Source organism: Pinus tabuliformis, chromosome 1_1 (genome assembly GCF_031772625.1).
Source record: "Pinus tabuliformis cultivar Carrire ecotype Pingquan chromosome 1_1, CPIR1, whole genome shotgun sequence".
NCBI classification, from domain to species: Eukaryota; Viridiplantae; Streptophyta; class Pinopsida; order Pinales; family Pinaceae; genus Pinus; species Pinus tabuliformis.
Genome location: NC_142297.1, coordinates 769,978,136 through 770,122,314, shown reverse-complemented (window position 1 = coordinate 770,122,314; position 144,179 = coordinate 769,978,136). Strand labels below are relative to the sequence as shown.

At 37.9% G+C, this 144,179-nt stretch overlaps 1 protein-coding gene across 2 annotated transcripts; it reads right to left on the bottom strand.

Moving 5' to 3' along the window:
• Window positions 1–32,410: 32,410 nt before the first annotated feature.
• On the bottom strand, window positions 32,411–143,033 carry LOC149216281 (UPF0548 protein At2g17695-like). Of its 2 annotated transcripts, none has more exons than XM_089392764.1 (4): window positions 142,828–143,025; window positions 142,418–142,594; window positions 141,856–142,111; window positions 32,411–32,852 (listed from the first exon to the last, which is right to left on the bottom strand). In XM_089392764.1, the coding sequence occupies exons 1-4, from the start codon at window positions 142,893–142,895 to the stop codon at window positions 32,673–32,675; spliced, it is 681 nt and encodes a 226-aa protein (XP_089248890.1). In that variant the 5' UTR covers window positions 142,896–143,025; the 3' UTR covers window positions 32,411–32,672. The 2 variants fall into 2 exon arrangements, with proteins under 2 accessions (XP_089248890.1, XP_089248891.1); XM_089392765.1 differs by lacking the exon at window positions 32,411–32,852 and adding an exon at window positions 34,850–35,141 and having other exon boundaries at window positions 142,828–143,033.
• Window positions 143,034–144,179: the final 1,146 nt, after the last annotated feature.

Genomic DNA, 144,179 nt, shown 5'->3' with positions numbered 1-144,179 from the left:
AAATTAGTCATAATTACATGTCATTATGAAGACCGAACCTAGTAACATTTTCTTCAATGCCTTCTCTTCCTCCTAAAGAAACTCGATCTCTATTTCTTATGCTACACATGCATAATTTCCGTAGAGAATCTCGGTCTCTAGGTCTTCTAGAGAAACTTGATCTCTACTTCTCTATTCCAGAAGATTCATTCCTTCACTATCCTAGAAGAAACCTATTCACTGCCTCCCAGAATAATCCTTCTTCGTTGCCCCAGAAGATAATGTTGCCCCAAAATATTTTTCTGCCCTAGAAGATATCTCTTCGCTGCCCTAAAAGATCCTACTTTTCTGCTCCATAAGATTCTACTTTGTTTGCCCCATAATATTCTTCCTTCGATACCCTATAAGAGTGTCCTTTTTGCTTCAGAGAAGACCCTTTCTCACTGCCTCTTTTTCGCACTTATTTCTGCACTTTTCTTCGTTGGAATGATTTCAAACTTGATGCTTAGAATGGAGGTTGAGTTCCTCTATTTATACCCCTCCTCACTAGGTATTTAGGTCAACTTGATAGTTAGATGTAGGTCAACTTGTTCTAGCAGCTTCTTCAATGTTTGTAGGCCGACTTGAAGAGGTTTGTTGACAAGTTCTTTGGAGGATACTTTACATAGAAAATATTACCTTTTACAAAGTGTAACATGACTTCATTTACATGACAATGACCCTTATATTTTATGACTAGATGAAAAATAAATCCTAAAGACTCTCAATGAGAGTATTGAGTCAAAAACAAAATCCTTTCTCATGAAACCCATGAAGCAAGTCAATATAATAATTTCATTTTTCTTATTTCCATCTCCTTACCTAAAATCATAATTACATGTCATTATGAAGACCGAACCTAGTTACACCTTTCAATAGTTACGACCCTGGGAAGTTGGTTTCCCAACAGGGCCCACAAACTCTTGGTGTTACATCTCATGGGGTTAGGGTTTTGGTTTTTTATGGTTTCTCTTGTTGTTCAATAATAAATAGGCCCTTGAGCCTCATTGTAACACATTTCAGAGGCATGTAGCCACCACATATATTCTCAGAGATAAGCTACCATCACTCAAGCTAGTTTATTTCCATTATGTTTGTAAGCATATTTCTGTATTATGATATTAATGAAATGAAGTGTTATTTCTATTTCATTTGCGTATTTATGGTTATATTTGTAATTTGTTGCATTCATGTTTAAGTTCGGATCACAAGACAAAAGTTGTTCATCTGGTTCAATCTTTATCTTGGATTTTTCTTGTCTTCACAAAGCAGTTGTTAGAGTGGTCAATTCCAACAAACGTACACTCACATATTGAGTTCACCATACTCAATATGTTTAAAATGCAAACTCCAAAATTTGAGATCGGAACAAGATTGCAACATAAACATCTGACGCAAAGATATCTTCCCTGCAAAAGCAAAAAATTGAGATCTACCTCCAATTTTAACACTTTTGACATATATCATTGGCCACTTGAAACTCCTTTGCCCTAGATTTCAAATCCATATCCATGCAGCAGCATGTACAGTTCGTGGGCATGATTTTGCATATTTATAATATGATAGTGCACACAACTTTGACAAAACCATCCAGACATGAATTTAACTCCTTTGCAGGTTCTGGGCAGATAAGCACAAACAAAACTTTACAGATAGAAAGATAATGGAAGGATCTAACAATGCTTGAAGAAGTTGTAAATAAACAAACAGATCTATACACATGATCACAAACAAACAAAAAAATCACACACTAAAAATAAACTCTCACACATCTATACTAATATGTACATAAATAATAACACTCAGGATCCCTCACATATTCCTGGCCCTCCCTTGAGGGAGTCAAGCCAATACTAGCTCTGATACCATATTAGAAAAAATAGAGAGATGAGCAGAGAGAACAACTAGACACACAAATCACACACTTGTTATTTATTGATCACATAAAGCAATTACATATATAAGACTAAGATCATTGACTTCGAGAAATTATGACTCGGACATGACACGACTCCAATTCATCACTTAGGAATCAACAACTTCTATATTGACACTTGGGAACTCACAATCACAACTCATGATAACACATGGAAGCATTACTTCCAATAATAAGTGCTAGTTTTCAAACTTAATTTCTTGCATCTTAATGTTTGTAATGTTGTTTCGTCCACTTTAGTTTTTCTCTCTTTCTCATTACGGGAAGGCATTTCTTACAGGACTACTTATAGCATATGCAAAATGTAGTTTTTTTGTTCCTATGATGAATAAAGTTACGCATAGTTTGCTTTAGAAAAAATTATAATAATAAAGAATAATTTAAAATAACATATGAAAATGTCAAAGTGCCATTAGCACAAACTGGTTTAGGATGGGCCTCGTTAGCAAGGCAACCCAAGATCAAACCTCATGGGGGTGGTTGCACATGTGCTAGGGGGAGGAGACATTCTGAAAAATCTAATTAGCTTAGGGTTGGTGTGGCCCAGGTCGGGTGCGATCCCCAAGTAACTTTGACGAATTCCTAAGTCGCAATTTTTCAAGCCACAGACTTTGACGAATTCCTGAGTCGCAATTTTCAAGCCACATATCAAGCTTGAAAGATCACAGACAACTTGACAAACAAACAAAAATGACAAATAAAATTAATATAATTTAAAATAAAAATTTATAATGATATTTTTTTATTTGATTTTTAAATAAATAATATTATGTTTTTAATGATTTATGTTTATCATAATATTTGTAATATATTATTTTTAAATTATAAATATTTTATTTTATAACTAAATACATCCATTTAAAAAAATTATATCAAAATATTTTTATTTTATTTTTTTAGAAAATTGAATGGTTTATAAAATTCATATCAAAATTGAAGAAAAAAATCACAGAAAAATATCTGTATATTTTTAAAAATTAGGAAAAATCTATGGACATTATTAACATGTTGTTACGGTCATAATCATGTTATTATCACATTGTTTTATTAATCATTTATTAATGATTCAATTTGTAACTTAATTTTAAATCCATAACCACGTCTTTAAATTTCAATTTCGCATCAAATTTATAACTAACCTAAATTATATTTAAAGAATATCTATCAAACATGTACAGAAACTAAGGCCAAAACCCACATATATGGAATCTCATTATTAGTTGCACTCTAAATATTTAAATATTTAAGTAATCATTCTGGTTGAATATTAATTATTTGTTTTCAATATAATATAGAAACAAGGATTACATAGTAGCTAGTACTTGCTTAAATAAATTTGAATAAAACAAAAAAATAGCAAAGACAAAAATTTCATTACAAAAATAAAACAACTAATAAAATATTATATCGCTGAATGCCATCACCAAAAATTAAGAAATATGATGAAATAATATTGTTTATATTAAAATACATATATCTATGTGTGTGGTATGTTTATTAATATATATATTTGTCTATAATTAAATTTAATAACATACGTTCTTAATATAATAATAAGTCATCTTAAATTGAAAATATTGTGAAAAAAAGTATAATTCATGAAAATAGAAATTCATGAGAAAAAAATAAATAAAACTAAAAACAAAAAATTAGTAACTAATAAAAATAGAAGTTACTAAACAACCCATAATAAAACCTCAACCAATCACTTTACAAATAATAAATTTCAATAATAATAAAAATTAAATTCTTAATATTTCAATAATAATAAAAATTAAATTCTTAATATTAAAGTATGAGTAAACATCATAAATTTTTAGTCAAAAACAAACTATACCCAATCAAAAAAATAAATATATTAATAATAAAACTAAAAATACAAAAAAAATTATTGCTTAACCATAATCTCTTCCATGCAAAAGTGCACTCTTAATATTCAAGTAATCATTAGCTCTGAGCACAATATAGAAATAAAATTGAAAGTGGAAGTGGAAGGATATCAAATTTATTTATCGACAATGATTTCTCCTAACAACTTTTAAATAAATAATTTCTGTTTAATATAATTTTTCCTTTATAATTGTCATGGTTGGAAAAATGTGGAAAAATTGAAATTTTAAAAATGGTTAGGTATATTATTATTTTTCATAACGCAATTCTCAAAATAATATTATTTTTATATATTTTAATTTTTAAAAATAAAAAAAAAATATTATTATTTTTCATAATGCAATTCTTAAAATAAAATTATTTTTTATATATTTTAATTTTTAAGAATAAAAAAAATTATTTGTATTTTTATTTATATCAAAATAATATTATTATTTTTCAGAATGCAATTTTCAAAATATTATCATTTTTTATATATTTTAATTTTAGAAATAAAAAAATGTATTTTACTTTTTATATATTTTATTTTTAATATAATTGGGTAAACTAACATCTCAATTTTCTAAGTTGATTGTTACACCATAATGTCCTAGTCTCTCATTCCAATTTTAATACAAATTATGATTTAATATTTTAATCCTCTAAATTATAATTGAGTTGATTACTCTTTTACAAAGTTGTAAATTAATAATGATTGATTATTCATTTAAATGTTTCAATTATTTAATATAATTTTTCTTCCAAACTAATTAAAATAGTTTTTTATATTTTTTAGGATTTTAAGAAATATTTCTCTAAGTTTTTTTGGAGAAAGGTATAGTCTAATTTTTTTATGTTTTCACTTTTTCACATTGAATTCAATAATAATAAAAATAGCGAATTTGTGATTTTTATGGTTTAAAATGTGTTCTTGAATGCATAAATGAATCCAAGACCTTGGAAAACACTTGGAGCACTCAATTTTTGCAAATTCTACAGCTCAAACTTGTGATTCCAACAATTCTTTATTGAATTTGAGGAAAATTTTGATTGGAAAATATTCCCTGAAAAGCACCAAAACATAAAAGATTTAGAGTATGTCCTTGAAGATTTTATTTTTTCATGTATTTTTAAAAAATTTATGAAAAAATCCCATAGATTCCCTTAGTTTCATTTTACTAGTAAATTTGTTGATATATGTGTAAAAGTGTTTATGATCATGATTCATTATAAGCTACTTTGGTACAGATACATAGGTAGGTTTCTTGAGTAACATGAAGGTGCCTACCTTAGAAAAGCTACCATGCTTGATTTTTTTTACATCTATCAATTTCAATTGATGTGTCTTATTTGGGAACTATCTTTAGAGCCTCTCTCTTTTTACACATTTTACTTTATCATGAGTAGGGTACCCCTTGGTCCTTATTTTAAACATTTTCTCATTATTTTGCTTTAAAAAATCCATCGTTTACACCCATACTCATCTATAAGGCATGGAGAGATTGGAGAGATTGATCAATTGCCATTTATTGTGATTTTGAATAAGACTTCTCATTCTTCCACTATTTTTATTCAACAAAAGATAAAGTGAGTGAGTGCATCCTTAGTGAGAGATTAGAGGTTACTTCTACGGAGAAGCCTGATTGTATCATAATTTTTTGCAATGAAAAAGCCATAAGAAGGATCCTAGTCCCTTAGCTTCTATCATATGTAATTTGGAATTCTATAAATTGTGCTTACATCTCTATAATAAAGGTAAATGTCGTTGGCACACAATTATCATCATGAAGTTGTTTTATAGATGTAAGTTTGTTTAGTAGGTTAGCATTCATATTGTATCCTTTTGAAGATCATTTAGGAAATCCCTCCTATGGCTAGTACACATGCCCAAAGAGTAGAGGAATTACATCATGGTGATAGTGATCTAGTTCCTAGTTACCTTGTCACCACATAGTTTGTTTACTTATTTATTTGTTTTGGGAAAAATACATCTAGAATATCTATTGTTGCACAATGAAAGGAATATGTATGTCATCAAAGTCACCCGGTATATGTGAAACAAATTTTACATAACAAAGTATAATAAGATGCAATAATAACCTAAATCATATAATTTCAAATATAATTTTTACACCATTCCATTCAAATTTAATTAAGTTAATAGTATAAGAAAATATTGACATATAAAAATGAAAATATTATTAATGTTTTGCAATCATATCAATTTTAAAAATAAAAACAATTCTTCATGCATATGTTGAATTATTGTACTTTAATATTTACATTATATAAATATATATATATATATTATAAGTTTTAATACTTAACCTTAATAACATTATAAATTACATTAATAAAGGTTCATTTACTAGATCTTGAAATGTAAATATAGCTTCAATAATGGTAAACATATTTAAATATTGTTTAGATGAAATCTTCGGCAAAATCACATAATCAATCTTTTGTCGACGCGTTTCGAACCAACCAATGTGGTTCATCGTCAGGACAAGTTGAAGACCAATCTGGCTAAGCTGGCTTAAATAGAGTGTGCAGAGATCCCAACGGCTATAATGACAACAGCTAATTAAGACCAAAGGTCTTAGTCAAACCCCTAATTTTATTTTTAATATTGCTAAAACCTATAACCTATATAATTAATTAATATCATTCAATGTTATTTAATATTAAATTATTACTTTTCTAAGAAATTTGTTATATTAGCTAAATTGTGTATTAATTTAATAATAATTGTATAAAACTAGAAGTCTAAAGGTAAACTCTAATATAATATTTTAATTAATTATATCAAAGGGCCCATTTGAAAATAAAAATAATAATAAAATCATCTATATAATTGATGGTCTCAATAATATTAAATTAGTATTTTTTTTAAATCTTTATACTTCCGGTAATTACATAATTAAAGTATATGTTAATTAATAATGGATTATTAATCTAATATTAATTGATTAAAGCTAAGGTCCAAAGGTAAACTCTAATATAATATTTTAATTAATTATATCAAAGGGCTCATTCGAAAAAGTATAATAATAAAATCATCTATATAATTGATAATCTCAATATTATTAAATTAGTATTTTTAAATCTTTGTTAATTAATAATTGGGTATTAATTTAATAATAATCGATTAAAGCTAATGGTCCAAAGGTAAACTCTAATACATTAATTATATTAAAATGGCCCAAGAAATAATTTATGTTTATTAAATAATCTAAATCGTATATAATTCCAATATTTATAAATAAGTATTCTTATTAAATCCTTATTATTTAGTTATATTAGGTAAATACATAACTAAAGTAAATGTTTATTAATAATAGAATATAGGTACATAGTGTAATAATTTAATATTATTTGTTTAAAGCCCAGGTCCAAAGGTAAATTTAATAAATTATTTAAATAATTATATCAAATTGGCCCATTCGAAAATAAAATAATAATTTATGTTTATTAAAAACTAATTCCAATATTTATATTAGTATTCTAGTTAAACTTTATTATTTAGTCAAATATGCTTATTAAAATAGAATATCCAAAGATATAACTAACTCAAACTTACTTACTATTATGGGTATATCATATAATCCTATCAAAGAATAAATTAATAATTTCTTATTAATTATTAGACATAAAGGTCATTTTATCACCTATATCATTAATAAGGTTTAAAAAAGGGTCTTTTCTCATCAGGTGTTTAGAAAGAAGACGCATACTGAGCAATATTTGCATGCGTCTTCGCATCATTTCCCAGCTCATAAGCTAGGGGTTCTTAGCACGCTTGCCACCCGTGCTGTTAGAATCTCGGATGAGGAGAGCCTAGAAGCGGAAAAGGCCCATCTCCTGGATGTCTTTGAGAAGAATGGTTACAATAGGCACCTTGGTCGGAAAGCCTTCCTCAAGGCTAGGAAGGAGCCTTCTACCCAAAGGGTTCCTAAAGATCATATCTCGGGTGTGAACCTACCTTACATCCAAGGGACCACGGACAGGATTGCGAGGATTCTGAGGAAGTACAAGGTGTCCACTTCTTTTCGGCCTCTCAACACTATCCGTGGCTCCCTCAGGTCTGTGAAAGACCCTATTGACCCGAAGGACATGAAGGGCGTCTATGTCATTCCCTGTTCCTGTGGGACCCCTTATATTGGTGAGACTGGTCGCTCTATCAATCATCGGATTAGAGAGCACTCGGCGGACTTAAGGCATGGTAGGACCAAGTCCTCAGCCTTGGCTGAGCATGCTGAGAAGACTATGCATCATGTATGTATTGAAGAGGCTCAAGTCATTGCCAGAGTAGCGCAATTTCACCATCGCAAATTTAGAGAGGCCCTGGAGATTGAGAAAAGGCCGAACAATCTTAATAGGGATGATGGTTGGAAGATTAGCAGTTGCTGGGTCCCAGCCTTGTCTTCCTAGCCTCCTCATTCCCCCTTTTGTTAGGTCGTAGGGTCTCTGTCTTCCATCTTCTTTAGGAGTGTTTTTGGCGAATTACTAACTCCTTTTTTATTGAACTTTTAAACCCTTTTTTAAACCTTATTAATGATATAGGTGATAAAATGACCTTTATGTCTAATAATTAATAAGAAATTATTAATTTATTCTTTGATAGGATTATATGATATACCCATAATAGTAAGTAAGTTTGAGTTAGTTATATCTTTGGATATTCTATTTTAATAAGCATATTTGACTAAATAATAAAGTTTAACTAGAATACTAATATAAATATTGGAATTAGTTTTTAATAAACATAAATTATTATTTTATTTTCGAATGGGCCAATTTGATATAATTATTTAAATAATTTATTAAATTTACCTTTGGACCTGGGCTTTAAACAAATAATATTAAATTATTACACTATGTACCTATATTCTATTATTAATAAACATTTACTTTAGTTATGTATTTACCTAATATAACTAAATAATAAGGATTTAATAAGAATACTTTTTTATAAATATTGGAATTATATACGATTTAGATTATTTAATAAACATAAATTATTTCTTGGGCCATTTTAATATAATTAATGTATTAGAGTTTACCTTTGGACCATTAGCTTTAATCGATTATTATTAAATTAATACCCAATTATTAATTAACAAAGATTTAAAAATACTAATTTAATAATATTGAGATTATCAATTATATAGATGATTTTATTATTATACTTTTTCGAATGAGCCCTTTGATATAATTAATTAAAATATTATATTAGAGTTTACCTTTGGACCTTAGCTTTAATCAATTAATATTAAATTAATACTCCATTATTAATTAACATATACTTTAATTATGTAATTACCGGAAGTATAAAGATTTAAAAAAATACTAATTTAATATTATTGAGACCATCAATTATATAGATGATTTTATTATTACTTTTATTTTCAAATGGGCCCTTTGATATAATTAATTAAAATATTATATTAGAGTTTACCTTTAGACTTCTAGTTTTATACAATTATTATTAAATTAATACACAATTTACCTGATATAACAAATTTCTTAGAAAAGTAATAATTTAATATTAAATAACATTGAATGATATTAATTAATTATATAGGTTATAGGTTTTAGCAATATTAAAAATAAAATTAGGGGTTTGACTAAGACCTTTGGTCTTAATTAGTTGTTGTCATTATAGTCGTTGGGATCTCTGCACACTCTATTTAAGCCAGCTTAGCCAGATTGGTCTTCAACTTGTCCTGACGATGAACCACACTGGTTGGTTCGAAACGCGTCGACAAAAGATTGATTATGTGATTTTGCCGAAGATTTCATCTAAACAATGTTATGGATCACAGAAGTCTAAATTCCTTAATATTTAAATATTATTCGACATTGGATAAACCAACGCTCCCCATGTGTTTCGCGACATGGACTAACCGCCTCTCGTGGATCCTTATCTCTGGCGATATGATCGTTGACTAACACCTACAGGTTTTGGTCTAACGGCGATCGTGATTCCCAACAAGTGGTATCAGAGCGTAGGTCACAAGTTCAATACACACTTGGCTCGCGTTGGGGGGGAGATTGTTGTACATTGGATAAACCAATGCTCTCTGTGTGTTTTGTGACATGGACTAACCGCCTCTCGTGGATCTGTATCTCTGGCAATACGATAGTTGAATAACACCTGCGGGTTTTGGTCTAACGGCGATTGTGATCCCCAACAAATACTTTAATTTGATATTTAATATATGTAAAGGACAAGTTTAGTATTTAGCATAAACTAGTATATAATCATTTCAACTTTAGATCTACTAAGCACCAAGAGGGATCAAATCTCTGAAGATGCAAACTTTTTTTTGAGTGCAAAACTTGAGGAAAGGTTTGCACCTCAAGACATGTGATTCCTCTAATCTCTTGATAGATCCTTAGTTAAGGTGGATTTATGCTAGTTATTAATAATATTATTTGTATTATATAAATTTCACATCTTTATATATAAAAGTATTCTCATTTTTAATTTTATTAGAACTTGTATTTAATATACACCAAATATTTTTCCCCCGATGGGGGTGATCAAACACTTGGCCAGACCACCTCAGAGTTCGCCCCACGAGGCACGTGGTAGGTGATGTAATGATGGCGTATATTGTGATGCGATGGGTTGGCAAATGGTTGAACTCTCCATACCAACCTCTATAGTTATATTATGCAACCACAACAGTGTAATGGATGTAGTATATTGGGCTATGAACTACACGTGCAGGGTGGTGGACGAGAGCATTGAAGGCCAAGGGAGCTTGCCAGGGCCATGGGGTAGTTGTACTTCTGCGAAGTGCTCGGATATTGGTACAGTGGCTTCTTCGACAGCCTTTTGTGCTTTTATATGGGATCCTAGTCCGTTTGGAGGTTTCTCTCCTCTCTAGTTTGGTAAGGTTGGTTATGTGAGGTGGAACCTTGGGCGCCGTCATAGGAGGGCTGCTCTAGGTTGGTGGGTACACGATGATCTCCAGGTAATAGAATGCATTTGGATATGGACTTTCTCTGAGCTGTTGTTTCCGGTGGTGGCTAGTAAGGTGACGCTGTCGATTGTGATGTGGAGGGGATGGCCTAGTCTGTGGCAACACTCTCATACTGAAGAAAATTCTCTTAAGGGAAGTCAAGGTTTGTGGTGGTTCCAGGTTTTTTTGTATCCCTCTGGAAAATTCCACAAGGGTGGGGGTGTAACTAGTCATGGGGCAACCTACAAGTCCCTCGTTAAAAATTACTTGGTTGTGTCTATTGTGGTATTAGGTGAGTTGTTGGGTGTGATGTTGTGTGCTTTTGGGATAAGCATTGTTGCTAGCCCTCCCCTATTATGGTTGTGGACTGCTGGAGGAATAAGGTCATCCAGGGGCTTTCGACAAGTGTTAGTTGTGCAAACTCATTAGGAGGCCTAGCTTGGACAGAATTGTGAAGCCATAGCGGGGCAATTGTGGCAGTGTTCGTGTTTTCTCAGGTGTGTGCAGGTGGTTGATTCCTCCTGGGCAGTTGAGTCTTCTTTGGTCATTCTAGTAAGTGGTCTTTGGGTGCTTCCAGCCATGCCCCGCCAGCGTGGGTGTCCCTATTGTGGAGGTGGGCATCAGTCCCATGTTAAGCAGCAAGTTAGCGACTAGAGCTCAACTTCGGGGGATGCAGTCAGTGGAGAGTCGCTCATGCTCACGGGCATTCTCTAGGTAGAGTGGATGATCTAGCCTCACCATAAACCATTGCAGATCAACTGAGAGGCGTCTAGGCCAACCTGGACATCATGAGAGAGCATCGTTATGAAGACTAGAACGAATTGGTGGCCTACATGAACGACATTCAATTATGCCTCAATGAGACTCTGGAGTTGCTCAAGAGCATTCGCCGAAACCAAAGACGCCTCAATGATCACCTATGTGATTTGGAGGCTCGAGTAGAGCATATCGACTTTCATCTGCATGAGTGAGACGGCTTCCCAGCACTTCCTCCTGGACTTCCTTCTCACCACCCTCCATGACATGATTATCTCAATTTCTGTCTTTTTTCCATCTTTCTGCTATGTAAAGCTAGTAAGCCTATCGGAAATAATGGTTGTATGGTTACATCCTCGGCTATCTCTGGCACCCCTTGATCTCACCTCTAGATTTAGCAAAGCCAAGGGGGTTGTGCAATCTATTTTTGTACTCCAGTTTTCATTGTTGATAATATAATTATGCTCTTTTGACTGACAAAAAAAATATACACCAAATATTTTTAGTAGCGAGGATAGATGGTTTAAATATGTTTCAAAAGTAATTATAACCATTTTTCTTTTAGATTTAATTAAAAAAGTGATATAAATTTTAGTTAAAATAAAATATTTATAAAATATTTTGATTGTAAAATGAATTATGGTTTTTGGGCATGTGGTCTTGAAAAGCTATGATATTGGCCCATTATATTGTAACAAAGTCTATTTACAAGTTAATAATATCCATAATAAAGTGGAGGATGAATATTCATGGTTAAGAATCTTATTATATTGTAAGTTTTAAGTTTTTATTTATTTATTTATTAATTTATTAATTAAATTTAAATATAGTTATGGAATCATATTTTAATTTACCCTGTAAAATAGATCTTAATCTATAGCTACTATTTATATATCATATATTTTAATGCAATAAATATATTATAAATTCTTTTAATCTAAAAAAATTGTTAATAATTTTATTAAAAAAATACAATATAACAAGATAACCTTTTATTATTTTTTAATTGAGCTAACATGTAAATATTTATAAACAAATATTTATATCACTACAACATTATCTTATACTAAAATACCTTTTTTTTATTAAACTAAAATTAAATTTACAAACATTTAATTATATCACTAAAACATTAAATACCTCTCAATGGAACCAACAAATAAATTACATTACATTAATAAAAAAGATAAAATTTATATGCCCATATAATCCTCAGCGTAGGCATATAGATACTCACCATAATAACAAATATATTATATAAAAACGCATAATCATAATTTCCTCTTTAAACACGTAGAACGTTTATGATCGTTATAAACATAGAATTCTATTAAAGTTATTTTTGAAATATGTATTTAAAAAAAAAAACAAACAAACAAATTGAACATTCTCAGGAATGGACTATTAACAACTTAATAGAATGTGAAAATGAGAAAAGTAATACTAAAGACTTAATGTCGAAGCCAATGAGTGAAGTTATGAAAAAGTAATACTAAAGACTTAGTATAAACAAATATCTAAAGATGCTCTATTTTTGCAATGAGGGAATCTTGGTTTATAGAAATTTAATGAAGAATTCTTTTTTCAGAATATGTTATTTCTCTATGTTGATATTCTAACCCAGTCATATTTAGATGTTTTTGTTAATTTTTTTGTATTTAAGTTTGTTGTTTAAGCCAATTTTCTTTTAACTTAGATGGTTGAAGGTTATATATAAGACATGAAATAACTATAGTTTTTAATGTCTATAAAGCATTGTAATATGTCAAATTTTTATATCACAATTATTTTCTTAGAAAAAGGAGATTGGCTCTAATAGTGTCAACTAAATAAATATTTTAATTTCTAAATAAAATATTGAATAATTTTTCATAATATATATAGAAAGGATGCAAGAAGAAGGGGAATTAAATATTTTAATTTTTAAATAAAATATTAAATAGTTTTTTCATAATATATAGCATTTTATATAATGCTAGGGGAAGGGGAATTAAACAATTTTATATTTTTATATACAATTAAAAAATATGATAAAATAAATAAAAATTTCAAATTTATTACTTATTCAATATACAAAATTATCAATAAAACATAAATAATTATATAATATATTAACTTAATATAAAAATAATATTCCTTAATAAATAATATTCATTAATAGATATAGAATTTGGATAATATTTAATATGTTTGATAATATAACTTAGGGGTTTAATAGTTGGTAACATTTTGGGGAGAGGCGCAATGGCTAGGGTTTCACAGTGTCTCGACTTTCCTTGTGTTGTTAGTGTTCTTCAGATCTCAGATTTTACCTCTACATCACCATCAGGGCAAGGTGAAAGGTATCAAGGTTATTCCAAGACCATAGACCGGCACTTCTCACCGATGTCAATTAGAAGGAGGTATTTTATCACTGATCTCACAGCTCGAGGGATTGTTAAGGGAGCTTGTGAATGGTCTGAATCCTGGTTACAACATCTTGTGCTAGGAAGAAGAGTGCTAGCCAAGGTTTTTGTGAATATCACACACCCGCTTTCTGCCACGGAATTTTTGTTTACCCCCACCATGCACGATGGCTAAGATTGGAGTGTAGGGCATCGTATACATGTGTTGTGATCATATCCATATAGGAATGTGGCGACCCTTGAACAAAAAATGATTCCCTAGTTGTTATTCGTCACAAGGGAAGTATTGACTAGATTAGAAGGCAAACCCTCGATCTCTGAAGAGGGTTTTTTGCGTGGAACATTTATTGTCGTAGATCCATTATTCAAGCAACCGGATCTGGAAGTTCTCAATCCTCTTAGCAAATTAAATTGTCGAAAAGGAGGAGCAGATGAAGATCTACAGTGCCTATTCTGCCTCTTGTCGAATCGGTATTTTTCTCCAACAAATCAAGTGGATTCAGTGGTCTGTATAACGTTTATACAGACGTTTTTTCCATTTCAACCCCTTCCATTCCTCTCAAATCCTTATTTTGACTATGATCCGCCTAAAGATTTATGCGATTATCAAGTATGGGATCTGAATCTGGGAACTAAGACATCTTTCCAAATTTTTATTAAAACCCCAGATGGAAAATCAATATTATTTTGGGTCCAGGCCTCGAAGCACGTCAAATAATTGAATCAAAATATCCTGCGCATTCTAGGTATTTTGTTGCTCCTACAAACCCTGATCTACGGAGGAAAATCCATGCAGGATGAACTGAGGTTACAAGATTATAACATTCTTCCGTCATCCACCATCATCTTAAATTTGAGGCTTCGGGGAGGCTCTCCTGGACCAAGCAATCTAAAGGGCACAGGGGGAGTGTCCAGATCTAGTCTTCCCAAAGGAACAGAGTCGAATCAAGGACAAGTAAATGGAGGTCCTTCGTTCAAAGACATCCTCAAAGAGAATTTTGTTACATCAGCGATACCAAATCAAACACACACCTGGATTTGAACCAGGATTTCCCACCCCGATGAGGGGGGTTTCTTTCCATTGAGATGATGCCTTAATCGGCGGACCCTCAGCTCAGGGGGGTCCTTATAGGCAACTTAAGTATAGGACTTAAGAGAGAGGAAATGACCGCCTCTCTGATCAAGACTTTACGTGCGACATGCCCAGGTAAAGACTTGATCTCACCAAAGAATTCAAAGAACTGGTCTGGCTCTTCCATAATATTGAGTAAGCCAGCCCAGAACCTCAAAGTCCTTCCTAACAAGCATTTCCTATCTATTCCTAACAAGCATTTCCTATCTATTCGACTGCCCAGAACATCAAAGTGGGAAGGGCCCGCCGCCACTCCCTTCCCCCCCGGGGTATAGGCGGGCCCTATCCATCTATACCTCCTGGGGGCCTTAAGAGACAGATGAAGCAGAAGTTTCTGTCTACGTCACTCCATAGAAATCTAAGAAATATCATTTGCTCCCCTTTCCCTCTTCTATTGTCGAGAGTTCGACAGGCTCACCCTGCTGGTCCTCGACGCGATTCTCATGGGCGGAGGTTATTTTTTTTGGGTCGTCCTCTTTTTCAGCCTTGGCCTCAAGGAGGTTCTTTTTCTTTTTCCCCCCTTTTTCAGCCTTGGCCTCAAGGAGGTTCTTTCCTCCCCGGCCTCAAGGAGGTTCTGTTCCTCCCCTTTTTCAGCCTTGGCCTCAAGGAGGTTCTGTTCCTTGGATGGGTTCACACTTTTGAAATATAGTTTTGCACTCTTTCTTAGCGAGATCTTGTGCTTGATCGCCAAATTTCGAATACAAAACTCCTAAGAACTTATTCCCCAGCACACCACATCGTATATATCTGATTTATTTCTGCGCAGAGCAGATTCAAGTCGAAGAACGGCAGCTTCATATGGAGGCTTGTGGTACACCACTGCTTCCGAACGAATTCATCCATGATCGAAAAGAAGTCCTCATGAGTTAGACTTTCTTCTGGTCTAAAACCAATCAGAAATTTGGGTCTATCCGGAAACCCAGTAACTTTACCACTGCTTCTAGCTATGATTAATACCAAAGTTTTTCTGAAATATTTTGTTATCCAAAAAAATATATCTGATAGCTTAACTGGTAGGGTATCATAAATGATGATCTCTGCAAAAAAGCAGGGGAGTTTAGCCCCGTCCTTGCGAAAAGTATGGAAGGGTCGAGCCTTTATAGATAAGGCTTCCACCCGGAATAGAAAACGACGAATCATAATGATCATGTGTTGTTATATGTTAATTGTGTAGATTCTTTTTCTTGCTAGTTTCCTAGCCCTCGGAAGCGCAAGACCTCCGGTAGGACAGGAAACTAGACTTCACTTCGCTGAAAGGAGACTGATAAGCCCGCCATCGATTTCAGCGAAAACTAGGAATAATTGTTGGTTTCACCAACGAACTACGTGGGCATTATACAGTGAAGTTTTGAACAATTCAACACATATGAGAATGGTATGCTTTCGCTCATCGGATGAGCTCCGGCGCTCCGGGACAGGCTTTCGAGAAAGCCCTCTCATTAGCAATCGAGCGTACTAACGTACCTGACAGAACAGAACAGACCTGGATCTTCCTCTCCTTATTAGTCGAGTGTACTTACGTACCCTTTGATGCCTCTAAAGCCTTGCCCCTCCGTCAGATGGCTACAGTTTGGCTCGAGTGGATCCCCTCTTTGGCCTGCACGTTCCATCATAGCCGAGCCGATCATGCTCGGGTGAGCAATGGGCGTTTGGTTCTCTTTTTAAGAAGAAAAACAAAAGAGAACCAAACCCGTCATTGGTCTGCCTGCAGCCTGCTGACCCGCTGACTGCTCTGATGCTGCTAGAAACTTTAAGCTCTCGCTTACTGCACCTGCTCTGATGCTCGACAATCTCCTGCTGACTGAAGTGGGCTAAAAGACTTGATTGTGATTGTCTTCAAGTCAGATTGGGTCTGAAATTTACCGAAAGCTCGGTTCAATTTAATGCCTTATCATGAAGTGGGTTTAATGACAGCGATGTATTTGAATAAGGAATTTGGAATGCCTTATGTATCTACAACTCCTATGGGAGCTGTAGATATGGCCGAGTGCATCCGACAGATAAAGAAATCTCTTGAGACCTTGGCGGCTCCTATTTTATCGAGCAAAAGGGTTGATTACGAATCATATATCGATGGACAAACTCGATTCGTTTCCCAATCTTCTTGGTTCTCAAGATCTATCGATTGTTAGAATTTTACGGGGAAAGAAACAGTCATTTAGAGGAAAGTTGTGAGCATTACGTTCGTGCATAACTTCCATACCTAGGTTAGCACGATTAATGATATCAGCCCAAGTGTTAATTACACGGCCTTGACTGTCAACTACAGATTGGTTGAAATTGAATCCATTTAGGTTGAAAGCCATAGTGCTTATGCCTAGAGCGTTAAACCAGATACCTGCTACAGGCCAAGCAGCTAAGAAGAAATGTAAAGAACGGGAGTTGTTGAAACTAGCATATTGGAAGATCAATCGGCCGAAATAACCGTGAGCAGCCACAATATTGTAGGTTTCTTCCTCCTGACCAAATTTGTAACCTGCATTTGCGGACTGATTCTTAGTAGTTTCCCTGATCAAACTGGAAGTTACCAAAGAACCATGCATAGCATTGAATAGAGAGCCGTCGAATACGCAGCTACACCCAACATGTGGAATGGATGCATAAGGATATTGTGCTCAGCCTGGAATACAATCATGAAATTGAAAGTACCAGAGATTCCTAGAGGCATACCGTCAGAGAAGATTACTTGACCAATAGGGTAGATCAAGAAAACGGCAGTAGCAGCTGCAACAGGAGTTGAGTATGCAACAGCAATCCAAGGACGCATACCTAGACGGAAGCTAAGCTCCCACTCACGACCCATATAGCAAGCTACACCAAGTAGGAAGTGTAGAACGATTAGCTCGTAAGTACCCCCATTGTATAGCCATTCATCGACGGAAGCTGCTTCCTAGATGGGATAGAAGTGCAAACCGATAGCTGCAAAGGTAGGAATAATGGCACCAGAGATAATATTGTTTCCATAAAGAAGAGAACCAGAAACAGGTTCACGAATACCATCAATATCTACTGGAGGAGCTGCGATGAAAGCAATAATGAATACAAAGATTGCGGTCAATAGGGTAGGGATCATCAAGACGCCGAACCATCCAATGTAAAGACGATTTTCAGTGCTAGTGATCCAGTCGCAGAAGCGACTCCATAAATTTGTGCTTTCGCGTCTTTCTATAATTGCGGTCATGGTCAGAACTTCGTTTATAAAATCATCAGAGGCTCCCAAGCATAAGGCTTGTTATTTTACAGTATAATATGATCCATGTATCAATGTCAACCAACATCTGGGATGGAATTTAAATATCTATCCCGATAGATACTGAATCTATACTATATGGATAGAATATAGAGGTATTTTAGATAGACTCTATCTTTTTTAGATATCTTCCACACTCTATAGATCTATCTGTGGTTAGATACTCCATCAAATTATTTATTCCTGGTTCCAGAAATGGAAGATCAATTGGAATGAGAACAGATAGGATCGAATAAGTATTTTTTTTTTTCGCTATAACGAAGTGCAACGCAATTCTGGAACCAAATTATTAATAAATTTATATGAGTGGAACATCAATTATTTATCACCTTTCTGGAGAACCCGTAGTGCAATAGTTCATTCCCTGTGAATAGAAACAAATATTAAAAAAACTTGATTAGATCCATAACCAGAATAAGTGCACAGAGTTACCTATCAGAAATTTGATCCGGGTTGCCCGGGACTCGAACCCGGAGCTCGTCGGATGGAGTGGATGATCTGCTCCTTCAGTATTAGTAAGAGCGAGAAATCTCTCCCCAAACCGTGCTTGCAATTCTCATTGCACACAGCTTTCCCCATGTAATGTATCTATTTCCTATTAGTTCTCGGATACAAAAATAAAAATATTCTGAATCGAGGCAATTACTCAAAGAGCATTTCATTGGTCAAATAAGTTTTCTATTTTCAGATCCTGTATCTTTTGCTAGGAATTAGCTAGGGGATTTATCTGGGGAATATCTGAATGCCAAATTCGTTCTCTCTGCAAACGGGCCGCCGCTTTTGATGAAAAAGGCAGAGAATCATATTCGCGTTCTTTTGAAAACGATTTTTTAAAGAGTTCTGGACCTAATTCCTTCCGAACTACACGTATCGTACTTTTATGTTTACAGGCTAAAGTTTTAGCACATGATAATGAAAGTATATACTTTATATGATATAAACCATCTCGATCAAAGGATCCACTGTAGTAATGAAAAAGATTTCTCCAAATTTGATCGAATCGATCGAGGATATCATCATCTGTTAGACTGGTCCAAGACAATTTACTAATTGGTCGCCCTGATATGTCACAGAATTTTTCTGTAGCCAATAATCCAATTATTGGTACAATCGGAACTATTGGATCCATTTCATTGGTAATAAGAACAGGGATGAATAACTCATCTAGCGTTTTGGTTCTGACCAAAAGAGGGTTCATCCGAACCCTCAAAAAATAACCTGGAGAAGAAGAACAATTCTTGGATAATTGATGAGAACATACCCTATACGGTTCGGACCAAAGATGGAAATAAAATTGCCGAAAAGTTAGAAGATAATATCTACATTTTTTAACTAGGAGATCAGCACCCTTTATAGCTATAATAGGTCTTTCGCCATATCTAACATAGTGAATTTTGGGATCCTTCAATGACCAGATACTTTTTAGTGAATTTCGACGAGAAAAAATGATAATATGGTTTATCTTTCGATGAAAATGAGTTCGCTGAGGGAAAGATCCATGAGACAACGATCGTGAATGAGAGGATCATTTAAGACGGGAAAATAAAATGGATTCGCATTCACAGACATAATAATTCAACAGGAACAGGAAGAATCTCGTATTTACTCTTGGGACGACAATAATTGATCTTTGTAAATTCTCTGGACTATTTCTATAGTCATAGAGAACAGATCGTAATGGGTGCAAGGAGGGAGCATCTCGGATCCAACGACGAAAGGTTCGAACCAAAATTTCCGGATGAATAGAATAGGGTATTCGTACATCTAATATAGAATTTGAGTGCGGGAATTTATCCTCTAAGAAGGGAAATATTGAATGGATCGACCGGAAACTCTTACATTCATTCATCCCTTCCACAGAATATTTTGACCATATAGAGAACAAAACTTCCAGGACCAATGTAAGTGCTTCTAGTACCGATTCAGAATAGAAACTCTTCTTGCGATCAGCTAATGGATTTGGATCGCAATTCACGAATAAAACAATTGAATGATTTTGTTGACGTATTTGACCAATCAAATGTTTTACAGTTAGGAAACTTAATTGATCGTTGGAACTTAAATGTTCCATCGGTCTGGAGGAATTTGATACATCCAAATAACGATCATGAGAAATTGCGTAAAGATCTTCCTGAAAAAAGAGTGGATATAAAAAGCATTGTTGCCAAAAGCTATCTTCCTTTCCGCATCTATGGAACTCATCCATTTTCAACCCTCAGCTATGGCCCTCGTTCATGAGAATAACCTCTTCATTTCTGAGAAAATACATGGTGCGATCTAGTCGGAACAAGATAGGAAAAAAGAGATATATCCGGATATCAATATTCTATCTTCTATAGATTTACTACCCAAGGATCTCATTCGTCATGAGGAAGAACGAAAATCTTTTATCCTGGCAACCAATCGCTCTCCTGACTCATGGAATTAATAAACCTGGTCAGTACACTATTTATCTTACACATTTGTACTCGAGTATTTAGGACTCATTGTGAGTGTATAAATCCCTGATCTACTCAGGGAAAACCTCCCTGATATTGGGTACTAAACTGCTCTTAACTTCTGATCAGTAAAGGGAATTCCTCGCTCACTTAATTGGAACGAGGAACAGAAGCTCGTTTCTCTGGGTCTACTTATGATTCAAGTCATATAGCTTTCTCCATTGACTCATTCGACTTAACCGCGAATTGATTCAATCCTATTCACAATTATCACATTTGATCCGAAAGGATGAGCATATTATACATCCATCTAGGTATATAATAGACATTTCCCACCCATTTGATTCCTTAAATCAGATCCGGTCCTGATCGAATACAATCAGGTATCTGAGAAATAATATCAAGTAGTATAAAGATCATATGTTGGAACGACATGCTTTTTTTTCCGTTCATTATACTTCGAGGATCAGTCGTAGTCTTTTGAACTTTACCGATGGTATCGACGAGTTTTCTACTTCATTCAAATGTGTAAAATATCTTAGTCGCACTTAAAAGCCGAGTACTCTACCAGTGAGTTAGCAACCCATATTGCGAATAGATATTGAGGATATATACGATCGAAGTGGAATGCGAGGTTACTCAATATGAACCGATAAATCCTACCAATCTAATTGACGAACGGGAGGGATCAAAAACCTACGTGAATGACCAAATAATTCACTCGTTAGTTCATATCGGAATATGTAGAGTTTCGATCCACCATTCCAAAATAAAGTAATCTAGGTTATGAATAAATGATCCATCGACAGAATTATCATGATTGGATAGAATCACTGATAAACGATGAACCTAAGATATCTATTTCTATTGTGAATGGACGAATTATATCGACACAATACACTATTGTCAATCCAAAATAAGAGATAAATTAGTTGTTGGATTGGCGCTATATTGGGACGAGATGTTAGACGCATCGATAGAAAATCCTAGGCTTATTTGTAACAATAGAACGATTCAAATATTCGTCATCTTTGTATGGAATCACGTGGAAACGAGATTTACTTGGAGAGTATATAATAAAATAAGAATAATGTTGAGCCAAGGGCATTTGATCCGAATATGAAATGATGTCATAATCCATATCCACGAAACCCATTATGTAAACTACCGCATCGTTTCAGACGATGTTTTGAAGATTCCTCCCTGATCTCGAATCATGATCGAGATCAGTGATCTCGAATCATGATTCGAGACGTGATTATGAATAGTCATTAACACAAATGATATGATAGGAATAGGTATCGAATCGGATCCACTCTTTTTGTATAGAATACACTCAATGTAATAAATTAATTTATATTTATTAGGTACTTAACTTAATGCTTCTTTAGCTGTGTGCATTACCTCGACAGTAACGTTCAAAATGCCCTTTCGTCGTACAAATTTTTTTGTATTTCTTTTAACTTCGTCCCTTACAAAACGGGGGATTTTACCCAATTCTTGCCGACTTTCAGGATCCCAAATTGGACTAATATCCGTGGATAAGGATTTAGTCATTATTTCCTTCGTATCATGACCACAAAAAATATCTAGAAGATGATCCTCCATACCCAGAGCGAATGAGTTATAAACTAGATCAGCTATTTGATTAGTACCTTCGTAACCCAGGAAGGGTCGATATCCCAAGGAAAAATTTTGGATATGAGCTGGGGCAGAAATAACTCCACAGGGAATTTCAAGACGTTTACCAATATGACGTTCCATTTGAGTACCAAATATTGCAGAGGGTTCCACGCGAGAGATAATATCTCCTACTTCAGCATGATCATTTGTGATGATTATCTCATCACAAAAATCTTTAATTTGCTCTTTGAACCATTTTGCATCATGTTTACAATAAGTACCTGTACAACTCACACGAATTCCCATCTCTCTAGCAAGTATCTTAGTGATTGAAGCAGCATGAGTTGCATCACCAAAAATGACTGTTTCTTTCCCCGTAAAATTCTGACAATCGATAGATCTTGAGAACCAAGCAGCTTGGGAAACGAATCGAGTTTGTCCATCGATATAGGATTCGTAATCAACCCTTTTCCTCGATAAAATAGGAACCGCCAAGGTCTCAAGAGATTTCTTTATCTGTCAGATGCACTCGGCCATATCTACAGCTCCCATAGGAGTTGTAGATACATAAGGCATTCCAAATTCCTTATTCAAATACATCGCTGTCATTAAGCCCACTTCACGATAAGGAATTAAATTGAACCGAGCTTTCGGTAAATTTTTCGGATCCTCTACAGATCCTCCTTCAGGAATTATTTGATTAATTCTGATGTCCAGATCTTTTAATAAACGTCTCAACTCACGACAATCATGTCGATTATGAAAACCCAGAGTAAGAATCCCAATTATATTTACAGAAGGTGCATCTGTTACGAATTGATCCAATGTATGGGATTTCTCCAAATAATATCAAACTACCTGTTCCAAAGTTCTATCCGCTGCCTGAATTTCATTCACTTGATAATGATCCACATCCGCAAAAATGACGTTGCAATCGGAGATTATGGATGCTCTATCCACAAAGTTTTTTAAATCCTCTTGCAAGATACTAGAGGTACATGTAGGTGTTAATATTATCAGATCGGGACCTTCCTCCTTATCTTTTCGAATAATATGATCCACAACTCTTTTTCGAGATCCACGTGCTAGTACGTGACGATCTACTATACTAGCAGTTGCAGGAGTAAAATTTCTTTCCCGTTCTAACATAGAACGCATTACATTAAAATAATCATCTCCTAGAGGAGCATGCATAATGGCATGGACATTTTTGAATGAACTAGCTACTCGTAGAGTTCCAATATGAGCAGGACCAGCATACATCCAATGGGCTAATTTCATAAATTGAACCTTATCTCAAATTGATCCGTATTCCCATCTTGCACCACAGATATATCCCTTTATCTCTTCCCTATTGTAATCACATTCCCTTCTGATAAGTATGGTTAAATTATGATAAAAAGGAAAACAAAGTTGGATCTTTTACGAAAGAAAAAAGGGAAGAGCGAAGGAAGGGAAAACAGGAACCAATGAAATAAGTCTGGGATGGAAGGATTCGAACCTCCGAATAACAGGATCAAAACCTGTTGCCTTACCGCTTGGCCACGCCCCATTCCCATCCTATTTCCCTATTCATATTCTAATGAATACTTATATCAAATTTTTTGTCAACCCATTAGTATCCAAGATTCATTATATCAGATCTCAATTGGTGAAAAAAAATTTGTGGATATTTCAACAAAATAGGTTATTGATGGAATTGGACATAATAGGAGAAACAGAAAAAGTGACAAGAATATCCATTCATTGATCATTTTCTATTAGATTGGGTAAAATGTTGTATGTATGAAAGAATCATCCCTTCCAACCCCAAGTCCGGTCAAACTTGCCGAAGAGCTTCGATCGATTCGATCAATTAAAGACTTTTCTGGCTTTACCCCCCCTAATTTTATTGGAGAATAAAAATGCCAATTATGTTCAATATTTTTCTAGATGATGCCTTTATTCATTCAAATAATCCATGTTTTGGAAAATTACCTGAGGCTTATGCAATTTCTGATCCAATTGTCGATGTAATGCCAATTATTCCTGTTCTCTCTTTTCTCTTAGCCTTTGTTTGGCAAGCTGCTGTAAGTTTTCGATAAAAAGTATCCCCTTTTTTCTTTTTCAAGTTTTTGGGTCGCTGTCATTGATCCAATTTTTGTATAACTCTTTCCATTTTTTTGTGACAGAAGTTCTATCCTTGCTCCACCCGATGATACCAAATTCAGATACCTTATCTGCTCCCGGATAAAAACTTTTCCACTCACCTTCATCAATTCCTTCCGATCCCACCGCTCACTTCGGATCGGGCTATTGGGTCACGTATTGATACGATCACCAATGACTTATTTTCATAAATATTCAATAAATCTCTAGTTGATCCAAAAAAATAAGAGGGAAAAAAGACCATTTTGAAAACAAAGAGAAAAATTATATCCTTCTTTCAAATTGATTTTCACACGTGATTCGGAGAAATAATTTCGTGATTTGTAACAATAATACTATTGTTTGGTATTCAAGTATCCATATATGGTACAAAGATTGATGATCTATTCTGTTGTACTTATAATCAGGATTCCAGAGATTACGTAATGCTTACTCTTAAGCTGTTCGTTTACGCAGTAGTGGTATTTTTCATTTCTCTTTTTATCTTTGGATTTCTATCAAACAATCCAGGACGTAATCCCGGACGTAAAGAATAGTGAACAATGTCTCTAGGTTAATGGGTCTTTTCCGTTCCACTATTAAAAAGATGACAGAAAGAAATAGCAAGAAAAGAGCTCCAGCATAAAGATCTTCGTTAGTGTGTAAGCCAATTGTATACCACCACTGATAAACACCGGAATAAGCAATATTGACCGAACCGGGAGCACCTCCTCGGGTAAAGGCTTCAATAGCTGGTTGACCAAAATGAGGATCCCAAATTGCATGAGCAATGGGTCTTACATGTAAGGGATCGCGTACCCATGCTTCGGAATTGCCTTGCCAAGCCACATGGAACAAATTACCAGAGGTCCACAGAAAGATTATTGCCAATTGACCAAAGTGGGAAGCAAAAATTTTATGATAAAGGCGTTCTTCGGTAATATCATCATGACTCTCAAAGTCATGTGCGGTCACAATACCGAACCAAATATGACGAGTAGTTGGGTCCTGGGCCAAGCCTTGGCTGAACTTTAGAAATCTTTATGCCATATACTTTTCAAATCCTCCTAGCCTTTATCCTACTGCAATAATTCTTGCCAGGAAGAACGCCCATGTTGTGACGATTCCACCCAGAAGGTAATGAGCTACTCCTACAGCACGTCCTTGTACAATGCTCAAGGCTCTAGGCTGAATAGCAGGAGCAACCTTCAATTTGTTAACAATAGATTCAATGAGTTCTTACCAATACCCACGGCTGCTAAATAAGAACATTAAATTGAAGGCCCAAACAAAATGAGCACCTAAAAATAAAAGACCATATGCAAATAATGAAGAACCATAAGATTGGATCACTTGAGAGGCTTGTGCCCATAGAAAGTCACGGAGCCACCCGTTAATCGTAATGGAACTTTGTGCAAAGTTTCCTCCCGTAATATGAGTTACCACTCCCTGATCACTTATATTACCCCAAACATTGGACTGCATTTTCCAGCTGAAATGGAATATTACTACCGAAATTGCATTGTACATCCAGAATAAACCAAGGAAGACATGATCCCACCCAACCCCTATATAGTGGAACATTTGATTAAAATCTCGGCAATGACTATAGCTCTATCAGAAACAAATGATCTACAAACAATATATGAATCTCAAGCAGTTATATGCAGATTCAATGGTTTATGGCCAAAACCAATAGACTTTTTCCACTGGATTTTCACAACTTGGATAATAAGTTGTGAGATTCACCTCTGCTCTAGGGGCTTTTTCATAGTAAAGTTTGCATCATCAGAGTTATGTGAATATATATTACGAGAGGGCCCATGGTTCTGGGGTTCTGCAGGACTTTTTGTCACCCTATGGTTTCCAGATTTCGATGTGAATACAATGGTGGTATGAAGAATGTCAATGTGGATTAGATTGCATAATCTCCCCCTACATTTCTGGCACCATAAAGTGCTAGAAGGCATTGGGGACCTCTTAGGGCGATACATAAAGACACACACAAAGAGTCGAAGAACGAATCTACACTTTCACCAGAATTTGTGTGGAGGTGGATCTCAGCAAAAGATTGTCGGATCGTATACTCTTGACACATAACAAGCAATGGAAGTGGATCTCAGCAAAAGATTGTCGGATCGTATACTCTTGACACATAACAAGCAATGCTAGACATAGTTTCTAGATTTTGAGAACACGGCTTTTAGATGTCGAATATGCCGACAAATGGGACATCTACAAAACTCATGTCCTGATGCCAAGAAAGCACCTCGAAGGAAGAAGAAACTAGGAAAGCAACCCAAGGGATGGTAATTCCCACAGCAAATGCCTAAAGAAGAAGAAGAGGATGATGAAGAAATGGAGCCCCCTACCAATGAAGAAACCCAAAATCCACAAGACAACATAGAAAAGGAGGGAGTTAATCATGAAGTTTCAGGAACTCCAACACACACATCACGGCAGGAGATGATCCCTGAAGTAAAGGAGACGAGGGGTTTCAAAACGTCATCATGTATCTGAAAGTTCGGATTCATATCAGGAAAATCCAAGAATGAATGAAGAGACCTAGCGAGCACTTGTAACGACCACTCCATCCCAAGGAGAATGGAAAAGATAGAAAAGAAGAAATGGAGAAAAGGGTAACCTACTGGAGTAGTTTTTTGGCTATATGAACACCAGTTTCGACTCACATGATTGAATGCATTGTCAGCATCTACAACATGTAATTTTGTTTTCATTAATAAAATTACGATTTTCACTGGGGAAAAAATATTCAATATGTTTAATGGTATAATGAGTTTCTAGCAATTAGTTGCTATTAGTTATGTTGTAATTAATTTTATATGTGCAATCTAATCACATGCACAATAAAACAAAAAAAATCAAATATCATAATCAAGAATTTCTTTCTATTACTTATAGCAAGTTTATTTTATTATTTTGCTAATTAAAAATATTATAGCATTAGTACATTGTTATATGAGTGAATAGCATGGCTCATGGAAACATGTTTAATATCAATTGTCTCATAATTAAAAAAAAAAAAAAAAATGTTACTTTTAGAATATTTAGCATATTAATTTATTATTTTAAAAAGCTCATTATATTAGATTGTTATGGTATGGTGTGGTTGGTGTTAATATCAAATTGTCAAATAAAAATTTGTGTGCTAGATTTTAACACTATTTCATGAATACTATATGAAATGAACTCAACCTTGTGGAATTTATCATTTAATATTACCAATGGCCTAGTATTTTGGCCATATGGATATGCATTCAATGTGTGAGTTTTAGGGATTATTTATTAAGTTAGTGTTATGAGGGGCAACACACTATGATATGTTTAGCAGATTTTCCCAACATTCTATTTTTAGCAATTTTCTCTATGGTCGTATGGATATGCATTCAATATGTGAGTTTTGGGGATTAATCTCTGAATTAGTGTTATGAGGGGCAACACATACTATGCTATGTTTAACAATTTTTCCCAACATTCTATTTTTAGCAATTTTCCTTATGTATTAGATTTATACACAAATTTTGTTAAGGGGGAGTAATGAGGACACTCATATGGTATCGGGGAATGAGGACACTCAAATGACACTTTCATATTATTTATTCTATTATTTCAATGTGCACAAGGGAAATAGACTTGTGGTTTAAATTTTGAGTCAAATTAAAGACGTTCATATTTTACAAAAACAAAATAAAACAACTATTTTTAGAAATTTATGTTTGTAAAAAGTGACCCAAATAGTAGGATAATTATATTTTTGGATTAACCAATATAGAAATTAGCCCTTGGTTTGAATCTTTGCTGATTTGGACACCACGAAAATTTGGGGTTATTTTTTTAGGACGATAAATATATTTTCAAGGACCCACTTTGGACAACAATATCAATGTTAAATTTCAAACATTTTTAAGGCTTTTTTCTTTTCAAGGATCATATCTATTTTGGCACCTATTATTTTTAGAGGTCCACACTTGGAGCAGAGCTTGGATTTTGTTTTGTTAATATTATTCAACAAAAGATGGGGCATATGAGTTGAGAAGTTTCCTTATGGCTAATGATGGTTTCTGCTATTATTTTTAATTAGGAGAGCAATGCCCATCTAGATTGAAATTGTTGACATTTCAGAGATCCATACTATTCATGGTCAAGGAGTGGATTGCACGACTTGAGAAAGTGGCTTAATGAAGTTTCCACATTTAAAACTTGTTATTTGTATCTCAAGTAAGGGAGATGAGATGAAGGAAATAGATTTGGTGTTACTTAATTGACACTTGTTATTATCACTTAATAGTAGAGCACATGCTTTAAGGAGGTTGTTTATGGAGATAGATGAGCTTTTTTAGTGGATTTTCCATTGTTCTGAATGCTATTCACATCAAAGGCTAGAGTGCATGCATTAAGAAATGTTGTTTTTATGGCTTCCCTGTTTAGAGAAGCTTTTGATCATTGACATGTGATCTCTTTAGCTTTCTATTAATAGTGGTGATGTTTTTGTACATATTTAAGCCTATTCAATAAATGTGAATAGGGTAGTAAGAAGAGGGATTCACTTTGATTATTAAGACTTGGTTTTTTCTTGAATTCTCTTATCTTCGCACCCCACTTTTCAAATTGAGTGAGAATGAGAGATCATAGTTTTTAGTGTGAGAGAGAGGTTGCTCCCATCTTATTCATGTGAATTCATCCTAAACATTGGCGAAACAAAGTGTTTCAGAAGTGATTTGACACCCCATGAAGTGCTTGTAGTTGAAGCCAATATCCCCCAAACTTTGTACTTTGCAGCTTTGAAATAAAAATAATATATATTTTGCGGTAATATACTTGTTGAATGTTTCTCTTGTTTTACTTAAATCATTTGAATTGATTAACATCAATAATTACTCACTCTTAGTTGATCTGCTAAACTCCATAACCCACAAAAATCAAGGCACAGTGATCGTAATTCATAATTTCAATCTTTAAGCTCATAGTTTTTTGTATTTCCACACAATTTTCTCTTTTGTGGAGGATTTCCATGTTTCTAACAACGAATTTACATGGTTCCCAAGGCACAATTCCATAATTAGGTGTAAATATACATCATTGTTTTTCGTTCAGATTGTTTTATTGCAGATTACAACTTTGATTTTTCATATAACAACAAATACTTCTCACAATTTTGATGCAATTTTCAATCTTTTAGGCTCACATTTCATTTCCATATTGTATAGGAATTTATACCTAAGGTTAGTTAGCACTAACATGAAGTACGAAGACATGACACAAGGTAACAAATTACAATCTCTAATCACCCTATATCCCTTTTAGTTTCAAGCATTCACGAGTAGTATGGCACATCCCCACATGTCATGTTAAGAATCATTACATATACATCATATTTTACAATGGTTAATAATATTTTTTCATTATTTAAGTGTAAGGGAGAAAAAGAATCCACTACAAGTAGCTGCTACAATGATTTCATTAACAATGCTTTCTTAGAAAAATAATCCTTTGTCACTACATCTAGCTAATATTTAACAATGACTCTAACATTTTTTAATTATTCTAGTCTAAGGGAGAAAAACACCTAATGCAAATAATTGCCACTATGATATCAATTACAATGTTTCACCTGCCCACTCGAGTTCTATTCCGACAACTGACATGTTCAGCTCTTAACGAGTATATTATTGTAATGGCTTTAAGCTTCGTTGTTGACTTAGCATTGTGCCCTAAAAAATCTAGGGTTTACTTTTAGTACTATCCTTGAAATAAGAGGAAGTGCCAATTTTCCCTAAAATATATTCCATAGAAAAAGAAGACAAATAAATACAGATTTTCCACTATAAAATATGAGAAAAAATTTGTCAAAATTGTTGTTTCTTGGTATTAATATTTAATAATCTCTTATCAGTGTGTCACCATTGTTTAGTGCGAACAGTAACATTGGTAGTAATATTTAATAATCACTTGTCAGTGTGTCACCATTGTTTAGTGCGAAGAGTAACAATTGGATATTAGAGTTTTACCATGATCAAATTAGGAACGATATCCACACGATAATTTACTCAGTTTCCATTATCAATACAATCTGACCTTGAGAGGTGGCCAAACAATATGGATTGCTATACCATTTGACCATATGCACATTTCCTAGGAATAGAAAAAGTTAAAATGTTTATTTTGTTTCATTATCTAATATTTTATATTTCGAGTTTTCATATTTGTGTATGATTATGTTGCTCGGTACAATGCTAAAGTATAACAACAAAAGCATACCATTTGTTTATAAACCAGTAATGGAAATTCATGCACATTGTTTCCTCGAACATAACGCTCTTACTTGTGGAATCGCTTTATTTTCACATTTACGTCCAGTCCTTGTTCATTCCTCTAGTACTTTCTGCCATGGAGTACATATTTTTCACTTCAATCACTTGTCTATGTCATTTGAAGTGTGGGCCATTTCTTGTATGTTTGAGAATTCTCCATGAAAATTTGTATTTAAAGGTCATGGGTATTCAACTCATTCTGTACACATTTTTACACATTTTTACTTAAGTTATATTAACAGATAGAGTTTTCCTTTTCTTCAAAATAAACAGGGGTAAACAACTGAACTTTTACCTTTCACCTATGTTCAAAGTGATTAGGAACACGTCTCAAGTCACCATGACCTGGAGGAATGCCGAGTAGCAGCATGGGTCTTCAGCTCTTTCTGTCCACCCTTTTACTTAAGTTTCACTGACAAATAGAGTTTACCTTTGTTTATTTTAAGTTTCATTACCAAATAGAGTTTTCCTTCTTCAAAAAATTTCATTACCAAATAGAGTTTTCCTTCTTCAAAATAAACAGGGGTAAACAAATGAGCTTTTACCTTTCACTATATTTAGAGTGATTAGGGGTAAACAAATGAGCTTTTACCTTTCACTATATTTAGAGTGATTAGGGACATATCTCAGGTCACCTTGACTTGGTTATTGTACATGTGATTGTCCATGTAGACCTTCAAGCCACACAGAGAACATGGACACCTAATTAGTAGAGTTACATTTTAACTATGATTCTTAGAAACTTCAATGAAAATGTGAACAAAACGAAAAGAAATATTTTTGCAAATGTGGGTTTATTAGTAAAATTCACGAACAAACTACATACATATCATCTAAGTTGATGTTTTTTTCACTATATCCATGTTTCTGTCTAAAGCATAATTGCTTTCAAATTTCCAAGATTCTCGCAGTATATTTCTTTATTATGAGATATATAATTTACAATTGAGAGCTTAATGTTTTGGCTTCCACTGTTACTAAGGGTCGCCTCACAGGGACATCAACCACCAAGTAAATTATTTCAACTATTTTCATATGCTTACAGTAGGCCATCAGCTACACATGAAGAGAAATGACAAATTTGGTCCAAATTAGTTTGACCTATCCTAACAAAATTGCTTGACTCAATTCAAGTCCAAATCACCAGGTAAATTACGTGAATGTTATCCTAATTTAACAAGTCTGAGTAATAGCCCTCGATATCCCTAAAAGTGGGGAGAAAAAACAGAGAAAGCTCGTCAAAGGAGAACTGGTTCACTAGTGAGGTTTAGTGCTAAGCCATCCACCAACGTTTGAATATGGCATGAATTTCAAAAGGGAGTCCATTCTTTGGAGTGTAGCCCCTCGGGGCCCGTTCTTCACGCTCTTTGAACAAAAATGAGAACATAGAACTTTGCATTTGAGAGCTTGAAATTATCCAGTTCATTTTACACTAAATCGTCAACCTTGGAAATTTTGGGGTGTTACAATTGCAACAACATACATGTCTCTTCCACCTTATAAAATAATGTTTGTATTCTTAATTCATCTTGCATTCACTGTCAAAATGAAAATTAAGGAAAAAAACATAATTATTAATAGCATGTATATATTCTAGTTCAGTCTCCATGTGTATAAGCATTTTATGTACATTTGAGATTAAGAAAAAAAATCTACTATAAGACCTGTCATCTCATACGTTATCTTGCCTTGTTCGTCTGAGAAAACACCTCAGTGAAGGAGAAAGGTACTACCAAACTTAATATAGGACGCACCATTGGAAGGAGATGTCATTCGAGATCTTTATTTGAGAACCCAAAACAAGACAAGCCTATCCTACTCTGATACAGCTTTCAGCATTGCCTGTGCTGATTGCTGGGCAAAGAGTTTTTGTTTATAATAGACATATGGGCGTGCTAGTAAAGACAAAAAATGTGCAGGCCTTGAGAAGGAAAGAACATCATACCAAACAGTGTCATCATCATCCAGCTCAACAGAAAATCTTTCCTCGCCAGCCTGTCCATTTATATATATAAACATTTAGTGTAATCCTTTAGTGAATGTCTAAATAGATAATCTTTCAAGTACAATATGCAGAAGAGAAATATTCCCCTAAAAAAATCAAATAAAATTCTCGTGCTCTTTTCCGGATTCTTCCCACCAAATCTACCATATACGATATTGTATATTTGTGTATATTTGATGAACCTCAAATAGGGAACATACTGGTAGCATACAAAACTTTGATGAGACCCCATACCAAAATCATCAGAGTCCATGTTTTCGATGTGTCTGTCACAAAGTCTCAGATTTCATCACAACCAAGAATTAAATTAAAATGTTTATGCACTCAAACAATTTCACATGCATATGTAATCACAAATGATTTCAAAATCTCCGTTCCTGAATAAATTGATCTTACAAATAAGAAGCAGAGCATGAAACTATGAGAAATATTCTAGAATAAACATATGATTCCATAATGCCAGAACATACAATTTGCTGATCAAAAACTCTGAACGTGAACCCCAATAATGAACATTTCAGCGCAACCTGTCACCTATATCTGTGAAGTGGATACAAGTTTTGGAGTTGGAACTTTCAAATTTTCCAGAAATAGGGAAACAACACACATTAATTGAACATTATTAATGATTATTAATATTATTTTTTTTCATTAGCTAAACTCACAGGGTTTTGAACCTGACACCTTCACAGAAAGAGCACCTTAACGGTACACCTTATCACCAATTGTTCTACATCACATGGTCATGGCAAGATTATTGATACTATTGTTCTACATCACATGGTCATGGCAAGATTATTGATACTATTATAGTAAAAATTTATCATAAATTTAATGATGACAGCATTAATGATATATTAATTTGTTCATATTCAAACATCCATATATTAATATTGGGAGCCTACCTACACCGAGTCAGATTGTAATATACCCAACCCTCTTTGTACCATATTGAGGGTATAAGGTATCAAATTTTCACTTTTCTTATTCAACTCAAAGTTATTTCTGAAATCACCATCACCTTTTACTTGTCAAGAGCTTTTCAGCAGTATAAACTTATTAAAATCTGAGTCCATATCATTGAGATATGATCATTTGAAGATTTGAAGATTTTCACCCTTGATACCATGTCACGGCTACTAAGCAACTGCCACATGGCAAATGTTGTGGCACCCCAATGCACGTGTCATCATGGGGTGACACAATGATAATACCAGGACCTCCTAGCCTATCATGTCATCCACTAGCCCAATTAATTTACTTTACTTCTTGTTACATAAGTGGGATTTTAAATAAAACATTAATCCAATAATTCCAAGTAAATATTTATATCTCCCCAACTATTAATTTAAATCCCAAGTGTAAATAAACTTCATGTGGAAATAAAACCCACATTCTAAATTCCAGAGTGTCAAAGGCTCTATTGACCCTCGAGAATTTACAATTTTTCCATAACCCAAAATATTTTTCGGATTGTCAATAGGTAAAATTCCTAACTTTTTGTGAACCACCGATGAGGTCAACCCAAAAAAAATTGCCCAGTGAAGTCAACTCAAAACTTGCCGATCCGCCGATGAGGTCAACCTGAAACCTTCTACCAATTTGTTGATAAAGTAAACGAGTTGTATTTAGTGCGATCTTTTGGAAGCTTTTCCGTTGGGTTTTTCTGGTCTAATTTCTCTAAAATCCGCCAGAAATTTATTGAAATCACAGGTTTGATGGGTAACCCTGCATAATCGAAGTGCCCTAGCGGTTTTTCAGGGTGTTGAATCCATATATACACTCAAAAAACCAGTTTAAATAACACAAATCAAGATTTCACCTCAATTTTTCCGTCGGATTCCGGCACCCGAAAGTCCAAAAAATCACACTAAAAATAACTCCTAAAGTAAATACCTCAAAAAAATTATTGGCCGTTGATAAAGTAAATACCTATTAACCATTAATGAAATTTGAAATGTAACATTTAGACACCATTTGTCAGACCCTGATGGTTGCATGTAACTTTTAGACCCCATTTTCCAAACTGCGATGGTCGCATGTAACTTTTAGACAACACTTGCCGAACCCCAATGGTCGCATGTAACTTTTAGAACCTTGTCAAATTCACCGAACACCCAATGGACGAAACAACCAATGGACTTTTCGTCCATCAACAAAATTTAACATGTAATGGACTTTTCAGCTATCAGAAAAATTTAACATGTAACTTTTAGAGACTTCGTCAAAATCGCCAAGCCCCAAATGGTATCATCAACGATGAAATTTAATTTGTTTACCTAATAAAAGTTTCACAAATTCTTCTGATCACGAAATGTAGTAGATTTAGCAAACTATGCAACAAATATAAGAAAATATTGCATTAAACAATAAAGAGGATTATCTCTATAGTGGAATTTAATCAAATTTACAAAGTACACTCTGCATCAAGCTCAAAAAGATCACAGTTTGGTAAAACTTTTGCCCAGCATTCCCTTCTTCTTCGTGTATGAACAAATCCATGAATGCAAGTAATAATAAGAATATAAATATTCTCAGATATATAATGCATTAAAGAAAATTTCTTTCCCATACTCGATTATTTCAAGAATTTATCATATTCACTTAACAAGATTTCTTACCAACACTTACTACCCCTAACATTCATGCAAACATAGCTTCAAAATACAATTGAAATTTCAAATACAATTCCAAGGAATAAGGAAACTTGGAACATTTGCATACCAAGGTAAATAAACATGATTACCAAGAGTTACTTCCCACCGAATTTAAACAAGTATTTGCACCAAAAATGGATAGGAATCACATGTAAATAAGCATACTTACCAAGAGTAACTACCCACCATTATTTATGCATTTAGGTAGGAGTAAAATGTAAACATAGACTTACCAGAGGTTATTGCCCACCAAAATTTTAAAAAGTCTTTTTGTGCCATGTGAAGAGGATTATGTGGTTTAATTTCTCCACTTTTCACATCAATTTATTCCCAAAAGGCTCTTGTAGCTCACAGTAATATACATTCATGCTGAAATATATATTAAACTTGATCATAACATTAGACCTTTGTGAGCGAGCGTGTGTGTGTATATATATATCAATCATGTGTGTGTGTGTGTGTATATATATATCAATCATATGATAGTTTATCATATGCACCACATTCCAAATTCCATAACAAGAACAAGGCATACATTTTCATATCTAATTTTACTAATAAAAATTCAAAGAGAAATTGAACAATAATCACATGAACATAGGCAACACTTATCTAAAATTCCAAGCTAGTAACTGATTTGGGAAGGAGCCTTTTCCACCCAACCATAGGCTCAGTTGCACATCAACTTTCTACAATTGGCCACTCCCTAGATAGGTGATGATACCACAATGGGAAAATTGATAAATCACTGGTAATTGGGCTAAGTGAAAACAACTTTCCTTCTCATATATGATAGATTTAGGGATCTATTGAATTTTCTAAGTCTATCCATTAGAAAATTATTCAGTATTCTGTTGGTTTATTTCTCCTAATTATTTAAATTTGAACAAGTTATTTAATACATTTAAATACTGAAATAAACACAATACAATCACAACATCTACAGATCATCAACTGAAAGAAAACAAGCACACAAGTGACACCGTTATTTTTGGACCAATGTCCCCGAAAAAACCCAATGCGGGAAAACCGATGCAGCTATTCAAAGGGTTATATTATTATGCAGCCTATCTGAATACAACTGGGTGCCTAATCCGGCTCACCCGACAGAGGAAAATACACGGCAGCAATACCTCTATATTCGGAAACAGGTATTCAGAAAACCTATCCCACAAAACCCTCTCCAGCACAGCTAAAGCTCATCGATGGCCCTTCTAGCCTCTGTGTCAGCCTCCTGCTGACCTACATCAGCCCTACGACCCTCTGTGTCAGCCCTCTGAGGCACTGTGCAGCCTCTGGGAGCCTCTGCGTCACTCCCTCTACCCTCTGCGTGGATGATGCAGTCTCTCTGGACTCTGCGTTGCCTCTGCTGGGCTCTGCGTAGCCCGGACTGACTACTGCTCTCGCTCTCTCTATTTCTGTGCTGGTCTCCCAATATTGTCCCTGCCTCTCTGCCTCGTACTCACTGCCCCTCGCTGTTGATCATTGATTCAACTTTGCTTAGCAACCTCGCTCTAGCAAAATGAATCACTGATCACTCTGGTGTATTCTCCAACTGACACTCAAGTCTCTTCTTATACTTTTCTCGTTGGTCCATCAATGGCCGAGATTAAATCTGTAATCAACGGCTAAAATTAGATTTGGCTTGATCCATGACTTTTGGACCCTTCTAACCTAGTTTTATATCAATACCCATTAATATTTTATTTTTCCTAAGTTTAGACTTAGGAACTCCATTAAAAATATTAATTATTTTAATATCTCCCAAACCGGGTACAATCTGTCCAAACCATTTCTGGGTCTTGGAGATCTCATGTGCTTTAGCCTCTCCACCAATTTTCATTGCTAGAGCACATCCAATGCTACACCAAATCAACACTCCCTCTTAGCGAGGACTATGCTCTAGTAATACTCCTCACTAAGTATCACTCTGATTACCTAGCACCGGTCCCTGTGCCGATCCTAGGCCTCCCTGCCCAACATCCTCTACACTGCTACATCCTGTATTGCTGACCATGGCCCTACCACTGCCACTGCTGCATCCGTACGGCAGCTCCCTCTGCATCTGTGTTGCTACTGGTCCATTCTCCTAGCACTGCATCTCCACTGCATCCCCCTCTCATCATGTTGCATCATGCTACTACATATTGCTACTGCACTGCAACTCAGTTACTGAGAAGTACGTAATTGATCCACCCAACATCTGACATCCCTGTCAGGCTAGAAACACTCCCGATGTTGAAGCCCTCTCTGTCGCTAACAAGTGCTCCCGCTACTGACCTCTGCGCTGCTGCAACAACTCCTTGCATTTCGCACCGTGCACACCTCTCTGTGTCATCTTGCACTGGTGCAACACTCCCATGCCTCTCGCATTGTTGCAGCCTGCTAGCCTCGCACTGTCCGAGGACTCCTGCACTATAGTTGTCTTTGTCGCTTCATCCGCATCAAACTCTACCGACATCCGCCAGTCCTGCTACTCCTCTTTGGGGCTCCCGCAGCAAAGGTATAATCCAAGAGGTTGGGTACCTCAAGGATCCTGCCCCTCATCGCCTGTAGTCCTCCTGACTACAGCTCGATGTCTCCCCACTTCTTCTCAAGTGACACATAAGCACTCAGGGCACAATCGTCATCCTCCTCAACTTCTTTCTCCGCCCTCGCTGGCACTGCCTTGGACTCATAAGCTCTCCCTTGTTCTTCTTCCTCGGACATTGGTTCGCAAAATGACCCAATTCCCCACAATGGAAGCACTTGACCTTGCAGAGGTCCTTCTTCCTCTTCTCCTTCTTTCCCGCGGATGCTAGAGCAGCATCCTCTTCTTCCTCCTTGATCCTGACCCCTTTGCCGCTACTCCCCGCCTTGGTCAGTTGTCTGATCTCTTCTTGACGAAGAGTTGCCCACAATTCTTCCGAATCTAGAAGCTTTGTCTTGCCTAATATGCTCTGGACAAATACTTCCCAATCCTCGGAGACTGCGTTAAATGTGGTCCTCACCATCAATTCCTCATTCGGCGTGGCCCCTATGGAAGTTAGCTGGTCATGGATCTCCTTCGACCGACCGAGGAAGACATCTATTTGCTCTCCCTTCTACATCTGGTATGCCCTTAGTTGATTCTCCAGCAGCATCTTCCTCTGCACAAAAGTATGCTGGTACAATGTCTTCAAAGTGTCCCACATCTCCTTGTCGTTTCCTTCTCGGCAATATGTGGTACCACATGATCCTTGACCCCATCAAGGATCATGCACTTTGCCTTAGCTATTACCTCCTCGTACCTATCATTTGCTATCGGTTCAACTGGGACAGCCATCGTTCTCAAGGCGAAGCCCTTGATGCGATGTCTGTCTAGAATGGACAAGATCCTAGCCTTCCAGGCCACAAAGTTGGACACTTCGTATAGCCTATCCTAATCTCTCAGCATTCACGGCCATCTCTCTGCCCTTCTCTGTCGACTCCTCTGAGTCTCTCTACTTGCCGCCTAGAAGTTCTCGGTTCGACTCCTGCTAAGTTTCTCTGCTTCTCGTCTAGAAGTTCTCGATTCGACTCCTACTGAGTCTCTCTACTTCCCGTCTGGAAGTTCTCCTCTGGACTCCCTCTGAGTCCCGATTTCCCTCCTGGAAATCCTTCTGCCAACGTCAAGTTGCCCCTCCAATCATCTGTGCAACTGCAACACTGATCCAAATTCCTTAGCTAGAAATCCGCCTCCGCAGCAACTCCCTCCACCTTGGTCTTTTCCTATTAGGTATTGTTCTAATCACAATACCCGACTAGCTTCGCTCCAAAAATTACCCACGACCTCCTATGCCCCAACAACTGAAGGATTGAGCCACTTGGCTCTGCGCAATCCTGACACCAGCAAATCAACTCCCTCAGCCAACTGCAGCACCTTGGCCTCTGCGTGAGCCTGCTTCTACCTCCCTTAGCCTCTGCGCTGGCCTCTCTCTGGCCCAAACTGATGACGCAGTCCCTCTGCATCACTCCTTCCTCTGTCGCCTTCTACAATGATCAGCTTTGTCACTCGGGACAGCTGAATCTACTGCAAATGCTCTGCTCGGCCGATGCCTTCAGTTCTCCTGTGATCTACAACCACACTCTGATACCATGTTGAATTTTCTAAGTCTATCCGTTGGAAAATTATTCTGTATTCTGCTAGTTTATTTCTCCTACTTGTTTAAATTTGAACAAGTTATTTAATACATTTAAATACCGAAATAAACACAATACAGTCACAACATCTACAGATCATCAACTAAAAGAAAACAAGCACATAAGTGACACCGTTATTTTTAGACCAATGTCCCCGGAAAAAACCAATGCAGGAAAACTAGAGTAGCTATTCAGAGGGTTATATTATTATGCAATCTACCTGAGTACAACTGGGTGCCTAATCCGGCTCACCTGACAGAGAAAAATACACGGCAGTAATACCTCTATATTCGGAAACAGGTATTCAGAAAACCCGTCCCACAAAACCCTCTCCAGCACAATTGAAGCTCAGCGTTGGCCCTTCTGGCCTCTGCGTAAGCCTCCTGCTAACCTGCGTCAGCCTCCTGCTGACCTAAGTCAGCCCCAGGACCCTCTGCGTCAGCCCTCTAAGGCACTACACAGCCTCTGGGAGCCTCTGCATCACTCCCTCGACCCTCTGCGTGGATGACGCAGTCTCTCTGGGCTTTGCGCCGCCTCTGTTGGGCTCTGCATAGTCTGAACTGACTGTTGCTCTCGCTCTCTCTGCTTCTGTGTTGGTCTCCCAATATTGTCCCTGCCTCTCTGCCTCATACTCATTGCCCCTCACTGCTGATCACTGATTCAACTTTGCTTAGCAACTGCGCTCTAGTAAAATGAATCACTGATCACTCTAATGTATTCTCCAACTGACCCTCAAGCCTCTTCTTATACTTTTCTCGTTGGTCCATCAACGGCCGAGATTAAATCTGTAATCAACGGCTACAATTAGATTTGGTTTGATCTATGACTTTTGGACCCTTCTAACGTAGTTTTATATTAATACCCATTAATATTTTATTTTTCCTAAGTTTAGACTTACAAACTCCATTAAAAATATTAATTATCTCTTAAACCGGTTACAATCTGTCCAAACCATTTCTGGGTCTTGGAGATCTCATGTGCTTTAGCCTCTCCACCAATTTTCATGGCTAGAGCACATTCGATGCTACCCCAAATCAACAGGATCTCCATTCCCAATTGAGTTTGGGCCTCTGTGATCTCCAAATTCCTCACAACTTCGTTAGCAAAGGAAATAAGGGAATCCCTTCACTGCTCTATATCCTCTTGATGATTTCCCCACCTTTGGCTCATCATGCTCAACCAGCACACATCAAATTGCAGCTCACTCTGCCCAGCTAAAGTTTGAAGCTCATTTGCAAGTGTCCAATAGAGAGAAATTTGTTTTAAGAGAGTCCAAGACACACCCGCATCATTCCAATCCACAAGTGGCACTTTTCTAAGCATATTTGGACACCCAAAACATAGTTTAATCACCCAGAATGCTTCATCCATCATTCCACTCGAGATTGGCAACATTCTACTCATGAATTTTATTGCTTAGGCACCCATGTGTCTCTACTCTCTATGGATGTCTCTCTTTGTGAATTAATGAATTCTTGTGTCCATGAATATATTTACCGGCTTCATGGGTCTCTGCCCCCTTATAGATTTTTCCATAATCAAGGCAGTCTGTTGTTGTACAGTCCCATATATACCTCAGTCTCCCAAGCAATCTATGGGTCAAGTTCAAAAATAAAGGAATGTACTCAACCCATTCCTTCCATTAAGTTTTGAAGAACTATTGTAGCTACCAACGCAACTTCCATATATATGAGAGTGATTGGACCAACTACCCAATCCTTCAAAATCAATTGGTTCTTGCGCAAGACGAAAAGGGCTCAAATTTAAATTTGAATTTCACGGCAAAGATTTGGCAAGATAATTCCCCGCAACACCTTCATTATTTTCCCACTTGTGGTATCATTGTTGGCATTATGATTCAAGAGTTGTCCTTGATGGCAACTCACTCAGAGGTTGGTACAGATGCTCAGAGGTTGGTACAGGTAATGGCAACTTAATCAGAAGACAGATCCTAGTACAGCTTACCAAGGAAGTTCATACACGCAGGTTTGTTAAGCCCAAGTCGCGTGTACACGCAGGTTGGCTTCAGAAAAAGCGCGTGTATGTGGAAAAGTACCTTTGGTCCATGGCGGTTAGTCCTTGGAAGTTGTGCCTATGGTTTCGGACCATTGTGTCTCGACGGGCGTGTCGATCCCTAGTTTTGAAGTTGATGGTATTGTGTTTCTATGGTTTTGGCTCTTGGTATTGAACAAGGCCTAAGGCTATATAAGGAGAAGATCACTAGGCAAAGATAAGGGTGTGGGTGTCTGACGCAGTGAGAGGATCTGGTATTGCTGGTTATCTGTTCGGGACGCTTGGCAAGGGTCGGATCTGACAGCAAAGGCAGAAGTAATCATTTCTAGATCTGCACGCGGGTTGCCTTTGGAGAAAGCGCGTATACACGCGGTTTTGGTACAGTGAAGTAGCGTATGCATGATAAGGGTTGATATTTCAGGTTGTTGCTGATTCTGGTGGTTGTTGCAGAGTTCTAGATTCTGGTTTGGGTTCTGTGTTCTTGATGACAGGGTTTCAGTGATTTGGTATTGGGTTGTTTAATGAATTATGATGCAAGTATAAGTTGATGATTGTATTGCGGTAATGTTTGCTTTGTACTCTTGGATCCAGTCTGAAAATTGATGAAACGTGGTCCCTGAAGGTTGTAGGGTCAGCACCTACGTACTAGTAAATGGATCAGCTAGTACAAGAGCTGAGGGAGTTGTAGCTCCCTTCCAGAAGTAGTTGGAAAACGAAAGAGAGGGTTGTAGCCCTCTGCAGGTTGTAGCCTGCATACTGGTAAAGGACTGCACCAGTATATTGTAAAAGAAGTTTCTCATTAAAGAAGAAAGAGACGAATTGCAGCAGGTGGTTTTCACCCACATTGGGTTTCCACCTTATATCATGGTGTTCATGTGTGTGGCTCTTGTGTGATGTTCTGTTCTGTTATACTGCACCTGTTTACTGTTAAATTGCTTAATAATGTTCTGATGCATTTACTGAAGATAAGATTAACTGAATCATAAGATATCTGCATATACGCTAGTTGCTTTAGACACAGTCGCGTGTACACGCGGATTCACTTAACTGAAGTCGCGTATATGTTTCTGAGTATGAAATTGAAAAGGTTTTATTGATCTGATAATACTGATTCACCCCCCCTCTCAGTATTATTTCCAACAATCATAGCTCGTACTAGTGTTCATTTGTTCCCAGTTCGTTGTTTAGCATCTTTAATTGTTGGAAACATAATCCTTTTAGGGTTATGTGAAATTGGCACATTCACTTGAGAGGAAGGCAAAATGCCTCAAATGAAGTTGGACAGTCATAAAAAGTCCAAGAGACCTTGGAAGATGAATCCAACAATCATTAAATATTGTATTTATATATACATTTGCTTAATGAAATGTATCTCACGTTCATCTAATTTGGTCTAGTTTTAGTGAGTCAGTTCAACGGAGCACAGAAACATCTCGGGTCCCTCTGTTTCATCCAGTCCTGCCATCTTGCAACCAGGGTTGCCATACCTAACCTGCCCTTGCTCTATGTTGAAATTGTAGCTATGGTCAGTCTTCATAAAATTATTTATTGTCATTAGCATGTTCTTCATATTTTTGTTTTGGCCAAAAATGTATTTTTGTAAAGAAGAAAAATATTATTTGTAATTACAAGTGGTTCCACGTGTGCTAAGTCAGCCTTTCTAGATGGTCAAGTCAGCTTGCCTAGAAACTCACTCCAGCAAATCAGATCAACACTTCTAGATGGTCAAGTCAGTTTGCCTAGAAAGGCACCCATTCAGATCTCATGATGGCTATATAAAGAGCTCCATTTATCCTCCTTGAAATGTAATTCGATCACACATACATTACTCATCTATTGTCCTATGCGAAGGTATTCAAAGAAGGGTTCAAGGGTTAGATCAAGCGAAGAAGAATCTCTTCTATCTTTCTCTGAGATCTTTATTGATTCATTGCTCCTGTGAATCAACTCTGAGATCTGTTACTCTTTTCAGTGGTCCGAGATTCGCTCATTATTCTTGTGATTTGAAGTCTGGTGGTCTCAGATCCACTCATTATTCTTGTGATATGAATTCTGGTGATCCGAGATCTGCTCATTATTCATGTGATCTAAAGTCTGCTGGTCCAATATTTGCTCATTATTCATGTGATCTAAAGTTTGGTGGTCCGAGATCTACTTCTTATTCTTGTGATCTGAAATCTAGTACTAGGCCGAGACCTAGTAGGATACTCCAAGTATTCTTTCAGTGGTTCGAAATCTCTTGAAGGTGATCTCTAGGCCAAGTCCTAAAAGGATATTATAAGTCTATTATTTAGAGATCTGAGGTCACCTCTGGACTGTTTCTAGCCCAAGATCTGAGCCACTTCAGGACTGTAATCGATCCATGTTTTTGTGCCCTCGGAAAATCTACTTGTCAAGATCTAACTAAGAACCTGTCTCTAGTCAAAGATCTTAGCTACTTCAGGATTGTGATTTGGTCCGTGTTTTGTGCTTCCACAAATCTGTATCCAATCGAAGTCCGAGCCTTGGAAGGGAAGAGATTTGAGCTTTCTCTATGGTATGGTATTGATCTTGTTGGGGATCTTGTTGGACTACTTGTTGACATTTGCATTGGAGACTTAGCACTTGTGGAAGCCATCTTGTGGTCAGTATTATCTATGTCTTGATGTCTTGTTGAAGGATCTCTCTAAGGAAAAGCTTGAGTGGGTTATCCCCCCTTGTGGGGTTTTGCCCTGATCTCTGAGAGTCTGACCTAAACACTAGTGTTTCTTGTTAGTGTGCATTGTGATCTCTACTTTCTTGCCATTATTATCAGTTGGATTTCTTAAGTGTAATTATTTGATGAAGAAAAAGAATTAATAGAAGCTCTAATAATTATCAGTAGTTCAAAAATAGTACTTGTACACACTGTACTTTGTTTTTCAAAATGGTATGAGAGCGTTGGTAGAAAATTGTAGGTCTCATTTTGAAAAGAAGCTTCTCTTCATCTTTGTATCATTTTGAAGGAAATCTTTCATTTATTACCCATGTTTAAAAACAATGAGTTGATGGCTCCCTCTTGCAAAGAAGGAAACAAGCTTAATGGATCAAGAAATTTCAAAGCTTGGATGAAAGAATTGATTTGGTCTTAGAAGAACATGATGTTCTTCAACATGTCAAAGGAGAAGTTTCTCAACCTGAGGATGATGTTGGAAAGGCTAGGGTTCAAAAAGGTGAACTCAAAGCTCAGAGAATTATCTTTGAATCTCTCAAGGATCATTTGATCCCTTGTGTTTTATAACTACCCACTACTAAGGAAATATATGGAAAGTTGGTCAATCTGTTTTCATCCAATACCACTGGTCAAATGATTTCGCTAAGAAATCAACTTCGTGATTTGAAGCCAGCAAAGGGAGAATCTATGGCTACCTTCTTCATGAAGATATCTAACATAAGGGATGAACTGCAAAACATGGGAGAAAAGATCTTTGAATCTAAATTGGTGACTATTGCAATCAATGGTCTATCTGAAAAATGGAATTATTTTGCAAGAGGAATTTGTTCCAAAAAGGAGAGACCAACATTTGATGAAGTATGGGTTGCGTGTATGGAAGAAGAGTCAAGACCCAAAGCTAAAGGAAAGATTCAAGAAACTGATTCTCAAGTGTTTTCTGCCAAATCAAAGTAGTTCAATGGAAAGAAGAAGTTTAGCTTTCAAAGGAAGAACTCAAGTAAAAGACCTACTCCTCAAGGGAATAGAGATATATCAAAAGTTCAATGCTATGGTTGTCATCAGTATGATCACTATAAAAGTGATTGTCCTAATAGATCAAATGACAAGAAGAAGAAAGGAAGATATCAGGCCTCAACAACTGAAGAAGTAGAACATTCCAAGAAAATAAAGAATGAAGAAGATAAGGACTTCTTCTACTTCTCTACTCTTTCAGGTTCCTTTGATGACGACGACATGTGAGTCATTGATAGTGGTGCCTCAAGGCACATGACTAGGGATCATGATAATTTGTCTAGTCTATAAAGAACAAAGACATCACACAAGGTAGAGCTGGGAAACAATAATTGCTATCTTGTGGAAGGTGTAGGATCTACAACCATCAAGCTAGAATTTGGTGGGAACGTGCATCTCAACAACATCCTCTATGTACCAGGTTTGAAAATGAACTTGGTTTCTATTTCATGTCTAGAAGATAAAGGTGATAGGGTAGCTTTCATTGATGGTAAAGTGGTGGTTTAGCCCAAAGGCTCTCGTATAGAAAATGCTAGAATTATTGGAGTTCATGAAGGAAGACTTTATGGACTTCTAAGCCAACCTCTTCAAGCTCTTTTTCATTGTGACATCAATCCATGTGAGCTTTGGCATAGAAGGTATGCTCACCTTAACTACAAAGCATTACCCTCCTTGAGTAATATGGTAACAAGCATGCCCAAACTACAAGTTGATCATGAAGGTATCTGCAAAGGATGTGCCCTAGGAAAAAATGTCAAGAAATCTTTTCCTAACAGTGAAAATAGGGCTAAAGAAATTCTAGACTTGATTCATTCTGATGTTTGTGGTCCAATGTATATAAAGTCTCTTGGAGGTTCTCTTTATTATGTATCTTTTATTGATGATTACTCACGCACGACCTAGGTATATCTTATTAAGGCAAAGGATGAAGTATTCGGCAAGTTCCAAGAATTCAAGGCTCAATTCGAGAATCAATCTGAAAAGAAGATCAAGATACTGCGATCTGACAATGGAGGAGAATTCACATCTAAGGAGATGATTGCTTTTGTAAAGCAGGGATTAAGAGGGAGTCGATAGTTCCCTATAATCCCCAACAAAATGGAGTGGCAGAATGTAAGAATAGATCAATTAAAGAATCCTCTAGGGCTATGCTTCATGACCAAGATCTCCCCATGTTCTTATGGGGTGAAGCTATCATGGCTACTGTCTACATTCAAAATATAAGTCCTCATCGGGTGTCGGACAATATGACTCCTGAAGAAGCCTTCTCTGGTCAAAAGCCTTCAGTGGATCACTTGAGAATTTTTGGTTGTCCTGTCTACATTCACATCCTTAAGGACAACAGAAAGAAGCTAGATCCCTCGGGCAAGAAGGGAATCTTGTTTGGATATAGTGAATCCTCAAAGGCTTATAGAACCTACATCAGGGAGCAAAGAAAGATTGAACTTATCCGAGATATCACCTTTGATGAAAGTGTTGCATTCAAAAGGTCCACTGAAGTCCCCATTGTTGATTTTTGTGTAGCTTGGGAGGTACTCCAAGCCCTAGTGTTCGTGGGTTGGAGGTCAAAGCACCACAAGTAGGCTTGTGGGCTTAGAACCCAAGCTTGGGGTTTTGCACCCATCGGGATTTGGGCCAAAACCATGATGAATTTGAGCTTGAGAAAATTTGAGGTGATAGAGCTTGGCAAGCCGATTCCAGCGCTTCGAAGATCACTCAAATCAGAGCTCTAGAACTTGAGTTATGAATTTTTGAAGTTGTCATTAGTATTTGGACAGTCAAGTCATGTAGGCTTGAGGAGGATTCGTCCAATAGACATGACCCTTCATGAATTCGTTTTGGAGCCCTCTTATTGAGTATAAATAAGAGGTGAGTATGAGAGCATTAGGCCATCCATTTGTGTAACATTTTCTCTAGAGAAGGATTCGGTGGAGGAAGGGACAGTCTATGCCCTAGCCGCAACAAGAGGAGGACACCTAGAGGAAGGTCGAAGGGATTGTTTTAGGGCTGGAACAGGGGTCCGAGTATTGCTGGAGGAGGCCGAGGGAGACTGTTGGTAGGCCGAGTTCTTGAAGGGTAAGACATTGTCGTTTGTTGGAGGCCAAAACCGCAGTGTTGAAAGACTGTTTTGGTGGGTTGTTGGAGGACCACAACCAGCTGAGGTAGGCCGCGGGCCTAGCCTCCCAAAACAGGGCAGCGAGGAGGGTTCTTGGGCTGTAACGTGCCCAGAACAGCAACATGCATGAAGAGGAACCTTCCTTGCCTAGGCCACAGCTAGAAGGAGGTTGTTAGAGTGATTGTGGGAGGGTTTAGGGCTGCAGCAAGTGCCCTAACCAAAACAGCAACCAACAACAGTATGCAAACAGAATTCTAAGTAGTGCTTTGGAGGAGTGTTGGGTCATTGTAGTGACCAGACTTGGATCAGTTTGATGGGCAGCTTGAGGAGGCCTAAGGAGTTGTTTGGAGGAGCCCACGTGGACTATTGGGAAGCCTACCAAGCAGCCAAGGTGACAGCAGGCACATCAGATGAGAGGCAAGAGGACAACAACAAGGAGTGTTGCAGATGTTCCCTTGGTTGATGAGTTGATGGTGTCCTAGGAGAGGACAAGTTGTTGATGCCCAGATTTGTGCAATAGCTCCTCTATTGCAAAGCAAAGGGCAGATTGGTGGAGTTTGTGGGTAGCCATTTGTAAGGGTCTCCTAAGTGTGGGTATGCCCTAACTAGGAACAGATGCTATAGCATGGACTTGGCCTCTCATGGACTGTTGGAGGGCAACGTGAGAGAAGACCAAGTGTGGACAAGATTGGGCACTTATGGTCTGTTGGAGGACAGCGTGATAGTGTCCAAGTTGGAGCCGAAGTGCAGCACCTTGATGGACAAAAGTGATTGCTAGCCTGGTAGTTGTTGAGCTCAAGGGTTGACGAACCAGTGGAGCAGTTGTGGAGCCCGAGACTTCTGTTCATGGGCAGTCCTCCTAACCCGTGTTCATTATGGGAGATGGACATCTTGCAGTGATAGGTGGCAGCCCTTCGTGCCCTATGTTGGTCTTCATCGACGCAACGCAGGAAGACCATAGTGGGCTGAAGCCCCTAAGTAGCTGAGGAGCAGCAGTGGACAGTTGAGATTTGTTCGCAAGTGGAGCTGTGAACAACTCGACAGGAGTCTTGATGTGTTGTGGCCTTGATGGACGAAGGCACAACTAGAGAGCAAATTGGATAACCGAGATTCGGTGGCCAGATGGACTTGGAGCATTGATAGAGGCAGGAGCTGCATATCGGGAGCCGAAGGACTGAGCAGGTACAGGGTACGATCGAGAGGAGCTGAGAGAGACTCCTACAGCCAGATGGTCAGAGTATCTTGTTGAGAACAGATTGGTTGTCAATGGACTAACACCAAGTCCCAGTTTGTATCTTGTACTAGTGGATGTATGAGGTCCATTATCCATGGTACAAGAACCCTAGACTGTTGTATTATATGTTGTTTAATATAATGAAGTCAGGTTGAAAAAAAGTAAAAAGTTGTTTATATTTTGTGCATGTGTGATTTACTGTTGTTTAAATTCCGTTGTGTAAAGTATTATCGTTGAGATTCTTGGTTTGGTGGCAAATTCAACACCCATGAATACTAATGAAGAGGAAGAACCCGAGGCTCCCCAGGAAGAAAACTTGGAATCTCCTATTGATCACTTGGAAGTACCAGAAGGGCCTTCTAAACCTATTGATCCTGTCCCTATTGCAGAAATCAAGAAGAGACCAAATTGGTTGAAAACAACATTGAATGAAGCAAAAGGACATGCAGCCCCTCTTGGCACTGTTACCGCTCAAACTAGCAGGGGACCTAAAGGGTAAATGCTAGACCAAGGGCAAAAAATAGAGACTTAGCCCACTGTCACCTCAACTAAGGCTCCCTACTATTTACGGACTTTCACCGATGGGAGGAGACCCGATATATTATGGAGTCACCAATGAAGGATAAATCAATAAGTGGATATGGTGTGACCCAAATGATCCCTTTCCAGAAGAGGTTGAAGGATAGGGCTTGCTTGCTTTCTAAGCAAGGTACAATGTCTTCTAGGAGAAGGATGGGAGGATTTGAGGGTTAAGTTTAATATGATTTGTGAAAGAGTTTGCCAATCCCTAAAATCCTTATTGAAATTGGTAACCAGGATGGTTCTTGAAGAATTTCCCTTTCAAAAATTTAAAGGAACGGGACCACACAGGACTAGGTGGACCCAGTCTAGGTTAGGAGAAAAGATTTTAGCAACCAATGATGTTCTTAGCCTAGACAAGGTAGGGGAAAGGATCAAGGAAATAATATTCACTTAAAGGTGTTGAATTGATCCTATAAGGTACTAGCCTTGGGGATGCTAGGGCAAAGTTTGATCCTCGGAGCTAGGGCTTGGATTTTCTCACAACTCCACCATTGGAATGGCTTCAAATTTGGACAAGGTCTTGAGGAAACACCAGCGCAAGAGAGGATAGGAGATCGAACTTTTTGGAGGGCCAGTTCACCGAGAAAATTGTCAAACATAGCCATGGTAAAGACAAGAGTGTGAAGGATAAGCGTGAATTGCATTTCTTATTAACTTAGATGTACATTTATAATACATTGGAGTGATCGTTGGATTCCATATTCCAAGGTCTCTTGGGCTCCCTTTGACTGTTTATTTTCCACACCATAACCCTTAGAGGATTAGGTGTCCAACATTCCCCCCCTAATCCAAAGGGGTATGTGTGAATCCAAGAAGAGAGTTGTAATACAAAATGTGCAAAAATGCATGGCAGCACTAGGCTAAATGTGCTCTCTGAAATGTTGGCATAAGGTGGTGGTTTAAGGATGACCACCAACACTGGAATGCTTAGTGCAGTTCCCAGAACTCTTCCAAATCTGGCATGAAGTTGAAGTCTTCTACTAGAGGAAGTGCTCCTAATGTTTTGAAGAGGGAGGCCTTCAACCTGGAAAGGGAGGTCTCACCCCACATAAAAGGGGAGAACCTCAACCTGAAAAGGGAGGCCTCAACTTGCATAGATGGTTTAAGGTTGATCACCAACCAAAGGCATGCTCAAGGGCATCTCTTTGTCTGGTATGGCAGGTTGTGGCTCAGGCTCACTTAATGTGGCTTTGAAGCTTGTATATGACCATCACTTCCCCCCCGCCAGATACAAGGTGAGAAGATGGAGAAAACTCACCTGCAAGACTATTCAATACTCTAGAAGAAATTTTGACATATGACTGAAATATCTTCTTGGTTGTTGAAGCCCATTGCCAAGAAGCAATCCATCCAAGATGAATCTTTGTTCTTGCAGGAGGTTTGTTTTTGAAGCATCTGTGTGAAGAATGAGTACGTTGACCACAATGCTTGCACAGATGAAGATCAAAACAGTGATCTTTCACATCGCCAACTCGGTCACAATGTTGGCATTTAACAATTTGTTGTGGAAGAGGACCAGAATCTGAAACAGCTGAAGGTGAATTGTCATGAAAAAACCCAACACTTTGAAATTGAATGGGCTTGGAATAGTTTGGAATATGAAAGGACATATCCTTGTCATATCCAAGACTAGTTTTGTGCTTGTTATGGACAAGCTCTTCCCAAAGTCTGATGATGAGCTTGGGAAGTGCAGACTGAACTATTGCATCTGCATGCAAATTTTCTCTTGAACTAGGCATTGAATGTGAATCAACCTCAACTTTATATTCTTGCTATTGATGGGAGTCTATCTCAATGTTCTGAACAGAAACAGATTCATAATGATGTCTATTCTGTTGTAGCTCTTCTCGCTGGAATTGAGATTCAAGCTGCAAAAACTCTATCTTGTCTTGTGCATTTTGCAGACATATTCGAATGTCAAGGAGAGAGATTTTGTTGATTTTGGCAGTGTTATCAACAGTAGAGTATTTGATAATTATAATACATCAACAATTTGATCCATTTCACAATAATGTTACTGCAAAATCATTGATTGGCATACAATTTTGTCTTCAAAAAAATCTTCAATATACCTACATATGGCATATAATACACCACATAACATATATCAATTATCAATGCCACATCTCATAGCATATCTTATTACATACCATATAACCACCCTTCACCAAAGAAACAACGGGGCATGGCTTGTATAATATATGGGCACATTACACCATACACTCACCAACCCACATAATAAAAAACCCAATGTGGGCCTCCAAAGAATAGGTTAACACACATACCAATGCACAAATTGTTTCAACTCCAACGTACTTACAATTCCAACGCTACATCACTACATTCAGCATATCATATATGGCTCAACGCTCAACATATAATATATGTCACGAACATACACCATTATATACCCACATATATATATAAAGGACATTCACTATGCAAATAGCCAACAAATCTCACATCACATTCATTCAAACTCGCCATACACGGTTTTCAACGCAAATGATATGCCACAACCTTTCAAAAAATATTGAACCCACAGTTCAAACCTTTCAATGCATGCTTAAATATTCAACACATATCGGATACCAATGCACGCACCATCTTACCACCTTACGGCCTTCGTTGTAACATATAACACTGAAACCACCATATGAACAGTCGAATCAACGATTCAAATCACGCAGGGGCCTCAAAATCTCTTCTGTTGATAGTCTCCACACAAGGGACCGCACCCGTCCATTCAATTCTAAGGTGGATAGCTAGAGCTTTATTTTGCTTCTGCGATTCTAGCTTTCAATCTGTCTTCCCTCTCTTCAAACTACGACACACTGTATGCCAAGGGACCGAAGCAATGGTGTCAATAGGGTGGTAATGGAGCAGCTGGTCAAATTATATCGAGAGTCTCATTTGGGCAGGAGGCTGCCTGCATATGATGGTCGCAAGAGCCTGTACACTGCCCTTTACCTCCAAAGAATTTAACGTCAATCTTGTTGACAAGGATGATGGTATGGGTGGCCAAAGAAGAGAATGAAACTTCAAGGTTGTTATCAAGTTTGCAGCTCGGGCTGATCTACACCATTTAGGTCAATTTTTATCAGGGAGGCAAGCAGATGCACCCCAGGAAGCTCTACAAGTTCTTGATATTGTACTGCCTGAATTACCGACGCACAAGTATTCCCTGGTTGGGAGGTCCTTCTATTCCCCTAATTTAGGAACGAGGAAACAACTTGGGAAGGGCTTAGAGAGCTGGCGTGGATTTTACCAAAGTATCAGACCCACTCAAATGGGTTTGTCGCTCAACATTGATATGTCCTCAACTGCTTTCATTGAACCGTTGCCCGTAATTGATTTTTGTGGCACAACTTTTGAATAGGGACCTAGTGTATGGGTACCAGTCGAAGGATAATCCACGCAGAAGGCAGCGTTCAACAGAGGTGAGGAGAGCAGCGTTCCAGATAGCAGAGTTTCGACCAGCGTTCAGGAATCCCAAAATTCAACGCACTCACAACAATGGATACGACATATGTTTCACGCTCTAACCCAATGCTTCAACACAGAAAATTAATTGCTCCATAACTCAATGTTGGCTTTCACAGCGCACTGCAAAATTTAACTACTCAACGGAGTTTTACGTCTGCTCAAAGCATGCACGGACTTGCTCCTCCAAATGCAGCCCACGACTTCCACATTAAAACGCACAAACAGCACTATTCAATGTATCAACGCATCAGTCTTCAACGCACCAAACGCACAGGGACAGAGATAGGTGATAGATCCGAATATGAGGGAGAATGCCCATTTTTTTTTGTTATTTCGGGAGAATGGGCAGAGATGTCAAGTTGTAAGGAGAGAACCTAGCTCAAATATAGCTGACAAAGGTTTTAGAATGGAAAATCTAAGTGGCAGAGAGCCAGGTTTGACCATCCAACTCCGATACAATGTCAAACATAGCCATGGCAAAGACAAGAGTGTGAAGGATAAGCATGAATTGCATTTCTTATTAACGTAGATGCACATTTATAATACATTGGAGTGACTGTTGGATTCCATATTTCAAGGTCTCTTGGGCTCCCTTTGATTGTTTATCTTCTACACCATAACCCTTAGAGGATTAGGTGTCCAACAAAATTGATGCCCTAGGTGACCCAACTTGGCTAGACCTAGGAAAACGATGATGGCTTATCAAAATAAATTCATTGATAGAATTACCCCTATGAGATTTCATTCACATTACATGGCCCATACATTGAGAGATGCTATATAGAGACAAAATTCCACAATTTAAGCAGTAAATGCATGTAGCAATTAGCCCTAAAAATAGCAAAAATCCCAGTCCAATGTATATGAAAAAGTAAAACAAGAATAGCATTAAAAGCATGTACTTACATGTAATAGAACATATCCAACCATCCACAACTTGACAATAGAGAAGCTCCAAGATAAGATAGACCAAATCCACACATCAAAATTCATCTATAAAGCTCCAATTCATCCTCTAAGAAAAAGTGTGAAATTCTCAAGAGAGGAGAGATCCAATCCAAAGTGATGATGAGCAAATGAACTCATCTCACTTGTATTTATACATTAATGAGGAGTTCGAATTAGCCTCCTTGGCCTACATAAGCCCCAAAAATAAAATAATGTTCTAATAATCTAACGTTTAGTGACAAGCCAACCAAACTAGCTCACAAATTAAAGAATAAGCCTCTCAAGAGGTCAAATAATAATCTATGCATGTCGTAAGGCCCTCTAAGAGGCCTAATGAGGCCCATGGATGCCATAATGAAGAGTAGGACCCTCAAAAGTGATGGACAAGGGGTTGGCCCCATGTTCTCCAAACAATAAACCTGTGGTGCTCCCAATGGGTGTGGGGGCACAATAATAACCTCATGGGTCTCCAAATGAGTCGAAGATGCCTGTAGATCATCTGCAAGGGCTCTGATGATGGTGTAGGGGATGCCACATCATCCTACAAGTCCTGGGTCAGTTGCCAAGTGCATGGTACATCTGTGGGGCCGGCTGGGCAAAGGTGAACCAGGTGCATCTTCCTCGTCCAATGGGAGTATCTCGAGCATCTCTAACCATCCTCGGGGATCCATGGAGTGTTGTCTACTATTATGGAGGCCCATGGCTCTCAACACACACCCTACATGTGCCAATGTAGCCCTCTGGAAGATTAGGACCCCGTATAGGGAGACCAAACCCAAGATGGAGACCATATGCAATCCTGCATAAGATCCAATTTGTCCCCTAGCCTTCCAGTACAACAAGTCATTAGAACAATCGAGTAAATGAGCTTACCAATCCTGGACCACATGTGGGGACTTCATAATGGCCTGCCCTTCCATAATGGGCTTACAGGTGTGCCAATGTCTCCTAAACTCCAAATGGGGTTAACCAAGTATCCTATTAGGTGGTTTCTACTTCTAAAGGGGATAATATGTTCAAGGTACATCCTTCAAAAGGCAGTGGCATGTGACAGATAGGTGAATGAAGCAGGGGATGATAAGGGGCAGCCCCAGGTCACATGCTGGGGTACAAGTGTAGCTAATAAGAGGGAAGCCCACACTTGGGCTTATAATGTATAAGAGAGAGCAACCATAGTACATGAGGTGCCCCGACCTTGATTTTTCCACCCTTCTTTATATGCCTTTTGCTTTTTTATGATTTTCTTTGATTAATTGCTCGAGGCTCAAGGGGTAAGAGCATGATGCATAAGATATAGCAATGAACACCCCCTTTGAAGGTAGGGCAATTTATTTCCCACCAGGGGTTGGGACAATCATGGGTTCCTATATGATGAAGAAAGTTCATAGAACTTGTAGGAGCCATGGTGATGCCCATGATGATGGGATAGAGCTCATGTATTGGCTTTTGCCCACGTGCTAAATGTGTTTATCCCAGCCATCTTTTGCATTTTGTGGTACAATTTCCTGTTTAATATGGCCAAATATGCTTTATCTTTCTTTTTAGTTGCATCAACCTCTGGGCATCATTCTAGGCCATGACCCAAGGTGTGGGCAAGGGAAAGGGACAAGCTAACCCTTTGTGGACCTACTGGAGGAATGTGGACCCGGGTGGGAGAAATGATGAATGGGGTAATAATGTGTGGAAAGAGGGTAGTATAATCGGATAAGGGAGTGGGACCATGCAACCAAAATCGAGGTTTCCCATTAAATACCATCCCTAAAGCCTGATGGTTAGTAAAAGAGATCCCACGAAACTAGAATGCAAGGTTAATATCAAAAAAGGGGTCTAGGGAACAAGGGCACAGACCTAACCCATTTTTTTCGTTGAATCCTCCCCATTAATCCATGCCCAAAAGTGTCCATGATAAGAAAACTACAATACTCAATTACCAAATGACAAGGCATACCTTTAGGTTCGGGAGGCCCAACTTCAAACATACGATCATGGCAGATGGGCGAGGGACCACACGGCTGGCTCAGGTGGTGGAGAAATGGCACAATGAGCTAGTTGGTGGCCACAAGAGGTTGTTGGTTGTCGGCTGAGGACCATCTTGGAAGAAAAAAAAAATCTCCTAAGGATAACACCCACAAAATGGTGGGTAACAGGCACATTCAGAGAAAATAAGAGGCCTAAAAGATACTTCGGGTATGCAAACATTCATGACTAAGCAAATCAATTTTGAACCTTCTACACGAAGAAACATCTAGCCAGCAAGTTTGGAAAAATGTTATGATGGAGGAATATCAATCAATCATGGAAAATTGGTGTATGGGAAATTGTTCCAAGACCAAAGAAGAAGTCTATTGTAACTTCAAAATGGACAAACAAGATCAAACATGCAGCAGATGGAAGCATTGACAAATACAAGGCCAGACTTGTGGCTAGAGGGTCCTCCTAGAAAGAGGGAAAAGATTATGATGAGGCATTCGCTCCCATTGCCAAGTATACAACAATCAGAGTTCTTGTTTATCTTGCAGCAACTATGGGATGGAATATTCATCAAATGGACGTAAAGACTGCCTTTCTCAATGGTGTGACTAAGGAAGAGGTATATATAGAACAAACTCAAGGGTTTGAGGTTCATGGGAAATAATCTCACATATGCAAATTGAAGAAAGCTTTGTATGGACTAAAGCAAGCCCCTAGAGCTTAGGACTCCCACGTTGATGCCTACTTGTCAAGACTCGATTTTATGAAGAATGAAATTGATCCAAATCTCTATATCAATGTGGTGAAGAATGAACCCATATTCTTAAACTTTTATGTAGATGACTTACTTCTAACAGGTGTGGATCACCTCATTCTTCAAACTAAGAGGAAGTTGGTTGCAGAATTCGATACGAAGGATCTTGGAATGATGCACTATTATTTAGGTTTGGAAGTCTAGCAGAAACCAGGTGAAATTCTTCTTGGACAAGGAAAGTACATAATCAAGATCTTGAAGAAATTTGGAATGATGGAATGCAAGCCCATGGCAACTCCCATGATAACAAACATAAGGAAGCTTGGAGAATCTGATTCTCACTTTGTTAATCCATCCATGTACAGGCAGTTGATTGGTTTGTTAATGTACTTGGTCCATACTCGACCAGACATTTGCTCTACAGTAAACACACTAAGTCAATTCCAGATGGAGCCCAAGCATGATCACTAGATAGCAGCAAAGCATGTGCTCAGATATCTTTGTGGTATTGTTGATTACTGTCTAGAGTATGTTGGAGTCTAAGTAACCAAAAACATCGTCCCTAACCCTCTGAAACGTCATTCACCATTTTGGGTACCGAAACGTGTACAATTCGGCCCTAAAACGGTCTTGAAAAGTATTTGTCATATTTAATTTTTTTGGAAACTTCGACTTTTTGCTCGGAAACGGATTCATGACGTTTTTACGATATTTAGATCCATTTCCAAAATTACGGAACCGTATCATGATTTCTGGATCTGTATCACAAAAATCGTGATATGGATCTGGAAATCGTGATACGGATCAGCAAAATTACTCAATCGTTGGCAACAAATCACGTGATTTTTTTTTGTTCGGTCAGATAAAAAAAAAGTTGGGTTTAAAGTCGAAACATCTAACCTAAATGACTTTACCACCTCATTTGCATACTCATCAAGCCATTGTGAAAAGCCGCTGGCGCATAGAAAATCCTCTATTGGGTAAGTTATTGCTTGGTGGAGTCGTGGCCTGTCTGTTAGGTAAGTTATTGCTTGGTAGAGTCGTGGCCCGTCTGTTGGAACCAAAGCCAAAGCCCTTAGGATCGTTGCTTTGTGGAGTCTGAGCCAAAGCCAAAGTCCTATGCGACTCTACCGGAACTTGGTAACTTCGTTGCTTGGGCAAGTAACGAACTCAAGTCTCAAAGCCCGCTGCCAGTTAAGCAATTCCAGACAAGCAGACAAGAGGTATGCCTACGGCCCTTAGCCCTTAGAAATTCAAGGGTTTTGTTTACTAGGATCTAATCTGCTTGAGAGATCATTTTAATTGCAGATTTTACATGTTAGTATCCACTATATCTACAATATTGAAGATGATAAAAGAAACTATTTTCTTTCATTTTTTGTTCTTCCTCACAGAACTTTCAAAATAAACTACCCTAGGGCCTAGGCCTGCTAATACTAACGAACCCATTTGTTGGTAAGTAGCTAGTAATTGGCATAAAGGTAAAACATTGTGTTCTCTATGAACAATTGATATGCACAGTGATATGAATGAGAATATTATGAGACCAACCAATTAACAACAAAATTTGAATGATGCAAGTAACAAGTTCCTAAGGCACCAAAGGAGAATATATTGTTGACAACTTGGCATAACAAACTATGAAGAATAAATTAACAACTTGAGATTTATTGCCATAAAATAGATCTATGGTTTTACTGCCATAAAATGGATATAAAAAGTCAAAGCATCTATGCCAATGGTTTTACTCAAATACAAGTTTGAAAACGCAAATTATTGATACTTACAAAATCTCCATAAGCACAGTAAGTTAATTTAAAGTCAAAAATTATAATAGTTTTAGTTGTATCAGACTCGATAGTTTGTCAAATCTCAATCACAAGCCATGGGGCAGGAAATCTTAGATCATGAAATATGAATAAGACATGTCCCACATCTAAATAGTAAAAGTATAGAAATGTAAAAATTCACTAATTTAATGAAGCATCCCAATTTCAAAGGGATTCATTTGTCTCTACATAATTATAAATTCAAAGACAACCTGCCCATGTTTCATTTGTCTCTACATAATTATAACTTCAAAGTTTATCTGCCCATCTCTGTTTTTTATATTTTTACAATTATAAATTTTAAAATTATTTGAGTTTGAATTGTAATTGTCAATTTTATTTTGCAGTTTCATTTACATCATCATCATGGCAACTTCAAGTTCAGCCATTCATGAGGAACAAGAAATTGAATTTGTCCCTAAAGTTGATCCAAAGTCACCACTTTGGAAATATGTAACTATTATAGGGAAGATCCAAGGAGGGGGACCATTGGCATGGGTTTGTAGTGAGTGTCAAATGGAATTTAAGGGATCATACACCTAGGTTAAAGCACATTTGCTTGGGTTAAGAGGCAATGGGATTCGAATATGCACTAGCCCACATAAAGAGAATGGGACAGAGGGAAAAGTTTTAAGCAAGGAAAAATTTGTAAAATATCAGAAAGAACAAGATGAGGCAAATCTCATCTCTTATGGAATTGGCAACCCTGGGTCAAAGCAATCTAATTTGGGGTTGCTTGAAAAGAGTTTTAATAATGATGCTCGAGAGACGACAAATGCAGCTATAGGTCAATGCATTTATGCAAATGGAATTCCCTTTAACCTCGTGCGATCTCCTTACTGGGCAAAGATGATCAAAGCAGTGAATGAAGCCCCAAAAGGGTACAAGAGCCTTGGATATGAGAAGGTATGCAATACAATGTTGAGTGTTAAAAAGTTAGATCTGGAGGCTAAATTAAGCCACATTTGTAATCCATGGCGCAAATTAAGGGTGTCCATCATTTCTGATGGATGGAAAGATCAAAGGAATGGGCCTTTGATCAATGTGATTGCTCAAAGCCCAAACGGAGCAATGTTTTTGAGGGCAATGGATTGTGAGGGGTAGCTGAAAATTTCCCAATTCATCGCTGACATCTTGATTGAAGCAATTGAACTGGTGAGGCCAAAAAATGTTGTCCAGATAATAACTGATAATGCAATAGTGTGTAGAGCAGCAAGCCTAATTATTGAAGGCAAATATCAGCACATCTTTTGGACCCCTTGTGTTGCACATTTATTAAAACTCATGTTGAGCAAGACGGGGAAGCAAATTTAGTGGATTCGAATTATTTTTGAAGAGGCAAAAGAAATTCAAGCCTTCATCACAAACCACCACATGTCCCAAGGCATTTACAAGGAATTTGTGAAGTTGGAGTTCCTTAATGTACCTAAACTTTAAAGTTAATTCCATAAATTCCAATTTCTATGACTCTAAATTCAAATATGTAAATTGGATTCTCAAATGTCATGATTCTTGAATCATAATAGGTATTCAATCAATTATGATTTTTAATTTGTTGAAATATTAGCACTTGCAGAACATCATAGTTTTAACAAGGCTTATGCAGGTGAAAGAAGCATTACAATCAAGGTTATGCAATTCTCTTTGGAATCAATGGAGGCAATCCCAATCTGAAAGAGCACAAGCAGTGAAGAGGTTAGTTGTTGGTGATGAATGGTGGGATAGGGTGGAGTACCTCTTGGCATTTACTAAGCCAATCGTGGATTTGCTCCGCATGTTTGACACAGATATGCCTAATTTCGGAGAGGTGTGTGAGGGCATTGACTCCATGATAGAGAAGATAAGGGTGGCTATAAATTCCAAGGAGAAGGACCCAAATGAAGTCTTTTATAGAGAAGTAAAAGATATAGTGACCAAAAGGTGGAACAAGATGACCACCCCATTACACCTTTTGGCCAATGTAGTGAATCCAAAATATTATTTGGCAGAGTTGCTAAGTGATCTAGAAAGAACTGCACCAAAAAAAGACCCAGACATCTCACAAGGATTTAAAAAATCTTTTTGTAGATCCTGCAATTGGGATTCCAATTCGTTCAGAGTTTGCTCATTTTGTGGGATCAGAGGGTTTGGGTGTTAATATTGATTTTATGCGAGACAAGACCAAACTGAGTCCAATTGATTGGTGGAACTACTATGGTGGGGAACTTCCACATATCCAAAAATTGGCCATCAGGATCTTGTCACGAGTTGCTAGTTCCTCTTCAGCAAAAAGGAACTAAAGTACATATGGCTTCATCCATTCAGTGAAGTGAAACAAATTGGGCTCCAAGAAGGCTGAGGAACTAGTGTATGTTCATTCGAACCTTCGCCTTTTGTCACACAAGAGTGACGAATACAAATTTGGGCCCACCAAACTATGGGAGGTGGAACCAGAGTTGCCTAATGTAATGACCCATCTTTAATATAGAGAGCACAAGAGTAATAGCATGCATATAATGCATGCATATGATAGCTACATATGCATGTATTGCATGTACTGCACTATTATATATATATATATTCTAAATTAACTATAAATGTTAAATATCACGACACTGCTTCAGATAGAAGTTACTCCCTCACCCATCACCAAGCATATTGCTTAAATGCGTCATAATTAAGGAGAAAATACCTTAAATAATTTCAATAATATAAATTTAAAAGTATAAAGTAAATTTGGTTATAAAGAAATAAATGTAATATTTAAGTTAATTATAAATATGATTATATATTTATATATCCCATAATATTAATAAATTATTAAAATGTGAAATTTAAATCAAAATAAAATAAATATTATAAACCAAGGGCATTTAAAGAAAACTAATAAAAATCCTAAAGGTAAACTAATACACGTCAATACCCTTGTAGCTTTGGACAGATAGAGTTACATGTTACAAAGGAAGGTGTCACCATGTAGAGAGCGGTGGCCGCCAAGAAATGATACATAAAGACGGAAGAGGAGCATGAAAATGGGGGGGGTGGAGGGGGGGAATACAGAGAATGGGGATAGAAAATAAATCTGTTTGAGGGATGAGCCAGGGGCTCGATTTTGAACTGAAAATCGGAAATCTTTGAGTTGTTCTTGGAGTTTTGGGCACGGGGGCCAGTGGACTTCCATTTCGAAGTCCTCTGGATCTGGGAACCGCAGAGGTTGATCCCAGATAGGCAGGGAGGAATCAGTTGGTTTGGTAACGGAACCAGAAAACTTTGAGCAACGTGGACCGACACCAGATGGGAGAATCAGGTACGCAATTGCATTTAATTTGATAGATTTTACCAGAAATTTGTCCATTTAGTCGAATCTTAACAACAGTCCTTACATTTGGTATCAGAGCTAGTTTTCAAACCCTTGGGATCTTACAGGCCTTAGAAATAACTAATACTCTGTAGCCCATGCTCAATCAAAACCTCAAGGCAAGCTCGGTAGCAATGACTCAATGCATTTTCTGCAGCAGTATGGTATTTTAAAGCATATTTTGGACCAACTGTGTGTATCACTCCCCTAGCTGGTAGATCATATGCATTGGTGACTTTAGCTGTCCCTGTCCGACAGCCACCCAATGTTGAACACTCTTCTGCAAGGCTTGGACCAGCAGCTTCATGTAAATCTGGGCTGCTGTGCATCTCATCCAAATTCTTGTTGGTAGAATTAACCACGGCGTCGACTTCCAGATGCCAAGGATGGCACTGCCTCTGTACATTTTATACAAAATTTCACCGGTCGGCTTCAATTACATTCTTCCTACAACCTAAATCCTAAGAGATATAAAAAAAATGGCCTGAATTTCGTGCATTCCTGTAGATTATGCAAATTATAAACACTCTGCCCCTCTTTGGTATGATTGTCAAGGATCTCAGTACAAATACAAAGGCTTTGCCTTTTGTCTTCGCCTATTTTAATAGGTCTTGGGTAGGTTCCAAGGTCAAACCTCCCGGGCTCAACATAGAACTGTTTTGGTTAACCACTTTTACAAGGTGCAATGAGGATTTAACATTGTGCCATACAAACAAACACTCTTATCCAAAGTTTTTGGCGCATTGTTTATTGACATTTCGTTAAAATTTAATGTCTTTACATTAATACCATACCTTTTGGTGCGTTAAATTAATATATGGTATTTTTTTATTGGATCGGCACTAACTAAACATTGTTATATATATATATACACCAATTAATATAACCTGCGGAGTATATATATTACAATTCAAGCATTAACAAAGTCCCAACCTCCAACAGTCTCAACCAGCGGTGACCTGCTCTCTGGTGGTTACGACAACCACCTAACGTTTGGACCCATGGCACTATGACTCAACACGCCAGCGGTTTAGACCTGCTCTGTGCCACCTCCGCACTTGTGGCTCCGACGTTGCTGACATGTATTAACTCCGCACCGAATGGACTGTCATAACTCTGCTTCGTGCCATTGTTCCGACGGTGACTGCTCCATTCACCTCAAGACTATAGCATAAATTTTATATCATAGTTATCCGCCATCGCATAAATGCCACCATATATTATATCCGTCGTATAGTTTGATTAACATGGTTTTGATACATATAAATTTTCTGCACCAAACTTTTACCATAGGTTAGATACATATAAATCCGCTCCATGGTTTGCTACATCATGAACTTTGATATATATTTCATTGCCGCTAGGTTTTCAACCATAGTTTATAACCATATATGCACCCACCATGGAAAGCACCATAGGTATAACATCAATATTATGCTTCAAATTATATTAATATAATTTCGTAATATATATATTTTTTTAAAATTATAAATTTATTAAAGAAATGTAATTTATATTTAACAAACAAAAAAAAAAAAAACTTATATATTGATGATGATGATGATGATGATAGTGGTTAACATCCACTGAGACCAAATTGGTCTATCGGACCTATAATTTTCTTAGTTTTTAATTGTCTGGCTCCTCATCTTTTTTGGCGAGATTGATGTTGTAGCTTTCTTTTTTTCCTCTACAGTCTTCCAACTTCCTGTATCTTGCGTCTCTTTCATCTCTTCTGGTTCTTGGGACATTGGTGTCTTAGCTTCGCGATCTATTGTGTTCGTCCTCTTGAAGATAGACGGAGAAGAAGTTTGGTCTAGGAGATCTGCTTTGTTGTTAAATGAAGATTTATTTTGTGCGGTATTCGAATCCTCATAACTGTTGACGCTTGAGGGGTTGTCGAGTTCATGTATTTTAAAGTGGAAATTTATTATATTAACATTTAAAGTTAATATATTCAGACCTTAAAAGAGAGATAATATTAAAATTAGAGTTCTTTCATTCATGATGTTTCTATAAAGGGGCATAAATTCTTTTTAGTAAAATTATCTAGGACATTATTTCAACTATTTACTTTACTATTAAAGCATTTGTGTGAAGATATTTTAGTGATTATAACTCTAAAGCATAAGACAATTGTTAACATCAAAGGTATAGTTGTAATATAGAGGTGTTATTTGTCACTTTATTAGTTTTAAAGATATTTGTATATACTATATCATTATGTTCAATATACCTTTAGAATAATTGATTTGAATGAAGAATTATTCTTGTTCAAATCATTAGTTTTTATATAGTTTTCTAATAATACGTTATAACATAATTATGCATATCCTAGATTTATATATATATATATATATATATATTCTAATTTGACACCTCAAATATTGTGGTTCCTGCCTTCTTTCAATGTTATTATTCATTCACTACTTCCTCTAAATCTAGGTCTTGTAGAATATTCAAAACTTGGATTCCAATTGTTACAAGACTTGCCAAACAATATCCTTGGACTTCCACAACTAACAACTATACCTATGTTTAGCATTAAACATGTAGGAATGAAAGCATATACCACAGATATAAGATCAGTTTCAAAACTATGTTATGGGTTGTTAAAGCTGATACTAAAGGATTTAAATTTGAAAGGATATCTTGAAGGAGTGTCAATGTATATCTTATTACTGTCTACATGACTCTGTAAGTGAAATCAAACTCTTGTTTCTTGATTTTCTCAAAAAAAAAAAAAAAAAATTAATTAAAGGGCATTGGTAGTATATTTAGTTGGAGTGCAGAGTTAATGTTGCTTAAACCAGGTTGAGAAAATCTCAATCTGCAAAGTTCTGTTGGATGATTTGCAATAGCAACACCATTACTACAACACACATTATTGATCGGAGTATATCTTACAGAATGGTGCTATCCCTGTCACATGAGAAATATCGTTTGTGACTAATAGGATTTTGTATCATTTTTCAGCTGCTTTTGATATTTTGCTGATCTAACTTAAAGGAAAGTAATGTGATTGTATTATTATAAACGGCCGCAGAGACAGTTGAGTGCATTTACAAATCCTTCACAATAAACGCTGAATGAAACACGGAATATAAGTCGAAATGTTCAATAATGCAAAGCACTTTCTAGTGGCGCTATGGTATTGGAGCTATTATAAAATGGAATGGTTGATTCTAGAAGGCTAGGATTATGTAGTTATATACCCTGTTAATAAAATTACTATTGAACCTAAAAATCTGCTAATGTCATGTAAGTAATTACAACGACAATTCAAAAAATGTGGTCAGCATTTACTTTAGATACTTAGAAATTGACAAATGATATGGATATCAAAAGCTTCAGTGGGAAACCATCCACAGCTATAAAGAATGTTGAAACGTATCATTCACTTGAGATATTAGCAAGGGAACAGCTGGATGGGAGGAATTGCTGATTGAGATTCCTCATCACTCAAGAGTAGGGGCAATGTACTACCATATCTAAGATTGCGTTCCAACAACATTAGGATACTAAAAAGGTTACTTAAGGTTTGAAAAATAGGGTTAAGGTACTATAGAAATGATACATCAAACAAGTTGTTCAAGACGAGCCTAGCATTGAAATCAAGAAAAACAAAAATGCTTGATTTGGACTCTTCTAATGTGAAAGTTAATAAAATTATGTAGAATCTAAAAATTTGCATGAGGGGAGATATTTCTTATTATATTATATTTCATGGAGAGGAAGGAAAGAACAAAGGATGATATTATGCCTCTAAACTCTTTGATCAAGCATTCAAGGAATCTTAAATTTCATGAACAGGAAATGGCCGAGCTAGTGTGCAAGACACAGTTATCTACATGGGCAGCACATAAATTAAAGCAAGGGTGGTACTCTGAGTTGGATAATTCTAGTGATTTTGATTCAATGCATGGTAGTTGGAGACTATGCCACAGGGTTCGGCGAACCTGAAGGTTCAGGTTCGAAATGCGGCGAACCTGAAGGTTCAGGTTCGAAATTCGGTGAACCTGAAAAAAATTTGAAATTCGTTCAGGTTCGCCAAACCTGAACGGCGAACCTAAACGAATTCGAACCTGAAAAATCGAACCTGTACGTATTTTAACGCGAATTTCAACGGTTTTTTTTGAGGTTCGATGGTTTTTTTGGCAGTTTTATCGAACATCTGCATCTGCATGCTCAGATTTTCTGCATGATTTGAATAATGGATCGATTTTTACCTATGAACATTCATGCACTACAGCTGAAATCGAGGAACTATCTTTTTTGAAGTTCCTATGAAATTTACCATCAGGCCAAAAGCCATCATGACTCCCGCATTCGATGTGCAGCGAATGCTACAAAATTATCTTACTGAGAAACGCCTTTGGTGCATACCTGAAATGATGTGACATTCCTACAGTAAACTCGGCTGAATCTATTGGTATAGCAATGATGGATATCCATATTAAATGGAAAATCAACACTTGTACTAAATTGTTTTCAAATCGGTTTTGGCTCATTGTTCTCATGTAAAATCTGTGTGTACAATTTGTCATCTAGAAGTTCCAAACCCTTAGCTTTCATCTCTGTTAAAATATGGCGTGCTTCTTCCTCTAGGCCTACTTTGTGACAAATCCTGATCAAATACTCATAGTTTACTGAATCCAAATTGGGATCCGTTCCACTGTTGAATCAGGAATGAATATGCTTCCTCAAAATCTCTGTCGAAGAGGATTCCCTTAAGGAGATGAGCATAAGTACCATACAGAGGCTTAATCCCTTCTTCTTTCATTTTATCCAAGAACTGAAGTGCGCCTCCAAGCTTCCTTGTCTTGCAAGCATAATTAATCATTATATCATATGTAAATGCATCCGGTTGGTAGCCACTGTACAGTGTCATAATACATCTTATAGTGGCCTAAAAACTAATCAGTCGTCATCTTATATAATTGGAAGGTTATTTGCATTGTTCAAACTTTAACTTAGTACATTGTTTGGCATTTTATTAAAATTTGGAGGACTACTAAACTAATTAAAGGTCTGATATAAATACTTGAAAGTCTGGTAATAAACATAGCACTGAGCAGTGGTATGATTCACCCATTTTTATTTATATTTGAATTTCACTATTTTATCATTTATTTAAATTCAAATCTTAATATGCCATTGCCAACAAAAACGCAGACATATTTGTATTCATGTGTTTATGGATTGATTTTGAATTTTCTATTATTTTGTCATATATAGATATATATTGAAAAATATGTATAGTCGAACCTAATGCCGAACCTCATTCGAACCTAATCGGAAAATTCGAATTCGAATCAAACTTAATCGTTGTCGAACTCAAATTTGAACTCGAACCGTGTGACATAGGTTGGAGAGATGAAGATAGTTCTCCTGACATTTCTGGGGAGAGTAGGTTATTGTCTCCTGTTAACACTCATAGAATTGAGATTTTACAAAATAGTATTTTGGGGAGAGAATTCCAGAATGTACATTCTGATGCTGGAGAATCTCTCAGCCCTTCTGTAGAAACAGTTAGAGAAGACATTAATGATTCCTCAGTGTTTGAAGGCAACACTTTGGCAAATGAAGAAACACTTGGATTTGCAGAACCGATATGTTGAAGCTTTTTACCATGAATCTCATGACATAGAGAGAGATTTCCTTAAAAGAACACTTCCAATTAAACTAAGTGGCGAATTAATTCATGAATATGTAGAATTTAACGTTATGGAGAGAATAATTGAATTCACATGTAAAAGTTGAATTTAGATTTTTCAAAAGATTCCCATATCTTGAATAAAGGATAAAGATTGGGACTTAATGGATAATTTGTTTGAAATATAAAATGATGTCGACATATCAATACAATTGGTTCCAATTAGTAGGTTATGTGCCTTATCCTCTGTTATGATCAAGTCTGAGAGCATTGACTTGATGAAAATGATAGGCAAACGGAAGTATACGAACAAGGGAGGAAAAGGTGCTTCTATAGCAAAGTGAGGCATAAATCTAAAACAACCATGGAAATACATGTTAAATGTTATATTAGTAATATAGACACTAGAGGTACAATGGAAAGGTACGAAGGATCTAGCGAATTGGACTCTTTAGAGGTCATGGCAGGGTCCAAATACCACAATAATATCTATGAGCTAGTGAATTTGTAGAACAAATATTAAAGCTAGTACAAGTAGTCATAAGTGATATTGTGGAAAAATAAGAAGCAAGAAAAGGTCATAAAGCTACATATTTTCTGTTGTAAACAAAAGCATTGGAACTCGATACAAGACATGGGCTTCAGGACAGAGAAAGGAAATTTATGAGCAATGCTTATCACTTTGGCATGACATTTTGCACTAACTTTTCAAGGAATGATTGTTGGGACAACATTCAGACCTAATTTAGCAATTCTTATAATTGATGAATACAACCTAAGCACAGGTTCCATGAGCATAAATATAACCTATAGGGCCAAGGTATTGAAAGAGTACTACCATTTAAACATAAAGCAATGTATGGTGTATTATTGTTAGAGGAAATGTTGAGTACAAGATATATTCCCCAAATGTTGTTGCATACCATGCTTTGATCTAGGTATTTCAAACAATATATATATATAAAAGAGCACAACAAACAACATTATTGTTAAAAGGAATGAATTGAGGTCTATCTTTGCTAATGACTATCCGCATGATGCATTTTGTTACCAAGTAAAATAATAACCCAGCTAGTTGTTACTGGGGCAAAAACATACAGATCAATGAATGTTTGGGACATAACGATATGCGCTGGTAAGATCAAATATCAAGTGTCAGTTAGCAATCCAAAGTCATAAGTTTTATGCACAATCAATACACGAAAGAATGATTTCAAATTATTATGCTTAACATTGCTGGTACATGGATACCTATATAAATCATGACTTATGTTATGAATGTGATATCTATAATTTTATTTTTATTTTACATATCAACACGAATGATGAGATGGAAATAAAATAATGAATACACTTGATTACTTGATGTGAAAATGAATTTACAAATATATTGTTTAGACATAGCGAAGTATGTTATATGAACTCAAAGATTAATATCATAGATGAGAGTTTATTAAAATGCATAGAAAATCATTATTTGAATACAATTGATTTTGAATATATCGATGCATATGTTATAATTTGTGGGCAAGTGTTTACATTGCAGATAATATCATTACCAAACCGACTACGTGATGACAAAACTCCAAGAACAATTGAGGCTCAATGAGATTCCATGATAGGGTATTGACCCTAATTCTACTAGGAGGGGTGGAGGTGTTGCCCACCGTTTATCCTCCAAAACCTGGAGTCATGGGAGGACTATGCGAGTCACGCTCCCCTAGACGTGTGATGATGACTGCCGAATGCCTACTGGGAAATCAAGTCGATATAGTCGACACTGCCATCCTTAGAGTTTATGAATGGTTAGGTCAGTATAACTGACGCCATGGCATACTCCAGTAGAGGACGGATAGGATGGGAGTGGAAGAGATTAGGAAGGATAGGATGATTTTATGATAGCTTGGGAACCTAGTTGGGGCAAGGCATGACCATTAAAGTTATAAACCTAGAAGTATTCAAAAACACCAATTTTATAGTGTCTTCACATTAAAAAAGAATTTAACCTCGATACGCAACCCTAACAAGAATGTACTAATCACTAAAATAAGTATTGATATACGGTAAAAACTCTAACTTCGGGACGAAGTTTTCTGAAGGAGGGGTGTATGTAATGACCCATCTTTAATATAGAGAGCACAAGAGTATTAGCATGCATACAATGCATGCATATGATAGCTACATATGCATGTATTGCATGTACTGCACTATTATATATATATTCTAAATTAACTATAAATGTTGAATATCACGACACTGCTTCAGATAGAAGTTACACCCTCACCCATCACCAAGCATATTGCTTAAATGCGTCATAATTAAGGAGAAAATACCCTAAATAATTTCAATAATATAAATTTAAAAGTATAAAGTAAATTTGGTTATAAAGAAATAAATGTAAAATTTAAGTTAATTATAAATATGGTTATATATTTATATATCCCATAATATTAATAAATTATTAAAATGTGAAATTTAAATCAAAATAAAATAAATATTATAAACTAAGGGCATTTAAAGAAAACTAATAAAAATCCTAAAGGTAAACTAATACACGTCAATATCCTTGTAGCTTTGGACAGATAGAGTTACACGTTACAAAAGAAGGTGTCACCATGTAGAGAGCAGTGGCCGCTAAGAAATGATACATAAAGACGGAAGAGGAGCATGAAAATTGGGTTGGGGGGGGGCGGCGAACAGAGAATATGGATAGAAATTAAATTTGTTTGAGAGATGAGCCAGGGACTCGATTTTGAACTGAAAATCGGAAATCTTTAAGCTGTTATTGGAATTTTGGGCACGGGGGCCAGTGGACTTCCATTTCGAAGTCCTCTGAATCTGGGAACCGCAAAGGTTGATCCCAGATAGGCAGGGATGAATCGGTTGGTTTGGTAACGGAACCAGAAAACTTTGAGCAACGTGGACCAACACCAAATGGGAGAATTAGGTACGCAATTGCATTTAATTTGATAGATTTTACCAAAAATTTGTCCATTTAGTTGAATCTTAACAACAGTCCTTACACCTAACTTAGATATGACGTTGAATGCCATGTCTCATATGACTTTGTTTGATGAGGAGGCACCAATAGTTGGATCTTCAAGTGGACATGTCAGCAATGCTCCCACTGCTCCCACTCCTGAAGAGGATGTGCATCTTAATGACATGGATGAAGACATATCTGATGATATGTAAATGTAATTTATGATGATGTTTTAAACTTTTGAACAATGATATGTTGAATCATGAATGTTATAATAATAACTAATGATGATGACAATGTTTATGCTAAATGGATGATGATGATTTGTTTATGTTGAATTCATGATGATGATTATGTATTTTTAGACATAGAATCTAGATTCTAAAAGATGAATGGTAATATAAAATTCTTACTTTGTTATATATGTGTGTGTGTCGTTTCCTTGTCGTATCGTATCCAATTTTTTTGAAAATTTGCCATATTCGTTTCAAACCATGTATCTGTATCCATTCCCGTATCCATTTCAGTGCAACTTAGGTTGCAGGTGATGAGATCAAGTAGCAGGGATTCTATGACTCTAACTAGGTTGGAAGTATAGATGATGGAAAAAGTACAACTGGTGGTTGTTTCTATCTAGGCTCGGCAATGGTTTCTTGGATGAGCAGAAAACAATCTTTTGTAGCACTTAGTTCTGTTGAGGCAGAATACATGGCATCTTGTGTTGTGACTCAAGAAGCAATTTGGCTTTAGAAAATGCTTGTCAGTTTATTTGATCAGATACTGGAAGCTACATTAATATTCTGTGATAATCAAAGTTGTATAAAGTTGTTAGAGAATCCAGTTTTCCTAGCAGGTCAAAACATACTGGCATCAGGTATCACTATATTCGTGACATGGTGTAGAATAGAGCAGTAAAGCTCTAGTACATCTCCATTAATGAGCAAGCAACTGATATTCTAACGAAGCCTCTCCCCAAAGGAAAGTTCGTGAATTACAGAGATAAGTTGGGACTTGCGGAGAATGCCTCTCTAACTGAGAGGGAGTAGTGATCTACCTAGATCATGTTATTCTTCGTGTCACTTGACTAGTATAGGGACATTATCCCTGTATCAATGTGACCAGTATAGGAAGAATGGTTTGACAAATTTGACAGCATCTTAGACATTCACTCTCCCTGTCTTGTACCTTGACCAGTATAGGGAGAATGGTCCAGTGAGCATCTTCCTGTGTCTTGTACTTTGACCAGTATAGGGATATCATCCCTGTGTCAAGCACATTGACCAATATAGGAAGATGGACATTTTCCTGTGTCTTGTACTGTGACCAGTATAGGGTTGTTGTCCCTGTGTCTAGTACAATGACCAGTATAGGAAAATGGGTTTAGAGGCTACCTGGTTGGATAGGAGCCTCCTAGTATCTAGCTCGAATCTCGTCTTAGAGAGAGCTTATTGATGGAAATCATGCATGGATTTGATTAATGTCTCTTTAGTAGACTATGTATGGATATGATTGGTACCATGATTATGAGACACTAGTTGATTGATGTCTCTTGGGGAGACCATGCATGGATATGTTAGTACCATGGTGATTTGGTACTAGATGATTAATGATGCTAGTGATGATGAACTATTAATGACGTTGATCTAATCTTGACTCTTCCTTAAAGAACCTTTCAACTTGTTTAACATCTTGACTGTGAATATGAATACCTCCCTAGCTAAGAAGGAGCCTTGAAATTGTATACAATGTCCTTTGCTCTCATCGTGCAATTCCCAATATTTATACTCCCTAGAATCTTATTCAACACACTAAGAGCCCCTCCAAATATGAAGTCAAGATACACTTCCCCATTTCTAGGGGAACTAGGTCGTCTAGATGCATTCTCCCTTTGATTTTGAACGATATGTAGTTGTGCTTCTTCTATTTTATTTGTTATATGGTCCACTTTGCTCTAGTAATTAACTTTGGCAAACAAGAAGGGACACTTCTATAGTTGTTGATTTTGAACGATATGTAGTTATGCTTCTATTTTATTTACTATATGGTCCACTCTGCTCTAGTAATTAACTTTGGCAAACAAGAAGGGACACTTCTATAGTTGTTCGAGTTGGCATTCTTACATAGACAAAGATGCTTGCTGCAAAAATATTTTATCTTTCAAAATTCTTATTTCACTCAATTTTACTCCTAAAGTCGATTGGCTCCTAGAGCAAGGTTAGGTTTTCCATGAAGATTTGTATGTGATACACAAAAGGATGTAGCATTTCTAGTCGATTATTTTAGTTCACAATTTCTACTTGAAGCTCATGTGTTGTATTGTAGATATGAGAACAAGTTCATAGTATTGTTGAAACTGTTCCTAAAGTATTGTCCTAATACATGAAATTAGGCAGGATTTCATTCTTATCATTGGGCACATTTAATCCTATACAATATTTGTAACTTGCCAATAGTTCTTTTGTAAGTTTACAAGCTAAATTCCATTGTAAACGAGTGCATTTTCAATTGAATCAAACACCCTTCGTTTACTTGATTTCTCAACAAAATGGCTTGAATTAATGAGTTATTAGAGTTACTAAACACTAATAGTCTCTATTGTTGATGATATAATCAAAATTGGCAAGGCCACTCACTGATATTCGAACCTATTTATAAAATGCACAAGACAAGATTGAGTTTATGTAGCTTGAATCTCAGCTCCAACAAGCTGAACCACAGCAAAGGAATTAACATTCTGAATTGGTTCTTGTTCAGAACAATTCATTGTTAGATATTGATTCCCATGAGTAGCCAACACATGATTAAGTTGACGATGACAGTGTACGAGCAGATTTAAATGAAGATGAAGTTCAATCTGCACTTCCCAATACTATCATCAGACCTTTGGGAGAAGTTATTAACAAGAAGCATAGAATTGTTCTTGGATATGAAAAGGAAGTGTCCTTTCACATTCTAGACTACTCCAAACCAATCAAGTTTCAATGTGTTGGGTTTCTCCCAGACAATTCATCTTCACCTACTCCACCTCCACATTCACTTCAAATTATCAAATGTCAACATTGTGATCGAGTGACTGTGTGAAAGATCAATGTTTTGATCTTCACCCTTGTGAGCATTGTGGCAAACATACTTATCATTCAAACCATTGTTCCAGACATAAGACTCCTGCAAGAGCAAAGATTCACTTGGGTGAATCACTTCCGGGCAATGGTCTTCAACTACCAAGAATATATATCGATCATACCACAAAGTTCATTCTCGAGTATTGACACATCTTGCCCTAAAGATATCTTCATCTTATCACCTTGTATCTGAGGGGGGGAATTGATGGCCAACTACTAGTTTCAAATTTATATCAAGCAAGCTTGAGCCACAGCCAAAACTAAAGCCAACAACCAAAGCCTATAGCCCGAGTCAAAGTTGTAGCCAGTGACAAACTCATATTCCATGATCATGATTTGTTTGGGGCCTAGCCTTAAACCACCATTGGCAAAAGACTTTGGCTTCTACTACCCATCTCATCAGTTTGTGGTCATCCTAAAACCATCTTCCGGGAGCACTTGCACTTCACAAAAGATTTCAGCTCCTATCCAAATTCAGAATTGTTCCAAGAACTACTTCAAGCCAAGTTCCAGAGTTGGTGGTCAACCTTAAACCACCACTGGTAGAAGACTTCGGCTTCTGCTACCTCATTTGGTTTGTGGCTATGTTGCGGGGGAGCGCCCCCCCACCCTCGATCCCGCTCCCAATCCGCGCTCCGGGCGGGAGCGACTCGGGAGCTAGTCGGGAGCGCGCTCCCTAAAAAAATTTTCGCTCCCTACCTTTTCGGGAGCAATTTCGGGAGCGTTTTGCTTTTTTTGCAATTTTTTTTTTTGTAGTAATGTTTGAAATGCAATTTTTTTTGCAAGAAACAAATAATTTTTGAGTGGGGCAGCTTAATGATCAAGTCTAAGCCTTAGTATTGATATGCTATTCATGGTAATGTTAAATTCTTAAAGTAAAAGTGACATTCTCCTTAATATTCATTTTCATCCTTTTACTTAAATTTTTAACATTACCATGAAATGACTCAGGATGTTTGAGAGTGGTTTCGGCCTCATTGGATTTCATATGGAGAAAGTAGAATTTTAGATTTCATTCAAAATCCAGCAGACTTATCAGTTTTTCAGGATTTCAGGATTGGGGGATTGCAATGTTTCCATTGACTTTTGTCATGTATTAGGGTATGGAACTCGTATTTAATCAAGAACACCAATCCCTCTATGTACCTTGATGTTAGTGACATTGTTTGTCGAACTCCTCTATCATGACCCTCCTAAAAATGTACGCATCACTCAAACAAAATCTTGACTTGACATGCTATACTTGTTCTATCTTATGTTAATGCTTAGAGGGTGATATTAATGACAAAGATCCCTACAGATACAGAGGTAATGACAAAGATACCTCTGGATATTAATGCTTAGAGGGTGATATTAATGACAAAGATCCTGATTTTCCAACAAGACTAAAAAATTAGACATTTCTCGTGGTGGCAAGAGGCCCAAGCATAAGAAATAGATAATAGATTTACTTCTCTTTTCTAGTTTCTAGTAGCTTTTATAACTATTGACTCTTTCATATTTATTATGATATTTTTTTAAACAATATATGACAATTTAAGTTTGAAGTTGGCAATTATAACTCATTAGTAATGAATTATGAATATGATGCTTCATGAAAGTTGAAAGTTGTTTCATTTCATTTCATTTTATAATATTTCATTTCATGTTAGATATTATTTGTTGTAATGGTTACACTTAGCTTACAAGTACAACTTTGGTGATCAATGATGATAAATGTTATATATTGAATTTTGAAAGCTTGAAACTTTAAGATTGATGAATCATGAGACTCAATATGTTGTATGTTACTAACTTGTGGACGTGGTTCATGAAGATTATAACTTCTAGATGATTGTTGTTGTATGGTTCAATCTATGTTTTTTTATGTTTTTTATATCTAATTCATCATTCTACATGTTTTTGTTGACATATATGTATCAAAAATTAAAAAATATAAAAAATATATATATTTTTAAAAAATCGCTCCCGGATTCGCTCCCAAACCGGGAGCTTCTGAAAATGGTCGCTCCCGCTCCCGCTCCCAAGTAACATTGGTTTGTGGTCTTCCTTAAACCACCAAATTTAGAGAGCACATCCAAACATTGGCTACTAACCACCTTGTATTTCAACTCTCTTCTTGGACTCACATATACCCCTTCGGATTAAGGGGGGAATGTTGGAAACATAATCCTTTCGAGGTTATGTGAAGTTGGCACATTCACTTGAGTGTAAGGTGAGGCGCTTAAGTGAAGTTGGAGAGTCATAAAAGTCAAGGAGACCTAGGAAGATGAATCCAACAATGATGAAATATTGTATTTATATGTACATTCACTTAATGAAATGTATCTCGCATTCATCTAGTTTTGTCTATTTTCAGTGACTTAGTTCAACATTAATTAATCAAGCATTTATATTACATATACATTGCTCTTGGATTCATCAAATTCATCTTTGTCGCAATACCAACTCATTTATGCCAACACAAGAAATACAATACCATTAACATCATTATTACAATTTAACCCATAGGTCAAGATAGGGATGTTACATAGATCCTCATCAATATGCACATATTAGCACATTATTACAAGATTAGCACAGGTCATCCACTTCAGTAGGTACTCTCACCCCACATTACCAGGTAGAAATGATAGGTGAAACGTGAATTGTTTATTTTATTCATTTACCTTTCTCAATCCAAATTTTACTTTTTTAACCTTTATTTTTACATATATAATACATTTTCACCTTTTATTCATACATTAATGGATTCTACAAATGGATAGTCGTTCCTAACATTTTCCATCATATTTGTTCTACCTCTGAACTCCATAATACCCTTCCACCTACATGTGCACTCCTCATATATGCACCAAGCTTATGCTTGAGAGAATAGCAATTGACCCAATAACATTTGCTTTCATTTCCTTTTCAACCTTTTCTTTCATACTAACTAATAGGTGTTTGATGAGGTATCTCGGGTTTGTAGCATACACACACAATTGTATGCTTAAGCTTTTCTTTTCCCATATGCACCTTCATCTCATAAATATTTGTTTAGGGGATTGAGAGAAGCGCATTGACTTAGGTATTTGAGGGTCTCTACATTCCACTTAATCAACGAACCGTATTCAATTACCCTATCTGAAGCAGATGTTATCACTATTATTGTTCTTGATAATCTTGGCAACCAACAAGAGAAGACATTCTCACACCGAACTTGTGATGGAGGCAACCATCCCTAAATTTTTACTTGTTCACATATTTCCCACTAGCTAATGATATTTTACAAGGTACACAATGGCTTGGGAAAACAAGACTACCCTTCAGATTTTCACTATATTCCACATTCTTATCAATAGTCACATGTAAGTTCATGCATGACCTCTTCTTTTCTCTTTCCATTTCCAAACTTTGCATTGTTACTTAGGTCATAAACATGGTTTGTAGTTACTTCAACACTTTGCAACCTCATTAGATAAGAGTTTCTTGTGTCAAGGAGGCAAGTGTAACATCAACATATGGACTTATGACACAATCCCAATTGAGTTTAAGAATGACCAATAACACATATACTTCATACACCAACATAACTTTGTGGATAACATATATAGCCAGCAGCCACTAGCTAGCTCATTGTGCCATTTCTCCACCACTTGAGCCAGCCATGTGGTCCCTTGCCCATCTGCCATGATCATATGTTTAAAGGCGGGCCTCCTAAACCTAAAGGTATGCCTTGTCATTTAGAAATTGAGTATTGTAGTTTGCTTATCATGGACACTTTTGGGCAAGGATTAATTGGGGGATTCGGCAAAACGAATGGTCTAGGTTTGTGCTTCTATCCCCTAGACCCCTCTTAGGAATTAACCTTGGATTCTAGTCACGTGGGATCTCTTTTACTGACCATTTGGTTCCAGGGATGGTATTTCACGGGAAACCCTGATTTTGGTTGTGTGGTCCCGCTCCCTTATCTGCTTATATTACCCTCTTTCCATTCATTATTACCCCATTCATCATTTCTCCCGCCTGGGTCCACATTCCTCCATTGGGTCCACATAGGGTTAGCTTGCCCCTTCCCCTTGCCCACACCTTGGGTCATGGCCTGGAATGAAGCCCGGAGGTTGATGCAGCTGAAAAGAAAGATAAAAGCATATATGGCCACATTCAACAGGAAAATGTACCACAAAATGCAAAAGATGGTCAGGACAAATACATTTAGCACGTGGGCAAAAGCCAATACATGAGCTCTACCCCATCATCATGGCCATCACCCTGGTTCCTACAGGTTCTATGAACCCTCTTCATCATATAGGAACCCATGATTATCCCAACCCCTAGTGGGCGATGAACTGCCCCACCTTAAAGGGGAGAATTCACTGTTATATCTTATACATCATGCTCTAGCCCCTTTGAGCCTCGAGCATTTAATCAAAGAAAATCATAAAAAGGCAAAACGCATATAAAGAAGGGTGTAAAAATCAAGGCCGGGGCACCTCATGTACCATGATTGCTCCCTCCTACACATTATAAACCCAAGTATGGGCTTCCCTCTTATTAGCTACCCTTGTACCCCAGCATGTGACCTAGGGCTACCCCTTCTCATTCCTTACTTCATCCACCTATCTGTCACATGCCACCACCTTTTAAATGATGTACCTTAAGAAGATTATCCCCTTTAGAAGTAGAAACCACCTAATAGGGTACTTGGTTAACCCCATTTGGAGTTTAGGAAACATTGGCACATCCTGAAGCCCATTATGGAAGGGCAGGCCATTATGAAGTCCCCACCTGTGGTCCATAATTAGGTAAGCTCATTTACTCGATTTCTTTAATGACTTGTTGTACTGGAAGGCTAGGGGATGCATTGGATCTTATGCAAGATTGCAGATGGTTTCCATCCTAGGTTTGGTCTCCCTATATGGGGTCCTAATCCTCCAGAGGGCTACATTAGCACATGTAGGGTGAGCGTTGAGAGCCATGGGTCTCCACAGCAACAGATTACACCCCATGGATCCCCACAACCATTCAGAGATTGCTCGTGATTCACCTATTGGACGAGGAGGATGCACCTGATCCATCATGCCCAGTTGGCCCCAGATCTATACCACACACTTGGCAGATGATCCACGACTTGCACGATGATGTGACATCATCTACACCATCATCCTAGCCCTTGCAGACGATCCACAGCATCTTCGATTTGTTTGGAGACCCATGAGGACACTTGTGTGCCCCCACATCTCATTTGGAGCACCACAGGTTATTACAAAGGGCCAACCCCTTGTCCACTGCTTTTGAGGGTCCTATTCTTCATTGTGGCACCCATGGACCTCATTAGGCCTCTTAGAGGGCCCTACAACATGCATAGATTATTTTTCGACCTCTTGGGAGGCTTACCTTTTCATTTATGAGCTATTTTGTTGGGCTTGTAACCAAAAGTTGTATTATTAGAACACTATTTTATTTGTGGGGCTCATGTAGGCTAAGAAGGCTAATTTGAACTCCTAAGTTGTGTATAAATAATAGATATGAGTGAGATGAGTTCATTTCTCATCATCACTGTGGATTGGATTGTTGGATGGTGTTGTCATTGATGTCAACCCATGGAGTTGACTGGGTTTGACTTTGACCAAAAACACCATTCATTGATGTCAAATGGTTAATGAACGCTTCTTAGTAATTGTTAGATTACATCAAGATGGCAGCTATATTGTTGGATGGTTAAAAACCCAAGTCCTAGGGTTTGTGTTCCCTGGACTGAGGATGTGCCCCAACTTTGTCAAGGGTTTTTGGTAGGCCAAATCATTGAGTTTGGGTCGGAAATCTATGTCACTATATTCTCCTCGAAAAGATGTTTCTGTTGATATGTGGTACGCCCCGAGAGGCCTCCTAGTTTGAGAGATATTCACAATTAGTGACCCCAGTTTCTAGGTTAAAACCCCCAGGGGTAGTGACATGACACCTCCTCCTACGGTTGTCAACATATGACATTGTTTATCACCGTAATCTCACCCCATATAAGTTACATAACTTCAAAGCTAAAGACAATAAATCAATCATTGACTTAATAGACTCATGTGTCACCTACAAAACACACCAAAGAGGGTTAGTGTACAAATTCCTTAGAGCTTAGGCAAACGATACTCGAAACTCAATCTTATCTTAGGGCTTAAGAAACCATTCAATAGCATTTAAATAACACTCACTAAGAATTTACTTAAGCCTAAAGCCTCTCCAATGTATATCCTATGAAGCTCTTACCAAACAATATTAAAACAGACCCAATACCTAAATGGCTTGCTTAGGAATAAAGACAATTATTTAAAATAATATTAATAAAGATAAAAAGAAAAGTGTGACCCTAACGTCTATCTCTTAAGTGCCCCTAACTAGCTTCACCACACACTATAAAAAGAGACTCCTAACCTCCAAAACATAACATCTCAATGAATCCTTTTATGCTTGACCTCTGAAATTACTCGACCTTCCTGAGGTAGATTAGTGAAATTTTCTGAGGAAGAGAAGTGTGATTCCTGTGGCAAGGGCAGCGAAGATCTCTAAGGAAAATAAAGTGCAAATCTCTAAGGACAGCAATTTTTTTTTTTCTTATTGACATGGGACATGGACAGCAGTATATGATTTGTGATCAATAGTAGAAGTGAGAAGCCATATGCTTGTAGCCCTTCTTGGGCCTAGTTTGAAAGCATTGATTGCGGGTCATTGGGATAACCTGAGGCACCTTGGTTTGTGCCATTATTTGATAGCAGTGCCAGATGGTTGCAGCTTCGTGTGTAGCCTGATGATAGCAGTGTTTGAGCATTGATGACTATTCATTCATGAGCAGTGACATGCAGTGATAGCCAGCAGTTGTGCAGTGATTTGTAGTGACATTGATATACAATATGCAGTGACAGTGATGTGCAGTTGAATAGTGTTAGCTTGATATATAGCATTGTGCAGTAATCAATTTGTGGGAACAATGATTAGTGGCTACTAGGATTCGACATTTATACAACATCTTCCTTACATCTATTCTACATTGATTCAGAGTACAGGGGATCCAATGTGAAAATTGTGAAACGTGATCTACCAACTCTTCTGGGTGATTGGAGTCACCTTCAGGTTGTGGCCTGAGAACACTTCAGGGCGGCAGGGTGGTGCTAGGGCAAGTTGTGGCTTGCACAGGGTGTTGTGGCGTCCATTCAGTTGTGGTTGATAAACTAACAGGGAAGCGAAGCATCCTTTTCGACAACAGCTGGTAAACAGAGTGTTGGGGCACTCATCAAGTTGTGGCCTGATCTACAAGGCGTTGGGGCGTCCTTCTAGTTGCAACAGGATATTAGGGTCTAGTAGCATCCTACAGGTTGTAGCCTGTGAATTAGGGGGTTGACGCCTCCCTCAATTGTAGCTGAAATCTTGATGTAATCAATTTTCTTTTAACAGGGAGAAGACAATTACTAAAGAAGCGTTTGGTGGTTTTTGACCCGAAGGGGGTTTTCTACCTAAAAATCTTTGTGTCCTCTGTTTTATCTCTTTGAATTGTTGTATGGCATTGTCTACTAATGATTATTTTTTATGGTCATCTGAAGAAGAACAAATAATAATAACTGAAGATTAACTAATGCTCTGAAAAGGATTAAAATGTGCTAATTGCTAAGAAATACTAATTCACCCCCCTCTCAGTATTTCCAACATGGATCTCTCTCTTCTTTAGAGAATTTCACACTTTTTCTAGAGGATGAATTGGAGCTTTTATGGATGAATTTTGATGTATGGTTATTGGTCTATCTTCTCTTGGAGCTTCTCTATTGTCATTTGTGAATGGTTGGATATACTCTACTGCATGTAAGTACGAAATTTTGATGTTATTCTTGTTACTTTTTGTCATATATGTTGGATTGGGATTTTCGTTGTTTTAGGGCTAATTGTTGCATGCAATTATTGCTTAATATTGTGGAATTGTCTCTATTATAATGTTCTCTCCATGTATGGGCCATGTAGTGTGAGCGAAATCTCCTAGGGGTAAAATTTGACCTTGATAAGCCATTCCTCTTGTGCATTTGAAGTATAAAAGTTGCAAGATTGCTTTCACTTGACCTAAAGGGTTTGTGAAGTAATTTTGAGGCCTCCTTGACTGGGAACCAAGAAATCTTACACATAATCAACATAGACTCCATTCTCCCAAGGATTAAGGCATTCATCTACCAAGGGTGGTCACCAAAACGCTTATTCCTTCACCTTCTCCCAAGTCTAGCCACATTGGGGTGCCTAAGGCATGAATTTCCTGACAAGCTAGCCACTAAAAAAAATCAATCTCCTAGGGTCTCCTGCACTGGCCTTTCCTCTAGATCTCCTCCAAATTTGAAGACATTCCGATGGTGGAGTTGGGAAAAAAGCCAAGCCCTAGCTCTGGGACCAAAACTTGCCTTGCCATCCCTAAGGCTAGCACTTCCTAGGGTCAAACCAACATCTTTGAGTAATAATATTTTCTTTGATCCTCTCTCCACCTTGTCTAGTGTAAGAATATCATTGGTTGTTACATTCCTTCCTCATACCCTAGACTGGGTCCACTTGGCTCTGTGTGGTCCCACTCCTTTGAAAGACCATTCTTCAAGAATCAAGAACCATCCAGGATACCAATTCTAACAAGGATTTAAGGGATTGGGAAACTCCTTCACAAGTCTTATCCCATAAACCTAACCCTCAAATTCTCTCTTCATTTCCCTAGATTACCTAGAACCTTGCTTACAAAGCAAGCAATCTTTATCCTTCAAATTTTGGGAAAGGGTTATTTGGGCCACTCATATCCATTGACTTATTCTTCATTAGTGACTCCACACATACTGGGTCTCCTCCCATCGGTGAAAGTTTGTAAATAGAAGAGAGCCTTAGTTGAGGTGACAGTGGGCTAGGACTCCATTTGTTGCCCTTGGCCTAGCATTTGCCCTTTAGGGATTCCCCTTAGGTCCCCTCCTAGTTTGAGCGGTAATAGGGTACACAAGCCTTAGTTACAAAAAATTTATCACCATATTGTTATAAGTTAAAAGACAATTTGTAGACAAACAATTACAATCAATTCCAGATATATGGAAAAAGACAAGGGTACAACTTTGTGGAGGGTACGCAAGCCCTTGTAGTTTTCCTTAACCCTTGAAACACACACCAAGTAATACAGAGATAATTAGTGCAGAAAATCAAATACAATAGACAATAAGATAAAAGATGTAGAGTAAAACCTTGTATTAATGATGTTCAAAATAAAGAAAGTAATGTTCACTTGCCTCTTAAGGTCATCACCCTAAGTGAAGATTAACCACATAGTCTTAGCGACCCCCCTCTTAAGTTGAAATAAGGACCACAAAGGAGGCATTATATCTACAAAAGGAATCAACAAAACATCATAGTAGATCATCAAAATACATCCCCTTATTGTTGATCTAGGGATCATCAAAAACCATATCATTCATGAAGGGAAAAATTTCATGATCTTCATTAGGATTAATCACGCTTGTTACAACAAAATCTAGCACCTAGTAAAAAGCCTCACTAAACAACCTAGACAATGTGCAACACATGGGAGTGTTACCATTGTCAACTCAACAACTACTCCCCTCTTTAGTGAAGGACATAATCCAATACAAAGGAAACTTCCCTAGTAAGGCTTTGGGATCAAGTAACTAAAGGATCCTAGAACTTAGATACAACAAATAAAGGTGTAGCAAATTAGGGTTGAAGGTGGATGAAGGAATAAATTCCAAATTTGGGTTCAAGGGAGCTACGGGTCTATCTAAAGGTTATGGTTGACCTAAAATGTCTCAAATAGGCTTCTCAAACCCACCAAATCAAGAAAATACACAAGGCTGCTATAAACTAGGGTTTTAGACTAGCAAATTGCAGCAAAACAATAGTTTATAACAACAAAAAATTTAATCGTTAAAATTGTGCAAAATCTATGAAGGCTAAATTTAGGAGTAAACTAAGGACAGAGTTACAACTAATTTTGACAATTCATAAGGCATATAGCAGCAAATAAAACTTTGACAACAACCCTAGAAAATGGCTGAAAAATGCAAGAAAAACTTCAATTTGCTTCTCTAATTTAATTTTAAACAATGTCTAACCCTAAGGCATACATCAACAAGTCATTAAATGCTGAAAATATAAGAATATAAGATTTTGTTGTAATTTAACCCTAATTTACAAAAAATTAAAAGAAAATCATTTTTTTTATATTTTTAAAAATGTCACGTGCAAGATAAATTAGTGCCTTCTCAATCTAGGGCATATGGAGTCTATGATACAAAACTATTCTAGGGTTTCTTTGGAGTATTCTAAATTCAAACACACTAGAACAAATAAACTAACTTACCTAGGGTTTGAAATTTAGGTTCTCAATTTTTTGAATGATTAAGGGAAGACAAACCTATCTCTATTCCTCAAATACTTGGAGGAAAAGGTTAGCTCAACAAGGAATAATCAAGCAAATACCAAGGAACAATGAAGAAAATACCAAAGAACTAACTTGGCACAAGAACATTACCCATGGAACATAATACCCAGATAAAGGAAATAAACTAATTTACTTCACTGTGCAACATCCAAGATTCACCATAAGCATCCATGAAAAGAGATCACATCACATCACAAATTCCACATTAGAAAGTCACTTGACTAGGCCTCCATAGCACACAAGTGAGAGATCACTAATCAAGGTTGTGACAATGAATCCAAAATCGACCCTCTATTTATATGAAAGAAACTAGGTCAATTTATCTTCAAATTAGGGCTAAATCCCTAAAGAAACACTAAATCCATAATACAAGGTGGATAATTCATTGAGCCAACCCCAAAATAATGAAATACCATAAAAATAAGCCCCAGTTAACCCACATGTATGAGTATAAAAGCCTCCAAGGGTGATGTCATCTCCCAAAATGCATCTCTCCATGAAAAGGTGCAAGGGATGACCCAAGGGGTTTTTCTCATACCAAAATTCATGTTTCCTCATCAAAATGGTGCCTCATCACCAAAGAAAACCCTCTCAAGACCAACCTTAACCTCTAAGAAGCCCATGTCATAATCAAATGCATCAAAAGGGTGACATTGTCATGCTAGGGCATGACATCATTACGGCAGACGGTGTGAACTCTCCTCTAGAGGGATACCAAGTCATCATAATCCTCAATCATCACGAAGACGAGTAACATGATAACATCCCTAAAGAAGGTACAATTCCAACCTAGAGACATCCAATCATCTCCTGGGCACACCTAATCTCCAATCAACATCCTATCTTGGATCTCTAACATCCAAGGTCTTGAAGCTAAGGGAGAGTCTCATCAATTGTGCCAAGTCACCCACAAGGTCAACATCCCTCAAAAAGTGCCCAACATCCTCTGTGAAAGTGTTTTGCATCATTATCAAATTGATTGAGCATCATCTATGAATAGCTAGAGAAGCATCATATCATCCCTCAAAAGATCCTAGTTGTTCCTAGAAAAACCATTTAACACATACTCAGAATCAAGTGAAATCAACATCTTGGGTACAATAACCATAAGAGCATCACGTTGGACCATATTCAATGTCAAAGGCATCAAAACAATTCACATAACTATCATCTTCAAACATCTTACTAGCATATGATTGTGCACAAGTTACAATACTTAAGTATGGGAGGCTCATCCCATGACCCTATTAGGTGCTTCGAACCCTAAGAGGAGGAACACTTTCTAGGCCAACCCTTTTAAATGATAGGTACAAGTGATAAGCGTTATGGCTTGGGGTTTACTTCATGAAAGGTGTCATAGTCTTATACTAGGTTATGTAAACCATTGTCCAAGAGCACCTTTGTAGAGGGAGTGCCTAGCTACCTAAGTTACCTTCCCTCGCCTTTATTTTTCTAAGCCCCCATATTTTCCTTTTACTTCATTTGATATGACTTGTGTAACAAGCTTCATTGATTACTAGTAATAATGATGATATAATCCCCCTTTAATGATGGCCATTTTATTGCTTCATTGAGGTCGAGATGTTCATTAAGAGTTCATTTTACTTTAATAGGCATGATATGCATGGATACTCTCAAGGATGAGTGGCTATATAAGAGAGGGTAAAGCTCAAGCTATAATTGGCTTTTGACTATTTTACATCTCTTGCCATTCTTTTGCAGTTGTGTATTTGGCTCATGCTCTTTCTCTTCCTACAGTGGAATCAACCTCAGATGTCCAACTCCTCCTTCTCTAGGACAAGGCCAATAGGGAACTAGTACAAGCCACTAACAGCAACCAATCAAAAGATGGGATGACGGAATGAGCGACATGATGACAAGTGTTAAGTATGAATAACATGGAACGCTGCCATGATAAAAGCCTCCTATTTATGCCCCTCCAAGACAGTGAAAGAAAGGCCCTAAAGAAAGGTCACACTGGACTAGGGAAAATGATAACCACCAAGATGAAGTAAGGGAACAAGTACAGAAACAATAGCGGTCTATAATCCAATTTCAACATATGATCCATACTAGAATGCCTTAAACATTAAATGACAGCAATTGAATGCAAAAATGGTTAATGTACCTCACAATAGTTGACCTACCTTCAACAAATGAGTAGGCTAGACCAATGAATGTACTGACCAGAGAATGGGTGAAAGGCATTTGAGGCTAGCTATCTATGGATCATGGTAGGGGTTTCCAGTTGGCAAGCTACATCATAGGAGAAAATTTCTCCTAGGGTTACCCATGTATGTGGATGGGTAATAGTGATCAAAAGAGTCCTTGGTAGAAAAAACAGATATTTGTCTTGAAGACAAGAAAGGGCAACTAAAATAAAAGCTCAAGATGAAGTCAACTCAGAAAGACATGCTAAAGGTCCTATTAACACACAAACTAGCAGCGTTGCTCAAAGTCCCAAAGATGGGTGCTAGCATTGTCAACTCTCCCATGCACTTTAGATTCAAGGAAATTTTCATAGTCAAGGGGAGTTTTCCTATAGGTTAGCAAGGCTCACTTCATGTAATAGTAGTAATAAAGAGAAACTAGCCACAAATTTGATAGAAAAGCGTTGTTCCTATGAGAATCCAACCTAAGTATTGCAAGGTGAACTTTAAACCTAGTATACTGTAAGAGGGTAGAACGCTAGGATATTTACATTCAAATTTCAATGCAAAGGAAGTCTAAGCCTAAATGACCACAAAAACTAGGCAAATAGGACTATACCTTAGTTGTCTTTTCAATGGAGCATGGTGACCTTCGATGACCACTCAATAGCTCTTTCCTCCAACATACCTGAAATATAAAAGTTATCTTCTACTACACCCATCAACAAAGTTACAAACACTAGAGAATAGACAGGATTACCCAATATCTTTGCAAAGATGAGACAAATTTCTTCCCATTAGTCTCCACTAATCCAATCCATCTTGCAAATAAGGAGAGCTCTTTATAGATGAAGATCCTCACAAAAATCATGAGTAAATAGTAAATACAATGGGTGACAAAGAAACCATGGGAAAAATCCATTTGTCCCTTCAAAACCATGGTTGAATACAATGGTTGCCTTCAAACCCATGTGCAAAACTATGTCCAAAAACCATTTGCCCAAAAGCCATCAGCTCAAACCATCTGCTGCCCAGAATTATTGGTTAGCTTTTCAAGTCTATGAGCTGCGTGACCATCCTTTGGATTGGATTGAAAGGCTGAGTGCTCCTTCACTTGGGCCACTTTTTGTCTTCATCAGTTCTGTTTCTGGGTTTTCCAGGATCATGCCTTTGAGTAGCCGGAGATCTGCTCGTATGACTGTAATCCATGAGGTTCTGTTTGAGACTTTCTTGCCTTCCGAGTACATTAAACTGGCTGTTTACCATCCGCTCATATCTGGAAGGTAAGGTGTTTTCCCCTGATGCAAAAGTGCTGTCTGTCTAACTCCTGAGTCCTGACCTCACCAATGTGTCACAGGATCTGAAAATTGATGTAGCAATAATTATCCCCAACACCAACTACTAAAAAATTTTCTTGCTGAGATGAATGCCCTTTCTTCTGCAGGAGTAGAAGGCATTTCATGAAATCCTTAGCCTGGAATAGAAACCTCTTTTCCTCGTAATAACCCAGAAGACTCAAGCACTCGGGCAGACTTGAAATAGTTTTAGTGGGATTTGACCTCCTTTTTATACTCGTTTTGATTTCACATTAGGGCCAGCCTTTCAAACTGTAAAAAAATTGGGGCCAACCTCTAGATTCAGGAAAAAAGATACTGTTTTCATCCCTGGAATTGGTTGCAAGCACTTTAGATCTTTCTTGCTTGATTATGGCTTTAAGAATCCATTACAACAGGACTGATTTTGAAGCAGATCTTCAGCGGATTTTCTAGACCTGGTCCAAAGTTAGTGTCCAAATACCTCAAGGTTGAAATACATGTGGTAATGCTTTCCCTTTGACCATATTTGCTCCCTGCCAATTGTTCCCTGAAGCCATCGCTGAACCAGATCAACCCAAATTGTTCCTCCTCCTTGGTCTATCATTTTTACCCCTGTAACTGATGGTCCGTGGACCAAAGTATACAAGAAACTCACTCCATAGACTGACCTTACTAATGAAGTGATATACTTGATCTACAAGAATCAAATCTACTGCTCAATGCCAACATAAGAAGAGACAAATCACTCGGTCTATTTGGTGTCAATGACGTTCCCTCCCATCCTAGTGAAGTTAAAGCACTAAAGTGTGTTCTTCTAAGATATTGACAAAATATGTTACAACAGCAGGATGTTGTTGGGACCAGAACCATCCACATGATACAGAGTGCCTGGAAAAGAGTTGATCTCTAATAGATTTTTGTTGGGCTAAAAAACATTAAACTCTCTGTCTCTATAGTCTCTCTTACAAGTATCACAAAAATGCTTTAAAACCTCTGACATGATACCTGCTTCCACAATGCTGTCCATATTTTTGGTCTAGAACCAACCTGTTTATCCCCTTGAAAACTGCTACAAAACAATCCTTATTCCAGATTGAAAACTTGCTGCACATTGAATCATAGTAGGGCTAGGACTATTCTGGAAACACTACAAACCTGTAGGGTGAAGAAACGACGAGAGAAGTCTGCTCCCCGAAATCATATCATTGATGCACTGCTGTACTTATAAAACCTCGAAATGAATATGGAGAAAAGGTGCACCAAACAAATGTATAAACAATTTTCATCAACAAAATCTATATGGGTTGGCCCTTAAACTCCCTGGGTATAGGTCAGCTCCAGTTTCTTCGTTGGAGGTAAGTTGGCCCCTTAAATTGGCACTTCTCTAGACAGGTTGGCTCAGGCTGTAAAATTTCCAACAAACACCCTTTTACTGCAGTATGAACAACATTCTTTATACCACATACTTCTTTAATCATCTCAGAATCTGCCCTGCGAACCTGCTGATAGTGATTTTAGCCATTTTTTTAAACAAGAAGATACTTGTCTAGTTGTTGATTGATGGAGGCACAGCAGGAGAATATCCAATCTAAAACTCTGCTGTCTTTATGCTGTTGGTCTGACCTATTCCAAGGCAAAAATATGATCTCAAGCAGGCCATAAATGCTAACCGAATATGCTAAATAACCCCACAAGGTACCTGTGTATAATGTTTCCCAACTTATACATGGTTCTGAAACCCCAGAACTAGTGATCAAGCATCTGAAATATTTTCAGATGTCAAACCTTCATGACAAGCAATGCATCTGTTTAGTTCTTGGGAAAATCTGTTGGAAAAGCAATAATATCAGACCTGAGAATGAATGCTGGTGTAATTATTTCGAAATAGGCTGCTAAGTAAATAGGATCCATGTGAATTCTTGCCAATGTCCTTTCAATTTCACTGTCATAGAATTTATTCTCATTTATTGCTGGAAATGAAGTTGTCTACCATACATCAAATAGAACAGCATTAGCCAGTGTATAACAAATTGCTAACAAAGAACATCACCCCACTGAGCCTAACAGCATCTTTAATATCAGAAATTCCAGTTTGATTTAAAAGCCAGCACATGAGCAACTTGGTCATATTTTAGCCATTTCTATCATTTCCAGTCACAATGATAAGCTCAGGGCTTCCGGACCATGTCCTTTTCTGGTCCCTTTACTGCTGCCAATAATCTCAGCATGTGTACAAGCACTGAGTCATCTTTCCTTTGGGACTGTGGACAAGTTTCAAAATACTGAGACAGACTTTGCAAGCACATAATCCTCATAACATGATACATGCTGATTCATGTACCTAGGATCACGTTACTATGATCCATAAACCATGAGCAGAAAGAAAATATGCATCAAGACAAACTATCCACATCAACATGACAGGTCCATGCATCACCAAGATCAACCCAGAACAGGAAGCATGAGATCACTAAGACACCAACCATCAAGGAAAAGATGGAAACGATGTGGTAGAGGGTTTGTTACCATCATCATCAAACAGCTGTAGATCCACATGAAGAGTATCATCTCAGAGTTGAGCATCACTACAATCTGGAAGGAGAAGCATCTATAGGCTGTACATCTCAAGATGAAGTAGCAACAATAATGACCTCATCTAGTAAGAGAAGGCTGGAAGAAACATCCAAAGGAAAGGATGGACTAGATGACGAAGTAATCCCTTTAGTCCCCATAGACTATTCAGTAACTGCAGAGGATGAACTCGGAGGGGTTTGTATAGGTGGACCAACAAAGGATGGAGATGTGGAAAGGTTCACTACAACCAGCCGGTAGTCATCAAAAAGCAACAAAGCAAGAGAAGAAGAGGCGTGTTCTGTGGATACATGCTGAGAATCATCACCAGAAAGGAGCAATAGAAGAGATCCTAGCAGTCATCATGAAAAGGCTCATCGAAGATAGCATCATGATGCTTAGTCACTTGGTAAGAGGTAGGGTCATAGAGATGATACCCCTGAAAAGTGTCATAGCATCCAACCAATGTCCTATATGGAGTCTAATGGACAGGTGATATATCATGCCTTTCATGATACAAGTGGATCCATGCACTTGATCCAAAGAACCTAAAATGTGAGATAGAGAACTTCCACCCAAGCAACCACTCATAAGGAATCATACTACTAGCTGCATAAGTAGGTGTGCAATTGATGATAAACACTACACAAATAATTCTCTCCCTAAAATGAGAAGAGTAAAGCACACAGCGGGCCATTTCCATGATGGCCCTATTCTTATACTCGCATCTCAACCACACCATTTCGTTGATGAGCATAGGAAAAATCTTCTACTAAAAAAAGCATAGAAACTGTAGAAAAGCATTACAAATGTATTTTCCAATGTTGATAATATCGGGTATCGACAAAATATCAGTGAGGGTCCTGAAAACATATTTTCGGCAATATCAAAGAAAATATCGGCAAACATAAAAAATGCATAATATATTCATTGTTTTCATATTTTTAAACATATAAAGCAATAACAACATGAAATAAACACATTGACACAAATATGAAAAAAGCATTGATATATATGATATAGTGGATGTAAAATAAAAATGATACATCAAAGGCAATACCAAATCTTGTTGATCCCTGATAATTGTCCAATCAAGGACTCAAATGTGGAGAACCAATACAAAATAACATCACATATATAAAAGTATCTCATCATCATGAGTTATATGTAGCAAAACAAATAAAACTAACAGCTAGCTATCTAAGATCAGTGCCCTCTCCCCCTTTTACAGGAAAACATGATGGGTTGTTTGCCAGGCCTACCCCTAGCAGTAGAAGGACCTTGCACCTAATGTCAAAAAATGATTGTTGGGTATGGAGTTGTGCTCTCCTATATCTGTAGCAGATGGTGTTGACACTGACAATCCTATTGTATCTTCCTCCTCCTCCTCCTCCTCCTCCCTTGAGTCCTCCTCTTGTTGCCCCTGTACTAATGGTTCCTCCTCTAACCATGTAGGTGACTCCTCCAAGATGGGCACCTCAGACTCCACCCTCCACTGAGACAATACATCAATATTGTCTAAGAAAATGGCATCTAGATCCATTGGTTTCTTTATTTGCTTCACTCAAAGTCGAAGATTGTAATGCACATACACTAAATCATTGAGGCATGAGAACTCCAACCTATAAGAGTGTCAAAAAAGCTAATGAGTCTTGACACTTGAGGTTCATAAATTAAAATTACTATAAATGAAATTGCTCAATTGAAAGTTAAAGCTCAAAGTTATCCCTGTTGTGCTTCTTTGAGTGTATTTTCTCAAATACACTCCAATTGCACTCACACCCTGAAGAGCCACGGGTTTGACTCAGGATTCTTATGGCCAATTTAAGCAAATTTAGTGCCCTTGCACCATAGCTTCACCACCAAATATCTACAACAAAATAAAGAAAAAAAAGTTAAAAACGTAAAACATAATTAAACTTTGGCATGAAGAGGGTCCTTTCCCCAATAGCATCATCAAAGCCAAATAGGCCAACACAATCCCAATAAAATTGTATCTCACAATTGATTTTGTTATGAAGCTCATGATCTGATTTTGTTATGAAACTCAAGATCATGTACCATCCTATGAATATAAGAATGAAGCGTTTCCATCACCTTGCTATCAAAATCAAAGTCGCATATGCATGAAAATGCGAGTTTGAGGAAGAGTGTTGTTGCATGAATGGGTCGATGAAGCATCCCCGTCCACTGACTATCAATCACATCCCATAACATCATCTACCTATTAAGCCAAGTAAAACCCTTGTCTGCATAAAAAGCATGAATGGTCTCCTTGGCCCTATCCATGGCCTCATACAAATAAGCCATTCCAGGCTTCTCCACATCTACCAATCTTAGAACCTTTATTATAAGTTCACTAACTAAGCACACTTCTAGTCCTTGCCAAATTGTGTCAGTGTACACCATTTTTGAAATGGCTCTCCTATCCTGTCTCCTATTGTATCTACAATCATGTCACTCATTAGAAACAAACATTTGCTTCAACTCAAACTTGCATCGAAGAAAAGACTGAAGAGTAATAACGTTGGTGGCAAAATGTGTGATTGCAAGATGTCGCAACTCCCTGTTTCTAGTGAATCTCCTCATGAGGCTAAGAACAAAAGCATGGCTATATATAAACTTGGGGATGCTCCTAGCCATATCAATCACCTCCTTGATGAAGGAGAGTTTCCCCATATCCTCAAGCAACGAACCAATACAATGTGTTGCACATGGAGTCCAAAACAATGTGTGGTGCCTCTCCATAAGTATCTTGCCGACAGCCACATAATTAGCTACATTATTTGTTATGACTTGCACCACATTCTACACACCAATCTCCCAGACGAACCCATCTAACAACTCACATACCAATGTTGCATCTTTTATATGTGTTGATGTATCCATTGATTTAATAAACATGGTACCTTTAAGACAATATACCAAGAAATTTAAAAGGATCCTAACCTTCCTATCTATCCAACCATCGACATCACTATGCATCCAACACCTCCCATGTCTGCTTCAACTCCGCCAATCTAGAGTTGATGTCCTGCTTTTCTGCTTGAAGGATTGGCCCCTGCAACTACTCATATGTAACACTTCTGTACCCTAGGCCCACAATAGCAATAGCATCACACATTGGCTACCAAAATGGCTTGTTTTTGTTGATGATGAGAGGTAAGTCACTCCGGAAAAGACACCTCCCCACAACTCTATATGCTTCTTGCTTCTCCTTTTTTTAACAACTGATTTTATGGAAGGTTGTGCTCCATGTCCAGTTCATGGAACAAAAAAGAATGACCTCCTACTCCCAGTAACATCAGTAGGTGACGCTATGGAGCCCCTCCCACTACCCTCAACCTCAAACTCGAAAGCAGATATCCTTACAGATCTACCTGCACGTTCAGCCTTGTTTCTTTCTGCCTCCTTTCTTTCTGTCTTTTTCATCAAATGCTTCAAGAGCTTTTTGTATAAACTCCGCACTAGAAACCATACAAATCCCAACATCATGTTCAAGGAGTCTAGCTAGATGGTATTTCAATCACGTAACCTCTCCTGTCATCTTGGTCCCACACAATTTGCATGATAGATATGCCTGATTTGTCCCACCATCAAGTTCCCCATACTCCCAAAATTGGTCCAAGGGCTTTGGCATATTTGTAGTGGATTAATGGGCAGTGTCAAAATTCAAACCTAGGGCACAAAAAAATGGTATTAAACTCCCATACACAAAAAATATCAGCCACCTCATTTTAAAAAATAATTCTTTTACTACATTATTTGCAATGAAAAATGGCAATAAGAGGGTGCATAAGAAGGTTAAAAAAAAAATGAAGTTTGTTGTCCAAATATGGACAAAACCCTTCCATTGGTTAATGGGCATAAAAATCATATCAAATAACAAAAAAGCAAAGAAGAAAAATGTTGATAGGCAAAGAGGCAAGCAAGCATAACCCTAAATCTATGAAAAAAATCATTAACATAGGGGTTTTTATTTTTAAGAACATACCTGTTGATGGAAGAAATGAAGTTTGACTCACTGATCTTGAATATTTGATCCACAAAAAAAAATTGATTGATGATATAATGGTTGTTTGATCCTCAATCCCTCCTTGAAAACCACCACAAATCTCTTCCCCTTCCTTCTCCAAGACAAACAAAGCAAAATGAGCAAGTAAAAGGCCAAAAAGACGTTTTGTAGCCGCGGCCCCGCTTGCCCGACGATAAATAAGATCGTCACGCAATATTTTGGCGCCAATATATCGTAAATATCGCGATATTTTAAAAATGGAAAATATCATGATATTTTGTTGACGATATATCATTTGCTGAAAATATCGCAATATTATCAACACTGGTATTTTCCTCCCCCATAAGTTCGGAGACATTTAATCTTTTTCTTGCATTGAGCTGCTACAAGAGATTTGAATTCTCAAAAGTTGCCAAGCACCTCAGACTTGAACTGGTATCCAGCTAATTCACATTATTTGAGTTCAAGTTCGGGTTCGGCAATGATTAGGTTCGATCTAGGTTCAAATTTTCCAATAAGGTTTGGATAAGGTTAAGCTTTAGGTTTGTCTATATACATTTTTCAAATATATATATATATATATATATATAACATGAAAGAATAATAAATGAGCATCAATACACATAAAGAAATAAGAAATAAACATAAAGAAGTAGAACATATTTGTCAACTTCAAAATTAAAAGGATTTATATGTCCAAAATGTCAGATATTTGTAATCCTTAAATTAGATTCACAAAATTTACTGATGTGAGGGTTGTGGTTGTTCCTACCTCTCCTTAGGCTCAGATGTGAGGTCATAACAGGCTGGCAAGGTTTAGTGAGAGTGGAAAACTAGCAGGATTTAATGGGTTTAGACTTTAGTAAGGGCGATCGAGGATTTAGTGAGCTCAAACTTGGGTTTAGTGAGGGCAGCTCAAGCTTGCTTACAAACTACAGGAAATTTGCAACTCAAGTGGAGATAATGAGGGCCAAGCAAGGTCGTGCAAGGCTATAGGCTCAACCTGCAATTATAGCACGATAAACGATAGATGACGAGGGGTTTAGTGAGGTAGGGGGTTGAACGGAGCTGGGATTTCACCAAAGTCTGGACAGTGGACACACAAAGGGTTTAGTTCATATCGTACAGTGTTGAATGTACACACAGCAACCCAAGGTCATAGGTTAGAGAGATTACAGAGAGAGGCGAGTAAAGGGGTTACAATAGAGAAATGTCGTAAAGGGTGGTCACATGTTAGGTCCCTATAATACTAGTGATTCCCGCATTACTATTGTCATTGTAGCCCTTATTGTTATTATTGTGCCCCTATTGTCCCCATATTGTTATTAGTGTGCCCCATAGAAGCCCACTATTGTTATTGTTGTGCCCTTATATTATTATTGTTATGTCGGCTTTGATTATATTGTGACCCCTTAAACTCCTATATATAGAGAGGAGGTTTAGTCATTTGTATCATCCAAGAACTGTTCATTTGTGTAATGTAAAGGAGGTTGCCCCCTCGAAGACGTTGATTTTTAAGTTGTTGATCTATCTTTTCTATCTTTTTGTGAGTTGGTTCATAGCATTTGCTATCAGAGCTTTGGATTCTAGCATTTCACTACTCCAAACAAGTCATCGTCGCATTTTCGCTATAACTTTTCTCTGTGACGTTTCAGAAGCTAAAAAAAACCCATTTGAGCCGAAATCTCGATGGTCCTCAGATCCGAATTTCAAATCTTGTCTCACTATATTTTCGGAGATATGCTCTAAGGAAATTAGGGTTTTTGCAGACTCCCGAGTTACATCCCAAACAGGTGACCTTGGGAAAATCGTCATAACTTTCTCTCTGAGTATCCAATTGAAATTTCGTAAGAAGTTAAAGAAAGAGGACAGACTGTAGTTTTTTGTATGTCGTTTTTAGGTCTGAAGGTTGAAACAATGACACATGGCACTTCGTACAAGTTTGCTCTACTGAAAAAGTGTATAATCCAGCCATCTTGGGAGATTGGGCATAACTCTTTCTTGGAGAATCCAATTTCGATCAGACTAGTGACGTTGGAAAGAGGACTCAGAGGGCTACCACAATTCGCAATTTCAGACCTTGGAGATCCAAAATTTCAGAGATACATCAGATTCAATATCAAGCTCCTACAAAGTGAAAAAAGGTGTGTAGTTTTTTTTTAATTTTGCATAAGTTTGGTTTGAAAAATTAGTTTGAAGGAATTCAAAGGGCATAGTGAAGCATAATTATCATTAATTGATGCCCCAAAGAAAGAAAATGGAAACACCTAGTAAGCAACCTGAAAGCTCTAGCATGACTCATGAAGAAGAGGAAGAAATGCAACATGATATATCAAAATTACGAGACTAAGTGCAACAAATTTCACTCTCACAAAAAGTAACAGAAGCTAAGATGGATGGTTTAAAGAAAGGCGTGGAAGCTAAGATGGATGGCATGGAAGATAAGATGGATGGTTTAAAGAAAGGCGTGGAAGCTAAGATGAATGACGTGGAAGCTAAGATGGAAGGCAAAATGGAATATTTGAAGACAGATTTGACAAAGTTGCTACAAGAAATGTTTACTAATGGTGAAAGGGTAGTAAAGGAAACTCATGATGAGAACAAAAGAAATGTTAATCATGATTTCATAGACTCTAATGTTGGATTGAAGACCCACCATGTTCCAAAGATCGATATGAGGAAGTTTGATGGCAAGGATCCTGTAACATGGATATTACAGATGGAGCAATATTTCGATCCCCGTAATTGTTAAAATTGGCAACTAGGGCCAAACTCCATGTGGGTCATATTATTTATGGCAGCTGATATTTTTATTGAATCCCTCTCATTGAGAGGTGTAGGATTGATCTAAAGATCATTCGATTCCGATAAGTATTTATGAAGTTATGAATTTATTTATGTTATGGACAAATTGTTAAGTCGGCCAACAACTTATGTAGGCTCAGAAACCCAACAGTCATATCTATTCAACCTCTACATTTTAGTATAAATAGAAGAGGACTTCAAGTCATTTCTACACACACTTGGATCTCTTCCTCTCTCTACTTGTCTTTGAGTTTTAGTAGGAGGAGAGATCCTAAGGAAAAGCCAGAAAAGTCGGAACTACTAGAAAAGCCGGAACTGCCGGAATAGCCGGAAAAGCTGGAAAAGCCGGAAAATCCGGAACTACCAGAAAAGCTGGAATAGCTGGAAAAGCCAAAAAAGCCAGAAAAGCCAGAAAAGTCGGAACTGCCGAAAAAGCCGAAACGCTGGAAAATCCAGAAACACCGGAAAAGCCGAAAACGTCGGAACTGCCGGAAAATCCAAAACTGCCAGAAAAGCCGGAACTACCGGGAACTGCCGAAACAGCCGGAGCATCTATCTCCGAAGGAAGGCAGCATGATGTATGAGATCATGGGCAACATAATGATGCATGATGATATGAGTATGGGCAGCATGATGTATGAGATCATGGGCAGCATAATAAGCAACATGATATGAGCATGGGCAGCATAATGATACATGATGATATGAGCATGGGCAGCACAATGATGAATGAGATCATGAGCATGGGCAGCTTAATGATGAATAAGAACATGGAAGATGCAGCATGAAGATGAGAGCAGCGCAGTCATCAAGGTTCAACACATGACAGTATAGCAAGGTGTCACACGGTAATGTGCAACAAATAGACGAGATGCAGCACTATGATGGGTGAACAAGTCACCTTAGAGAATCAGTTGAAGCAATATGTCTTCAACTGATCTCATGCCGATATCCAGAGTCAAAGTGATTGACTTCTATTGTAAATGTACTATCTCTCTCACTTTCTCTGCTGAACTTTGAAGAACATAAAAGAAGAATTTATCAAGGGTTTCCCCACATTGTGGGGTTTGTCCCTGGCTAGCGCCACATCTTATGTCCTCTTGTCTTGGCTTGTCTTTTGCGATTTATATTTATGTTCTATCTGCAGTTTACTTTATGCTGATGTGATTGCTAATGTGGAAAAGAAATTGAAATAAATTGCTCTAGCATAGAACATACCTAAAATTAACATGGTATCGGAGCTGAGGTGAAGACAATGCCCAAGCAAGAGTGAAAGAGAAATCACCAAAGACAATAGGGACAAGACAAAAGGATCAATGAGTTCCACATCTCTCTTCTAAGTTCGCTAAGGGTGAAGTGGAAGCAGAGAATATTATCAGAATGGCACAGCGGAAGATCACTTCATTGGGAAGTTCAGATCTAAGGGTGGAAGGAAAGGCAGATGCCTTTGTTGCAATAAGTTCGGCCATCATGCAAAGGAGCGTCCGAATAACAGAGACACATCTCTTGATGAAGATAACAATCATTCCAGGGACATCTTCAATGATCAGAGGAATGATAAGTAATGCAGGTCATCAAGGAAATGGTCGACTCTTCAAAGAAAGCAAGGAACCCCAGAATCTCTTTTATGTACCTGATCACAAGAAGAACCTGGTGTCCATCTCAGAAATGGAAGTTTAAGGTTTCAGGGTGGCACTCATCGATGGAAAGGTACGTGTTTGAAAATAGATTTTTCAAAGATGTTTTAGAGTTCAGGGTTGTATCAAGTCCACTGGGGACCATGTCCATTGACTCAGCACCGGAGGTCTGTGAGTCAGATGGTGACTGGGATGCCTGAATTCAAAAAGAGCATGAAGGTACATGTCTGAGATGTACCGAAGGAAAATCTTACAAGGGGACCATTCCCCTCATGTAGCAGGTCCACAGGTTTGGAACAACCCGTGGAGTTTGAGATTCATGAATGGGAATCTCATGTATACAGGTGGAAGAAAGCCCTCTATGGCTTGAAGCAAAACACCCCAGGCGTAGTATGAGAGGATTGATAGCTGTTTGATGAAGCTGAGATTCACTAGGAGTGAAACCGATCCAAACCATTACCCGAAGGTTGTGGATGATAGACCTCTCATACTGGCACCTCATAAGGATGACCTATTTCTGACAGGTGCAGACCCTCTCATTTGCAGAAGTAAGAGGGAGTTGGATTCCGAATGTGGAATGATAAACTGCAAGCATGTGACTACCTCGAGGATATTAACTTTTAGAAGTTATATGGTAGTGATGTCGGACCAGATTTGGGAAATGCCTCTGAGTTTCATAAACTCAATCACGTTGATGTTCTTGGTGAACTTCCGTCCGGACATATGTTTTGCAGTTAGCATGGTGAGCTCATATTTGGTTGAGCCTCACTAGATTGGTGCCAAGAATCCTCTGAGATATCTTCGGGCACAATCTCTCATGGATTGAGATACATTGCCGGAAATATGAAAACTGCGAGATTATTCGAATGTTGACAGGGCAGGTAGTGTGGAGGATCACTAGAGCACTTCTCAGTGCTAGTTCTCTTTGGATTCTGCTTCGATATCATGGATGAGCAAGAAGCAGAAATCAGTTGTTATAAGTACCGCCGAGACTGAATACATAACTACGAGTATGACCTCATATGAAGTTGCCTGGTTGTGGAAACTCTTCAGTGAGTACACATGATGAATACCACTGTGATTCTCTGTGACAACCAGAGGTGGGATTCGATTATTGAGGAATCTCGTATTCAATGATTGCTCCAGCAGATAGACATCAGATATTGCCTTATCTGGGATATGGTAAGTCGATGAGCAAGGAGGCTCCATCGCACTAAGATGATGTACAGGTCGCTACACTTTGTCAGAGCCCTGGGGAAAGATCAAATTTGTGATTTTCCCGAACGACTTGGAGTTGTCGAGAGACCCTTGTAAAAGGGTCCTGCATGTTGCATACATTGAGCTCTGGGAGCTCTGGGGGCTTGCGGTTCTTACTGGAGCAACATACGACCACAGGGTGACTCACCCTCCCCTGGTGGTGCGCACTGGGACAAGATGATTCGCTCTCCTGTGGACAGGATGATTCGCTCTCCTATGGACAAGATGATTCGCTCTCTTGTGTGATAGGATGATTCGCTCTCCTATGAACAAGATGATTCGCTCTCTTGTGGGACAAGATGATTCGCTCTCTTGTGGGACAGGATGATTCGCTCTCCTGTGTAGCAGGATGATTAATTCTCCTGTGAGGTCTGGATGATGTGTTCTCCATGACGATTGTGTAGCAGGACGATTAATTCTCCTATGAGGTATGGATGAAGTGTTCTCCATGACGATTGTGTAGCAGGATGATTAATTCCCGTGTGAGGTCTGGATGATGTGTTCTCCATGACGATTGTGTAGCAGGATGATTAGTTCCCCTGTGAGGTCTGGATGATGTTCTCCATGACGATTGTGTAGCAAGATGATTAGTTCTCCGGTGAGGCTTGGATGATGCGTTCTCCATGGCGATTTTGTAGCAGGGTGATTAGTTCTCCTGTGAGGACAGGATTGATTAAGTTCTCCTATCGAGGCATCCTACCCTTGCAGTTTGGGACTCATGGGAAGTACCTCTCATCTGATCAATGAGTAGGGAAATGAGGATAGGGACCATAGTAGTATCGATGGACGCATCGTTGTATCTACCATACTCCCTATGTTGGATGACCTTCATTGATCTGAGATCAATGATACTGGTCTGGGACCAGTGGTAGGAGTTATACCCACTATGACACTGACTTCGGGTTGGTTGAGGACTGGTCTGGGACCAGTGGTACATACTCTAAGACTGACTTCAAGTCAGTAAAGTATTGGTCTGGGACCAGTGGTAAGAGTTGTACCTACTATGACACTAACTTCGGGTCAGTTGAGGATTGGTCTGGGACCAGTGGTACACACTCTGAGACTGACTTCGGGTCAGTGGAGAATGGTATGACACATTCTCGATCAATTCTTCTTCTTCATGGTTTAGCAGAGCTAAGTTGAGCAGAGCAAAGCCAGCAGAGCTAAGCAGAGCAGAGCAGAGCCAGCAGAGCTAAGCTAAGCGGAGCTGAGCAGAGCCAGCAGAGTTGAGCAGACCAGACCAGAGCCAGCAGAGCTGAGCAGAGTAGAGCAGAGCCAGCAGAGCTGAGCAGAGCAGAGCAGAGCCAGCAAAGCTAAGCAGAGCCAGCAGAGCTGAGCAGAGCAGAGCAGAGCCAGCAGAGCTGAGCATAGCAGAGCAGAGCCAGCAAAGCTAAGCAAAGCCAGCAGAGCTAGCAGAGCAGAGCAGTGCAGGGCACTGATGGCAGAGATAGTATAGTTGGACATATGGATCAGCGGATGGAGTTCTCCCTAGTTGAGAGGGAGGGTTAAATTTGGCAACTAGGGCCAAACTCCATGTGGGTCATATTATTTATGGCAGCTGATATTTTTATTGGATCCCTCTCAATGAGAGGTGTAGGATTGATCTAAAGATCATCCGATTCCGATAGGTATTTATGAAGTTATGAATTTATTTATGTTATGGACAAATTGTTAAGTTGGCCAGCAACTTATCTAGGCTCAGAAGCCCAACAGTCATGTCTATTCAACCTCTACGTTTTAGTATAAATAGAAGAAGACTTCAAGTCATTTTTGCACACACTTGGATCTCTTCCTCTCTCTACTTGTCTTTTGGTTTTAGTAGGAGGAGAGATCATAAGGAAAAGCCGGAAAAGCCGGAATTGCCAGAACTGTCGAAAAAGCCGGAACTGCCGAAACTACCGGAAATACCGGAACTACCGAAAAAGCCAAAAAAGCTGAAACTGTCGAAAAAGCCGGAACTACCGAAAACGCCGGAAAAACCGAAAACATTGGAAAAGCCAGAAACACCGAAAAAGCCGGAAAAGCCAGAAATGCCGAAACTGTCAGAATTGCCGGAAAAGCTGGAACTGCCAGAAAAGCCAGAACTACCGAGAATTGCCAAAACAGCCGGAGCATCTATCTCCGAAGGAAGGCAGCATGATGTATGAGATCATGGGCAACATAATGATGCATGATGATATGAGTATGGGCAGCATGATGTATGAGATCATGGGAAACATAATGATGCATGATGATATGAGCATGGGCAGCATGATGTATGAGATCATGGGCAGCACAATAAGCAATATGATGATATGAGCATGGGCAGCATAATGATGCATGATGATATGAGCATGGGTAGCATAATGATGAATGAGATCATGAGCATGAGCAGCGTGATGATGAATAAGAACATGGAAGATGCAGCATGAAGATGAGAGCAGCTCAGTCATCAAGGTTCAACACATGTGACAGTATAGCAAGGTGTCACACGGTAATGTGCAGCAAATAGACGAGATACAGCACTATGATAGGTGAACGAGTCACCTTAGAGAATCAGTTGAAGCAATATGTCTTCAACTGATCTCATGCCGATATCAAAAGTCAAAGTGATTGACTTCTATTGTAATGTACTATCTCTCTCACTTTCTTTGCTGAACTTTTAAGAACATAAAAGAAGAATTGATCAAGGGTTTCCCCACATTGTGGGGTTTGTCCCTGGCTAGCGCCACATCTTGTGTCCTCTTGTCTTGGCTTGTCTTCTACGATTTATATTTATGTTCTATCTGCAGTTTACTTTATGTTGATGTGATTGCTAATGTGGAAAAGAAATTGAAATAAATTGCTCTAGCATAGAACATACCTAAAATTAACAGTAATGTGCAAAACACACAAAAGGTACGCATTTTAACTTTATATTTGGAACCAAATACGATTGTATGGTATCGATGTCTTTGCTCTCGTAAACAAATTGTCACTTGGGCAATTTTTAAAGAGGAAATGATAGCACATTATGAGGATACAAAAAGCAACACCTTTTTTAGCCAATTGATAAATCTCAAACAAAAAGGTTCAATGATGGAGCATATTGAGGGCTTCCAAAAATTGAATATAAGGGTAAAAGATATTCCAGAGGAGCATAGGATTGATGTGTTCATAGGAACTTTAAAGGATAACATCCAACATGAGGTTCGTCTTTGGGAACCTGATTCATTGGAGAAGGCATTCAGGTTGGCAAGAAAAATGGAAAGCAAAATTATGGCAACAAGGAAGCCTACCACTCACAACTATAAAGATGGAAGTGTTGTTGCCCCTAGCCTTCCACAACCTACAAGGTTGACACCACAACAATTGGAAGAAAAAAAGAGCAAAAGGGCTTTGTTACAGTCGTAACTTGTAATAGCAAATACACTAAAAGGTCATAAGTGTGCTGAGAAGAAATTATTTTACATAGATTGTGAAGAGGAAGAAAAGGAACAAGAAACGTCAAAAGAAGAGGATATACACCAGGAACAAACCCTAGAGAAAGAAGAAATGAATCTGACCATATCTTGTAATGCATTGGCTGGAATTACCACTCCTCAAACTATCAAGATAGAAGGACATATCAAGAAGAAAAAGGTAATAGTGTTGATTGATTCGAGCAGTACCCATAATTTTATTCATTGTAAGATAGCCAAGGAATTGAATTGCTTCCTATATCCAGCACCAGAGTGTCAAGTGATGGTTGCAAGTGGAGGAACCATAAATTTCTCTGGAAAGTGCCATAATATCAAGCTATCCATGGGAGAATATGTATTGAATAGCCCAATGCTTTCCATTCCAATGGGTGGTGCTGATGTTGTACTAGGAGTCCAATGGCTACAATCCTTGGGTACAATAGCTTTTAATTTTCAAGAACTTTTCATGAACTTTTGTTCGGAAGGAAGTTGAATTAAGGGGTATCGCAGGGAAATCGGGGAAGATAATCAGCTCTAATGGAGTGACAAAGCTTCTAAAAAAAGAAAAACGAGGTGTAATTGCACAATTATGTTCACTAGAGGTTCTCACATCGAAATCATCTATTTCTCCAAATCTCCAAACAGTCTTGGACAATCATTCCAAGGTATTTGAGACTCCCAAAGGCCTCCCATCTATTCGTGATCATGATCATGCTATTCATTTGATTCCAGAAAGTGTTCCTCCAAACATCAGGCCTTACAGATATCCCTATGCCCAAAAGAGTGAAATTGAAAGTATGGTTGCAGAAATGCTAGAGGCTGGTATAATTCAACCTAGTCAAAGTTCTTTCTCTGCTCCAATAGTATTGGTGCACAAGAAGGATGGATCATGGCGCATGTGTCCGAATTATAGGGAGCTCAACAAGCTCACTATTAAAAATAAATTTCTCATTCCTGTCATTGATGAATTATTGGATGAATTGCATGGATCAATTTACTTCACCCAATTGGATCTTCGTTCAGGATATCATCAAATCAAAATGAAGACTGAAGACATTCTGAAAACAGCATTTAGAACTCATGAGGGTCATTATGAATTTTTGGTCATGCCTTTTGGTCTTACCAATGCACCTTCTACATTTCAAGGTTTGATGAATTCCATTTTCAAACCCTTCCTTAAAAAATTTGTGTTAATTTTTTTGATGATATACTAATCTACAGCAAGTCTTGGAAGGATCATGTTCAACATGTTGACAGGGTGCTCAAACTATTGGAGGAGAAACAATTATATGCAAAAAGATCCAAATGTTTCTTTGGAGTACAAGAGGTGGAATATTTGGGTCATATTGTATCTCATGAAGGTGTTAAAGAAGACCCTAGCAAAATTAAAGCCATTAAGAAATGGAAAACCCCCACATCCATAAAGCATCTGCGAGGATTTCTCGGATTGATAGGGTATTATGGCAAGTTTGTTAAGAATTATGGGTGAATAACAGCACCTCTAACAACATTATTGAAAAAAGATGCATTTTCATGGACTCCAGAAGCAACAAAGGCCTTTGAACATCTTAAAGAGGCAATGTGCCAAGCACCGATCTTAGCTACGTTGAACTTCACAAAAACCTTTATTGTAGAATGTGATGCCTCATGAAATGGAAATGGTGTTGTTTTAATGCAAGAAGAAAGACCCATTGCTTTCGAAAGTCGTCCAATCAAAGGAAAGTATTTACACAAAGCTATTTATGAGAAGGAAATGTTGGCAATACTACATGCACTTAAGGAATGGCGACCCTACCTAATAGGAAGACACTTCAAGGTGAAAACGGATCATGGTAGCCTTAAATACTTTTTAGAACAAAGATTATCTCAGAAGAGCAGCAAAAATGGGTCACAAAGATGTTGGGTTATGACTTTGAAATCATCTACAAAAAAGGGAAGCAAAATGTTGTGGCATGTGCACTTTCAAGAAAGGATGAGGACGTGGAAGCATTACTTTGCGCCATATCTATTATCCAACCAGATTGGATAAACAAAGCAAGGGATGAATGGAAGAATGACAAAGAAGTGTGAGCACTCATTCAAAAGATACAACAAGATCCCAATACATCTGATACATTTAGCTAGAAAACTGATTCGTTATGGTACAAAGATCGCTTATACCTATGTAAGAATTCTCAACTCAAACAAAAGATTCTTATGGAATTGCACACTTCTCCCTTAGGAGGGCACTCGGGATTTTTAAAAACTTACCACAGGGTTAAGAAGGAATTTTTTTGGGATGGCCTTAAATCGGATATTCAGAAGTTTGTGGCAGAATGTTTGGTTTTCCAACAAAATAAAGTTGAAACAATTAAGACCCCAGGTCTGTTACAACCTTTATCCATTCCAAGCCAACATTGGGAGGAGGTTTCAATGGATTTTATCACAGGTTTACCCAAGTCTGAAGGAAAGAGTGTCATCATGGTGGTAGTTGACAGACTTACCAAGTATGCACACTTTTGTGCATTATCTCATCCATTTAAAGCCAATACAGTTTCTACTACATTTATGGAAACAATTCAAAAGCTACATGGAAACCCAAAGATTATTGTAAGCGACAGAGATCCCATTTTCACTAGAAATTTTTGGACAGAATTATTTTCTTGTCTCTGTACTCAGTTAGCTCATAGCTCACCTTATCATATTCAATCAGATGGGCAAACTAAGATAGTAAACAAATGTTTGGAAGGATATCTTCGTTGCTTTGTCTTTGATAACAGACACAATGGGTCAAATGGTTACCTCTGGCTGAATGGTGGTATAACACTTCCTTCCATACTGCAGCAAAAATGACCCCATTTATAGCACTTTATGGATATCATCCACCATCCATCACATCATATTTAAGAGAAAATTCTAAGGTTCAAGAAGTGGAAGATCACATCAAGCATCAACAACAAGTTCTCCAACTCTTAAAGGATAACCTCACTTTGGCGTAGAATAGAATGAAACAACAGGCAGATCAACATCGCAGCAAAAGAAGCTTTGATGTAGGTGACTGGGTATTCCTACGGCTACAACCATATAAACAAATGTCCCTCAAGCAAGCTAAGAAGGATAATAAATTATCACCAAAGTATTATGGTCCATACAAGGTGTTGCAAAAGATTGGTACTATAGCATACAAATTGGAGCTTCCTGCAGCTTCCCAAGTGCACCCAATTTTCCATGCTTCATGTTTAAAGAAGGTTATAGGTGACAAGCTCCCAGTTCAAACAATATTGCCATAACTTGACAAGGAAAGAAAAATCATATTGCAACCTGAAGCAATCACAAAAACAAGAACTCGACAGCTACGAAATCGATCAATTTTGAAGTATCTCATCAAGTGGAAGAACTTACCCGCTGAAGATTCCACATGGGAGGATGAGAATTTTATACAAAAGCATCCATAACTACTCAAGCGTTGAGGACAACACTTTTTTGAAGGAGAGGGGCGTGTTAGGTCCCTATAATACTAGTCATTCCCCCATTACTATTGTCATTGTAGCCCTTATTGTTATTATTGTGCCCCTATTGTCCCCATATTGTTTTTAGTGTGCCCCATAGAAGCCCACTACTGTTATTGTTGTTCCTTATATTATTATTGTTATGTCGGTTTTGATTATATTGTGACCCCTTAGACTCCTATATATAAAGAGGAGGTTTAGTCATTTGTATCATCCAAGAATTGCTCATTTGTGTAATGTAAAGGAGGTTGCCCCCTCGAAGAGGCTGATTTTGAAGTCATTGATCTATCTTTTCTATCATTTTGTGAGTTGGTTCATAACACAAAGGGGGGGTTTAGTGAGATAGGGGGTTCAACGTAATTGGGATTTCACCAAAGTATGGACGGTAGACACACAAAGGGTTTAGTTCATATTGTCCAGTGTTGAATGTACACACAGCAACCCAAGGTCACAGGTTAAAGAGATTACAGAGAGAGGCGAGTAAAGGGGTTACGATAGAGAAATGTCGTAAAGGCTGGTCACATTGGAGTTGGAACCATTTTGTGTGCCTGAAACGTCCTTTTTTTATTTTTTTGGTAAAGTCAAAACCCTAATTTGAACCTCAAGCCAAACCTTATTTTTTTGCCCTTAAATTTGTCTTTGGGTTCAGGTTCGAAATCAAGTTCAAGTTTGATTCAGTTAGGCATTAGGATTAGCTTTGAGGTTCACCATACCACAACAAACTTCAAAAAAATATTCAGGTTCACCAAATTCCAAACATGAAGATTCAAGTTCGACAAACCCTATGACTTAAGTATCTAGAGGAATCAAGAATATTCATCAATATAGTTTATGTAGCTCGAACAAGTGTTCTAGCCTCAGATGGTGTCCATGAGGCTAAGGAACACATTTTATCCAATACCCATAAAAGGTTTCTAAGGAAAAGGCCTTAATTAGAATTAATTAGCCAATTTATTAATTTTCCTAAGTCTAACTTGGGGAAATGGCTTAATTAATGAGTATTAATTGAGGTAAATCAATTTTACTCTACAGACTTCCGAAAATGTTACTTGAAGGGGCCAAGATGATCTTAGCCATCGATTGAGATTAGATCATGGTTATTGATTTGACAACAAAAGGTTTTATGAGGAAATCGATGGGCACTTGGAGAATAGATCAGTGAGACATCGAGGCACACTATCGCAATGATAGCAAGGGCAAAGAGATAGCGTAGGGGCATCAACAAAGTGAGATCAGCGTTTGGAGACAAGATTGCTAGAGGAATTTATCACAGTGATTTCCATAGATATTTGGAGATCGATTTTTTGGCAAAGAGAGGCCATTTTGCAATGGCGCGAATTACTCTAGAGAGGAGTGTGAATTACCCTAGTTAGCAGTGTGCATTGCTCCAGGAGGACAAATTGTCGAAACAAAGAGACGAATTGCCAGAGAGATCGATTTGCACAAGAAAGTCGATTTTGCCAGTTGAGGTCGAAATCCACGTTGAATTTTGTGCAAATAAGGGAGAAATTTCCTTATTGAAAAAAAACACTCTAAGAGTTAACCCCATTCATTCTTGAAGCGAATTATTTTAAAGTGGTTCCACAAGTGCTAGGTTGGGTCTTCTAGATGGTCAATTCGACTTGCCTAGAAACTTACATGATGGCTAATTGGCTTGCCTTGAAACACTCTCATTCAGATCACATGATGGCTATATAAAGAGGTTAATCTACTTTCCTTGATATGTAATTTGATCATGCATACATTGCTCATCTTCTCTCATACGCAAAGGTATTCAAAGAGATGTTTAAGGGTCAGATCAAGTGAAGAAATTTCTCTTCTATCTTTTATTGAACATTGTGATTTGGTGGTTCATTATTGTGATTTGATCTCATTGATTGGTCCAAGATTATAACTGCTCCAGGCCTTTAACTAGGTCGAGATTTACTTTAGATCTGCTTCCACAAATCTAGATCTGATACATTTCAGATCTTCCTCACACAGATCTAGATCCAAGCCACCTCAGGATGCCTCCACTAATTTAGATCTGAACCATTTTGATTTGGTCTGAGATTATGCTTTCACAGAGCTGTATTTTATCTCAAGTTTGAGCCTCAAAAAGGAAGCATATCTGAGATCTGTCTTTGTGGTATGATGAGAGGATCAGCCTCTTGTTTCAAATCTAGCTGGAAGACATTGTGAAGAAGACCTTAAAACTTGTGGAAGCTATCTTGATTGATCTCTTATTGTTAGCAAATCTATTGCAGATTGGCAGATCTCTTATCATCATTTGCAAATCTCTTATTATCAGTGGCAAATCTCTGATTATCAGTGGCAGATCTCTGATCATCACTGGTGATCTCATTCGCATTGGTGATAAAGCCCTTGCATCAGTATTTCTTTATCTCTCACTGTTAGCAGATTTATTGGAAGCCTGTTATTTCGTTTCATCATTGGTAGATCTAGTGGAGATTTCTCTCTCACATTTCTGGAGATTTATTTCTTGCATTATTGTTTGGCCGATTTCGTATTATTGGCAAGATTTTTATCTTGCATTATCGTTGGTGGCAAATCCCCTTGTATTAGTTTTTGCATTTGTGATCAGATCTCACACTCCAGAAGATTTGTCCTAGTCTGAAAAGGGTTAATGTTGCGGAACATTTGAAGACGATCTAATAAAAGAGCATTCTAAAAGGGTTTTCCCCCATAGTGGGGTTTTTCCTTGGTGTTGGACCAAATCTTGTGTCTTGTTGTTCATTGACAGTCTTCTATGGTTTATGATCTCAGAAATTAAATTTTAAATCTGCAAAATTTAACATGGTATCAGAGTCGTGGTGAAGATAACCTCAAGAACAATACGTTGAAGGAAATTATCTGTTGAAAGACCTTATTTGTTGCTCATAATATAACAGTAGATCAGTTCAAATGGCTACATCCTTCTTCAAAGACAGCGAGAAATTGACAGGGGCTTCAAATTAGGAGGCTGGACACGAACTTGGATGGAGAAGATGTTATAGAGTATGTCCAAGGAGGTGTACCCTAGCCTCCTAAAAATGCCCCTGTTGTTGCTAAAGCAATATACAAGAAAGGTGAGATCAAAGACCGCAAAATTATCATTGATTCTTTGAAAGATCATCTTCTTACCTGTATCTACAAACTGAAGACATCTAAGGAAATGTATGACAAGATTGTTGGCATGTTTGAAGTCCAAAATTTGAATCACATCCTTGACTTGAAGAAACAGCGCAAAGATATCAAATTGAATAAGGGAGAATCTATTCAGTGTAATTTTATAAGGATTACTGAACTCAAGGACCAAATTTTGTCTATTGGCGAGCCCCTCTCTGATAGGGAATTGGTACACACAGCCCTTGATGGACTTCCTGCAACTTGGGAAGTATTCATTACTACTATTAGCAATAACAATGTTCTGCCAACTTTTGATGAATTGATTAGAAGATGCAAACAAGAAGAATCAAGGATGATTTCAAGGGGCATAATTCAGAGACATGAAGAAGGAGAACCATCTGCCTTCGTTGCACAAGCAAAGAAGATGAAAGGAAAGGGAAAATCTTCTAAGCCAAAGTCCAAACCCAAGTTTTTCAAGAAAAGCATGAGGAATGTTGAATGTTTTAACTATCACAAGCATGGGCGCTATGCTCGAGATTGTTCAGAAAGAAAATCCTCTTATAATCAAAGGAGTAGCAGCAACTACAATAATCAGTCTCCTGATCGAAAAAGAAGGAATTATGGAGGAAGAAAACATGAAGGAAGAAGCAATGCTAGCAGTGATCGTGATCAAGAGCCTCGTCCTCAAAAGAGATACAAAAATACAAGGTATGAAAATAATGTTGTTGCTTCTCAATCTGAGTACTTTTTGATTTCAACTTTGTCTAGTGCTTCTCCTCCAGATTCTTTAGAGAGTTGGTTAGTGGACAATGGTGCCTCCAAGCACTCCTCTGGTTATAAAGAAGTCCTCTCTAATTTGGTTGAGAGGGAGACTAGTTTAAACATTATCCTTGGAGATAACACTACATACCCTGTAAAAGGGTTTAGTTCAGTTTCTTTTCATTTGGATCTTGGAGAAACTATTCACCTTCAAGATGCTTTATATGTACCTAGTCTAAAGAAAAATCTTGTATGTATATCTGCTCTAGAAGATAAAGGAATGAAGGTGTCTTTTATAAAAGGAAAGGTGTTAACCTAGACAAAGAAAACAAACATCAAAAATGCTTTTACTCTAGGATCGAGAGTCGAAGGGCTTTACAAGGTCAATGGGAGACCTGTTAAAGCTATGGCTCAAGAATGCAATTTCAATCAGATTGAGTTATGGCACCACAGATTTGCTCATCTTCATTATAAGGCACTGCCCAAAGTAAAGAAGATGGTTTTTGGAATGGCGTAAATCCAATCAAAACATGATGTCGTTTGCCTTGGTTGTGAAAGTGGAAAGAAAATGAGAGGGCCTTTCCCCTCTAGCTAATCTCATGACATCCTGCAGCTAATTCATTCAGATTTATGTGGACCTATGCCAGTGACATCCATAGGTGGATATTTGTATTTTATCCCCTTTGTGGATGATTTCTCTAAAAAAACGTGGATATACTTTCTAAAGCACAAAGATGAAGCCTTTGATATGTTTAAAAATTTCAAAGAATTGATTGAAAATCAAACTGGAAAGATTCAAGAAAATCAAAGTCTTCAAATCAGATAATGGAGGAGAATTCATTTCAAATGAATTCATTGACTTTTGTAGAGAAGCAGGTATCAAGAAAGAGACCATTGTACCATATAATCCTGAACATAACAGTGTAGCAGAAAGAAAGAATAGAACTATCATGGAGGTTGCTCATGCCATGCTACATGATCAAAATGTGCCAAAGTTCCTATGGGGAGAAGTTGCCAACATTGTCGTGTATGTACAGAATAGGACTCCTCATCGAGCATTATATGACAAGATTCCCGAAGAAGTATTCACAAGCAAGAAACCTGATGCCAATCATTTAAGGATCTTTGGTTGTCCTATTTATTTTCATGTACCAAAAGAAAAGAGGAACAAGCTTGAGGGTTGAGGTAAGAAAGGTATGTTTGTGGGCTATTGTGAAGATTCTAAAGCATTTAGAATTTCAATTTATATACCTGGTTAAAGAACAATAGAATTCAGCAGAGATGTAACATTTGATGAAGATGCAGCGCTTGAAAAAGTAAGAATTAGTCCTCTTGTATCTTCTAAAGAAACAAATGATGATGTGGATCCCTCTACTCATGAACTGATCATGAGGACCTAGATGAACCTGTCGAGCCCATGGATCCATTAGATCCTCCTCCATATAGGAAAAGGCCTCTATGGCTTCGTGATACTCTACAGGATGTTGAAAAACATACAGCTCCTAGTGGCACTTTTAGAGAAAGCAAAAAGCCCAGTCGATATCAAAATTATGTTGTTGCTAAGTTCTATCATACAGAGTGAACCTCAATCATTTGAAGAAGCAGTAAAGCATCAAGTATGGAAAGATGCCATGACAGAAGAATATGAATCCATTATGCAAAATGATGTATGGGAGGTTGTTCCTAGACCTCAGGGAAAATCAGTTGTGACTTCAAAGTGGTTGTTCAAAATAAAACATGGCATGGATGGCAGTATTGAAAAATATAAAGCAAGATTTGTGGCTCAAGGATTCTCTCAGAAAGAGGGAATTGATTATGAAGACATCTTTGCTCATGTTGCTCACTATACCACCATTCGCTCTATTATTGCTTTAGCTGCTAGTCAAGGGTGGACTCTCCATCAGATGGATGTCAAGACAGCTTTTCTCCATGGTGCTCTTCAGGAGGAAGTATATGTTGAACAACCTCAAGGCTTTGAGGTACATGACAGAAGAACCCATGTATGCAGATTGAAGAAAGCACTCTATGGCTTAAAGCAAGCCCCCAGGGCTTGGTATTCTCGCATTGACAGCTACTTAGTAAAGTTGGGATTCACGAGGAGCAGTGTTGATCCAAACCTCTACTTCAAAGTTGTACAAGGTATGCCTTTGATTTTGGTATTATATGTTGACGATCTGTTTTTGATAGGTAATGAACCTCTAATGATTCAGTGTAAGAGGGAGCTTGCCTCTGAATTTGAAATGAAAGACCTTGGGATGATGCACTTCTTTTTGGGCTTGGAGGTCTGGCAGAGACCTAGCGAAATTACTCTCTCCCAAGGGAAGTGTGTTGTAAAGCTATTGGAAAGGTTTGCAATGGTAGAGTGCAATTCCATGATGTTAAGTTATGGTATGTTCTATGCTTATAACAGTTTATTTCTTTTTCTTATAATATTCCATCGATTAGCAATCACATGTACGTAAAGTAAAGTGCAGATAGAACATTAAACGATCGACAGAAAACAAGCCAAGACAAGAGACACAAGATGTGGCGGCTAGCCAGGGACAAACCCCACAATGTGTGGGGAAACCCTTTGATCAAATCTTCTTTTATCTTCAATAATTCAGCAGAGAGAAATAGTACAATAAATCTGATTTATATCAGCAGTAGCAAACCCTAGATCAGTAGCATCAGCATTAACGGCTTCATTATCAAACTAGGGCAGACCATATCTCACAAACCGACAGTCGGATTGACTTCATTCCACCACCAAAAGTTTCGGCTTCCAGAGGAGGTTCAGATGAACCTACAGCGCAGTTCAGATGAGGAGATCTTCTAGGCCATGCAAGTCAATCTTTACTTCTGCAGTTGCAGCTTCAGTTTCAGCAGTTTCCGACTTCAAACTAGGGCAGTCGATATCTTGCAAACCGTTCGTCGGATTGACTTCATTCCACCACCAAAAGTTGCGGCTTTCAAAGGAGGTTCAGATGAACCTACAGTGCAGTTCCAAAGAGGAGATCTTCTAGGCCACGCAAGTCAATCTTTACTTCTGCAGTTGCAGCTTCAAATTCAACAGCTTCCGGCTTCACATGTGTGAGAGAGAGAGACCCATTTCAGCGTAGTAGAGAAGAGACTCATATCTGCACAGTAGAGAGAGAGAGATGTGATGAGATGAGTGAGTCTAAATGAGGAAAAGTCCTCTTATATTTATACACAACGTTGGTGGGTGAATAGATGCGACTGTTGGGCTTCTGAGCCTACATGAGTTGTAGGTCGGCTTGATAATAATTCCATAATCAAAATAAATTCATATCTCCATGAATACTTATCGGAATTGGATGATCTTTATATCAATCCTACACCTCTCGACGAGAGGAATCTAATAAAAATATTATTAGCCATGAATAAGATGACCCACATGAAGTTTTGCCCTGGTTGCCAATTTTAACACTCCCTCTCAACCATGGAGAACTTCATCTGCAATCTGTCTATCGGTCGTTACTATTCATCCATCAAATGCACTGCCTTGTACAGCCTGACCCTTGCCCTGCTTTGCTCTATTTTGCATGTTCTGCTTTGTCTTGTTCTGCCCTGCACTGATCTGTACTGTTTTGTTTTGTTCTGCTCTGCTCTTGCATTGTTCTGTTCTGCTCTGCTTTTGTCCGAATTATGAAGAAGAAGAAATGATCGAGGATGTATCATACTGACTCAAAGTCAGTCTCAAAGTATGTACCACTGGTCCCAGACCAGTCTCAACCAACCCAAAGTCAGCGTCATAGTGAGTACAACTCCAATGGTCCCAGACCAATATCATCCTCCACTGACTCAAAGTCAGTCTCAGAGTATGTACCACTGGTCCCAGACCAGTCTCAACCGACCCGAAGTCAGTGTCATAGTATGGTACAACTCCTACCACTGGTCCCAAACCAGTATCATTGATCCCAGATCAATGGAGGTCATCCTAGCGTAGGGAGTACGGTAGTTACAACGATGCGTCCATCGGTACTACTATGGTCCCTAACTTCATTTCCCTGCTCATTGATCAGATGAGAGGTACTTCCCATGAGTCCCAGACTGCATGGGTAGGATGCCTCGACAGGAGAATTAATCAATCCTGTCCTCACAGGAGAACACATCAATCCTGCTACAATTGCCATGGAGAACACATCAATCCAGGCCTCACAGGAGAACACATCAATCCTACTACAATTGCCATGGAGAACACATCAATCCAGGCCTCACAGGAGAACACATCAATCCTGCTACAATCGCCATGGAGAACACATCAATCCAGGCCTCACAGGAGAACTAATCATCCTGCTACACAGGAGAGCGAATCATCCTGTTCCACAAGAGAGCGAATCATCTTATCCCACAAGAGAGCGAATCATCTTGTTCCAGTGTGCACCACCAGGGGAGGGTGAGTCACCCTGTGGTCGTATGTTGCTCCAGTAATAACCGCAAGCCCTCAGAGCTCCCAGAGCTCAATGTATGCAACATGCAGGACCCTTGAACAAGGGTTTCTTACCGACTCCAAGTCGTTTGGGAAAATCACAGATTAGATCTTTCCTCGGGGTTTTGACAAGGTGTATCAACCTGTACATCATCTTAATGCGATGGAGCCTCCTTGCTCATCAACTTACCATATCCAAGATGATGTCTATCTGCTGGAGCAATCGACGAATACGGGATTCCTCAATAATCGAATCCCACCTCTGGTTGTTATAGAGAATCACAGTGGTATCCAATGTAAATCCAAACAGCTCACTGAAGAGCTTTCGCAACCAGACTACCTCACACGAGGTTATGCTAGCAACAATATATCCTGCTTCGGCGGTGCTCAAAGCCACCGACTTCTGCTTCCTGCTCATCCAGGATATTGAAGCAAATCCCAAGGTGAAACAGCACCCGGAAGTGCTCTTACGGTCCACCACACTGCCTGCCCAATCAACATCAGTATATCCAAGTAGTCTCACATCTCCGGCAGTGTATCTTAATCCATGAGAGATTGTGTCCTGAAGACATCTCAGAAGATTCATGGCATCAATCCAGTGAGGCTCAACCAAATATGAGCTCACAATGCTAACTGCAAAATATATGTTCGGACGGAGGTTCACCAAGAACATCAATGCGAATGAGTTTATGAAACTCAGAGGCATTTCCCAAATCTGGTCCGACATCACTACCATATAACTTCTAAAAGTTAAGATCCTCGAGGTAGTCACATGCTTGCAGTCCATCATACCAAATCTTTTCAATATCTTTACCACATATTTCCCTTGAGATAGGAAAATTTCCCTTGGCTTCTGCCATACTTCAAGTCCTAGGAAGTAGTGCATCAGTCCTAGGTCTTTCATTTCAAATTCAGAAGCCAGCTCCCTCTTACATTTGTGAATGAGAGGGTCTGCACCTGTTAGAAAGAGGTCATCCACATACAATACCAGTATGAGAGGCTTGTCATCTTCAACCTTAAAGTAAAGGTTAGGATCGGCTTCACTCCTAGTGAATCCCAGCTTCATCAAGTAGCTATCGATCCTCTCATACCATGCTCGGGGTGCTTGCTTCAGCCCATAGAGAGCTTTCTTCAACCTGTATACATGAGATTTTCGATCATAAATCTCAAATCCTTCGGGTTGCTCCACGTAGACCTCTTCTTTGATCGAGCCATGCAAGAACGCAGTCTTGACATCCATCTGATGTAGGTTCCATCCTTGTGAAGCGGCAAGGGCTATGATCGAGCGGATGGTCGTAAATCTGGCAACAGGTCCAAATATCTCATCATAGTCTATACCTTCCTTTTTGGGAGAAACCTTGAGCAACAAAACGAGCCTTATACTTTTATGTGCTTCCATCTGCTGCATGCTTTATCTTGTAAAGCCATTTTGAAGTAACAATTGTCTTGTCCAGGGTCTGGGAACTACTTCCCAGACATCATTCTCCATAATAGACTCATATTCTACGGTCATAGCATCCTTCCATACTTGATGCTTGACGGCATCTGAGAATGACGAAGGCTCATTTTGAATGATCGTGCTCATGATGGTCAGGTATCCTTGATACCTATTAAGTTTCTTACTTTGACGGAAGGTTCCTCAGGGTGCAGCATGTCCTTTAGCATCATCAAGTATCCCCCTAAGCCATGAAGGCCTCTTCCTAAAAGAGGAAGGCTCATGTGGATGAGAATCTATCAGATCCATGGGTTCTTCTACATCAGACATTGATTCATCATCCTTTTCTTTCGGTTCCCTGGTGTTGGCTTCTTGAGAGCTCCTCAAAGTCGAAAGATTGTTCACCTTGCGGTGAACTTTTCTTTAGGAGTCTTGGAACCCAATGCTTGATGAGGGCATCAATTTTGTACATATACGACGGTGATTGTAGTTTCAGCCCATAGAAACATCAGAAGTCTTTGATCATGTAGCATGGCCCAGACAGCTTCCATCATCGTGCGGTTCTTCCTTCCCACCACACCATTCTGCTCAGGAGTATGTGGTGTAGTAGTCTCCCTCTTAATGCCAACCTCAGGTATGCCTGAGTGAACCAATTGTAATATATCAGAGGTCTTGCTTTGGCTTGAGGGGAATGGTCCCCTTTTGAGCTTTCCTTCAGCACATCCTGGACATACACCTTCATTCTCTATTCAGAATTCGGGCATCCCTATCACCATTTGTCTTACATCGAGTATAGCTTTATAATGAAAGGGGGAAAACCTCTAATGCCAAAGTTCGGACTGAAGAGATGTGTCATAAGACATGACACCTAGCAGACTTCCATCGACCTGATATAATGAATCAACAATAAACCCAAGAGTAAAGGCATCTTTAACATTATTTTTCCTTATACATACCTTGCCATCGCTGAAGGTTACCTTGTAGCCTTTGTCTTCCGTTCCCGAGATGGACACTAGGTTCTTTTTGAGGTCAGGTGCATTTAATACATCCTGGAATTTCTAGCCTTCTTGAATGCTTGTCCTCTTCCTTGATTCCCAGCTCTCCTCTTACCTTTGTTGTTGAATTTGTCATTCCTTTGATTGCCATCAGAGGGACTTTGATCATCGTCCTAGAGTGAGTCCTTTCTATCAGGGCACTCCCTTGCATAGTGACTTGCTTTATCGCAAATGTAACATCGTCATTTTCTTCTAGCCTTAGGTCCAGCCTTTCCTTTTGATTTAGTCCCGGAATTATTTCTTTTCTTTGCATGAAAAGAAAAGGCAGCAGGAGGACCTTTAGGCATGGGCATTTCTTACACTTCTTCCCTTGTTTCTTCTTGAATGCATCTAGCCATTAATTCCTCGAAACCAGGAATTACATTATAGTTCAGAAGAGTAGTCTTGAACACACACCATTCAGATGGTAATCCTTCAAGAGTTGTGAGTGCCATTTCTCTGTCAGTAATAGTTTCCCCAATAGATAGGAGATCGTTCTTGTTCTCGGTGATTCTTAAGAAGTATGCTTGCATACTTTCATCTTTACCCTTCTTGATTTCCCTCAGCTTATTTCTAAGAAACAAAACTTGATTTGCATCATTAACTTTAAATAAACTCACCAGTCTGTCGTAGATTTCCTTGGAGGTGTTTAGATCAGAGATGTAGGCCACCAAGCGCTTGTCGATAGAGTCCCGGATGATCTTCTTTGTTTTGACTTCTCCATTTTTCAATTGTTCCAGGCAGCAGCAGATGCATTTGATGAAGGCTCAACAATATTGACTCTTACATGGTCCAGCACTCCTTGATCTTCAAGGGTTAGATCGATAGACATCTTTCATCCGTGATAGTCAGCTTTCTCATGGAGCTTGTCTTCGGCAGAAAAGAGTGTTGAGGACCCCATAGTTCTTTTAGGATAGCCTTGCCAATCTTCTCTTCAATGATTGCTCTTGCTCTTGCTCGGGCTTTGTCTTCACCTTAGCTCTGATACCATGTTAAGTTATGGTATGTTCTATGCTTATAACAGTTTACTTCTTTTTCTTATAATATTCCATCGATTAGCAATCACATGTACATAAAGTAAAGTGCAGATAGAACATTAAACGATCGACAGAAAACAAGCCAAGACAAGAGACACAAGATGTGGCGGCTAGCCAGGGACAAACCCCACAATGTGTGGGGAAACCCTTTGATCAAATCTTCTTTTATCTTCAATAATTCAGCAGAGAGATAGTACAATAAATCTGATTTATATCAGCAGTAGCAAACCCTAGATCAGTAGCATCAGCATTAACGGCTTCATTATCAAACTAGGGCAGACCATATCTCACAAACCGACAGTCGGATTGACTTCATTCCACCACCAAAAGTTTCGGCTTCCAGAGGAGGTTCAGATGAACCTACAGCGCAGTTCAGATGAGGAGATCTTCTAGGCCACGCAAGTCAATCTTTACTTCTGCAGTTGCAGCTTCAGTTTCAGCAGTTTCCGGCTTCAAACTAGGGCAGTCGATATCTTGCAAACCGTTCGTCGGATTGACTTCATTCCACCACCAAAAGTTGCGGCTTTCAAAGGAGGTTCAGATGAACCTACAGTGCAGTTCCAAAGAGGAGATCTTCTAGGCCACGCAAGTCAATCTTTACTTCTCCAGTTGCAGCTTCAAATTCAACAGCTTCTGGCTTCACGTGTGAGAGAGAGAGACCCATTTCAGCGTAGTAGAGAAGAGACTCATATCTGCACAGTAGAGAGAGAGAGATGTGATGAGATGAGTGAGTCTAAATGAGGAAAAGTCCTCTTATATTTATACACAACGTTGGTGGGTGAATAGATGCGACTGTTGAGCTTCTGAGCCTACATGAGTTGTAGGTCGGCTTGATAATAATTCCATAATCAAAATAAATTCATATCTCCATGAATACTTATCGGAATTGGATGATCTTTATATCAATCCTACACCTCTCGACAAGAGGAATCTAATAAAAATATTATTAGCCATGAATAAGATGACCCACATGAAGTTTTGCCCTGGTTTCCAATTTTAACACATGAGCACTCCCATGGAGATGAAGTTCAAGAAACTTTGCGGTGATGAAGTTGGACCTGATTTATCTGATCCATCCGAGTATCGTCAGTTGATTGGAGCATTGATGTTCCTAGTGAACACTCCTGATATTTGCTATGTTGTAAACACCTTGAGTCAATTCATGACCAAGCCTTTACATAATCACTGGGTTGTTGCTAAACACATGCTTAGGTATCTACATGGGACAATTAACTTTGGTCTTCGATATACTGTTGGTAATATAAAGCTACATGGTTATACAGATGTTGACTGGGCAGGAAACATTATTGATAGAAAAAGCACTTCAGGATATTGTTTCAGTTTGGGATCTGCCATAATCTCTTGGATGAGCAGGAAACAGAAATTAGTTGCTCTCAGTTCTGCTGAAGCTGAGTATATTGTTGCTAGCTTAGCTAGTTGTGAAGTTGTCTAGTTAATAAAACTCTTTGGAGAGTTATTTGAGCAAGTCCTGGATACTACAGTGATATTCTATGATAATATGAGTGGGATCCGATTCTCCAAGAATCCCGTATTTCATGATAGATCCAAGCACATTGAAATCAGATATCATTTCATTCGAGACATGGTATAGAGAGGAGCAGTGAGACTCCACTATATTTAGACTAATGAGCAGATTGTTGATATACTTACTAAAGCACTATCGAAGAAGAAATTTCTACTCTTCAGAGATATGCTTGGATTAAGGGATATTTCCCTTCCAGGCCGGAGACCCGACTGATCAAGAACACTGAGATGTGTGCTCTTCCCCCACTGGTTGAGCTCCCAGGGACGAGGAATTGAGCTCCTGGGGATGAGGGACCTCCAACTAGGAGTATGCTCCAGTCATGCATCTTATTTTCCCACCCATCTGACCAATGGGTGCTGGCTACTTGAGATCGAATGGTGATCCTTACCAGTCATGGTAAGTTGTATCTTGCTCAAGTTTGAAGATGTTGGTGTTCTTGAACAACATGGATTCTTAGCCTTGAGCTGAGCTATTATGGATTCTTAGCCTTGAGCTAAGCAATTATGGATTCTTAGCCTCATTGGTTGAGAAGTGGTTTCTTAGTCTTCATGACTGAGCGGTATTCATTTTGGGTGGTAGCATGAGTCTCCCCGGTGATATTTATTCCAAGTTGTAGCATGTGGCTCCCTGATGCCGGGTGGAAGCATTTGGCTCCCCAATGATATTTAGGCCGGATTGGAGCTTGAGACTCTCCAATAATGGTTTCTTAGCCTTTATTTGGCTGAGCTTGGATTCAAGGTGGTAGTTGAGCCTCCCCTGCCATGAGTATTCTTCTTTAGATTTGACAATGTTCAGCATGAGCCATGATGATTTGGCAAGTACAGCAGTTTTGACACTTTTGATGGAAATTCCTCCCTAGTTGAGAGGGAGTGTTGAATTTTGTCCAACTAAGGGAGAAATTTCCTCATAAAAAAAAACACTCTAAGAGTTTACACCTTTCACCCTTGAAGCGAATTATTTTCAAGTGGCTCCACAAGTGCTAGGCTGGCTCTTCTAGATGGTCAATTCGACTTGCCTAGAAACTTACATGATGGCTAGTTGGCTTGCCTTGAAATACTCTCATTCAGATCACACGATGGCCATATAAAGAGGTTAATCTGCTTTCCTTGATATGTAATTCAATCATGCATACATTGCTCATCTGCTCTCCTACACGAAGGTATTCAAAGAGATGTTTAAGGGTTAGATCAAGTGAAGAAATTTATCTTCTATCTTTTATTGAAGATTGTGATTTGGTTGTTCATTATTCTGTGAACTGAGCTCATTGATTGGTCAGAGATTATAACTGCTCTGGGCCTGTAACTAGGCAGAGATTTGCTTCCACGGATCTAGATATGATACATTTCAGATCTGCCTCACACAAATCTAGATCCAAGCAACCTTAGGATGCCTCCATTGATTTAAATCTAAGCCATTTTTGAATTGTGATTTGGTCTGAGTTTATGACTTCATAGAGCTGTATTTTATCTCAAGTTTGAACGCCTCAAAAGGGAAGAAGATTTGAGACTGTCTTTGTGGTATGATGAGAGGATCAACCTCTTGTTTCATATCTAGCTGGAAGACATTGTGAAGAAGACCTTAAAACTTGTGGAAGCTATCTTGATTGATGTCTTACTGTTAGAAAATCTATTGCAGATTGGCAGATCTCTTATAATCATTTGCAGATCTCTTATTATCAGTGGCAGATCTCTTATTATCAGTGGAAAATCTCTGATTATCAGTGGTACATCTCTTATCATCACTAGTGATATCTTTCGCATTGGTGATAAAGCCCTTGCATCAGTGTTTTTTACCTCTCTCATTGTTAGCAGATTTAATGGAAGCCTGTTATTTCATTTCATCATTGGTAGATCTAGTGGAGATTTCTCTCGCATTTCTGGAGATTTCTTTCTTGCATTATTGTTTGGCAGATTTCGTATTATTGGCAAGATCTCTATCTTGTATTATCATTGGTGACAGATCTCCCTTGTATCAGTTTTTTCATTTTTTATTAGATCTCACACTTCAAAAGATTTGTCCTAGTTTGAAAAGGGGTAATGTTACTGAACATTTGAAGACGATCTAACAGAAGAGCATTTTAAAAGGGTTTTCCCCCATAGTGGGGTTTTTCCTTGGTCTTGAACCAAATCTTGTGTCTTGTTGTTCATTGGCAGTCTTCTATGGTTTATGATCTCAGAAATTAAATTTTAAATCTGCAAAATTTATCAATCCAAATGGAGGCCGAGTTATTTCCCCAACAGTGCAAGTTTGCCATGTTGAAAATAGCGGCATCAGAAGTCATTCTCCAATGGGAGGCCTTAAACGGCCACCCTGATGCTAGATAGGGAATATTAGGAGAATCAATAAATCCTGTGAGCCGCTGCAAAAGTCAAGGCGAAGGTAGAAGCCTTGTGAGCTTTGACAGGAATTAGAATGAAGGAGCTGCAGTGGATGCTTGGTGAGCCATTTGCAAAATCCAAGGCAATGTCTTGTGAGCTCTTTGAACAACAATCAAGACTCAGTCTAGCAAGAGTCGGGACAAATGAAGAAGTCCTATGAGCTAGTACTGGTATAATGGGATCCTTGGCTTATTGTGATGTGACTGCCTAGGACCTGGCCCCTCCTAGGCCTACTCCAACAAGTGTCCAAGTTGTAGTACTAAATGACCACATGGAAAAAACCTTATTGTTATCTTGAACATAAGTACTTAAATATAATTGCAAGTGAATGGCCCATGTTGGTTGAGAGAGTGATAAAATGTCTATGTAAAAGCCTTGAGTCATGTAAAAGTGTTTGTCATGTAAACTGTTAGTCCTAGTGACTAGTTGAGATGTTATAATGTAATGTTATGATGTAAAGGCTAAAAGCCTAAGTTTTCCTAAGTTTATAAAGGCATTATTATATTAAACATGTCAATGTAAAATTAGAAGAAAGGGGGGGCGCACTTGTGTCTAGAGAAAACAACTTAAGTTGTTAACCCCTCTTCCATGGAGTCTTCTAGAAGGATCATGAAACTTATCCAATGCCAATCCAAGATTAAATCTAGGCACTGCATTCTAGCCAAGAGAAATGATAAAAGGACCAAGAGAAAGCAATTCGCTACACAAGTTCATTTTCTGCACTTTTTCATCTACTCTCCAAGGCGCACCTACCCCTCTTGAGTGCCCAAGGTTTCAAGTTCTCAGTTGTTAGATATAAGCATTCAAAGTTCAGCAGCCATTTCGCCCAGATCTAGTCTATTTTTCTGCAGTGCACCAAAATAATCTTCAGATCTACTTCATACAAGCTCAGATCTAGTCCGAGTTGCTTCAGATCTGACATCTTTGGCTCAAGGCGAGTTGATCTAAGTCATTTGCACTTGCATGCAAGAGGTTTCATGTCAGTTAAGGCTTCATTTGTCTCCAGTCATCCTCTCTCCCAACGAAATGTATTGTAGCACCCTAAAGAAGGGTTTTGTACCTGCAAATTTGTTCAAGAGCAATAAAGTAAGAAGGTCTTTGCTGGGGTTTTCTCCCTTATTGGGTTTCCCCAGGGTAAATCTTGTGTATTGATGTGTTTGAGTATTTTAACAGTTTATTTCAATTACTTATGCATGTTGATATTCAGATCTAAAGAATTTAAAGTACTCACATTCATATCCAGCAGTTAGATCTAGCAGATCTAAGTGAACAGCAAGCAGATCTAACAAATCTGAGTGCAGATCTAAGTGAACAGCAAGCAGATCTTGCAAATCTGAGTGCAGATCTAAGTGAACAGCAAGCAGATCTAGCAAATATGAGTGTAGATCTAAGTGAACAACAAGCAGATCTAGCAAATCTAAGTGTCTAGAAGGTTGAAAACCTCAGTTTTGAGGTGTCCTTATAAGTTTTTGATCATTTACAATAAGCTGATTTGAAGAACATAATTTCATGTGTACTTGAAAAGTTAGTTTCTGTTGTTTATATTTTCAGCTATATATGTGACTGCTACAAGTTCAGAATTTTAATTATGTTATTGAAGTAATTCAAGATCTAGATTATTTGATAAAGAAACATAGGACATCAGTCATCTTGAGTTAGTTTCTGTTGTTTATATTTTCAGCTATATATGTGACTGCTACAAGTTCGGAATTGTAATTATGTTATTGAAGTAATTCAAGATCTAGGTTATTTGATAAAGAAACATAGGACAACAGTCATCTTGAGTTAAGAAAATTTTAACATGGAATCAAAGCCAGGTTGTGTAGAGCTCTGACTTGCAGCATTCAGACTCCACATAGATTAGAGGCTTATTTTTCCAGATCTGCACAAGGTTTATTTGCAGGTTGAGTTATGGCTTCCTCCTTCGTTGTTGTTCAGAAGGAAGACTGATTGGAAGGGTCCTCCACATTTCATGTTTGAAGATTAGGATCACTAACATCCTTCAAGAACAAGAATTGCTCCACTTTATCAATTCTGAACCAGAGCACCCTACCTCCATTGTTGGGGGTGCTGCTTTTGATAGAAACCAGGCAAAAAGCAAGGAGAATTATATTTGATTCTGTGAAGGATAATGTCCTGGGGGTAATGACAGTTGCAATGACTCCAAAACAATGTATGGATTCACTTTCCAGTCTGTATGAGAAGTCTGCAACAAATCAGAAGAGATACTTGAAACATAAACTAAAGTTCCTAAAGCTAGAAAAGGGGGAGATTGTTGCAGATTTCTGCTCAAAGATTAAGCAGATACGAAATCAGCTTATAGTAGCTGGAGTCAAAGTGGAAGATGATGACTTGGTGCAGACCATTTATGATGGTCTTCCTTCTTCTTGGGGAACTTTCCTTTCAAGCATAAGTGGAAGAGCTAAACAGCCTACTTTTGAGAGACTTTGGCATGATTGTGTCGAAGAATAAAGCAAAGTAATGATCAAAGAAGGAACCTCCAAGGATTAGATTCATGCACTTGCCACCAAAACAAGAAAAAGAGGAAGGAGACCACCCTTCCAAAGGACTTCCACTCTCAAGGATGATCAAAAGGAGAAAGGTAAAGGGCACTATAAAGGTAAACACTTTGATATTTCAAAGATTAAATGTTATAATTGCAACAAATTGGGACACATGGCTAAAGACTGCAGGTTCAGGAAGAGAGGTAATTATAACAAAGGCAAAAAATATGCTTCTACTGTTGAAGAAGAAAATCCAAGAAGAAGAACTAGGAGTTCTTTCCATGAACAAGAAAGTGAAGGCAAGAAGGAATACTTGGAAATTTCAGCTCTCTCTGGTTTGGTGTCTTCCAAGCGAGACATGAGGCTAATTGATAGTGGTGCCTCCATCCACATGACAGGTTACAAAGAGATCCTTACAAACTACAAGAAGAAATCATGTGGTGTTCAAGTGGGATTAGGAAATGACTCCAATCATGAGATTATTGGAGTTGGGTCCATATCCTTACAGCTAGATTTGGGATCTATCTTGCATCTTAATGATGTTTTACATGTATCAGACATGAAGAAGAACCTTATTTCAGTGTCTACCTTGTAAAAGAAAGGCTTCAGAATTGCCTTTATAGATGAGCAAGCATATCTATGGCCGAAAGAAAAAGGCATCCAGGAAGCTGAAGCAATTGGAATTTGCGAAGGTGGACTTTACAAGCTCACTGGCTATCCCATTCAAGCTCTTGTTCAAAATACTGTCAGCAACAACGAGCTTTGGCATAGGAGGTTCAGCCATCTCTTCCACAAGGCACTTCCAGATCTGCATCACATGGTAAGAGGCTTGCCCCATATTTCACTTTCAGAAAATGAAGTTTGCAAAGGGTGTTTGCTTGGGAAAAATACAAAGAAATCATTTAATAGCAGTGATAGCAGATCTAAAGATATCCTAGAGCTAATTCATTCAGATATATGTGGTCCTATGACTTGTCCTTCTTTGAGTGGCTATTTGTACTATGTATCTTTTATTGATGACTTCTCCAAAAAATGTTGGGTGTATTTCATGAAAAACAAGAATGAGACCTTTGAGAAATTCAAAGAATTTAAAGCCCTAGTGGAAAATCAAACTGATAAGAAGATTAAAACTCTTAGGTTTGATAATGGGGGGGAGTATGAATACCATCCTTTTGTGGATTTCTGTAAAGAACATGGCATAAGAAAACAATTGATTGCCCCTTATAATCCTCAGCAAAATGGAGTAGCTGAGAGGAAAAATAGAACCCTTGTTGAAGCCTCCAAAGCAATGATGTTTGACCAAGACCTCCCTATCTCTCTTTGGGTCAAAGCTACCAGGACAGTTGTTTACATTCAAAACCATACCCTTCATTCCATTCTCAAGGATAAAACCCCTGAATAAGCCTTCACTGGAATCAAGCTTGATGTAAGCCACTTTAGAGTCTTTGGTTTCCCAGTTTACATTCATGTTCCCAAGGACAAGAGGTCCAAACTAGAACCCTCTGGGATCAAAGGCATATTTGTGGGATATAGTGAGTCATCCAAAGCCTACAGAATTTATATACCTGGTCAAAGAAAAACTGAGGTGAGTCGAGATGTCAACTTCCATGAAGAAGAAGCCTTTAGAAAGTCAAAATAACTTCAGCTTGAAACCGAAAATGAGCCTACCTCTCCTTTTGTTGAAAGTTCAGGTTTAGGGAGTCAGAGGGAGAGAAACCAAGATGATCCCATGGATCATGACATGTCTCTTGAGCCTGCTGAAGTCCTACAAAAAACACTTGAAGAAGCTCCAGTTAAAAGAAAACCATCTTGGGCCAAGGAAATTCTACAAGAAGCAAAAAAGATAGCTGCTCCCAAAGGCACATTCAGGGAAAGCAAAAGACCTCATAGGTATGGTGGTTATGTAGCACTTGTCAGCAACTTAAGTGAATCTGAACCTTCTACTTTTGATGAAGCAAATAAATTACAAGTCTGGAAAGATGCAATGCTCGAAGAATATAAATCTATAATGAAGAATAATGTATGGGATATTGTTCCAAGACCTACTGATAAATCAGTTGTTTCATCTAAGTGGATATACAAGATTAAACATGTTGCAGATGGTAGCATTGAAAAGTTTAAGGCAAGGTTTGTTGCCCGTGGTTTCACCCAAAAGGAAGGCATTGATTATGACGAGACATTTGCGCCAGTGGCAAGGTATACTTCTATTCGTACAGTCATTTCTTTAGCCTCTATATTTGGTTGGAAGTTACATCAAATGGATGTCAAAACTACTTTTCTAAATGGAAATGTAGAGCAGGAAGTTTATGTTGAACAACCAAAAGGCTTTATTTTGCATAGCAAAGACTCACATGTATGCAAGCTAAGGAAGGATTTGTATGGCCTTAAACAGGCTCCTCGGGTATGGTATGAAACCATGGACAATTTTCTTAAAGATTTGGGCTTTCAAAGCAGTGATGTTGATTCTAACTTGTATCTCAAGATGATCAAGAATCAACCTCTATTTGTAGTGCTATATGTTGATGATCTCTTTCTGACAGGAGAAGACCACTTAATTGAGTGGTGTAAAAAGGAACTCACAGAAAGATTTGAAATGAAAGATCTTGGCCTTATGCATTACTTCCTTGGGTTGGAAGTCTGGCAGAACAAAGATGGTATCTTTCTAGCTCAGGGAAAATATACTGTGGACATCCTAAAGAGGTTTGGAATGCTTGAATGTAAGTCAATGGCCACACCAATGATCACCAACCTCAAGAAACTACATGACTCAGACACAGGATGATATTTAGTGTACCCCACTATGTACAAGCAGCTAATCGGCTCCTTGTTGTATCTAGCTCATACTCGGCCTGATATATGTTATTCAGTGAGTGCGCTAAGTCAGTTTATGGCCAAGCCTAGACAGAGACATTGGTTTGCTACGAAGCATATTCTGCGGTATCTGAAAGGGACCATTACCTATGGTCGAAGTTACTCTTCCAATGATGGTATTTCTTTGCATGGTTATGCAGACTCAGACTGGTAGTCTAGTAGACATGAAGAGCAAAACAAGTTACCGTTTCAGTCTTGGATCGGCCATGATTTCCTGGTCCAGTAGAAAACAGGGGTCCATTGCCCATAGTACAACAGAGGTTGAATATATTGCAGCAAGTGATGCATGTAGGGAAGCAGTGTGGCTCCATAAGTTGATTTCTGGGTTGTACAAAACTCGGCTGGAGACTACTGTCCTATTTTGTGACAATCAAAGTTGCATAAAACTGGCTGAGAATCCAATGTTCCTTGAAAGAACGAAGCACATAGACTTGAAGTATCATTATGTAAGATACATGGTCCAAAGGAAAACAGTCAAGCTACAGTACATAGCAACACAAGAGCATGTTGCAGATATCCTGACCAAGCCCTTGCCAGTAAAACAATTTGCGCACCTAAGAGGCAAGCTTGGAGTTGCATAGAATGCCTCCCTCGCTGAGAGGGAGTGTTGAAAATAGCAGCATCAAAAGTCATTCTCCAATGAGAGGCCTTAAATGGCCACCCTGAGGCTAGCTAGGGAAGATTTGGAGAATCAATAAATCCTGTGAGCCACTGCAAAATTCAAGGCGAAGGTAGAAGCCTTGTGAGCTTTCACATGAGTCATAATGGAACTGCTAGTGGATGCCTGGTGAGCCATGTGCAAAATCCAAGGCAATGTCTTGTGAGCTCTTTGAGCAACAATCAAGACTCAGTCTAGCAAGAGTCAAGACGAATGAAGAAGTCCTGTGAGCTAGTACTGGTATGATGGACTCCTTGGCTTGTTGTGATGTGACTACCTAGGACCTGGCCCCTCCTAGGCTTACTCCAACAAGTGTCCAAGTTGTAGTACTAAATGATCACATGGAAAAGACCTTCTTCTTATTGTTATCTTGAACATAAGTACTTAAATGTAATTGCAGGTGAATGGACCATGCTGGTTGAGAGAGTGATAAAATGTCTATATAAAATGTCTATGTAAAAGCCTTGAGTCATGTAAAAGTGTTTGTCATGTAAACTCCTAGTCCTAGTGACTAGTTGAGATGTTATAATGTAATGTTATGATGTAAAGGCTAAAAGCCTAAGTTTGCCTAAGTTTATAAAGGCATTATTATATTAAAGATGTCAATGTAAAATTAGAAGAAGGGGGGTGGGGGTCGCACTTGTGTCTAGAGAGAACAACTTAAGTTGTTAACCCCTCTTCCATGGAGTCTTCTAGAAGGATCACGAAACTTATCCAATGTCAATACAAGATAAAATTTAGGCACTGCATTCTAGCCAAGAGAATGATAAAAGGACCAAGAGAAAGCAATTCTCTACACAAGTTCTTTTTCTGCAGTGTTTCATCTACTCTCCAAGGCGCACCTACCCCTCTTGAGCGCCCAAGGTTCCAAGTTCTCAGCTGTTAGAATTAAGCATTCAAATTTCAACAGCCATTTCGCCTAGATCCAGTCTATTTTTCTGCAGTGTGCCCAAATAATTTTCAGATCTAATTCATACAAGCTCAGATCTAGTCCGAGTTGCTTCAGATCTGACATCTTTGGCTCAAGGCAAGTTGATCTAAGTCATTTTCACTTGCATGCAAGAAGTTTCAAGTCATTTAAGGCTTCATTTGTCTCCAGTCATCCTCTCTCCCAGCGAAATGTATTGTAGCACCCTAAAGAAGGGTTTTGTACCTGCAAATTTGTTCAAGGGCAATAAAGTAAGAAGGTCTTTGTTGGGATTTTCCCCCTTATTGGATTTACCTAGGGTAAATCTTGTGTATTGATGTGTTTGAGTATTTTAACAGTTTATTTCAATTACTTATGCATGTTGGTATTCATATCTAAAGAATTTAAAGTACTCACATTCATATCCAGCAGTTAGATCTAGCAGATCTAGCAAATCTGAGTGCAGATCTAAGTGAACAGCAAGCAGATCTTGCAAATCTGAGTGCAGATCTAAGTGAACAGCAAGCAGATCAAGCAAATCTGAGTGCAGATCCAAGTGAACAGCAAGCAGATCTAGCAAATATGAGTGTCTAGAAGGCTAAAAACCTCAGTTTTGAGGTGTCCTTATAAGTTTTTGATCATTTACAATAAGCTGATTTGAATAACAGAATTTCATGTGTACTTGAAAAGTTAGCTTTCGTTGTTTATATTTTCAGCTAGATATGTGACTGCTACAAGTTCATAATTTTAATTATGTTATTGAAGTAATTCAAGATCTGGGTTATTTGATAAAGAAACATAGGACAGCAGTCATCTTGAGTTAAGAAAATTTTAACATGCTAGAGCCAAGGCCACATGTGTGAGCAGATCAGGAGCCAGAGGAAGGCCGAATTATTCAGAGGAGGTCGAATTGCTTCCAGGAGGGTAGATCGACTTGCAGAAGTGGTAGAAATAATTTTCTGGAGCTTTGCTAATTTATGGCAAATGATTGTAATTTCTCCATCACAGATTTTGCTGAAGAATAATAAAAATACTCATTTGAAGAACTAGTTTTCCCCATACTGGGGTTTTTCCAGCGACATTTTGTTGAAATATGTAACTAGGCTTGGTCTTCATAAATATGAAATGTACTCTTGATTCTTGTATATTGTAAAAAGAAAGAAAAATCATTATTGTTATTTTTTATAGCATGGGTTTCAAGCTCAATGTCATTTTATTTATAGGTCAAGCACCCATTGAGTGCTTCTAGGGTCTATCATAGAGTCAAGACGTCAATAGAGTCATTGTCATATGAAGAAGATCTCATTGGGCATCTTGTAACATGTCAAAAGAATTATTTTTATGTCTAAAGTGTCAAAATACCCCTCCAAGGCCAAGTCGGCCTAGCAGCTAAGAAGTCAGCCTCATTAGGGCATGTCGTCCTCCTTGGAAGCCTATATATAAGAGAGAATTCAACCTCCTATGGACATTCATCAATTCTCTTATCATCCAAGTGAAGAAGAAAGAAGAACAAAGGCTAGTGAAGGAGAAAAGAAGGAAGAAGGACAAAGTTTTGGGTTGGTTCTCTCTCTCTCTCTCTCTCTCACGTGCGAAGATAAGGCTAGGGTTTTGTAGCTACAAGGTCGAAGTTTTCAAGTTGCAGAAATAAGGTCGAAATTGGTGGAAGAAAGGACTATTAGGTCACCTACTAGCCCTAGAAGAACAAGCAGCCCAAGCGAAGGAGTAAGGAAGCCTTGAAAGCCCTAATTTCCCTCACATGTGTGGAAGCAGCAACTGTTGCAGGGGCCAAAAATTTCAAACCTGTAGTGGAGGCTGAAATTTTGTAGTTGGGGGTCGAAGTTGTGCAGTTGGAAGAGATTTGACTAGGTTTGACTTGAATAGAAGAAGCACCTCATTAAGAAGGTTTGGCTTGGTCTTGGAAGGGTCTTGGTCTTGGATTAGAGGTCTTGGAATTCGTCATTTGAAGAATCTATAAGAAGAGAAGAGATTTGTGGGTTTCCCTCTCAAGAGGAGAGGTTTCGGCTCTGGCTTGAAGTCTACACCTTGTGTTATTGTGTACTATTGATCTTCATGTTTTTGGTAGTTGTTTGATGATAAGAACAACATAATAATAAAATAAGAAGCTAATAATCAAGAAAAGTAAAAACCACATCACAAGCAGTTATCTAGAAATCACCCTACATGTAGCCCTCATGATTTCTCAACACATTTGTCCGAAAATTTGGTGTTCGTTATTTGTGTGCGCTATAATTTTCTCAGTTCCTGTGGTTATTTATTTTTCAGTGAAGTTGTAGTAGTGTTTTATTTAGTATTTGCCACAAATAAATTACAAAAGACAAATAATCAATTGATAGGAGAATAATAACTAATTAACTACAGGAGTAATTAAAATTTCACATGGTATCAGAGCGGATCTGAGGGCAGAAGGAGGGTTTGAGCAGGCACGAGAAGAGAAAGTTTGAGAGTTTTGTACCTAGTTTATTTTCTCCAATTTATTTGGGTTTCACTATATTTCCATATTTTCATAAATGTGGTAGCAGGTTTGAGAGATCAGGATAGATTCGATGGAGCCTCCAACTTTGGCGTTTAGAAAGTCAAATTGACATTCTTATTGGATGAGTATGGTAGTGAAGGAGACTGTGGAGAATGTTATTACCATACCGACATATCCATGGTGGCTGGGAACCTATAAAAAGGAATGTGCCAAAGCCAAGAGGATAATCCTTGATGGAGTCAAGGACCACTTCCACATATCGCAGAGCAGGGCACAGCGAAGGAAATGAGGAACGTGATTGTAAATCTATACTAGAATCCTACAGAAAATAGGAAATTGATTCTCAGAGGGAAGTTGAGGACCATCAAGATGTAGAAGGTTGAAGATGTGGTTTCCTATCTTACCAGAGTTCGACTGGCCAAAGATGAATTGTCTGCAGTAGGAGATAAGCCAAGTGATGACGAGCTAGTGCGAATAGCACTTAATGGGTTTTCTAAGGAGTGGAGCATGTTCATCCAAGTGATCCATGGGCGAGATACACTTCCAGGATGGGATCGCCTATGGAGTGATTTCACTCAGGAGGAGCTCAAGCTCAGTAGCAGCAGCAATAAAACTCTGAAGGTTAAGAAGGAATAGGAGAACGTAGCCCTAACAGGAAAAGGGAAGGCGGAGAAAGGATCCAGCAAGGGATCAAGCCCAAAAGGAGAGAAGAAACAGAAGATTCACTATGTCAATGATTGTCCACGGAGGAAGAAGAAGGGCAAGAAGCAAACATTAGCTTCAACTAGTGTAGATGATCTCTCCAACCATATGGAATAGGAATTCGCCTTGATTGCTTGCCTATCTAGCTCAACTTCACAGTGTGTCTGGTATATAGACAATGGAGTATCATTCCACATGACAAGAGTTAGATAGTACTTCTCCAGTTATTAGGAGGAGAGCATCAAATTTCAAATTCGAATGGGGAACAAGTCCAAGTGCAACCCTATTGCAAGAGGGATTGTTCTATTGCAAAGGGAGAATGGCAAGTCGATTCCTATTCATGACATGTTGCATATGTCGGGCTTGGAGATGAACTTGATCTCCGTATCAGTCCATTAGGACAAAGGATACGATGTTATCTTTAGAGAGGCGCAGGTGTTATTGAAGCACAAGGACTGGAGGACACGTAGGGCATTTGGAGTTATGAGCGATCAGTTGTACAGGTTGCAGATAGACACTCCAAAGGCAATGGTTAACAGTAGCAATCCGAGAGATTAGGGGGAGCTATGGCATAGGAGGGTGGGCCATATTCATCATGGAGCACTTAAATTGCTTTGTGAGACTGTGAAAGGTATTCCAGAGGTGAGCACAAAGCATGATGATGTTTGTAGAGGATGTATGTTGGGGAAGTTTGCAAAAGCAATTATTCCAAGGAGTGACAATATATTGCAAGGGATACTTGACTTAGTGCATTCAAATATATGTGGGCCGATGTCTACAAAATCTCTCAGGGGTACAAGTACCTTGCGACTTTCATCAATGATTTCTCCAGGAAAACCTGGATCTACTTCTTGAAGACCAAGGATGAGGTCTTTAGTCGCTTTCAGGAGTTTAAGGCTCTAGTGGAGAATGCAATAGGGAGAAAGATTTGAACTCTTCAGTCAGAGAATGGAGGTGAATACACCAGTAAGGAATTCCAAGAGTTTTGTACCAAGGCAAGAATCAAGAGAGATTGGACGGTTCCTTACAACCCGCAGCACAATGGGGTTGCTGAGAGGAAGAACCGCTTTATTTCGAAGGCAACAAGAGCGATGTTGTATGACCAGGATCTCCCATGCTACTTATGGGCAGAGGCATGCAGTACGACAATTTATATACAAAACAGGGTCCCACATAGAGCACTTGGCAAGATGATACCTAAGGAGGCATTCACAGGGAAGAAGCCAGATGTTAGTCACTTTAGGATATTTGGCAGCCTAGGGTATTGTCACATTCTAGGAGACACACGTTCGAAGTTAGATCAGACTACAAAGTGAGGTTATTTCATTGGTTATAGCAAAACCTCCAAGGCTTATCGGATATTTATTCTAGGGACTAAGCGGATCATTGTTAGGAGAGATGTCAAGTTCATGGAGGACAAGGCATACAAGAGGTCCAGAGATTTTCCAGCAACAGATGATCAGAGTGAGTAGCCAACAAAAGTTCCTAGAGTTGAGCAGCACAATCAGGGGCAACAAAGCAAGAGTACAGTCACAAGTACGAGCACTAGCTCAGGTGCAGGTGTTCCTAAGAGTTCGTAGAGTATGGAGCAGCAAATCAAAGGAGATGCATCAAGAGGATATGAAGGTGGATATTCCTAACTCCACTGTTGGCAGGAGGAAACGCAAGGTTCAGCACTCAGGGATGCTCAAGAGTTTATGGGGACTCTTAGGACGGGCAATAGAGAGTGGAGACAACCAGAGAGGTACATTGGCTACATGGTGTTGGTCAATCAATTAGTAGATAGAGAGCCTTCTAGCTATCAAGAGGTCACATAGCAGCAAGTGTGGCAGGATGCTATGTTTGAGGAATACTCCTCAATCATGCAAAACAATGTGTGGGAGGTTGTACCTAGACCAAAAAACAGGGCGATGATGGTTGGATCACGCTAGATCTGTATGATCAAGCACGATGCAAATGGAAGCATCGAGAAATACAAGGTTGGGTTCATGGCCAAAAGGTTCTCTCAAAAAGAAATAATAGATTACAAGGAGACATTTTCTCCTGTAGCCAAGTACACTTCTATACGAGTTGTGATCTCATTAGCAGCACAAATGGGATGGCAGATCCATCAGATGGATGTCAAGACGGCGTTCCTGAATGGTGAACTGGAGGAAGAGGTGTACATTGAACAACCGGAGGGCTTTGTGGCACATAGCAAAGAGACCCAAGTGTGCAGATTGAAGAGAGCTTTATACAAGCTCAAGCAGGCTCCCAGGGCATGGTATGAGCGCATCAACAAATACTTGCAGGGCATGGGCTTCATGAAGAGTGAGGCGGATTCAAACCTCTACTACTTGATGGTTGGGGGTGAGGTGCTCATTCTTGTCTTGTATGTGGACGACTTGTTTTTTACAGGTTCATTAGGGCTCATAGAGGAGTGCAAGAGGGACCTTGCAGTTGAGTTCAAGATGAAGGATTTGGGGCTCATGCACTATTTTCTAGGCATGGAGGTATGGCAGACAGATGGTGAGATTTTCCTTGGACAAGGAAAATACTGCATCGAGATCCTGAGGAGATTTGGGATGGAGGATTGCAGAGCCATGTCTACTCCCATGATCACTAATTGGAGGAAGATAGATGCATCCAAGGAGAAGGATGTGGACCCCACCTTGTATAGGCAGTTGATAGGTTCTCTCATGTATTTGGTCAACACCAAGCTAAATATATCCTATGTGATAAACTCTCTCAGTCAGTTCATGGTGGAGCTAAAGAGAGTGCATTGGACGGCAGCTAAACATGTGGTGATATATTTGCATCGCATTATCAAGTATGGGATTAGATATGCTAGAGGTGATGGTGTCAGGTTGGTTCGCTATAATGATGCAGACTACGTGGGTAACACTGTGGATCAGAAAATCACTTCAAGGTGCTACTTCAGCATGGGATCAGGAGCTGTTTCTTGGTACTGCAAGAAGCAAAAGTTCGTGGCACTAAGTTCTGTAAAGGTAGAGTACATAGCAGCTGACGAAGGCTTTAGGAAAGCGAGATTCATCTTCTTCAGAGACAAGTTGGGTATTATGCAGAACACCTTCCTCGCTAAGAGGGAGTGTTAGTTTATGTAGCTTAAACAGGTGTTCTAGTCTCAGATGGTGTTTATGAGGCTAAGGAACACATTTTCTCCAATACCCAGAAAAGGTTTCCAAGGAAAAGGCCTTAATTAGAATTAATTAGCCAATTTATTAATTTTCCTAAGTCTAACTTAGGGAAATGGCTTAATTAATCAGTATTAATTGAGGTAAATCAATTTTCCTCTAAAGACTTCTAGAAAAGTTACTTGAAGGGGCAAGATGATCTTAGCCATCGATTGAGATTAGATCATGGTCGTTGATTCGTCAACAAGAAATTATATTAGGAAATCGATGGGCACTTGGAGAACAGATTAGTGAGAAATCGAGACACAATATTGCAATGATAGCAAGGGCGCAGGGGCATCAGTAAAGTGAGATCAGTGTTGTTTGGAGATAGGCTTACCAAAGGAATTTATCACAACGATTTCCATAGATATTTGGAGATCTATTTTCTACAGAAAGAGGTGAATTTTGCAGTGGTATGAATTGCTCCAGAGAGGTGTGTGAATTACCCTGTTAGTAATGCACATTGCTCCAAGAGGATGAATTGCTAGAGCAAAGAGACGAATTATAGGAGAGATCGATTTGCACAGGAAAGTCGATTTTTCTAGTTGAGGTCGAAATCCAAAGGGAGGTCGAGTTATTTCCTTGGCAGCACGACTTTGCCAAAGCCAAGGCCACACATGTGAGAAGATCAGGAGCCAAAGGGAGGCCAAATTGATTCCAAGAGGGTAGATCGACTCGAAAAAGTGGTAGAAATAATTTTCTAGAGGTTTGCTAATTTACGACACACTATTGTAATTTCTCCACCACAAATTTTGCTAAAGAATAATAAAAACACTCATCTGTAGAACTTATTTTCCCCATATTGGGGTTTTTCCAGGTACATTTGTCCGAAAATTTGGTGTTCATTATTTATGTGTGTGCGTTATAATTTTCTCAATTCCTATGGTTATTTATTTTTCAGTGAAGTTGTAGTAGTGTTTTATTCAGTATTTGCTGCAAATAAATTGCAGAATACAAATAATCAATTGATAGGAGAATAATAACCAGTTAACTGCAACAATAATTAAAATTTCACGCAAAAGTGGTGGCCATGGAGCCAAAAATGTTAGTATGAATCAACTCAAAGCACTCGGAAGCAAGGTTTGATTTGTCTTTCAGAAAGGACTTAGGATGTTTTCCCATAATGAAACCCTCACAAACACCACTAGGAGAGTTGATCTCTGGAAGACCACTACCAAGATGACGACAGCTCATCTGTCTCAAGGATCCATCATTGATATGATTTAGATGATAATACTATAACATATGATATTCATTTGTATTGGCAATCATTGCAATAAATTTGTTATGAGCTAGAGGTGAAGAACTATTTCCCAGCTTGTATATATGTTTAGATTCCTCGCGATATCTATAGGCAACCACTTTGAACTCACCACTTATATCCTTGACACCCCATCTATCCAACCAAAGTTTCACCTTTTTATTGGCGTGTGTGACGCAATAAACAGATAAGAGATTTGGTCCAACCCCAAAACATCGAGAACATTCCCAAACTTAGCATTGTCAACCACAGCAGTGCCAAAACCATAAACTAGGAGAGTTGAGTCATCACCAATACTTATCTTCTCATTTTTATGCTGATTATTGTAGTCAGAGAGAAGATGCCTGTATTTTGTCATGTGTCTAGTAGCCATAGAATCTACAATCCATTCATGTGAAAGAGTTGAAGACCACAAAGCAGAGTGCACAACAAGATGTGTAGCATTAGAAGTGTCAGCCTTTTTTTCAAAGAGGCCATTTTTGCTAGCTACCTAGCAATATCTTCAGTCTTTTGAAGACAAAGGAGACACATTTTGAAGAATGACCCTCCTTATGGAAACAGGAGCACATCATCCTCCTCTTCTTCAAGGATTTGTGAGGTTCCCTTCTAGATTCATGTATTCATGAGGATGAGGCAGCCTTAGCATGGACCTGATCACGAGGGGTTAGTTCTCCTAAATTCCTCAAGATGACTTGATGTTGGATAAAAATTGAAAACAAGTCCTCGGAGGGCCGTGTGCCATGATAAATAGAGGAATGTCGTAAAAAATGATGACAAAATTTTTGAATGCAAGAGAAAGATTATACAAAACAATACTTAAATATTCTAAATCTGATTTTTTCTTGCCTCCAAATGTAATAATGTTAGATTTCATGTTCTTGAACCTTCCAATATACTCCTCAATGGTAACAAATCAACCATCGTTGAGATTTGCAAGCTGAGTTTCAATTCGATTGACTTGAATAGATATCACTAGGTCCAATAAGTTTTGAAAAGTATCCCAACTCTGCTTTGCACTTTTGTTATTCTTGGTGTGATGAAAAAGATCCAATTCCACAAACAGAGTAATCTATCCAATGGCTTCATCCTTTTTCAAGTAAACAAGGTCGCAGCTGTCATAATCAAAGGTGACAAGGGGTTTCTCCAAATACATCCATAAACCCTTGCTACAACGATGGGTTGTCATATGACCAGACCAAATATGGTATTTGGCCCCATTTAGATAGGAAAAATTGTTTTCCATCCACATATGCCAAAGGCACCAACACTGCCTTGGAGAAAAACTGCAGTGTTTTAGTTGAAAAGAGAGAAAAAGGAGTGTGCTCCCCTAGAAAAGGACACAAATCTGAAAGAAATCCCCATAAATCCACTGGAAAAACCCTAGAAATTTATTGCTATCCCAAAAAAGTGCTAAAGAAGACTCTAGTTTCAGACTTGAAACAACATTAAAACAACACTGAATAGAGATGGAAGAGTTCACACTAGCTCTAATACCAAATTGAGATCATTAAGTAGATAGTGGATGTACAGTGATTTCTCCAACAAACCCTAATTCAGCCAAGTGAAAATACAGCAGAAATGACACAGCACTATAATGATAAACACAAGAGAGATTGTTGTGTGTCCAAGCACATGAACAAGAGAAGTGCACTATGGGAAGATTTCCCATAGACCTTTATCAATATATAACTTGAAGTTTACAAATAAGAAATGTCATATATACTCACCTCCTTTAGGGCTGGGGTGTAAGCCCCAAGAGGTCTACGTAGGTCATCCTTAACCAAAATGAGCAATAATATAAAAAATAAAAGTTCAGCACGTGGCCTCTAAGTGAAGATTAACCACCTAATCTCACCATATTCATGCATACACAATGGCAGCAACAATTCTTGCATATTAATTTGTGGATAATACAGAAAGAAAATGCATTGTATCCCTAGGGACTTAACAGGAAGTTAACGTTCCCACAGGCTATCTTCCCTTGATTGGATTCTCTTACATGCGGCATGAACATTGGCCAGATGATGTAATTTTGCAGCAGTAAGAAATAGCCCCCATTTATCTACCAGAATTCTACGGATTTTTCTGGTATAGTAACTTATCCAAGTGATGTATTATTTCCAAAGAAGTAGAATCTCCATTCAAAAGAAATAAAAGAAGGGCTATTTCAAATTTCAAGTTCCCCCTTCTGCATCATGTCGAACAGAGTGGAAGGCAACCGAGTAATTCCTTTATCCCATTGGATTATGCCCAATTTGTTGTCAGTTGTCACATGCAAGTGCTTTTAACAGAATCTACTCACATGCAACTGCTTTTAAGAGAATCATTTTAGGTAGAAAATCTTCAAGTTTGCATTAACCATGCTTACATGCATTAAAGGGGATGTAAGTTTGATCTTTCATGACATACATGCCAATGTGATTACGAGAAAAGTGATTCTAGGCACAGTTTACTTCCATTGTTAATAGTATCAATCGAATCCTTTTGCACGTTCTCAAGTCACTAATAGAAAAAAGGAAAAAATTCTCAAAAAAATGATGACCTCAGGTTCAAGAAGGAACTACATCATCATTAGATAGCAATAAGTAGAAAAAAACAACACATCCATACAAAACATATTTCTTTTCATGAAGATTACAACATCTCAGTGGGGTTATTTCTAGCCCTGTCATATGCCACCCAAATTGGGCCTATCAGACAGACATTAGTAGAGCATTACATAAAGCGTGTTCCCATTGGAAAATATAATCTAAATCTTCAAGCAACTTCTACTAATACTAACCTGAATTTTGGAAATCTAAAATTCATGTCATATGGGTCGTGGTCAAGTGGTAAATTAAGTGCACTTCTTGACAAGCATCCTAATTCAATCTCCCTGAGAACATGCCAGCATGCTAATGCGGCCAATTTGTTGTGCCATCTTTTGGTGTCTCACACTTCAGGAAGTCTATGAGGTTTGTCCAAGGCAGGTTGACGAGACCAGATGTGAGTCCGGGAGCTTTTGCCGGAATAGATACCCTTTGGATGTAACTTATAAGCCAAAGTTTTTGGAGTCCGGGAGCTTTTGCCGGAATAGATACCCTTTGGATGTAACTTATAAGCCAAAGTTTTCTTCCCCACAAGGGTCTTGCCAAAATGGTATTTGCGCCCGCAAAAGTAAAAAAATAAAAATTCAAAATTTCTATTCACTACACCAAATTCCCATCACCAACATACTTGGCAACCTTTACCAAATCTGTGGGCAGTAATTGATCAAAATCCAAAGGAATTTTGACCAAGAAGAGGCAAGAAGGGAATTTTCACTCTATTACACCCAAAATTCATAATTTTTAGTCAAAATAAAATAGTGGGGTTTCAAATGGTTCAGCATGTTCTGTTACTGTCGATCAACAGTATTAAGTATAGCAGAATCTTCAAAAATAGGAAGCAAAGAGAAATATGTGCCACATGGCACACCCAATTGTTACCAAAAAAAACTACCATCTTTTCCTCAATTGCCTTTGACGGCAGCATAGGATTGATTTAAGATGACTGGCGATTGAATTGTACGAAAGAATTGGCCCAAGTCCAGAAGCGAAATTTGGAACCTGTCATTAGCTAAAGTATGGATTTTGCATCAGTTCTATCCTATAGGTTCATCACATATTTCATCACGAAAGTGAGCATGCTTTAACCAGTTATGTAATCTCTCCAAAATGGCCTCTTAAAGAAACAACCTAGAAACGTAACGTTATTGAGAAATGCCAGCTCTATAATTTATTTTGTTTCAGTTACAATGACCAGTAAAAGGAGTCATATAAGGTTAAACAGATATGTAATAAGGATTGGCTTAATAAAAGGTCTATATTTGCAGTGAATGAGAATAAGTATATATAAATATCAACGCGGTAAATATTGGAAGCGGTAAATATTGGAACACTAACATAACGTTAAATAGATATGTAATGCAACAATTGTATATGTAATAAGGATTGGCTTAATAAAATCATATATGTAATAAGGATTGGCTTAATAAAATCATATTGGAACATTAACATATGATTTGGATATATGTAATAAGGATTGGCTTAATAAAATCATATTGGAACATTAACATATGATTTGGATATATGTAATAAGGATTTGCTTAATAAAATCATATTGGAACATTAACATATGATTTGGATATGTTAATGTATGATTTGGATATGTTAATGTATTGGAATCTTTGAAAAAGGTTATTTTATTTTTTAAAGAGTTATTGTGTAATTTATTTTTATTTTCTTTTTAGGAGTTGTAGTCCACATTCACATTTTATATACATTGCATATGCTTTGACTTATTATACTATATTTCAGAGATTTTGGTTTAATATTTAGTATTAAAGTAGGTGATCCTTAGTTTTGGCTCTTTCATACAACTTATATAAAAACAAAATTGATAAGAGTCTAAAGAAGCAAAACCCAAGGATAGACCACCCAAAATCAAATATCCTGTACCAAATTCTTGAAATGCAGCATAATAAACTAGAGTATAGTGTATACACAAGATTGAAATACAAATACAATACAATAGAAATAATAAACATTAGTGACACATAATTCCTTAATGAGTAAGAAAACATCCTCCAAATACCTTAACACATCCATATATCCAAATCATAAATTCATATTCCAATAGTAACTATATTGACCTTTACATATACTTATCTTACTCATTACATATGTGGCCATTTATTCCTCCAACACCTATTACATATACAATTACCCAGATAAGGAAGAGCCATATCATTCATCATCAAGCAAATTTGTCTAACAGTCCAATTTATGTCTAAAAGTAATTTCATAAAAAATTCAGCCCTCTAAACAGCATGAAATGGGTGAAGCCGATGGAAATCTCGAACGTGTCAGTTGCAGCAATGACGGCACCAGCTCCATTCTTACAGAACCAAAATATGATATAATCGAATTGAAAATGGAGTCTGAAGTAGTTAGGGAAGTCAGACTCTTGATCACCCAGTAGTACCATAGATTCTATAGTTTATAAAACAAAGTTCATGAAATCAAAAGTAGAATATAGTACTAAAATTACCAATAGATGCCCTTGAAGCGTCCCGCTACCAAAACAGTAAGCTGCCTTCAGCTTTGAAACCTTTGGATTCGCCAAACTAGCAGGGCTGTAACTAGGGGAAGGCTGGGTGCCATTTGAGACTTCATAGTTATTGGCATACAAAATCTCCAGTGGCATCGATACCCACGAGAACAACTCTTGGCTGCACACACAGAACCTTTCCCCAGCTCTAATGCAGGTGCTTGATTCCACTGATGCCCACTTCAACTGGAAATGTCTGCATTGCATCTTAAAAGTTAAAACGATGACAGAAAACAAATTGTAATCCGGGTACCCATCCCCGAACAATCTCTTCATTCTTATACAGAGACTCCTAATTGTTTTGGCCAAATTGGGGCCAATCTCCTCAGCTATGTCCCTTAAGAGATTTCCCAAGCAAAGCACTAAGAAAATAAGCCGGAATTGAAACTGTGTCAATGGTGATAAACTCCCTGGCCCACAGCCCAACTGACTATACCCTCAACAGTCTATTAATGACCCTTTTCTTTTTGGGTTCCAAAGAAGGATTGAGATTTCTTCTTACCTCCACTTTTCTATCAGTTTTTTTGCTTTTTCATAGGTTTGGATCCCAGAGCCTAGCTTCATTTTTGCGTGATTGATAGCATAGCCCGCTTTGATGAGCTCCTGGCAATCTTCATTGGAGAAAGGAGCCTTAGATGTTGCATTTCTGTATTTCGGGTCGTAGTTAAATGATCCAGACCTGTATGTATGGAAGAGAACGGAATTTAATTTTGGAAAACAATCCAGTTAGCGCTCGAATAAATTTTACAAGAATTAGAACCCACTCTGCTTTTGGATTAGATTTTTATGGAGCTCATACATATAACTTGTTTCATTTACGGATTAATCTGCGATTGCAGTGAATTCTTGCAATACAATGAATGCAAACGAAGAATAGCATAGCGAAGTAATTGAGTATGGGATGTCACAAACGAGGTTTGCTGTAAACAGTAGGCCTGGTCCTCGGGCGAGGGGCGTGTCCACCATGATATAAAAAGCATCTTGGAACCGCTGTAGATGTTATCGACGCCTGCGTAGCTAAATATGCGATGTGGCCATTCTATGCCATATGGTGGATTACAGTATGTTTCTTAAAAGGAAGTTTAGGTAGTGGTAATAATGGATCTCTGAAATGAAAGTGCACTTATTTCGTATTTCAATATTCCTTGACGTTTGCTCCCGTGCTGAGGGTATCAGTTCAAAATGTATAGATTTTCTTGACATATATTTGTATGTTTAGGTGTCTTTATTTTCAAATAAATTTGAGAAAATAGAAAATTTTAATTTAATTATTAATATCGGTAAATTCAGCTGTTTTTATTTTGTAAAAAAATTTAAAGATTTTTAAATTAATTATTAATATAAATTTAAAAAATATTAATTTAATTATTAATAATGGTAAGATTTGGTGTTTTTATTTTGTAATAAATTTTAAAGAATTTTAATTTAATTACTAATATTGAATAGATAGATGATAGGAATTTAATTTATGTAGAATATTTATAATAATATATATAAATTAAACACTGAGATTTATCTCCTAAATAGTTATGTAATTTGTGTGTTTTTAATTAAATTGATTAATTTAAAATAAATGTTATATATATGTGATGTATATGTTTTTCTATTTTAGATTTGGATGATTCGGACTATCTTTATCTATTGTTAGCATAGGTTTCTGGGCATTTTATTTGCCCTCAAACCAAATCATGATTTGTATTGAAGATCTTTATATTTTTTTAATATAAATCTATGATGGTTTTTTTCTCAGAAAATATTTAAAAAAAAAAAAAAAAAAAAAGAAGAAGAAGAAGAAAAAAAAAAAAAAAAAGAAGCAATATTGTGATTTTTTGTTATTTTAAATATTTTTTTGAATACATAAATGGACTCAACCCCCTAAAAACCTCTTGGGCCTCTAATTGTAAAAATTAAACAACTTAACTCAAGTTTAAAAAATCTTTGTTGAAATTTAGTTAAAATTAATCACAAAAAATGCCCTAAAAAAAGTTATTTCATCTATAAATTGTGTATAAATTAGACTATGCCTTTCTTAAATGTATATATGTTTAACTTATGTATTAATTTCTTTTATAATTAATATTAATAACAGTACTTTAAAATAAAGTTATAATTGCATCTAGAGGCACTATCCAACCTAATATGGTAGAGATGTAATCTAGAGCAATATTATAATTATAATTAATAGTTAAACTAGACTAGATCCATCTTAACTCTAGATCTACTAAGCGCTAAGAGAGATCAAATCTCTTGAGATACAAACCTCT

Excerpts from the sequence above, each read along its gene's own strand:
- LOC149216281 (XM_089392764.1), bottom strand. The coding sequence starts at position 142,895 with ATGCTTTTTATATCATGGTGGACACGCCCCTCGCCCGAGGACCAGGCC. Across the intron at positions 142,595-142,827 it reads TACTGTTTACAGCAAACCTC|GTCTGGATCATTTAACTACG; the intron begins GTTTGTGACATC and ends CCATACATACAG. Across the intron at positions 32,853-141,855 it reads CGCTTCAAGGGCATCTATTG|GCTGGCGAGGAAAGATTTTC; the intron begins GTAATTTTAGTA and ends ATAAATGGACAG.